The sequence below is a fragment of the Dipodomys merriami genome, unplaced genomic scaffold (assembly GCF_024711535.1).
Source record: "Dipodomys merriami isolate MVZ:Mamm:240054 unplaced genomic scaffold, mDipMer1.0.p SCAF_44, whole genome shotgun sequence".
NCBI classification, from domain to species: domain Eukaryota; kingdom Metazoa; phylum Chordata; class Mammalia; order Rodentia; family Heteromyidae; genus Dipodomys; species Dipodomys merriami.
In genome coordinates, this window is record NW_027206002.1 from 2,296,244 (window position 1) to 2,439,806 (window position 143,563).

Here is a 143,563-nt window from a genome sequence, read left to right on the forward strand (position 1 = left end):
GCCTTGCATTTGTCTCAATATCTTTGCAACACATCCTTCATTTTATCAAGAAACAAAGAGGGGGTGGGAGGTATAGCTCTGCTGGTAGAGTGCTAGCCAACGAGTAAAACCATCAGGTACCAAGTTCGAATCCAGTCTCAGACCTGGATTCAGGTCTTTTCAGACAATGAAAAGAAAAGAAATGAGGAGGAAATCTTTTGCCTCTAAATAAAATGGAGTCGTTTTTACCAATCTAGTCCTCCCATTAAAAGCAATCAGAAAAGTGGAAGCATGTGAAAAAATAAATTATGTGGGTCTACATGTATACATATGCATTATGTATGTTTACTATAAATATACGTAAATGTGTGTATATTTATTTTACTATATTCATATATACAACGTTATAGCTGCACATACACATACATATGTGGCAACTATTCAAGCAAGGTCAGGTATGACTGTGATCTCTGAAAGAAAACTCATGAGAGAGCTTAATAATTACCAAACCAACTCAGCTCTCTGAAGAAAATTTCTCAATTAAAATTTAAAGACTTGGAATCCAAAGAGAGCATGACATTATCACAGAGCTAAGGATTTAGAGATCAGAATCTGAAACAGATAAAGCAGCTGGAAACTTGGAGGAAGAGCACTGGAAAGAAGGAAGTTCTGTAGATGGGGAATCATTGTAGGGGTTCCTTATACATCTATGGTCCACAGTTGTGTTAGCCATGTGAAGGAAGATATCACCTAAGGCTTACCAGATTGTAGCTGTTTCTGGGTTGAGAGTAAAAGTGGCAGAAGAAAATTGCAGTTACGTCCCTGGCACAGTGAGGGAATCTAATTAAGTCAGTTTAATACCACATTAATGACTCCTGGACCTAAATTGAGATATCTAAAAATTCTAAAGCTGAAAAATGTAATAATTGAAATATTAAAAAATTACCAGAGGGGTTCAGCAGCAGATCTGGGCAAACAGCACACTTGAACAGAGAACAACTCAAATTATCAACCCTAACAAGTAAGGGAAATTTTAAAGGAACAAGGCTAAAGGGCCTGTCTGTGGGACATCATCAGAATGACTAATATATGCATTATGGAGTCCCAGAAGAAGATAGATTTAAAAAAAGAAATAAAAAATATTTGAGGCTGGGCACTGGTGGTGGCTCATGCCTGTAATCCTAGCTATTCAGGAGGCTGAGATCTGAGGATCACGGTTCAAAGCCAGCCTGGGCAGAAAGTCCCTGCGACTCTTATCTCCAATAAACCACCAGAAAACTGGAAATGACGCTGTGGCTCAAGTGGTAGAGTGCTAGCCTTGAGCTGAAGAGCTGAGGGACAGCGCCTAGGTCCAGAGTTCAAGCCTCATGACTAACAATTTAAAAAACATTGAAGCCAGGTACCAGTGGCTCACGCTATAATCTCACTACTCAGGAGGCTCAGATCTGAGGATCATGGTTCAAAGCCAGCCCAGGTAGGGAAAATCTGTGAGACTCATCTCCAACAAACTATTCAGAAAAAGCCAGAAACAGTGCAATGGGTCAAGTGCAGAGCACTAGAGGCTCAGGGACAGCACCCAGGTCCAGAGTTCAAGGCCTAGGACTGCCAAAAAAAAAAAAATATTTGAAGGAATGACCAAATACTTCCCAATTTTGATTTAAAGCATGAACATAAATATCCAAGAATTTAGCAGCTCATAGATAGCCTCCAAAATCACAGAAACACAAGAGATCTCCAATGTGATTATGACTGATTTCTCATCAAAAACTAAGGAAGCCATAAAAGACACCAAGGGCAACAAATTTAAAGTACTAAAAGAAAAAGACTACCAACCAACATTTCTGAAATGAGAAAAACTTTCCTTCAAAAGTGTGAGATGAACTGAGCATGGTTGGCTCAGGCCTATAATCCTAGCTATTTAGGAAGTTGAATTCTGAGGATTATAATTCAAAGCCAACCTGGGCAGAAGAAAAAAAAAGAAACTATTAATCCACAAAATACCAAACTAGAATTACAGGTTCACGTAGTCAAGCACTAGTGGAGAACAAGAAAACTAAACAAGAGCACAAAGCTTGGAGTTCAAGCCCCAGTGCGCGCGCACACACACACGCGCACGCACACATGCGCGCGCACACGCACACGCACACACACACACACACACACACAGGCACACGTATATGGACTGAAATAGAATAATGAGGGTATGTTGAGTAAATCTAAATAAACCTTTGTTGTTATAAAACAACAAATATAAGCTGGGCACCAGTGGTTCACACATGTAATCCTAGCTACTCAGGAGGCTGAGATCTGAGGATCGCAGTTCAAAGCCAGCCCAGGCAAGAAAGTCCATGAGACTTATCTCCAATAAACCACTCAGAAAATTGGAAGTGGTGCTGTGGCTCAAGTGGTACAGCGTTCACCTTGCACTGAAGAGCTGAGGGACAGTGCCCAGCCCAGAGTTCAAGCCCCACAACTGACAAAAAAAAGTGTGTGTGTGTGTGTGTGTGTGTGTATATATATACACACACACACATATGTATATCATATATCATGATATATCATATATGATATATATTATATTATATATACATGTATAATATATATATAATATTTTGCATCTTAAGCTTGCTAGGCACGAGTTCTACCACTTGAGCCCCTTCCCTCAATCCTTGTCTTTCATCAGTTTCAACATATCAACCCACTGCTTTCTGGATTCCAGAGCATCTGATGAGGACCTTATGGGAAACTAGATGCTTTCTTTTACCTCATAGAGATCATTAGTAATGGCTGGTAACCTTAGTAGAAGTGGATATGTAGATGGGGAATTGTCTATATTTCTACCACCAAGCCAAGTGGAAGCCAGTGGAGAGAGGCCCTGTGACCCAGTGACTCCACAGAAAAACCTGCACGAAAGGAAAGCCATTCTCATGCAAAGGATGGAAATCCATAGATGCATCCTGGCATCTCATTTCTACCTCCTGATTTCAACCTCCTCCTCCACTGTTTAATTCTTCTTGGCCGTATTTGTCATACATGCAACCTTTCTTAGCAGATGCTAAGATTCTAACAGCCCCCATATGCATCAGCTACTTGTTTGAACTTTCTTTAGTTTCTGGATTTGTTTGCTTTTTAAAATTGGATGCCGCTTTGGTAGCCTCTTTGCCACCCTTGGGCATGCCTAGAACTTCAGTGTAATCTACCACGGTTGCCTAGATTGTTGGAGCAAGTCCCAAGACCTACTTTACGGCTTGGAGCACGTGGACAGCGTCCCCGCGGCAGCAGGTAACTAGGCCTTCGTAGCCCTTAAGGAACAGAGGCCGTTGGCCCGTGTCCTCGCGCGTGGACAGCCCTCAAGAATGGCAGCTATTGGCCAGTGTCCCCGTTGGCCGTTGGCCACTGTCCTCGTGGTTCCTGATGCCGCCATGATGGCGATGAGCATCCACCTTAAGCCCACGGCAACAGTCCTCGAGGCTTAAGAGCGAAACAGCCAGTGGGGTCTGTGCCCAGATGTGATTGGTCCATTTCTTGCCTGACGTCACTGGGGCCCGGCTCTGATTTGCCCATTTCTTCCACATCACTGGGGCCATTGTGAGGCGACGTCCCCTCGGGGGTATATTAGGGGGCTGCTGTGCCGTTGTTGTCCGTTACAGAGCTGAGCGTGCCCTGTTTGGAGTCCGGCTGGACTAACTCAAAGCTAGCTTGACACCGCTTTGTGTGGCTTGGGTTTGGGTATTTCTTTTTGCGTATTTCTTGAGTTTCATCGATTTAGCTAATTTTAGTTAGATTTGCTACCGGCTGTTCTGGTAGAGAAAAAAAAAATGATGACGGACGACATCAAATTCACCACGTGCTGCTCGGAGGAGAAAGAGATCCTCGGCAAACAATACCATGTGGCGAAGACCATTGGCGGCGGCAGCGTTGGCAGGGTGGAGCTGGCCTCTCAGCAGGCTCACTGACACGGAGGTGGCAGTGAAAGTACTCCGGGAGGAAGAGCACCCAATAACGATCTAAAGTGAAGTGGATGTTTTTAAGACCATATTACACCAAAGTGATCAGGGTATACCAAGTGATCATGGCGGCCAAGCACACATCCCTGGGAATGGAACTGGCCACCCAGGGAAACCTACTGCAGAGGACCCAAAAAGCATTCCATCTAATTGAGGATGAAGTAGGGAAGAGTCTTCAGATTGTCAGTGCGGTGCACTACTTGGACGCCAAAGGCAATACCAAAGTCAGTGACTTTGGCCTGAGCACCAGGTACACTCAAGAATGGTTGCTAATGGACTTGTGTGGTGCCTTAATACTTCATACCCCTGAAATATGCCGGTGCCAACCTTACTATGACCTCAAGGTGGATGTCTAGGGCTTGGGCATCCTGTTGTTTTTTATGGTTACAGGGGAGTTCTCCTTTGACCGGAGGAATTTTAACCAGGATTTTGCCTTCCCTCTAGGAAGGAAGCAGAAATCCTAGAGGCCAGATACAATGTATCATCTCACCTCTGCAAAAGGATGTAATGTCATTATTCAATTATTAACTATGGACCCAAGGCAGAGGCTCAACAAATAATATATGTGGTTCAATCAAGTTGGTTCCTGTGATTTGATGAGCCACTCCCCAAGCAGTTGAGCCCAACAATTGTCACAGTGTGACAAGGGCTACAATAGACCTGAGATTTGTAAATCTGTACTGCACAGAACATTTGATGAAGCCATGGGCATATACCTCTTGATCAAAGAACTTAAGAGTGCCAGCAATGTCAAACCAGTGCACCTGTGTTTTCCACCGTGCCCAACTCCCACAAACCTTTCCGCCTTCGCCCTCCAAAAGGAGAGCCAGTTCACCTCCCTGCTTCATATTGGAATTTCAGTTGCATTAGGATGACAAGCAGAAGAGAGAGAAAAGTGCCACCCTGCCTGCCATTCTCTAATCCCAGCATAATCTCACACCATAATTCTGTGGCTGCCCTCAACAGCTCCTTCCTCCTGGAGAGCCATGAGGAAATAGCTGTAAATCAAAAGAAAAAGTCCTCCCCTTTGGACAACTCCATGATGTGACCACAGTGTCTAGCATTAACAAGAGACAGGACTGGACGGAGACTAATGGAACATGGGAAATCTACCTGGTATGGAAGTAAAGAGCAGCAAGAGAAAGCTGTGCAGAAAGTTCACATTGCTGTGTTCCCAAAAGCTCCAGAAAAGGCATCTGGCTGTTCTTCCTGGATATACAAAAAATACAAATCAGAGGAAAATCCCCTTCCCTCTGGAAAGCCTCCTAATGAGACTAGAGTTTGAGGAAAAGATGGGGCTGGAAGAGGGTGGCTAGCAGGACAGCGATCACTCTTCTTGGAATATGCTATTGTGTGTGGGTCCTGAAATAACAGTTCCAGAGAAAGATATAGGAAGCTCTAAAAAACACTAAAGCAATTGAGAGCCAGAAAGGCCCTGCCATTGGGATGTGGGAGATTTGCAAGGATCTGCAAAATGGATCTATATCTGGAGGTCAGAATGGTGTGTGCCCAGCAACAACAACAGTCAAGTACAGAAGGGAGGTGTGTCAACTGCCTTAAGATTCCCCAGGAGATATTCCAGCCAAGGAACATCTAGTACTGCATGGACCTTCCACTCATCCTGTGTAGACTCTTGGTGAGCTGAATGTTAGTTATAAATGCATTTTAATTTTTGGTACATTACACCAGAGTCTTGCCTTGCACATGCAAGGCAATTTCAGTACTATTAAAGCACATGATAATTTTTAATATGGCTTGATTGGTTTTATTCTAATTTTTATTAAGATATAGTATCACTATGTAGCCAAAGCTCATCTTCATATTCTACTTTCTAGATTCCCATATTCTGGGGATTACAAGAGGGCACCTCCTCCATATTGGCCATCATGTCTCTTTTCCTTAAGTTTTAATACTTTAAAATACTTTATCCTTTGGCAGAACTAGGGACTTAATTCAGAGCCTTATGCTTGGCAGGCAAGTACTCTACCACTTAATCTATGCCCCAACCCTTTTTCTTCACATTATTTTAGATAAGGACTTGTTTGGGGGGACTTGGGAAGGTTTTGTTTGTTTGGCTTGGGCCAGCCTCAGACTATGATTCTCTTGTATTTGCCTCCTGGGAAGCTAATATTACATGTGTGATTTACCACACCTGCCTTGGATAGTTCAAATTTTTATTTAAAAAGATGAAAATGTATACATATCAGAATACACACGTTTGGAGCCAGGGGTGGTAGACACATGCTGGTGCTGTTGGCTCTACCACTTCAGCCACAGCTTGCTTCTTCTGGCTGTTTATTTTTTGTGTGGGGTGTGGATGTTGAAGTTGAGTCTTATGGAAATGCAGACACTACTCAGGAAGCTGAAATCTGAGGATTGTGTTTCAAAGCCAACTAAGCAGTTAAGTTCATGAGCATTTTATTTCCAATTAACCATCAGAAAACTGAAAGGGCAATTGTAGCTCAAATGGTAGAGTTGCTACCCTTGAGCAAAAATAAATCTCAAGTTCAAGCCCTGAGTTCAAGCCCCAGGACCAGCATATAAAAGACAGAAAGTCTCAAGGACTCTCCTGCTCATGCTGACTTAGAACTATAGTCCTTAGATCTCAGTCTCCTGTGTACCTAGAATTACATGAGCTCTGGGCACCTGGTTTATTTTTGAATCTTTAATGTGCTCTTTTTTTCTCTTATTCCACCTTTCTATATCGTGTGTGTGTGTGTGTGTGTGTGTGTGTGTGTTGATCCTGGGGCTTAATTAAGCTCAGGCTGGCTTTGAACCACAATCCTTAGATTTCAACCTCCTGAGTAGCAAGGATTGCAGGTATGAACCACCAGGACCTGCCATATTTCTTCCTTTTTTATTTTTTTGTTCTGGTACCAAGGCTTGACTTCAAGGCCTCATGCTCTCACTTGGCTTTCTTCTCTCTGCTGGCACTCTACAACTGAGCTACGCCTCCACTCTGAGATTTTGCTGTGTACTAAAAATGGAGTCTCAGAGGCTTTTTGGCATAGGCTGGCTTTACACCAAACTCTCCAGGTCTCTGCCTACTGAGTATCTAGGATTACAAGGGTAAGTCATTATGCCTGGCTTATTTTTTCTTTGTTTACTTTTTTATATTTTATCTGTTTCTAGTATTACTTTAGCAATTTTCCATTATTTTATTCTTCTTTATTAACTACTATCTTTTTATTACTTCATTCTGTACTATTTTTCTTCCTATGGAGTTATTACTATTAAAATGATTTTAAGTCATTATTACTACATTCCCATATTTGGTTTGTTTATATGTTGTAATTATTACCAAGTTTGTTTTCTTCCCTCCCAGGGGTGCTGGGGGTCAAGTTCAGTATCTTGAGCAGTTGGTGAGGTATTGTTACTGAGCTCCACCTCCAGCCCAGTTGTCAGAGAAATTGTACCTCAATATAGTTTGAATCCCACTCAAACAATGGAAAATGTTCCAATTTATAGAATATGGAGGTGGGGGTATGGGAAATTCAAATTCCTAACCAATGATGGCCTCAGATGTACAAATTCAAAAGACATAATGGCTCACACCTAGGTACTCAAGAGGCAGAGAATGCAAACATGGAAATTGGAAGGCATCCTGGGAAAAAAGTTCAATAGATGTCTCATCTCAAACTAAAATCACTGTGCATAGTGGTACATAGTGGTACATATCTTTCATTCTAGTTTCACAGAAAGTGAAAATTAGGAAGATTGAAGTCCAGATCAGGCCAGGCATAAACACAGGACTATTACAAAAATAAGTAAATAGGGCTAGGAGACATGGTTCAAATGAGAGAATGGCTGCACAGAAAGCACAAGGCCTTGAGTTCTAACCCTATTATTAGGAAAAAAAGATTTCAAAACGATGATCATAAAACTGATCAACAGACTCAAAGAGGATAAAAAATTTTAAAAAGAAATAAGGAAGACTGAAGGTTTAAAAAGGGCAAATTAATAGAGATTCCCCAAATCTTGGGAATAAAATGCTAAATAAGTCAAATGGAAAACAAAAGATGATGGCAAATTAGAAGCATCCACGATTTTGACTGTGAATGAAGAGAGGTAATAAGACTATATTCTGAAAGATAAAATGAAGAAGAGCACTGAGAATCCTGAAAGGGCTGGACAGGGAAAAGTCACAGATAAACGGAGGCAGTAAAGCAACAATTTCAAGCCCATGCCTACTTTTACAGAAAGAAGAAACTGAAGATACCAAGGCAGAACATCCCTGGTGACAGGGGGCCCGTAAGATAAGTCTAGAACCCTTGCAACTCTTAAACCAGTTTATAGGATTTATGAGACAGTGGCGGCTGTGGTTTTGAAAACTAGACTTGAGTAAAGATATTCTGGTGTACCTCTTGTCACAAAGGGTAACTGCAAAGAAACACTTGAAAAAGGGCGTATTATTTTGAGGCAGAAGTACTCTATGCACTTGATAACAAGGAACAGTCATGGTTCAGGAAGGTTTGAGAATTTGCCACAGAGTCTGTGCTGTGGCCCAATGAAAGATTCAGTCTACAGGGCACTGTGACAATGCTATAGGATCGCATGGTGTTCAGAGGCCACTTATTCCATGGGCAGAAGCATTACCTAAGCTGGTATGGAAACAAAGCACGAGCCTGTGACTGGCTTAGAATTCAGCCTCTAAGGCCTGTATCATACTGTGTGTGAATACTCTGGTTTCTCTTCAAATCTCATAAATCTTTTGCCCTTTACATACTGTGTGTGAAGACTGCTGAATGGGTCAGATCCATGCACCTATACCCTTAGAAGCAGGTGATGTCCACAGCCTCATTTAGCTCACAGGAAAGTGAATTATCAGGCAAGGCCTTAAAGCATTCAGTTTTTCCCCTGGTTACATCCTGGTGTGTGTTAGCTAAGAGGACTGAAGACTCTAGTTTTCTGAATCATGAAGCCTCTATACCCTTTTCTTCCACAAAGGGAAATGATCTTTTAGGTGCCTGATGCACTCAGGGTTCATGCTGAAGTTGGACCACAAATCAGGTGAGCATGTGAAGCACAATCTGCCAGGCTCACAGGCATACACATGTTCAAAAAAATACTAGAAAACAAGCTGAGTGCCAATGGTTCACACATATAATCCTAGCTGCTCAGGAGGCTGAGATCTGAGGATCCCAATTCAAAGCCAGCCCAGCCAGGAAAGTCCCTGAGACTCCAATAAACCTCTCAGAAAACCAGACATGGTACAGTGGCTCAAGTGTTAGAGCAGTTGCCTTGAGCTGAAGAGCTGAGGGACAACATTCAGGCCCAGAGTTCAAGCCCCATGACTGACCAAAAAAAAAAAAAAAATACTAGAAAACATTTTTTTCCTAATCTTGAGAGAAAGTGACCAGGTATAGTGAACTGGAGCAAGAGAATCAGGTACTATGAAGGAGGTAGCAGGAAGAAAGAAAACTACAGAGAAAGACCAGCAGAAGAAAAGCAATGAGACGGTCTAAGCCTGTTTCCACTCTCAGGGAAGGGGAGGGAGGGTAAGCTGACACCATTACAAGGTAAAACTGGCTGCTCTTGTGATACATTACCAATTCTACCTGCAGGAAACACCCCACACATCTCACAAGCCTCACTCTCAGTACAGGAAAATGGTTGTGAAGCAACTACATCAAGGGGCTAGCCTTGGTAAAAAGAGTTACATTAAGATATGATCTTGAGAGAGTGCCTATTATTGGGGACTGAAGCTCAATAGGAATAATTATGGCTTAAGGAGTCTGTGAAAACTCACCACTAGGTCACAAGAGGTGGCTGAGGAGAGTACCTAAAAGGCCCCCACAGAAAACGTTAAAAAGTAGGGAACCACACTAGCAGCTTAGATGCCAGAGGTGGCTGTTTGAGATGCTTGGCATTGGTGAAGGACTCCCTTTGGGGGCACACAGTGGAAACCTGGTGTGTCAGCTACCAGAGTGATACACAGAAGAGTGCAGCTGCAGCTCATGCCTGCTAGAGGCATCACTAGAGACTGCTTCACTTGTTGGAGGCTCTACTCTTGCCAACCAGGAATGAATCCCATCACCAGCCGCCAGGGTGGCAATAAAACTTTATGACTGAGGCTTGCTGCTACTCTCTCCAAATATTGTGTCCATAAACTATCACCACACAAATGTGTGGAGAGAGAGAGGGAGAGAGAGAGATTACACAGGTAGATGAGATAGGTAGAGATGTATGTACATATAAGAACAATGGAAAATTGATCTTTTTTTTTTTTGGTCGGTTGTGGGGCTTGAACTCCGGGCCTGGGCACTGTCCCTCAGCTCTTCAGCTCAAGGCGAGCGCTCTACCACTTGAGCTACAGCGCCACTTCCAGTTTTCTGGTGGTTTATTGGAGATAGGAGTCTCACGGTCTCTCCTGCCCGGGCTGGCTTTGAACCGCGATCCTCAGATCTCAGCCTCTTGAGTAGCTAGGATTACAGGCTTGAGCCACCAGCGCCCGGCTTACCTTTATGTGTCTGTCTTTATTGGGGTTTTGGTTTGGCTGTTCTGATGGCTCATTCATTTGTTCTATATTGGTCACCAGCTCTTCAGTAGGAGGGGGTGGGGACCAGAGCCGGTCAGAAATCCATGTTTCCATGTTCCCTAGTTCTAGGTAGCAGAAAAACTAAATCCCCTTAGCCTCAGGTGTCCCCACCTTGAAGCACATGAAGAGAGCACCACAGCAGATGCTGTGTTTCCACCCTGCAGGACTATGGTGTTCTGAGGCCCAGGCTTAATGTGCAGTCACACAGGCGCTGACTTACTCTCCCGGCGGTCTTTCAGCTGGCCAGTCCTAAAGCGGAAGTGAGCTCAGCCCCCTCCTCGCCTCAGGTCCGAATCCCACCGCTTTCGTCTTTTTTTCCGTGGGTTTCCTCCAATGTTTCCACCAGGACCACAGCGTTAGACACTGTCAGGGACAAAGAAAAGGAAAACCTCAAGGTTTCTGTTGGTCGCTGCCTTGTCAAGATGGCGCCTGGCCCAGAGCCACCATTTTCCACTGACGCAGGCGCAGTTCACAGAGCTCCCAAGGAGCTGATTCGGGCTCCTTGCTGGTCTGTGAACCTAGTTTTCCCCCTTTCGGCCCTGACGCGCTGCTTCCCGCCCTTTTCTGCCAGTCACGGCCCTGACTAGGCGCTATTTCCCGCCCTTTCCTGACAACCGGAGCCTCCGCGGCTCCATTTCCGGTCGGGCCACAGTTTACCTCGGGCCTGTCTCCTCAGCCACCCACCTTGCTGAGGAGCGGTTTTCTGGATTTTTTCTTCTTGAGCCCTTGAGAAGCTCGGTTTTTTTTGTTGTTGTTGTTGTTTTTTTTTTTTAATGTAAATTATTCATTTTATTCTTTTTTTTAATTTTATTTTATTTTATTTGAGAACATACTGTACAGAGGGGCTACAACCACATGGGCAGGATAATGCATACATTTCTTACCAAGCATTGCAGCCTCCTCCTTTGTTTACCCTTCACCTCCCTTCCCAGCCTCCCCCCTCCCCCCCACCCAATCATACCCCCCCCCAAACCGACATTGTAAAGCTGGTTTTGACATGACATTTTGTACTTCTCATTGTTGCAACAGGTCCACCTGAATCCTTAAACGACTTGTTTGTCCCCATCTCCTCCACATGTTATACTGAAATCAAATATAGTGAAAGCGGGGGTTACACTGTGGGGGAGGGACATACAAAGCAACAAAGAAATAATCTTATAAATGCGTTAGAAACACATGCATGAAAGAAACGAAAACATTAAAATACATATTTAAGGGTTCATTTTCCTAACATCACATTATCTGACCTTTTCCGCTTGACTCATATCTATACTAGATATTGCAAATAAGGGAAACCATGGGACCTATGCTTCTTTGGGCCTGGCTTACTTCACTTAATATAATTTTTTCCAAACCTTTCCATTGCCTAACAAATGGGGAAATGTCATTCTTTCTGATGGAGGCATAGAATTCCATTGTGTATATATACCACATTTTCTTGATCCATTCATCTACTGAGGGGCATCTGGGTTGGTTCCATATCTTAGCTATGGTAAATAATGCTGCAATAAACATAGTTGTGCTGGTAGCTTTAGTGTGGTCTTGTTTGTAAACATTTGGGTAAATGCCCAAAAGTGGGATTGCTGGATCATAGGGGAGATCTATGTGAAGTCTTTTGAGGAACCTCCATACTACTTTCCAAAGTGGTTGAACAAGTTTACATTCCCACCAACAATGAAGTAAGGTTCCTTTCTGTCCACATCCCCTCCAGCATCTGTTGTTGTTAGAGTTCTTGATTTTTGCTGTTCTAACTGGAGTGAGGTGGTATCTCAATGTTGTTTTGATTTGCATTTCTTTTATGGCTAGGGATGTTGAACATTTCTTCATGTGTCTATTGGCCATCCTTCTTTCTTCTTCAGAGAGAGAAGCTCGGTTTTTTGTAAAAACACTACATTATATTTGGAACTAGAAGGCCCTGGAAGAAAATAGCGGCTCTCTCCACACCGAGAGGGGCTCAGAACGTTCTGGGGCCCGGGAGGGCTGAGTATTATGGGCTCCTCCTACGTCTCCTCAGCCCGGCTTTATGCAGATTGCTTCATGACTTCATGCGTGTCTCCGCTCTTGTCATTGGTTGAACAGCACCCAGGGCATTATGGGAAGAAGCATTTGAGCGGGAACTCACAGCATTATGGGAAGAAGCAGGAGCCCAGTGCACTATACAGGTTCAGGAGGAGCCATGAGGAGCCACGTTATCTGCCAAATGTCTTTTATCCATATCTACCTAACACTTCTCTCTTTCTCTCCCTTTCCCATCTCCCCTCTGCTCTTTCTCTCTCACTTCTTCCCCCTTCAATCCCATGGAAACCCTAACTGACATTAGGGAACAGTGGTGATAACCACTCCAGGCTATTTCCTGGTGGAAGAGCTCAGAATGATGTAGCACGATCTGGGATCATGCAAGAAGGGACTTCTAGGCAGACATGACATGGTTTGTGATTGTTCCACTGGACCATGGCAAAACTCCAGAGGACAGTTTATACAGGCTCCATTTCCACACTGATCTTAGCCTGGGCATTTTAATTTGCATTTCTCTATTGGCACCAATGTGGGAAATTCCATATGCTTATTTGCCATTTGTAGGTCTACTTTGATGAGAGTCTGATCAAGACTTTGGCTCAGGGTTTTTTGTTGGTGTTAGGGTGCTGTTGTTGGGGGGGGGGTACCTATCCTAAGGCTTGAACTTAGGTCTAGGGCACTGTCCCTGAGCTTTTTTTTTTTTTCCCCAGTCTTGGGGCTTGAACTCTGTTCCTGAGCTTCTTTTGCTCAAGTCAAGCATTCTACCACTATGGCACGTTCCCAGCCCTGTCCCTAAGCTTTTTTGCTCAAGAGTAGTGCTCTACCACTGGAGCCATAGCTCCAGTTCCAGTTTTTGGTTTTGCTTTTTAGCTAATTGGAGTTAGATTATTTGGACTTTTCCAGAAAACCACGCAGACGTCCAGGTACAGAGAACAAAGGTTTATTGCCGAAAAAGGGGCCAGCAAGCCGGGCGCTGGTGGCTCACGCCTGTAATCCTAGCTACTCAGGAGGCTGAGATCTGAGGATCGCGGTTCAAAGCCAGCCCGGGCAGGAGAGACCGTGAGACTCCTATCTCCAATAAACCACCAGAAAACCGGAAGTGGCGCTGTAGCTCAAGTGGTAGAGCGCTCGCCTTGAGCTGAAGAGCTGAGGGACAGTGCCCAGGCTCAGAGTTCAAGCCCCACAGCTGACAAAAAAAAACGGGGGCCAGCAAGACTCCTTCTCACAAGGGAGAAGTGAGAAGAAGCACCAGCTATTGTCTGAGGTGACCTATATAACCTAGATGGTTTTGGAGGGGCTAGAAGGGGATAGGAGGCAAAGACCCTGGTGTGGGCCAGGGGCTTCATCATGGCATACTAAGATTTATGGCTGCTGTCCAAATAGTAGATAAGGGGTCCTGCAACTGTCCAGACCTGAAGGTCACTCTAAGGGGCTCTTGTTGCCTTACATGGTGGTAGCTGCCCCAGAGAAGTGCCATCCCAAGGTAAAGGGGGTTGAAGGCTGATTATTTACTGCCTTTACTAAATGGGCCTAGTGTTGCCTAGGAAGGGAGCATGCTAAGCTGTGGAGAGGGGAAGGAGTGTACTAAGTTATGGGAAGGGAGCTCATTTCACTAACAGGAGTCTCAAGGATTGGGTTGGTTTTTAATCACAATCCTCAGTAGCAAGGATTACAGGCATGAGCCACCAGCACCTGCTTTGGCTCAGGTTTTAGTTGGGTTATTTTCATTTCTTTTCATTGAATGTTAAGGTGCTATTTTTAGTCTTATCCTTGACTCTACCTTTTGTGTAACTGAGAGCTCCCTCCATTTCTAGATAGTTTCCAGGGATTCCAAATGAACTTGTTCTTCCAAACACTGGGTTAGATTTCCGCTTCTCTGATATCACTATTATTTAACTTGTGCCCATCTGCTTTCTATCTTCTAAACTCTTCTTTTAACTTCTGTCATATTTTCTCCCCTGTTGTTTGGGGATTTTTTTGGAAGGGGGTTCTTTTTATTTTTTGTGCCAGTCCTGGGGCTTGAACTCTGCCTGGGAGCTGCCCCTGAGCATTTTTTGCTCAAGGCTAGCACTCTACCACTTGAATCGCAGCTCCACTTTAAGATTTTTTGGAAATTAATTAGAGATAAGAGTCTCAAGGACTTTCCTGCCCTGAATAGCTAGGATTACAGATAGGAGCCACTGGCACCTGGCCTCCTTATGGAGTTTTATCCCTTTAAGGCCCTCACTGGTATTTTAGGGGAGTTTTGGGGGTAGGAGTAGGAGCAAAGTTAAATCCCTTTAAGTGTTTTGTGTTTGCCCTGAACTCCTGCATTTCTTCTTCATTACAGATATGTGAGCAGAGGCACAGCTTACCTATTGAAGTTCCTCACAAGTATGGACTTTATCAGGGCTCTACAGCCTTGGTGGGGTACAGCTGTCTATAAGCAACCAAAACCTTAACTCACATGGCTTAGGCAGCAAAGAGATTTATCTCATCTGACAAGAAGCTATGGGGTAGGTCACCTCCAAGTTTGGTTAATTCTCAGCAATGTCATTAAGGGCAACAGGTCCTTTCCATTTCCCTACTTTCTGGTGTGTCCTTCAAAGTCACAAAATAGCTGCTATGTTTCCAAGGAGTCCTTATGTCCTTGTATATGAATATCCTCAGGCAGAAAAGCTAGAATCCCTTTCTAGTTTTACAATTTTGGAAGATATCTAATTGTTTGAATAGGTGTAACATTTATAGGTTTGTAAATCTAGAACAAAAGGTACACAACAAAATGTCTCCCTATTATTCTGGCCCTTATCAGCTGTCAAATAGACCTTTCATGTGTTCTTCCATAATCTCTTTATATAATAAAGCATATGATAAGCAAATATGAATGGTTTTACCTAGCCCATTCCTACTTTTCTAAAAGATTGTATAGTTTGTCTTTTTTACATTTTGCTTTTTTATCACCTATCAAAATATTTTGATATATGAAGTATATCCATTGTTGTTTCATAGTTAAATCATGTTGCATTCTGTGGCCATAACTTTATTTGTTTAACCTGTCATCTTTTAATAGATAGATTGTGGTCATTTGTTACTATTAAAACCCAATTGTGGGGGCTGGGAAGGTGGCTCAGTGGTAGAGCGCTTGCCTTGCATGCCTGAGACCCTGGGTTCGATTCCTCAGCACCATATAAGCAAAAAGAAAAAAAGCCGGAAGTGGTGCTGTAGCTCAAGTGGTAGAGGGCTAGCCTTGAGCTGAAGAGCTGAGGGACAGCGCTCAGGCCCAGGGTTTAGGCCCCACGACCGGACCCAAAAAATAAAAAAATAAAACCCAATTGTGCAAATACGTTAGTATTCTTTCAGAATAAATTCCCAGGAGTAGAACTTCTCAGGCAAGAGGGATATTTATTTATAACTTTGACAAGACTGTTAAATTACCTTTCCCAAGACTTACCCTAGTTTAGACTTCTATCATCTTCCATATACCAAAAAGAACAAGGTCTCAACCTTTTTGAAAAATGTTCCTCATCTCTTCGAGCCTTATCTGATCTAAGTCATTAGCAGAAGGAATGAAATAGCTCTGACTGGTTTAGGTTAATCTAGCTTCACCTCCTATGTTAGGCTTGGTATATGCACCAGTCTTCTCACTCTATGATTGCTGGATAGTACCAGGGTTTGCTAACAGAGAAGATAGCACTCACAGCTAATGGGTAGATGTTGGCAGTATTTATGACTATACTCCTAGTCTACTTCTTTCTAGAGGGTCAAGGTCCAACCTGTGCCTTCAAAGTTAGACAAGGCTGCTCTTATGAATTCTCATTTTCATGTATATGGTCACTGGCACTTGCCTGGGGGAGGGAAGATATATGTGGTCATGGGAATATCGTGTTCTAGGATCAGATGTCAGAGTCTGATTGCAGTAGCTATGATAGGGAGCATACTGTCACACACTTGTTATCCCTGTACTCTAGCAGCTGAGGCAGAAGGATGGAGAGTTCAAGACCAGCATGGGTTACATGGTGAACACACTGGATCAAGAAAAGAAGACTAAACAAACAAAAACCCAAGTGAGCAAAATCACAGAAAGAAAAGCCTAGGTTTTAAAACTGGGCAACTTGGGTTCAAATCCTCACTCTGACTCTTAGAAACTCCTTAGCCCCCTCTAATCCTTATTTTCTCAGTTGAAAAAGTGGGCCTGAAACCATTGGCTTATGGGCTATTTCTCTCATCTGGAGACTGAGAGGTATGTATGGAGCATGTTGAGACCAGAGCCTGAAGCATAGAGAGTACTAACTTGACTCAAGTCTGCCTTAGAGGGAAGGGAAAACATCCTGCCAGCTTTGACTAGGCTAGGGTCTAGGTCATGAACTCCTACAAATGGCAGTGAGGAGTATCCATTGTCCCCGTGTCCCCAAGTCTAGCACAGAGTCAGGCTGACAAAAAAAATACTCCATCTATGCTTGGTGAATGACTGAGAGAATAGCAATAAGTTGGGGCAAAAGTGATTGCTATATATCCCAACAGTATGCGGCATTCTCAGCCATACTGAGGCAGAATTTCTCCAGATCCCCATCGGTATTGAATCATTTACACATGTTGTGCAAGTCAATGACATGCACTGTTTATCTATGGCATCAGCTCTGTATTGATTTATCAATGCCCATTTTACATGAGAATCAATAGCTAATTGCAACTCTAGCCAATAGGAGGATACAACCTGTTTGCTGGTGTAGAAAATGGTCTGAGTTGAGAGATTGCTGGAGCTTTGGTTTGCTCCTACACAGAGCTGCTATAATATCCAGTGGCCAGCCATCCTTAACTGCCCTTTCAGAGGACAGAAACAAGAAAGACTTGAAGGCTGAGTTGGGTGTTTGTGAAGAGCTCTGAGTGGATGAAAGATAGGGTTTTGCCTGCTCAGGGAGGAAATAGCTAGGGCATTTAGCCTATGGTAGATATCACCTTGCTGAACTTTGTGTGTATAGTCATCTCTCTTGTTGATTGAATACTTGGGAGCAGTGATATGTCTGTCTTATCTTTATTCCTGAATCTGTCCTACAGGAAAGGAACTGGCTGAATTCTCAAGAATAAGCCACACTGTGTTCTTGTGATGTTTCCAGGTGGCCTGAGTGAAGGTGGAGAGGGGTTGGGCAGTAGGTGGCATGCTGTCAAAGTCTGAGACCTAGATCTGGGAAGATTCAGAATCTTTCCAACTTTAAAATTAAGCTGAGGGGCTGGGAAGGTGGCTCAGTGGTAGAGCGCTTGCCTTGCATGCATGAGGCCCTGGGTTCAATTCCTCAGCACCACATAAGCAAAAAGAAAAAAGCCGGAAGTGGTGCTGTGGCTCAAGTGGTAGAGCACTAGCCTTGAGCTGAAGAGCTGAGGGACAGTGCCCAGGCCCAGAGTTCAGGCCCCATGACCGGAACCAAAAAAATAAAATAAAATACAATTAAGCTGACACATTGGGCGCTGGTGGCTCACACCTGTAATGCTAGCTACTCAGGAGGCTGAGATCTGAGGATCACTGTTCAAAGCCAGCCTGGGCAGAAAAGTCCGTGAGATTCTTATCTCCAATAAACCACCAGAAAGCCAGAAGTGGCACTGTGGCTCAAGTGGTAGAGCACTCACTCAAGTGCCTAGCACTTGAGCCACAGCACCACTTACAGCTTTTTCTGTTTGTGGTACTGAGGAATCAAACCCAGGGCTTCATGCGTGCTAGGCAAGCACTAAGCCACATTCCCAGCCTATAAATTTTTTTGTTGGTCCTGGGGCTTGAACTCTGGGCCTGGACACTCTCCCTGAGCTCTAAAGCTCAAGGCAAGTGCTCTACCAGTTGAGCCACAGTGCCACTTCCAGTATGCTTTCTTATGTAATATATCTCCCTAACTGTGTGTATGTGTGTGTTTTTGCATGTTCATGTGCACACATGACAGTCCTGGAGTTTGAGCTCAGGGCCAGAGCACTGTCACTGAGCTCTTTTCTAAGGCTAGCACTCTATCAATTGAGTCATAGCTCCACTTCCAGCTTTTTGGTGGTTACTTGGAGATACAAATCTCATAGAATCTCCTGTCTGGGCTGAATGATCATCAGTCCTCAGATCTCAGCCTCCTGAGGAGTTAGGATTATAGGTCAGGACACAATGAATATACACTATGTTGATCTATCTATACTATTTACCTTTCAGAAGAATACAATGATGAATTAATTGCTGTATTAAATGAAAATAAAAATATTTGAAGTCTTTAATGGGAGGAAATTTAATGGGAGTTTATAAGACCAACTTAAAATTATTTGAAACATTCAGCACATTATGCTAATTTTTCAGATGCTGAATAGCTTAAGGTGGGGGAGAATCAGCCTGTTCATCTTTTGTTTCTGGAGCCAACTAATCTCTCTCATTACTACTAACAAATATACCACTAATAGTAGTTTGTGTTTGTGATGGTGAGGAATACTTCCCTGGAAAATATTATTAGAACCTATATTATTTTCAGATTTCATTTGTGCTCTATCCAGGGTCCTAGTGAAAATATAATATGAGATTGTAGCTATTTTTATTGTAGAGACCTCATTGTTTTGCAAAGTTGAAAGAAATTCTTTGGAAACGTAGAGTGAACACTCACACAGACGTGTATGCACATATGTGCATGCCTACAGTTGACAGAGCTCAGAATGGGTCACAAAAGTGGAGCTGGGGAGGGGCTGCAGCCTGACAGATTCTAACAACTCCCATGACAGAAAATCTGGGGAAACTGAGACTGTGATGTGGCAGGTGTATCATCTTCCCCAGGGTGAGTTTGTCCCAGCTTTGACATTGAGTTCAGCATTCTTCCTCAGCAGCCATCTTCCCCCACAGACTCTCAGAGAGCTCTGTGGGAATAGAATGTAAGGTATCTGTGTGCTACCCACCATGTGGCAATCCTGCATGACCAGGTGCAGTTAATCCATAAAACAATTCACCAGAGGGGTCAGGCTAGATAAGTGGTCACCTGTGGACCTAACAGGAACTTTTTTACCTCTTAGATCATCTTGACAGGCCATGAGAAGGATCCTGGGCTTACTGTGAGGGCAGAAGAGACATCTGCTTGCATTGAGAATAGTGAAGATGACTTCAGAAGGGAACCAGGCAGAACAGGGGAGAAAACACAAGCAAGACTGAGAAGCAGAAGTGAGATTTGGGGATCTGCTAGGAGCTGGGGGCAAGGCAAAGCAGAGAAGGAGCTGGTTTTAGATGTGCCTAGGCTTCTAGGCCTCAAGAACATCCACCTAAGAACCTGGTTTCCATTCCTTGTCATTGAAGGAACATTTTTACTTTTTGTCTTCCAGAAGCTTCTTCTCCATCCTCAAAGGCCATTCCCAATTGCAAAGAGAGGGTGTTAGATCAACAGTGTCCCTGGGGACTGTGGTGCTGACAGACAATGTCAGTAGACATTTTAGTACCTGTCTTCTCACCCTGCACCTCAGCAAAGTGGTAGGGAATTTAGCTGAGGACAGCCAAGTGTGGGCTTCCTGGAGACTATGTGACCAGGATCTGTTGATCTCTCGGCCCAGGCAGTATATATTCTGTGCTGCTGCCTCTTCCTCATGCTGTACATGGATAAGGTTCTTCACTCTAATTCCACATTTCCTCATCCCCACCCCTCTCCCATTCCAAACCTGTAACAGTACAGTGAAGGGGCCAGAATCATTATTTGGGGTAGTGCACTTCTAATGTCATGTCATGATTTTCATCTGTGTTTATGAGCCCAGGTTTGCTGTGCAAGCACTCTCCTGCTTGAGCCACACTTCTGTCCTTTTGTTTTTCCAATAGAGTCTCAAACTCAATGATCTGGCTTTTTTGTTTTCTTTTTTTGGTTGTGGGGCTTGAACTCTGGGCATGGGCATTGTCTCTGAACTCTATGGCTCAAGGCAAACACTCTACCACTTGAGCCACAGTATCACTTCTGGTTTTGTGGTGGTGAATTGGAGATAAGAGTCTCATAGGCTTTCCTGCCTAGGCTAGCTTTGAACCACAATCCTCAGATCTCAGCCTCCTGAATAGCTAGGATTATAGGCGTGAGCCACCGGTGCCCAGCTGAGCTGGGCTTTTAACTATGATCCTCCTACCTCCACCTCCCAAGTGTGCCACCATGCCAGATCTTTCTAGGAAGATTTATTTTGGTTCAAGGTTTCAGAACTAAACCATGGCCCACGGTTCAGGTGGGTGGCTCCCTTGCTTTTAAGGCCTGTGATAAAGCAGAAACATCATACAGGAAGTACATGGCAGAGGAAACTGCTCACCTCATGGTAGCCAGGAAGTAGAGAGACAGGGAAGGGGATAGCAGCACATCCTTAGTCAGTGACCTTCTTCTACCAGGGACACACAAAGTTTCCAGTGCTTTCTAAACTAGTGTCAGAAGCTTGGGCACAGCCTTCATCCCCTGAGCCTGTAGGGGACATTCCGTACTGAGCCCATATCCAATTCCTTCTCACTCATGTGTTCTCAGGCCTGTCCTAGCTGCTGGTCTGGAAGTCTATGGATTTATTGTCTCAAGGAAGAAGCAGGCCTAGGGGAAGACAACTATTCCTCCTCAGCTCAACTGGGAAGGCCCAAAAGGGAGTGATGCTGCCAGGAGCAGCTTCCAGATCTGCTGGAGAGAGCAGAGAACTCCTTTTGTTCCCCCTCTCTGCCCCCCCTCCCCCCGCCATCTTTCTTCTGTTCCTTCTGCCAGCTTATTTGTTCCATTATTTCTTTCCTGATCTGGCCAAGAAAGCTTGGCTCTTTCTGGGAGGTTTCTTGAGGAGGTTGGAAAGGCCAGTCTCTCTGAAGCTTAAAGAGATTATAAACCTGTGAGTTTGGGTTTTTATTACGTGGGTACAATCAACAGAGTTGACATCAATAATTTAAAATAATGGATAGGAAGAACTTGTTTCTAATTTATCTCTACAGCTGAGATAACAAAGAGACTTCATTAGGCATAGGATTTTTATTTTCAAAAAAGTTTGTCATTGATACTACAGATGTGGCTGATATTTGTGTTTAATAATAGTCACCCAACAAAGTCTTGTTTCTTATGCAGAAGAAATAAAAGGGTACACAAAACTCACCTCACACCCAGAGAGGTGAAGAAACCCATTCAGACATAGAAATGCCAGTTTGGTTTGTTAAGTAGTACATCTGGCTGTGGTGGTGTTCAGACATCAGGAAAGGCACAAGAGAATGTTGATTGCTGGGATCCACCTATGTCTGGTTAGAACCCTCCTTCCTGTGGCCCCTTCATAGCAAGAGACTTGAGATGAATCTGTGTACACAGAGTCTGAGAGAAAGCCACTAGTGGGCCTTTACTAGGCCTGAGTTGCAAAGATGGCTGTGCTTATTAGCCTGGTGGACTCCTCAAGGGTGTGTGAATGTATATTTATGTCTATGTCTCTATATGCATGCTTGTATCTGTTTATGTATCTCCATGTCTTTGGATGTGTGTGTACTTGTTTGTATTTTGGTGATACGGGGAGGATTAAACTCTGGGCCCTGTGCATGCTTAGCAAGTGCCCTACTACTTGAGCCACATCCCTAAGGCCCTTTTCTCTAATTATATTTTTTTCAGATAGGACTTTGCATTTTTGCCTGGGACTGGACCTTAGGCCACAGTGTTTACTTCCTTCCTATATTCCCTTGTAGTTAGGCTTAAAGGCTTGAATCACCGTCAGGTGCCAGTGGCTCAACCTGTAATCCTAGCTACTCAGGAGGCTGAGATCTGAGGACTGATATTCAAAACCAGACAGGGCAAGAAAGTCCAAAAGACTCATCACCAAAAATTAATCACCAAAAAAATTAATCATCAAAAAAGCAGCAAGTAGATCTGTGGTAGAACACTAGCCTTGAGCAAAAGAAGCTCAGAGACATTGCCTACACCCTAAGTTCCAGTCCCAGACACACCACCAAAAATAAATAAATAAATAAATTGAACCACCACACTGTGCCTGTTGGTTGAGACAAGTGTCTGCTATCTTTCTGCCTTACTGACTTTAAACCACAAGCCTCTTGCTCTTGGATTACAGGCATGAACCACCATACCTGACTCTATCTGTATGTGTGTGTGTGTGTGTGTGTGTGTGTGTGTGTGTGTTTCTATGTGTCTATGTATGTATGTATGTATGTATGTATGTATGTATGTATGTATGTATGTATGTATGTATATATATGTATATATCTTTGTGGTTTTATATATATGGTTGTGTTTCTGTCCATATCTGTGTATACTTGTTCATTTCTCTGTATCTGTGTGTCTTTATCTATCTGTCTGTCTATATGTGAATGTGAGATGCCCACACTTCTCCCTACTGAGTCAGATGTAGTATTCCTCTTTTCCCAATCATTAATATTTCAGAACCCCAAGATTCAGTATCTAGTCCCTGCAAGTAGCAGACAGGAAGAGCAGAATGCAATCTGAGGATAATTAATGAACTCCCAGTTTGAGACAAGGAACATTTTACATAAGGTCTTAGACCCCTGCCCAGTCCCAGCATGTCTGGCTGTGGCAGGCAAGACCTGGTCCTGAGTGCAAACATATGGGGATTTGGAAGTAGAAGTCCACTGACCTCCCAAGACCTGGTTCATCTGTTTCTTTGACCACAGGCTGGTTGTGTGCTAAGTGTCATGCGTAGTACTGTTGAAAATGATGGAGAGGGAGAGAGTAACAAGGTGACTTGGGACACTGAGCTGGGTGGGAGGGGGTGGAGAGTCCCAGAATACACTCATCCAACTTCCTGTGAGCTCTGTCTCACTCTCCAGTCTCAGAAGTGCCATTTCTTTACCCCCACAGATTGCATGCCCTTCTCATGAATCTCAGATCCATACCCAGTGTGAGCCTCTGCCCCGTATTTGCACTTGACCCCACATACACGCCCAGAAATAATAATCCCAGTTCAACCAGCATAACAAGCAGGGCAATCTACTGTTAGAAAACGGATCAAACCATGCTAATTGACCAAGTATTAAATACTAGTTTAGACAGTTTCAGTTTACTGAGTAATTGCCCTTTCTTTGTGTGAGCAACTTTGTAGCCAACCAAAATAGCAAACAGGGATTTAGCAGGGGAAAGAGGAAACACTGTTTGTTTTCCTGAAGTGTTGCAAAATGTGGGAGAACCAAAGTATTCACTTATTAAGTTCTGTCCTGTGGGACTACAGTGTCAAGATTTTTCTCTCACAACCTGATATATTTTTTTATTGTCAAGATGATGTACAGAGGGGTCGCCGTTGCATAACTAGGGTAATAAGTACATTTCTTGTTACACCTTCCCTCATTTTCCTCCTACTTTCCCTCCCCCCCATCCCCCACCTCCCAAGCTGTACAGATCATTTCCAACATGTTGTCTTGTGAATATCGCTGCTGCATTGGTTTCCCTCTTGTCCTTTGTCTCACCACTCTGTTGTTCCCCTTCCCTTCCCTAATTCAAATAAACATATATTCAATACCAAGGTACCAAAATCAAATACAGTGACAACTGGGGATATACCATAGGGGGGAAGAACATATAAAAGAAACAAAAAAAATCACATAGTACATTAAAAACAACAACAAAGAAAAAAATCTCTTGTGTCCATGTCTTGGAGTCCATTTCTTTTATAGACTCCTTTGGCAGAGGTCTAATGACTTTGCAGGTAAAGGTAATGGATTCCCTGGTAGGAGGAGCAACTGAGGATGCTTTACCTGGAGAACAGAAGGGGTGATCTGATGTGGAAGACTGGTCTTTGTTCCCTAAGACATTCACCTTAATTCCTCATAGAAAAAGAGTTATATTTGGTAGATATGAATAAGAATCCTGGGGCTGGGAATGTGGCTTAGTGGTACAATGTTTGCCTTGCATGCATGAAGCCCTGGGTTTGATTCCTCAGTACCACATGAACAGAAAAAAATGGAAGTGGTACTATGGCTCAAGTGGTAGAGTGCTATCCTTGAGCAAAAAGAAGCTCAGAAAAGAAGGATGCCAGACACTGGTGGCTCACACCTGTAATCCCAGCTACTCAGGAGGCTGAGATCTGAGGATCAGGGTTCAAAGCCAGCCCGGGCAGGAAAGTCCATGAGACACTGTTTCTCCAGTTAACCATCAGAAAACCACAAGTGGCATTGTGACTCAAGTGGTAGAGCACTTGCCTTGAGCTGAAAACCTGAGGAACAACGCCCAAGCCCAGAGTTCAAGCCCCATGACCAACAAGAAAGAAAGAAAGAAAAGAAAGAAAGAAAGAAAGAAAGAAAGAAAGAAAGAAAGAAAGAAAGAAAGAAAGAAAGAAAGAAAGAAAGAAAGAAAGAAAAGAAAGAAAGAAAGAAAGAAAGAGAAGAAGGAGGAGGAAGAAAAGGGAGGAGGAGGAAAAGGGAGGAGGAGGAAGAAGAAGAGAAAAAGGAGGAGGAGGAGGAGGAGGAGAAGAGCAGGAGGAGGAGGAAGAAGAAAAGAAGAAGAAGAATCCTGAGACTGACAGAGTATATATACCACATTACCTCGGTGGGCCTCATGACATGCTAAGGGTCTTTTTAAAAGAGTTGTAGGAGCTAGCCAACTGTGTCTCATACCTGTAAACCTCAGAGTTTAATGGACTATCAGTACAAACAGATGGTAAGCAAAGCCAACTAACCTCCTTCCTGCACTGAGCTCAGCGCCTGGACCAGAGAAGAAACGCATGAGAGTCAGGAGATGGTAGCCTAGACAAGCAGAGAGCAGGAGAGTGACCAGCAAGGAGGCAACCCAAGTCAAGTCATGCACTGAATGGGTTTCCAGCAAAAGGAGTCTGGAATGTGAACATATATCACAGAGACTAGACTTTGATAAGAATAAAGATGATGAAGTCCCATTTTTTTTCCTTCAGAAAAAGAAAACAAGCCATGAAAGCAAAAATCCATCTTACATGCAAAGAGAAATGCATGGTGGGTTACAAACCAAGAGGTGAATATGATTTCTGAGTGGTAATGTTGTATTTTCATTTCCTTCTTATTGCTCACCTATATTTTTGAATTTTCTACAATGGATCTTCATTACTTAGGTAATAACACTAAAAAGAAGACTGAAAAGAAGAGTTGGGAGGAGCTGTTGTTCTAGGCAGATGTTAGAAGGGTAGATTTCATTGTGGTTAGGTGGTAGGCCCCTGCCTGGGTGCTTAGAAAAAAGAGTCAGGGTTCAAAGAGTCGATTTATAAATCTTTCTCCTCAAAATGCCATTAAAGTCCTGGGCCAGGCTGAGCATTCTGGGGCTGAAGAGACTACACCCTGTCAGTTGATGGAAGGACTCTTATTGGCCCAGTGAGGGAGTTCGCAGGGAGGAATGCTTGGACCTGGCCTCCCCAAACATATTATGTGTATGTATGTGCGTGTGTGTGTGTGTATGTGCATGTTTTCAGCCTGGTCACCATGTACTTGACCACATCTGAGGCCTCCTTGGGACACAGACTGACAAGGTGCTGCTTCCTACAACCCAAAACAGCATGATGGGATCCCAAAGCCAAAGAAATAAGATCAGACAGAGAGTAAAAAAGCAAGGACCACTAACTCTTGAACCCTGAGCTCCCATAAGCAAGCCTATATATTTAGTTCAGAACAGAAAAGGTTGTTATAGGTATGTGCAGAAGACAAGGTATCAATCTATCTTGTGGTTATAATCATTGATATAAAACATAATTTGTGTACATAGTAATAACTAACTTCCTTATTGCTGGGAAGCAGTGGAAAGCAGTGAACATCAAAACCCATCATTGTAATATAGACATTCATGTTATTCCCATTGTCTCAAACTTGATAGGGTCCAGTTAGTTGTAACTTACATGTTGATCTTGCCTTATCTGTTCCGACCTCAGCATTCTGAGTACTGAGGCAGCATTCCAACCTTTTAACCCTTTCCTGGTCTCATAGTATGCCAGGAAGGAAGGGATCAAATCCCTATAGCCCCTCCAAATATGGCAGCTTAGAGAGTCAGGATTATTAATAAACCCTCTTCTTTTTCCTAGCTTTTACTCATCACAGTGCCCCATAGAAAGAACCTTGAAAGACCATGCTCAAATGAGTTTTACTGACATCTGATCTAATGCTGAAGAGGCTACGCTGAGTTTTTAATTAAAAATTCATTACTTTTGACTACCAAAGAAGTTTGGTGGACTTTTTGTATTAAACCCAGTTGAACCATTTCCCCTACTTTTTTTTTCCCCAGTGTAAAAACATTCCTAGCCATTGGTGTAGAAGAAGCAGAGAAAAAAAAGTTCTTAATTCTAAGATAACACATTTTCCTCAGGGTGAGGGAGACATTGAGAATTGAAGAAAACATAAGGGGTTTGGTTTGGAAGTGATGGGGGAAGGGCTGCAGCCTGGGAAGCCAAAAATGTGACACCAAGAGGGAGATTCTGGTCCAAGGATTCTTAGGATAGGATTTCATAGGCTGTGTCCCAGAGGAAATACAATAAGGCTGATGGAGGACCTTCTGATTAAAATGACAGGATGAGTTTGAGACTAGCAAATCTTTTTTCTCTCTCTTTTCCTATCCTTTCAAAAAGAGTATGTTTTAGAATGAAGAATGGATTCTGGCTGAACATGCTTAAAAGGACCTGAACTATGGAAGTCATCCTTGCGTGGTCTCCCAAGGGTTACATGCAGAGTGTGTGGTGGGAGGGCTTGGTGCATTAAGCAGCGCATGAATGGAAAACATGGCTACCTGCTTATCCATGAACCCCCCTAGCAGTTTGTTTTGTGATGCTTTTCCTAAAGCAGTTTTGCAGAGTCTGGGTTAAGAAGGATACAGTCCAGGAAGTGGTGAGAAGTGGACTTGGGGATTAGGGGATCAGGAGACAAGATCCTTAAGGCCTGCTGTGTGTGTGTGTGTGTGTGTGTGTGTGTGTGTGTGTGTGTGTGTGTGTGTGATGGAGGAAGTGGAAGGTCCTACTGCTTCCTGGTGCAGGGACCCACCTTGCTTGTCCCTGCTGAAACTGGCTATGAGATGACAGGTATGATAATGCTCTTAGGAGAGGTGAAGCTTGAAGTGTCTTGACTGAGTTGATTCTGGGTTTCTAATTACATATACATATATATAATTATTATTATATATAGTTATATATAATTTTTATATATATGGAAAAGGGGGCCCAGGAGGGAAGAGGGAGGGGCCCAGGGCCTGCAGTTCTTGTGACTGTTGGAGAACAGGGGTAATTGCTTCGGAATCTGGTGCACTATTAGTCTGGCCTTACTAGGAAGTTCATGGGCTCTCCTGGAATCTGCGCTTGTCTCATTTGCTGTCTTCTACCCTTGCTGTCAGCACTGCTACCTTTAACTGCTTGGGCATGGTGGGAAATTATAAGGGGTTACGAACCAACGGAGGCACTGTTCCTGGTGGTCAAGAGATTGCTGGCTAGCAAAATAGGTGTCCCGTGGATCACAGCAGACTGGGCACCTAGCAGAGATTTAGAATGAGGATTCCAGAAGAGGGACTTCCTATGACATTCTAGTAGCAATGAGAATTTGGAATAAGGGAAGGCTTTGTGCATAAAGAAGCCTTATCCCTAAACTGGGTGTTGTTGGCTCTTACCTGTAATCCTAGCTACTCAGAAGGCTGAGATCTGAGGTTCTCAGTTTGACGTAGCAAAGTCCATGAGACCCTTATCTCCAATTAACTGCCAGACAACCAGAAGTGGAGTTGTGGCTCAAAATGGTAGAGTGCTGGCCTTGAACAGAAAAGCTCAGGAACAGCACCCAGGTCCTGAGTTCAAGATCCTCAACCAAAAAGAAAAGAAAAAGCCTATTCCTGAGACTCTGCAGGATTTGACAGAAGACCTTTGAAAGGTCTAAACTTGTCAGGGAGAAGGTGTGTAAGCATGGCAGATAGAGTGGAAGGATCCATTCTGGAACAAAGGCACATGGAGAATTGCTGATGGGAGAAGCTTGGATCCCAGATGGGAAGAGGGACTTGGGAGGTATCTGCCAGTGTGGGAGTTACTTGGTTAGAGCTTACTGTAATTAATTTGTTCTGATAGCTTGACTGTGAGTCTGGGATGGCCACAAGGGTAACTAGAAAGGAGGAGGGGGCAAAACGGACTTGGCCACTTCCTGGGAAGCAGCATCAGGATTAACCTCCCCCAGTATCTCAAGAGTTACCATGGAAGATGTAGCCCAATGGCCAATCATCCAAAAGGTCTTTGTTGCCTTGACTGTGGACTGAAGTCTCAGATAGAAAGATTGGGAGGTCTTAGCTCCTAAACACCCCTTCAGCCTGGGTCCCCAAAAGTTCTGAGTCTTACCTTCAGCCCCAGCCTACAATGCTAGTTTTCTATACTGTTCAGAGAAGCAGAAACCTCTCATATTGATTACCTAGTTATGCCTACTTATTTGTTCACCTTCCTATACCCATCCCCACCTGGCTTTCTGTCTTCCATTTCCCTCACATGGGGCTTTTTAGCATCAGATGCTTGTGCCTCAAGAAATCCTTGAACACTCTCAAGGCTCTACAAGATATAAAGTTGTTGGGGAATCCATGATGATGGAATAGGATAGGGTAGTCTAGGGCTACTACTTGAACTATGTCATTGTTTTATTAAAGTTTAAAATTTAATAAAATGTCATTTAGGGCTGGGAAGGTGGCTCAGTGGTAAGAGTGTGTGCCTCGCATGCATGAGGCCCTGGGTTCGATTCCTCAGCACCACATAAACAGAAAAAGCCGGAAGTGGCACTGTGGCTCAAGTGGTAGAATGCTAGCCTTGAACTGAAGAGCTGAGGGACAGTGCCCAGACCCAAAGTTCAGGCTCCACAAACGGCAAAAATATATAAATAAAATGTCATTCATGGGAGATGTTCCAGCTCCTCATACATCATTTGGCTTCTTACCATAAGTTGGGACAAAATATAGGATAATATTAATAACAGGTAGGTCTGGGGGTGGGGAGTGACATGGTCTATACCAGGGCTGGGAACCAGACAGCACCTGGGTCAAGTTTAGGTTGGATCATGGCCATATCCTTGATATTGTTGTTGAAGACCCCAGACTTCAAATGCCCTTGAGCCAGTCAGTGAGGGTAAACTAAAGGCACTTAAAAACCCCAATTAGCTGGGCACTGTGGCTCATGCCTGTAATCCTAGCTACTCAGGAGGCTGAGATCTTAGAATCATGGTTCAAAGCCAGCCCAGGAAGGAAATGTCTGTGAGACTCTTATCTCCAATAAACCACTAGAAGACCAGAAGTGGCATTGTGGCTCAAGCAATAGAGCACTCACCTTGACCTGAAGAGCACAGGGACAGCACCCAAGCCCAGTGTTCAAGCCCCACGACAGACCAAAAAAAAAAAGAGCAGACCACAGAGACAAATAACCAACTCCAGTTCTGTTGCTCACTTGCTGTACCAGTTCTGATTCCCTATGCATTTGCAGTATGACGATTAACCGAGATCTTCCTTCAATAGGTTCTAGTCAGGTAATGACTCTGGAATGCTTGGCATGATGCTGACCCTCAGGGAATGCTAGGTCAATGGTCACTTTGTATTATGGGCTAGATGCTACTGATTGTTAGGTCTCTGTCTTCACAGAACTTGTAATAAACAAGAGGAGGAGGAAGTGAGCAAGTACAAACTTAGAGATCTGAAATACACTGAGAAATGTTATAGACTTGAGAACCATATATTATCTGGGAAGGCTTCTAGAAGATTAATTTTTCACCTGGAATTTAGGAAGGTATGGAGGATTTCAACAAAAAGTTCCAGAGAAACTTGGCAAATATTATCTCAGTGATCTTTGTCAACACCAGGAATAATAAATCTAGTGGATAATTATGCTGTTGATGTGATATGGAAAATGGCAAGTTACCACAATGGTCTCCCTTTCACAAACCCATAACCTCAGTATGATCATGATCAAATTCTGGTCTGGAGGCATTCTACAAAATACCCAAGCTATAGCTAGGCATAGTGCCACACACTTGTAATCTCTGCCCTTGGAAATCAAGGCAGAAGATTCAAGTTATATGTAGTAAAATGCTGTGTCAAAAAACAAACAAAAAATATCCAAACAAAAAACAAACAAAAAATATGCTATCAAGGTCAGTACAAACCAGGAAAGTATAAGAAACTCCTAAGGGTAAAGAGCAGCCTGAGCAGACATAACAACTAAATATAATTGGTATCCGGAAGGGATCCTGGAACAGGAAGAGAATATCAGGCAAAAATAACAAAATCTGAATGATGTGTGGATGTTAGTTTTCTTTTTTAAAAAAAAAGTTGTAAGCTCATTTTCTCTGAAAAATGAAAAACAGAAACTTTAACAAGAGAATAATTCCAGGGAGTTATTAACAGTCATTAAAGGACTTAACAAAATCTAGTACTGCAGTCATCATTGGTGCTAATGACAAAATAGTAACAATAGTTACTGGCTCAGGGTGTGATGAGCATTGTTAATGCTCAGGCTGGTCAGGAGGAGGAGAGCTGGTGAGCATGCGCACAGACTCTTCATAGTGAGAGCATCTCAGGAGTGCTTCTGGTACTCAAGACGTGTCCAGGGCCTCTCACCTCAGACCCCGGTCACCACATGGTGAATGTGCTCTCAGCCCTTCAAAGCAGCCACTGCCAACCTTTTTAAAACATTAAAGTCATGATTACAGCGTGGCCCAGATTTCTGGGGCTGAGGAGCAGTGAGACATTTGCATGAAGGCCTTGGAGGGTCTGGAGCTCTGTCATTTATAGCATTCTTTTAATCGCTGTTTATTTTTAAATATCTGTCTAATGTTTTATACAAGCTGAGGCTCTTGAGGCCATCGTCTCCCCTTTCAGCTCTGCTTCTAAAATCCCATTTACGGAGGACAAATAGCTTTGGGATAAAAGTCTTTGCCTCTTCAAAGCAGTATTTACCAGCTTTGCTTTCCTCACCGTGCCTATCTGCGGCTGGGGCAGCACGTTGGGATTAATTTCATTCCATTTAAACTCTCTGGGGGTCTGGCAGTCCTCGGGGGCAGCTGCTGTCTTTCCTGACTTCCCTTTCAGCAAGAAGGGCTGTGGAGGTTTCTTGAGGAGGGTGGGGAGAAGCATGGACTGGGTACCTGCAGACATCTGTCTTCACCCACCGGGACCCCACCAAGGCTGGAGGGACCTTCCCAGAATTCCTCTGCACTTCAGAGGCCCTCTCTTGGCTGTTATGCAAAAACTCGTGTGTTTGCCAAGTTGTGAGTATCTGTGAGTGCAAGTGCCCTGGGCCATGTGGTAGCTGGATTTAAGAAGCAAGCTCCTGCCATGTGTATACAACCCCAACTGTGTACCCATCACTGGCCATACAGAGATGCCAGGTCACTTGCTAGTTCGGTGGAAGTGGTAAATCTTGCAAAGGAGAGCACACGGAGTGCTGTGGCTCATAAGAGGGGAAGGCTTCCTAGAGGAGGAAGTATTGAAGGATGAGCTGCTTCTCGTCTGTAGATGAGAAGCATGAGGTCTGCCCTTCCAGGCCTGGCACCTTGACAGGAAAGATGTGAAGTGGTGACATTATCAGGCCTAGGAGATGTCAACAAGGGACAGCTAGCTCAGAGTGGACTCGAGTGATGGGGTAGCCTCAGGACTGGGAGGAAGGGTGGAAGTGTTTATTATGCTCAGACCCTTGGCCAAGTTATGGGAACAAAGAATAGATGTTATGTCTCCCGACAAGGTGACTTGACCAAGAAGTGGCTCCTGCTGGAAGGGAAGAGAATCTGTTCTATTAACATCAAAAGAGCAAAGGAGGACTAACGAATTGCCCCCCACCCCCATCTCCAGGGTGATAGAGGGGCCAAGGACCTCAGATGGTCTCTCCTTCTGGACTCTTCTTTCATTCACTGGAGAAGGGCAAGGTGGTCAGGCCCACTTCCCTTTCTGGCCTTTGTAAAGGGATCCAGGGGTCTTTCCTAACTTTGTCAAATCTAGAAGTGGCTTCTCCAGTGTTGGGGAGGGGGTGCATGGATCTTGGCTGGGATATGCAAGGCTTATGATATATTCTTCAGCAACTTGGAGACAAGCAGGATCTGGGTTTGCTGGCTCAGGCTCTGTAGTATCACTGAGACTGAGATGGCCTCTTGGCCTGATAGATAGAGGTACCTGGGCCCCTGCTGTCAGGTTCACTGGAGACTGAGCCAGCACTACACCTGTTGGTGCCTGCAAGGAGAGCCAATGGTAGGAGAGGTTCATCTGGCATCAGTTACTATGGTAGCATCACAGATCCTATTATTAGAAAACTCAGGGTATGCTGGGTGCTGGTGGCTCACGCCTGTCATCCTAGCTACTCAGGAGACTGAGATCTGAGGATCGCAGTTCAAAGCCAGCCTGGGCAGGAAACTCCGTGAGATTCTTATTTCCAATAAACCACTAGAAAACCGGAGTGTGGCGCTGTGCCTCCAGTGTAGAGTGCTAGCCTTGAGCTGAAAAGCTGAGGGATAATGCCCCCAGGCCCAGAATTCAATCCCCACACCCAACAACAACAACAACATCAACAACAACAAACCTCAGGTTATTGTGATAGATTTTCTGGATTCTATGTCAGATTACTAGCTGCTTTGTTTTCTTCCCTGTTTCTCTTTCATTCTGTGTTCTAACTTTGTAAGATGTAAGCTTATAGGTGGTATTCACATGATACATGGCAAAGCTAATGTGCCCATCTACTCTATTCTGCAGAATCCTTTTCTGTACTTCCCTAATTGGCCTTAAGGATCCGGGGAGAAGTCAGAACAGAACAACCACCAGGACCCACCTCTCCAGTGACTCAGCTCTTGAATTCAGCACTGGAAAAAGTCAGAGCAAAGGATGTGACAATGAACTTGACAGCAGGGCCCTCAAAAGAGATTCTCTGACAGCTTGGGATGGGTGGACAGCACTAATTTTATCTGCCTGCAGTTCCTCAGCTCACAGAGACAGCAATGTGTCCTTCCCAGATAGGACCAGGTGAGGTGGTTCATGGTGGTTTGAAAGGGAGATAGAACCCCTGCCATCATGACTGGCTCCCCAGAAAGCCCCACGTGAATGTGGAGATCATCAGTGCTAGGCTCAGGCATTATTGATGGGAAATTGCTGATTTCTGTTCTTCAAGGCCTACACTAATACAACAATCCTCTCTGTATCTGCAGCCTAGTCATAGGTAGTATTATTGCCCCATTTTATAAGTAGAAAAGGCAAGATGTAGCACTTACCTGATTTTTTAAACCACACACTGAGTAAAAGGCAGTATAGTCCATAGACTAGGTCCCAGATCATGTGCGTATGTGTGTGTGCTAGTCCTGGGACTTGAACTCCTGGCCTAGGTACTGTCCCTAAGCTTGTTTTGCTCAAAACTAGTGCTCTAAAGACTGAGCCAGAGCTTCATTTCTGGCTTTGTTCAGGGTAGTTGATTGGAGATAAGAGTCTCACAGACTTTTCTACCTGGATGGCTTTGAACTACGTCGATCCTTGGAATTCAGTCTTCTGAGTAGCTTAGGATGACAGGTATGAGCCACCATTGCCTGGTCAGGTTCCAGATTTTATGATGACATAATCCTAGTTTTGACGGGGCAGGGGGTTAAATAACTAACCTTTTCAGAATAACTGTGAATTGTTATAAATCAGTAGCCATTGCCCTTGTGAATCTCCTTCTATTTCTTTTGCATTCCATTGCTCTCAAGCTGGGCTACTGAAAGCCTGATTCTCAGAACTGCAAGGGTCACAGTATGATCATCACTTGGGAGTATGTTAAAGAATCAGAATTTGTCAGGCCAGCCCTGCAAAACACGAGTGGCATGTTAGCAGCATCCCTGCGTGACTGATAGAGGCACTGTAATTTGAGAGATTGAGATCAACAAGAGCTACATGTGAGTCTTCCACTATGAACCCATAAAATAGACCTTTCTGTAAGATCAACGCTCCTGCCTCAAATGTCCTTCTGGACCAGAGTGAGAAAAGAGTGGGTCCCTTAGTCTGTGACAAGGTTGGATGATTGACAATGTTAGTAACCTCCACTGGGTGATTTTTCAGCTGGGAGGCATGGGGAGGGACCACGGAGAAGACTCCTCAGGCTTGTAGGTCTAGCATGCACGGTTGCCTGAGACCTGAGGAATAATAGTGCCTTCAGGAAAGGAAGCAGGCAAGACAGGTTGGATTAATTCAGTGCAAAGACCTCCCAAAACTACTGAGAAATTGTGCTTTTTGTTCCACCAAATGGAAACTCCCCCTGCTGACCCCAGCAGGGTTACCCACTGACTCAGGATTTGTCTGAGTGCCTGCCCCTAGCCCCACCTACCTCTGTAACTTTCCCCCAAGGAATAATGAATAAATTATTGGAGTAGAAGCTGTGAGTATGTTCTCTGAATCTCCAGATCCCCATGCTGAGGAAAGCAGTAAGCAGGGCTACCATATATACAGCCACACCCCCATTTTTCCAGATGATACTAAGGCCCAAGAGGTTAAAGTGGCCTGTTAGCTAAGAACATCTGAGAATCTGAGTCAGGACTTCTCATGTCCTATGGCATATGGCAAGTGCTTAACATGTTTTGTGACTGTCACTAACCTGAAGGTCAGTTTCTGAGCTTTTGTGTCCCTAGACTAAAGACAGCTTGTTAGGCCTAAGGAAATGGGGGGAGGGGGAGAGAAGCACGGGGAGCTTGAGAGAAGACCTGCTGGTACAAGCGTTAGGAAGGTCTGAATGGGTAGTGGAAAGGATAGTCCCCCCTCAGGATGGTCCTCCTCAGTCCAGTACCTCTTGTTATATACCTGTTGTTGGGTCTTTCTGCTTGGGGGAATGGGACCATGGGTGATGTCATGTATCCAGAAAGCTACTAATGACAGTCCCAATGACCAGTAGACAGGTATTGACTGTAATTCAGTGTTTTACATTCCTTATGGATAATTTCTCTAAGATAAACATACAAGAAGAAAGAGAAGCCGGGCGCTGGTGGCTCACGCCTGTAATCCTAGCTACTCAGGAGGCTGAGATCTGAGGATCGCGGTTCAAAGCCAGCCCGGGCAAGAAAGACCGTGAGACTCCTATCTCCAATAAACCACCAGAAAACCGGAAGTGGCACTGTAGCTCAAGTGGTAGAGCGCTCGCCTTGAGCTGAAGAGCTGAGGGACAACGCCCAGGCCCAGAGTTCAAGCCCCACGACCGACAAAAAAAAAAAAAAAAGAAGAAGAAAGAGAAGATGAAGGGGCTTAAGTGTCAGCTGGGCAGAAATATTTCAGACTCCTCCTGTATCTACACTGCTTGACCATCTGAACTTGACTTAAAGGTGGCTCACACCACTTTGGTGTCCTCCGGGTAAGTTGGAGGTTGTGGGCAGTGGGGGGGGAGTGGGGGGAGAGACAGGGACACATCTTCACTGTTTGCCCTGAGCTGGAGTCCCCCGGGTAGAAGAACCATGTCAGCCACCCTCCTCCCTTACTGATGTAGACCAGGAAAGTGGTCCCCAGGGATCACACCCTATACTTCTCTGTCTTTCCATGGCAGTAGTTGGTAATCATCAGCTTTGTGAATATGTAGGGAAGGTTGTTTAGTTCTATGAGATGTTTATTCATTCAACAAGTGGATTAACTTCCCACTGGGTAGGAGAGAATGCATGGATAAACATCATCATGCCTACAGCAATCCTGGCTGAGATATGATGTCTACTGAGGGCTGGGATAAAGATCAGAATAATAACAAACACCATTTGCCCAGGATTTGATATAAAGTACATTCATTTGGCATATTTTTTATCATTTACATTTCATACATGAGGAAGACAGATCCAGAGGATGTAAGAAACTTGCCTAAAGTTACAGATAACCAGTAGGTGAAGGAGCTGAACATGGAATTCACGCATGTGCTCCCAGGGATTATTCTTTTACTCTAGGACTGTACAGAGCACTTTTCAGCAGTACAGAGTAGGGAGAGCACACAAGCCAGACTCTTAAGGACAGAAAGGTAGAGCTTGAAGTTGACTTGAGCACTGTTGTGGTCATCCATGGCAAACCACTTAAACTTAAGAGTGTAAAACAATACAATTTTCTCCCATTATCATCAACCAGTACTGACAGGCTCATTTAGGGGTCTCATTTGGGGCTCTATGTGCTTAACCAGTTGGTGGCTGGAAGAGATAAGTCTTTGAAGACCTCCTCATTTACCTGTGTGGTTCTGGAGGTTGTGCCCAGCTAGGGCCGAGATGATACCTCTATGTAACCGGAACTTCCCTAAAGCCCAGCTCCTATCTACAGGAAGAGTCTTCCTGAGACAATCTGGCAAACATGACCTTGCTTTTGTAGTTTAGCCATGGAAGTGATTTAGCATCACTTCTGTACTTGATTCATTAGAAGTGCCTCAGTATGACCCACCTCTATGCAGGCGGAATGGAGTTCAACTCTATACCTCTCCATTGGAAGAGTGTCAAGAAAGGCAGACACGTTGGCACAAACTCAGAGCAGAAGCCTAGCAGAAGGATAAGAAACCAGTAGAAAAAGAAAAGGTAGGCTGAAAGGACCTTTAGAGAGAAAACCTGGATTAAGTGAAAAAGACCAGTGAGAGAAGTGTAAGGGATGCCCTATGCAGAACCGAGAAGAAGTGGCAAGAGTGTGGACTTTCTGAGAAAGCCATGTGGGCCATTCCAGGCAGTGGTATTGTAATTGATCATTGTTGGAGTTTCCCCCTTCATTATTGCTTCTCCTTCTTCCCTTCCTCCCTTTCTGATAATCATTTTTCCCCATGAATCTGATCCTTAAAACCCAGAACCAACCAGGCACCAGTGGCTCACTCCTGGAATCCTAGCTACTCAGGGGGCTGAGATCTGAAGATTGTGGTTCAAAGCCAGCCTGGGCAGGAAAGGCCGTGAGACTCTTATCTCCAATAAACCACCAGAAATCTGGAAGTGGTGCTGCGGCTCAAGTAGTAGAGCTCTAGCCTTGAGCTGAAGAGCTGAGGGACAGCGCTCAGGCCCAAATTTCAAGCCCCACAACCAAGAAAAAGAAAAAAACAAGGAAAAAAACCCAGAACCAATCTAGCTCTGTTGAGCTTGCTGAGACTTTTATGGTAGGTTAGCCCCCAGGGAAGCTAACAGAGATACAAGGGAACCCTGTCTACCCTCTTAGAGTATCCAGTCAATGAGTGTGAAAGAGTGTGGAACTATAATTGATTCTTTTGGGTTATTTGTTTGTTGTTATTGTAACCCAGGCCTACCTAGAACTCATTATGTAGCTCTAACTGGCCTTGAACTCAACAGTGTCAATGAGTGGCCAACATAATAGGTACGCTAACACCTGTGACACCAAAACCTTCTATACTGTCACTGCTTTCTCTTAAGAGAAAAACATTTGTAAAATATTTAGTATTTTCAGAGTAGATCTAATAAGGACACAACTTTTGTCTGAAAATGTGTTTGGAGGGCTTTCCACATGATGCAAGGCAGTGTGATAGGTTGCCTTCATCATTCCATTCTCTTCAAGTTGGAGTTAGTGACAGGTTCTCTGTTGCTTTTTTTTTTTTTTTGGTTGGTCATGGAGCTTGAACTCTGGGCTCTGTCCCTGAATGCTTCAGCTCAAAGCTAGCACTAGCACCACTTCTGATTTCTGGTGGTTTATTGGAGATAAGAGTCTCATGAACTTTGCTGCCCAGGCTGGCTTTGAACCATGATCCATCCCAAGCATGGATGATGCAGATTCCTTATGATATTGGCCTCTTTTATGACCAGAGTAGGATGCACTGCCTTCTCTAGACTTTTATTACCACATAGGGATCAGAGACCCAGTGGTAGGCTACTTTTACACACCCAAAGCTACCTTTGAAGATGGCCACCATGTGATATTGATTGGTGAGCATCTCTTCCACAGAGGAGCTAGACAAGAAGTTATTTGGGGCTGCCAACCTCCTATTCATCAACATGGGTACCAGTGTTCCTTGGTTAAGATAAAAATGAATAAAGAAGTAGAAAAACAGCTAATGATAAGATACTGACCAAAAACAAAACAAAAACAACAACAACAAAAGACCTTCAAGAGCCAGGTGTGGTGGCTCACACCTGTAATCCTAGCTATTCAGGAGGCTGAGACCTGAGGATTGCAGCTCAAAGCCAGCCCCAAAGCCAGCCTGGGCTGGAAAGTCTGTGAGACATTTAATAAACCACTCAGAAAACTGCAAGTGGCACTGTGGCTCAAATGGTAGAGCACTAGCCTTGAGCTGAAGAGCTGAAGAGCTCAGGGACCACCCAGGCCCAGTTCAAGCCCCACAGCCAACAAAAGAAAGAAAGATAGAAAGAAAGATAGAAAGAAAGAAAGAAAGAAAGAAAGAAAGAAAGAAAGAAAGAAAGAAAGAAAGAAAGAAAGAAAGAAAGAAAGGAAGAAAGAAAGGAAGAAAGAAAGGAAGGAAGGAAGGAAGGAAGGAAGGAAGGGGAAAAAAGGAAAAGACCTTCAAGACCTTGTCCTTAAACAAGTAGCTATGGTGTCCAATCAGCTGCAGGAGATCTCACCTGCTCTCTAACTTCTAGGCCAGGTAGATGTGCTCAAATCCTCTCATCACCTGGAATTCCTTCATCACATATGGGTAATGCAGATTCTTTATAATGCTTACATTCCTTACAACCAGAGCAGCTTCTCTTCCTTCCACAGCACCCTGTTACCTGTGTGTCAGTGACTCTGGTAGGTTGTTTTCATACAGCCAAAGCTGCCATGGTCGTCACTCTCACCAGGTGATATTGATTGGGAGTCATCTCCTCCCAAGAGGAGCTGGGCAAGAAGCCATGCTGTGCTGCCTTCCACATACTAACTATTCTGAGAACCTAACCTTACACTAAAGAGAAGAAAACCAACTAAAATAAGAACAAGAAAGAATAAATAGCCAGGCACCAGTGGCTCATACCGGTAATCCTAGCTACTCAGGAGGCTGAGATCTGAGGATCACAGTTCAAAGCCAGCCTAGGCAGGAAAGGCCATGAGACTCATCTCCAATGAACCACCAGAAAACTGGAAGTGGCACTGTGGCTCAAGTGGTAAAGCGCTAGCCTTGAGCTGAAGAGCTCAGGGACAGTGCTCAGGCCCAGAGCTCAAGCTCCACGACTGACAAAAAAGAATAAATATTAAAGTCATAGAAACCCAAACCAAACAACAAAGTAAGAGTCTCATCCTGCAACAAGGACCAGAAGTGTTGGATTCTCAACAGAAGGTCTATCTTGCTGGTCTGTTTTATTGAGCTTCCTCATGACTGGACTTCCTTCATCCCAAATGTGGGTGATGCAGATTCTTTATGATATCTACTTCGTTTGTAACCAGTGGTTTTGCAGCCCTTTTACTGTCACCTAGGTGTCAGTGACTGTGGTAACCCCATGACTGGTGATCCTCACTGTATGATATTGACTAGTGAGCTCATCAGAACAGCTTGAGCAATAAGTAATTCTGTGCCATCATCCTTGTGTTAAGGATTGTGGGGACCTAGCCCTCACTAAATGAGGCAAATCTAAGAAATAATATAAACAGGAAAATACAATGAGTTAATGAAAATAAAAGAAGGGCCTCAGGAACTTGTCCAGAAACAGGCAGCAGAGATCTCCCCAGATGGCCAGTCAAGTGGATTTGGTCAGTTACCTCGATCATCTGGAACTATATTGGCATCACCCACAGAACTTGTCTTCAAATAAGTGACTATGGTGTACCATCTGCTGTAGGGGGTGTCTCCTGTGCTGGCCAGATTCTAGGCCAAGTAGATAAGGTCAGACCCACTGACCACCTGGAACTCCCTGATTATGGGTGCAACCAGAACCGGTTGTTCTCCCTTCCGCTGCACTTTTACTAACACCTGGTTGTCCATGGATCTCTGATAAGCCATTTTCATATGCTCATAACTGCCATGTCTCTAGCTCTCATCTTGTGATATTGATGGAGGAGCATCTCCTCATCAGAAGAGCTGGGCAAGAAACCGTGCTGTGCTGTCATCCATGTACTAACCAGATAGCTCACAGTGTGAGAAAAATAAAGTAAAACTCACTTTAAAAATAAGCATAAAAACAGGAGAAAATAATTAAAACAACCAAGAGAGAGAGATTTGGAGCCTTGTCTTCCTACAATTGGCAGATGTGTTCGATTTCCTACCTTGCCTTCCAGTTTTATCAGCAGGTAGATGTGGTGAGCTGCCTCTTTAACACATGTGAGTTAGGCAGATTATATGTCTGCTTCATTTGCAACAAGAGTAGACTGCTCTTTTCTTTCACTGCCTCCTGACTGCCATGACTTTACATGTACATGCAAATGACTTGCAGACAAGAAGTGTAACTTTTTAACCCTAATGCAATGTTCATTAATACTTGAAACAGGCAACAAGTGGAAACAACCAACAGCTGAATAGGTAAATAAAATTTGAAGTCCATGGAGGGGGTAACAATGTTCAAGAGGAAGTGTACTCATTACCTCACTCATGTAACTGTAACCCTCTGTATAGCATCTTTACAATAAAAAATAAATAAATAAATAAACTTGTTTCTTTGTTAACAAAAAAAATTTGAAATCCATATACAATGTGATATTATTCATCCACACATATAAACAATGTGAATGGTCACAAAGGATTATTTTTATGCCATTTATGTGAAGTGTATCCAAGGAACCCAAATTATTGAAACAAAGTAGATTAAAAGTGTTCAGCAGCAGAGTGTTGGGGAAGGTATTGATCAAGGATTCTGGGTTAAATTTCAAATGTAAAAGTTTTGAAATAGTGGTATTGGTTGCGCAATAATTTGAATGGAAGTAGTGTCACTAGAATTCATACTTAAATGTTTCAGATGATTTTAAAAATTGGTGAAATAGAGTCAAATTTAAGTAATAGCAATGTACTATGGTTTGTTATTTTAACATACTGTGGCTATGTGCTGGAATATGAACACCTGGGGATTGAGGAGAAAAACAGGGAAACTCTGTTTACAACTTTGAAACTTTTTGGTAAGTCTAAAATTATTCTAAAACAAAACTTGTTTTTAAAGTGCAGCTGGGCCAGGTGTGGTGACGAATCTGTAACCTCAGCTCTCAAGAGACTAAGGTAGGAAGAGGTAAACTTCAAAGTCAGCCTAGTCAGCCTAGGCTATGGTGAAACACTGCTTTGAAAAAAAAATAAAGAAGAGAGACCTTCACAGTATTACTCTAGATTTTCCAGGCAATCTTTCCAAGCACTATTCTATGTTTCATGTGGTACACAGAACAACATGTTTTTCTATGTATTAAAGTCAGAGAAAACTTTTTAAATTGGTTCAGATTCCAAAAGTACACCAATGAAGTTACTCTAGTCCTATAAATACTTCCTAGTCTACTTTTCAAATGTGCTGTTAACCCTTTTATGGGTCAAGAAGCTAGACAAAGACAACAAAACTTTCTGTGAAATGTAATATTGAAGCTGCAAATTAGTGGTCTAAAGTATTTTGGCACAGTCTAAGGGGTTTTGTTACAGGAGCACAAAGGTACTGAGGCACTTGGCATGGTTCCAGTTCTCCTATAGGAAAACACTTTCTCTGTCTATAGGATTTTTTGATTTATAGGATTTTGGTGGTACTGGGGTACAGGGCCTTGAGACTGCTATGCAAGGCTCTACCACTTGACCCCACCCCACCATATCCCTTGTCCTTTATCACTTGGAATCTATCAACCCACTGCCTTCTGGATTCCAAAGCATCTGATGAGAAACCTGATGAGGATCTTATGGGAAAGTATGCTTTTTCTCTCAGGCTCACTGATATTAATACTGTGCAAGTAACTCTTAGTGGAAATGGATATAGACGAGAAGTTGCCCACCTCTCTGCCACCAAGTGACTGTGAGTGAGGCCACGTGACCCAGTGACCCCAATGCAGTGAAGCACAGGAAAGGAAGGAAATGCTCAGAAGGTAGAGAAAAGCAGCACCTGCTTTTCTCTGCACCTCGGTTTCTATTTCCTGACTTCCATCTCCTCCACCTTTCAGTCCTTCCTGACCATATTTGTCACAGATGTCCCGTTTCTTAGCATCCAAGCACCACCCCCCCTTAAGCCTCAGCTACTTGTTTGAATTTTCTCTTTATTCAGAGGGCCTGTTTCTAATCCGGGTGTCACTTTACTGTCGTTTTCAAACGGGACTTTGCCACCCACTCGCACACCTAGAAGTGTACAGTAACCCACCATGTTTCAACAGAGCAAGTCCCAGAGCCCGCCCACGAGAAGGAGGGGGACACTGGCCAGTGTCCTGGCAGCTGGAGCCAAGGGGGGGCAAATCATAGGCCACGTGTCCTCGAGAAGGACGAAGGCCCCTGTCCCTTGTCCTCACAAGAGCAAAGACACAGGACGCGGGCAGCCCTCAAGAATGGAAGCCATTGGCCAGCGCCCCCCGCGTCAGCAATTCATATGCTCAGGGCTCCTCGAGAAGGACGAGGCCATTGGCCACAATCCTCGTTGGTTCCTGAACCGCTGCCATGCCGGTGACCATAACAACCTCAAGCCCACCAGGAGTCCATGTAAACAAGGCCTTGAGGCCTAAGAGACCACCAGTGGGCCTGTGCTCAGCTGTGATTGGACCATTCTCCCTGACGTCACTGGACCATCGGCGAATTGGCCCGTTTCTTCCCTGACGTCACTGAGGCCATTGTGTAGCAGGGTATATAAGAGGCATCTGCGCTTTATCTCTTGCCAGTTGCAGCGCTGGGAGCTCTTGGTTGGTGACCCGCTGGAAAAACTCGGAGCTAGATTGACATGCTTTTTTTTTGGGGGGGGTGTTATTTGGGGTTGGCTTGTTGTTTATTCTGAGCTTTACGTTTGCTTATTAAGCTAATTTTCGCCTTGCTACCTGCCATCCTAACAAAGATTGGCAGGTGACTCTGTACAGTATGCTCTCAAATAAAATTAAATTAAATTAAAAAAAAAAAGATTGGCAGGTGAGAACAAATTAATCACAAGCCCCTGGATGAGGCGCTAGTCCTCAGCGCACAATACCGTATAAAGAAGATTATTGGCACTGGTGGCTTTGGACATGTGAAGCTGGCCAATCACCACCTCACAGATATCCAGGTGGGGTGAAAGTACTCCACGGAAGGGAGAGTTTTACTATTCTGATCGAAAATGAGGTGGACATTAAGAGTCTACATCACCCAAACATGATCAGGTCCTACCAGGTGATCGAGGCAGCCAAACACGTGTATTTAGTAATGGAACTGGCCACCAAAAGAGATCTTGTGTGGTGGATCCGAAAATCCCAACGCCTATTTGAGGATGAAACCAGTAGGATCTTCAAACAGATCGTGAGTGCTGTGCACTACTTTCACCAAAAACGCAATCACACACTGAGACCTAAAGCCTAACAATGTCCTCCTGGGTGCCAAAAACAGTGACTTTGGTTTGAGCACCATGGGGCAGTTGCTGGAGGAAATGTGTGGCGCCTTGATATTGCATGCCCTGGAAATCTTCCGGAGGGAAGGATCTGAAGGCTGCAAGGTGGACATCTGGAGCCTAGGTGTTCTTTTGTTTTTAATGGTCACAGGAAAATAGCCATTTTATGGGAGGCCTTTTCCCCCAAATAAAGTCACAGATCCTGGGAGCAAAATACACCATTCCAACATAAGTATCTGCAGAATTATGAAATGTTAAGTTAACCATGGACTCAAAGCAAAGGCCCACCACAGAACAAATCATAGTTAGACCAAGTTGAGGAGTGTCCCTCAAATCTTGATGAGCCACTGCCAGATCACCTGGACACCACCATTGTCACCGTGATGGGTGACCTGGGATACAACAGACCATATCTGCAGACCTCTGCTGGACAGAACATACAATGAAGTTATGGCCACATATCTGTTGATTAAAGAACATTTAAAGCAAGAGAGTTCTAGCTGTGTTGAAGTTAAGCCAGGGCATCTGAGTGTTCCACCAGGCCCAATTCCTGCTAACCTTTCCATCGTTCCTCTCCCTCCACAGAGAAGAGCCAGTTCTCCTGATCTGCTTCACAATTTCACCCTGTCCTTTGAATTTCAGCTGCCCTGCTCTGGCAAGCATTCAGGGCGGAAGCAATGCAGAAGTGCTACTCTGCCTGCCATTCCCCTCTTCTTCCTGTAGAGGACCCCCAATCAGGGTATATTATCCCACCATAATTCCGTGATTTCCTCTGACTGCTCTTTTTGCCTAGAGAGCTGTTGATTAGACAAAAGAGATCTCACTCAGAAGAGATGGACCTGTTCCATGATGAGACACAAAGAACAGGACTGGAACAAGCCTGAAATGGAAAGTGGGCAATTTGCCAACTATGGAAGTCAACAGTAGCAAGAAGAAGCTGTACAGGAATTTCACACTCCTATGTTCCTGTCATCCTAGGGTCCTATCATCCCCCTCTGACTGCTCTTTCTTCCTTGACAGAGATCAAATAGAGAATCCTCCATCAGAGGAAAATATCCTTCCCTCTGGGCTGCCCCATGCTGAGGCCATAGACTCCAGCCCGAATAGGAGATGGGGGCTTCAGAAAAGTGGTTATCAGGATAGCTAATGCTCTTCTCAGAGTATGCTGCTGTGTGCAGGCCCAAAGGAACCACCATTGGAGTCAGGAACACAGTCATTCTAGAGAAAGAGGTGGAGAACCCTGAAAGAAACGAATTGAGATGCAGAAGACCCTGGGCACCATGAAGACTATCACTGAGGCAAAGGAGATTTGCCAGATGGAGCTGTGCAGGAAGTTCACACTGCTGTTGTCCAACACAGCTAGCACAAACCTTGTTCTAGCACAGGAGGGACATGTGCCAACTGCCATAGGTTTGTCCATAATAGATTACTCACACAGATGGTCCACGAGGACCTGTCACCAATCTGCCTTTTTCTCACAAACTGGATCATTTTTTGTTTTTTGTTTTGGTTGGTCTTGGGGCTTGAACTCTGGGCCAGCTCAAGGCTAGCTCTCTAACACTTGAACCACAGTGCCACTTCCAGTTTTCTGGTGGTTAATTGGAGATGAGGCCCACAGACTTTCCTGCTTGGGCTGACTTTGAACCATGATCCTCAGATCTCAGCCTCCTAAGTGGCTGAGCCACTAGTGCCCAGCTTGGTTCTTTCTTGAATAGTGAATTACACACCTTTGGATATATTCCCAGTTTGATATTATGGGGTCCTAGGAGTAGGTTTATTTTGAGTTTGTCTGTCTTGAAGAATCTCCACATTGATTTCCATAGTGATTGCTCTAGTTCAAATTCCCATTGATAGAGCATGAGGGAGGGTTCCTTTTGCCCCATTTCCTTACCAGCTTTTGTTATTTGTTGTTGATTGACATTCTGACTGGGGTGAGGCATTTTGAAGCCAGTCCTGGCAGGAAACTCCATGAGACTCTGATTTCCAATTAACCAATAGCCTAGTTTTGAGCTGCATTTCTTTATAGTTAAGGCCTTTAAACACTTCTTCCTGTATCTATTAGGTATTTGTATATCTTTCTCTGACAACTGACTCTGGTCAGTTGGCTTTGTCCTTTTATTAATTAGATTATTTGCTCTTTTTCTGTATTTTTAGCCCTTGTATATTCTGGATGCTAGTTCTTTATCTCTTGACTAACTGATCCTCTCCCTTTAGTATTGTGTTTTGGTTCTGGTAATTGTTTCTGCTAGACAGAAAAAATTTTAATTTCATACAATCCCATTGTTATATCTCCACAGGTGTTTACACTGTATTCCAGTCTATTTCACCCTTTCTAACACACTCCTTGCTGGCCTCCCCATGAAAAATTGCATCCCCAATAGGTTTTCTTGGTCCATTTTCATGGCTAGAAATAATCTAGTTCCACAATATTCATTTATCTTTAGATTCCCTGCCATTACATCCCTATAAGTTTTATTTAGTAGTAGTAATTGTTGTTTTGAGAGAGATTTGTCTATAATCCTCTTTTTCTCTCTCTGTCTGGTTTGGAAAGAATGTAATGCTGGCTTCAGAGGACTAAGATGGTGATCTCTTCTTTCCTTTCCTAGGAAAGGTCAAGAATGTGAAGGCTGGTTCTTCTTTAAAGGTCAGGTAGGATTTACAGTGAAGCTGTTAGGTCCTGGGCTTTTCTTTGTTGCTAGACTGTATTCCTGCTTCAGTCATTGCTTGTTGTAGACCTATTTAAGTGTCCTCTGTTCAATTTTCATGGGTCAAGCTCATCTAGAAATGTGGCCATTTCTTCTGAATTTTCTAGTTTATTTGCATGCATGTTTTCAAAGCCTTCTCTTATCAGGGATTTCTTGTGTTGTACACATTTTTATGTCTGTGTCTTAGTCTCTCCTCCTTTTAGTCTGATTACCTAAGGGTTTATAGGTCTTATTTTTCTCCTCAAAGAACCAATCTTTCATATAGTTTTTGTGGTCTCCATTTCAATGATTTTTTTTTTTTTTTTTTTTTTTTTTTTTTTGCCAGTCCTAGGGCTTGAATTCAGGGCGTAGGCACTGTCCATGAGCTTCTTTTTTTTTTTTTTTTTTTTTTTTTTTTTTTTGTCGGTCGTGGGGCTTGAACTCTGGGCCTGGGCACTGTCCCTCAGCTCTTCAGCTCAAGGCTAGTGCTCTACCACTTGAGCTACAGCGCCACTTCCGGTTTTCTGGTGGTTTATTGGAGATAGGAGTCTTACAGTCTCTCCTGCCCGGGCTGGCTTTGAACCGCGATCCTCAGATCTCAGCCTCCTGAGTAGCTAGGATTACAGGCGTGAGCCACCAGCGCCCGGCTGTCCATGAGCTTCTTTTGCTCAAGGCTAGCACTCTACCACTTGAGCCAGTGCCACTTCTGGGTTTTTCTGTTTATGTGGTACTGAGGAATTGAATCCAGGGCTTCATGCATGTTAGGCAAGCACTCTACCACTAAACCACACTCCCAGCCCTCAATAATTTTTTAAGTTTTAAAATTTTATATACAGCCAAATACTGGTGGCTCACACCTATAATTCTAGCTACTTAGGAAGCTGAGATCTGAAGATTGGGGTTTAAAGCCAGCTTGGGCAGAAAAGTCCCTATGAGACTCGTCTTCAAATAACCACTATAGTTCAAACCTCACTTCTGCCCAAAACAAAATGAATTTTAAAAAAGGAAAATAATGTGTTGGTGAGGATATAGAGAACATTGTTAGTGGGAATGTAAAATAGGGAGTTTGGAAGATCCCATTTAAAATAATTATACATGAGTTGTAGTAGGGGTTCATTGTGACATTTTCATACAGAGAAACAATGTATCCTTATCAACCTCCTACCTCTTAATCTTCCACATCACTGTCTCCCTTCTTGAAACACTTTCAATGGATTTTATTCAACAATAAAGTAAATTAGAAAAAAAACAACTTGAAATTATAAGCAACTCAAAATATCCTTCAATGTCAGACTTGAGGAGCATATTGTAGTATATATATTTTTATAATAGATGCAATATGGAAAGCAATGAATTCTGCTGCTGAACTAACATGGTGAAGGTTGAATGACAGAAGCCAATTATAAAAGTATATAACACATAGAGTATCATTCAAGTTACGTGAAGCTGCAAACCATACTAAATGGTGGTGTTTAGGGAATGTACTTAGGTAACAAATGTAAAAATGAATGTGGGGGTGAGGGGGTGTGCAATAAAGTCAAAAGAATAATACCTGAAGGAGGGCTAGCATAAGGATCTAGGATGGTATTTGGGGTGTTAGCAAAATTCCATTTCCCTTCTTTGGCAGAAGCTACATATGTATTACTTTACAATAACTTGTTAGGGCCAGGTGCCAGTGGCTCATGCCTGTAATCCTAGCTACTCGGGAGGCTGAGATCCGAGCAAGTATTGTTGTTCAAAGCCAGCCCAGGCAAAAAAGCCCATGAGATTCTTAGCTCCAATTAACCACCAGAAAAACCAGAAATGGTGCTGTGGCTCAAGTGGTAGAGCACTCCCCTTGAGCTGAAGAGTTCAGGGACAGTGCCCAGGGCCAGAGTTCAAGCCTCACAACCCACAAAAAGAAAAAAGAAAAAACTTGTTAGGCTGACCATTGGATGAATTTTCTAGAGTATGCTCTTAAAATAAGATTTGCCAGGCACCGGTGGTTCACACCTGTAATTCTAACTACTCAGGAGGCTGAGATCTGAGGATCACAGTTCAAAGCCAGTGCAGGCAGGAAAGCCTAGGAGACTTATCTCCAATAAACCACCAGAAAACAGGTAGTGGCACTGTGGCTCAAATAGTACAACACTCATCTTGAGCTGAAGAGCTGAGGGACAGTGCCCAAGCCCAGAGTTCAAGCCCCATGACTGACAAAAAAAATTAAAGATTTGTAATATTTTATAATCAGATTAAAAGAAGTTTTAAGCGGAAGAAAAATTCTGATTTTTCTTTAAACCATATAAATCTTTCGCCTTTTACTGATAGGACTAAAATGCTAGCCACCAATGTTGAGGACTTTTGGACAATCTTTTCTTCTTACCTTTCTGGGACACTCTCAGCAACTGAGAATCTGGAGCCATACCAAGTCTGAAATCCAATCCCAGTTCTCTCTTATTTAGCCATAGGACCTTCTGCAAATTGCTTAAACTCTCTATGTGTGTCTCCTCTTCTCTGTAAAATGGGGGAGGGGGGTGATAATGGTAACTGCCTTATTGGATTGGTATGCACTGTGAAGTCCATGGAGTCTGTTACCATGAAAACAGCGAAATGCAGCATTGCGCTGCTTCACCCTTCACAGATTCTCTTTTCCTCTGTGCCTGAAAGCACAAGGGCAGAGAGATAGCACGTGTCATGGCCTCCCAACACCCAGCACAAAACCTGAAAGAAGTCCAGGCATTTGTTTCAATAGTCATGATAGAAGGTGGGCACACCTGAGGGGGGCCATTTGTGGTCCAAAGCCCAGCTCCATTCTCCCTCCCAGAGGGGAAGTTTAGACATGCATACCCTACAAGGAACCATCTCTCTCTGGAGTCCTGGGTACTTGGGAATCATTCACCAGATGATGGAAAGGTCCCTTTGACCTTTTTTTTTTTTTTCCCTGCCAATCTTGGGGCTTGAATTCCGGTCCTGGGCACTATCTCCAACCTTCTTTTGCTCAAAGCTAGCACATTACCACTTGAGCCACAGCACCACTTCTGGCTTTTTCTGTGTATGTGGTACTGAGGAATCAAACCCAGGGCTTCATGCATGCTAGGCAAGCACTCTACCACTAAGCCACATTCCCAACTCCTTTGACCCTTTTTTTTTTTTTTTTTTCAGGGAAAAACCCAAGGATGAACAGGGAAAATAGATGGGAAGCTCCAATGTAGCTCCATCTGTCACTTAGCAGGGACATGAATCCTGGATAAACCCAGCTCTGACAAGCTGTGCACCTCAAGGGAGCCCCAGTGCGGGTGGAGGGGTGAGGGGGGATAGGAAGGATAGGAAGGGGAGAAGTTGGGAAGGCAGCTAGGACTTTGAGCCACTCCTGCACAATTCCCTCCCCAGCTCCCTCTGCTCTGTGTCTAAGGCTACTGCTGACTCATCCATGGTCAGTGAGGTGAATGTAAATGCCTCCTCATGTACAAAGTCCTTTCAAAAACATTCATCTTTTCCTCAACAGCTCTGTGAGTTAATCACCCTTCTTCCATAGTACGAGATGAGACCGATACAAAAAGCTCAGATCAAGATCAACCCTCTCCTCCCCACACCCTTGTGCATCCCCCGTGTTGACCTTTCTAGGGGCTGCAAAATGACCTGGGGAAGACTCAGTTTGGGGATCAGATCCAAAGTGGGAATCCAGCTCAATCAATACTGCCTCCCTTGAGGGGGATCTCATGTATTTGGTGCTGTTAGGTTGACACAAGGGCATGTGACCAGGGGCACAAAGCATCCTGGGAGGTTATCTAGGAAGTCAAAGATTCCCAGAACCTAACATCTCTGTGGCTCCAAGCAGACAAGTGAAGGCATTTTAGGGTTTTAGAGTCAAGGAATGAGGATGGAAGATGAAGAATTCTGGAGTGGGCAATGAGCCTTTCAATATATAGCTTTTTTGATGGACACAAGCAATTCTAGGACTCTGGGGAGCTGGAAGACAGGTTTAGAACTCATGGAGACATGTTACTTAACTAAAATCAGACCCCCACCGAGTCACTTCACTAGCCTAGACAGCAGGAAATCACACTACGAAGGTATGTCATAAATTGTACCTAGTTCATTTCTGGAATCTGTCTTGGCATCTCCTCTCTTATTTAGTTGAATAAACTTCAATTAGTCACCAACCCATATATCCTGGCTGAAACTGGATAGACCTCAAACCTTTTCTGTTCTCTGGTAGACATCTGGTCTTCACAATAAGATGGAACTACCTCATACAGAAGCCAGGACAAATGGTTCCAGCACCAAACCAAGCTGAGAAAGCAGAAGTGCTACCATTCCCCCTTCACACATATCACACACACACACACACACACACACACACACACACACACACACACACACACAAAACAACAACAAAAGTGACCTCTTTTACTTCACCAGGGAGCAGCTGGTCTGATTTGGGGGGAAAGATGGCACCTCAGTGTGAATTAGTGTCTGGTAGGAATGTGGGTGTATGGACAATGTATGACATACTATATCCTGGCCCTCATTCCCAAAGTACAGGTATGTCCAGAACCAGATGTGTGATCCTGCGCAGAGCTAAGGCTGCCTTAGTTCCCACTGCATCTAGTTTCTCAAAAACTTTATCTAAACAATTTAAGCCTGGGGCTGGGAAGGTGGCTCAGTGGTAGAGTGCTTGCCTTGCATGCATGAGGCCCTGGGTTCAATTCCTCAGCACCACATAAGAAGAAAAGGCTGGAAGTGGCACTGTGGCTCAAGTGGTAGAATGCTAGCCTTGAGCTGGAGAGCTGAAGGGTAATGCCCAGAGTTCAGGCCCCACTACCAGCCAAAAAAAAAAGAACAATTCAAGCCTGTTGCCAATGGCTCACACCTATAATCCTAGCTACTCAAGAGGCTGAGATCTGAGGATCATGGTTCAAAGCCATCTGGCAGGAAAGCCCATGAGACTCATCTCCAATAAACTACACAGAAAAATCAGGAAGTGGCTTTGTGGCTCAAGTGGTAGAGCGCTAGCTTTAAGCAAAAGAAGCTCAGGGACAGCGCCTAGGCTGAGTTCAAGCCCCAATTCAGGCCTGGAAAAATGCCAGGCAGTACCAAGTTGGAAGGCAGGAAGTAAGTAACAGCCATATCCTGTCCTCAAACACTCTGTGAGGCAAGTCATACATTCCACAAAAGAGCCTGTGCACACTTCTACACCTTGATTCCTAAAACCCAGTCAAGACAGGCCAGCCTGCCTGCCAGGACAAATATTCAATGTTTATTTCCTTTTCAGCTAAGACACAGAAACTATGGGATAACCCATTATGCCATCACGGCAAACACTGAACACTGGTCTATCCAGAAAGCATATCTAGAAGATGTGAGCAGATCACCGATAGATGAGTAAGGTGCTTCAGTGTTGGCATCTCAAATGTAGGTTCTAAATTCCTCCCCTCTGGCAGCTCAAATACCTTGTCAGTCCAGCAGCATTTTCAATCTGTTAGACATGATGCTCCAAGCCAAAGGCCATTGGATGGCAGCATTGGAACTTGTACCACAAACTGCAAGAAGAAATACAGTGCTACATGGCCCTAGATGCACCAAGAATGGTCCTGCAGGCAGAGGCAGCCTTCTAGAAAAAGGGAGCCAAGGATGCTACCTTGCTAAAGTGTCAATACATGTCAGCACCCAGCAGTAAGCCTAAGAAAACTGCTGAAATGGACGTGGCATTCCTTGCAGGCAGGGTTCTACAGCTGACAGGGACTACAGGCTACTCAGCTCACTTCCTCCCAGATGTGGGACTATGCTGTTCCTACAGTGAAATGAAACATGCTTGGAAAAGCACTGATTTATATCTTTGCCATTTATTTTTTAAAATCTTATTCAAAATATTAAATAATACAATTTCAGATATGAAAAAAATTGCTGCAATAAAACAGTTCAGGTGTATATCCATTGTGCTTCCCTTATTGAAAGTCAGCTGTCCGCTGGAGAGGATGGTGGACGGCACTGCTACTCCAGCTCTACCCAAAGCATGTGACCACTGGCTCCTCTGGGCTTTGGTTAGCACACAGTAAAGATAAGGTTTCCATGACAACAGGGTTCAAATCACATATTTACATACTGATCAATTCTTTATGATAGAAACACAGGCTAAAGTGAAATATAGTAAATAATTTCCAGTTGCTGTAAACAACCAACAATAAAACAAGATAGGCATGGGAAGATCATTGTGCATACATACATATATACGTGTATACATACATATATACGTGTACACAATGTATACTATGTATGTATGGATATATATCCTTTAAGTATACAAACCACTTCCAGTAATTTTAATTTGAAAGGCCTATATATATTATTTAAATGATATATTTAAAAGATAATGACCTAAAAGTTTATTCCATCTTATTACACAGTAAGAAACAAAGTGAACAAATGTAACTTTAAACTCTTCCCATTGCTTGAAACCTTTGAGACCAGAGCTACAAATGAACTGCTAAAATTAACTGTTCACGCATTTAGTTCTTTATCAGTTTCCACCTCTAAATTTAATTCAGTAATTCAAACCAAAAACTGCTATCTATATGATATTTTATCTTATGTTCACTGCAAACTATATTCTCTTTTGCCAGAGTTTCTGACATATTTAATGTGTTGCCTAAAACTGTGGTCCGATTGAACAAAATCACTATTTTGTGTTTTAATTCCCTAAAAATATCCAGAGTTCTCTTAAGAGAAAAAAAGTATTAATTTAATGCAAAACATTATCACACATAATACCCTTGTACTTACAGTGTGGGACCAATAAGAAATAAGTGCTTTAAAAAATAGCATTTGGATGGCAAAGAGTAGGTCTGAATCAGCAGTATTATATATGTTAGAATTTTTTTTAAGTTTGGAATCTTTTACAAGTAGTATTAATTTCAGGAAAAACAATAAATGGAAAATAATAAAAACTGTAAATATAAGGTGATGCTTAACTCATACTTTGGACACCTGATTAATTCAGCTCTAAAAGTATTTATGACATTTAATTTCCAAAGCACCAAGGCAAAAGAGAGATCCACCTCTCATTTAAGTACCAAATGCCTGTGGCAAACATCTGCACAATATCATATATAAAAAGTCAAGCAAATAAAATGACATAATAAGCAAACTCAAATCACAGTGCTTTAAAAAATATAATCATTGGTAATCTTTAGAGAAGGCATAGCCTCATTAACATTCTGGTCTAGACGATGATATTCCACTGTTTTGGAACAAAGGCCATCCCGCCATTTCCTGCTTTGAACTAGAAGGAAAATCTGGAATAAAATAACATTAATTAGATATGCAAAAGAGAAAACAGAAGATATATTAAAACTTTTTGTAGCAAGTTCTCTCCTTCTTTCTCTGTCTCTCTTCTAGATTCCCAATCACAAAAATGAAGTAACATCAAAAATACTATGTTGTTTTCTATCTTGTTAACAAGATCAGACAATGCTTCTCAAATGTCAGGATACTCAAAAGGTTTGGGAAGACTCCATTCCATTGGCTCTATCTTCAGAGCCTGAGCTTAGAACCTGAGGTGGAGCCCAGGAACCTGTGTGTTTAATTAGTGCCTGAGTTCATAATAAAGAAAGCTAGGCACCAAACACTGACTCCAATACTTACAAAGCTAGGAACACAGCTCAGTAACCACAAATAACTCAGTTTCTTTGCTGATTTCTATTGTTAGATTCACTGATCTCAAAGGTAGAGGGGCATTTTGAAATTATTTGGCCCAGTTTTCTCATTTCCAAGTAACAAAATCAAGGTCTTCCAGAGGAAGATGGCTTACAAGAAATCACAAAGCCAGGGGGAATGGGTTCGATTCCTCAGTACCACATAAGCAGAAAAAGCCAGAAGGGGCTCTGGGGCTCCAGTGGTAGAGTGCTAGCCTTGAGCAAAAGAAGCTCAGGGATAGAGCCCAGGCCCTGAGTTTAAGCCCCAGGAGAGAGGAGAGAGGAGAGAGAGGGAGTGAGAGGGGGAGAGGGAGAGAAGGAGAGAGAGGGAGAGAGAGGGACAGAGGGCAAAGGAAGAGAGAGAGAGACACAGAGAAAGAGAGAGAGTGAGAGAGTGTACACTGGGCGTTGCTGGCTCATGCCTATAATCCTAACTACTCAGGAGGCTGAGGATCGAAGTTCAAGGCTAGCCCGGGCAAGAAAGTCTGGGAGACTCTTATCTCCAATTAACCACCAGAAAACCTGAAGTGGCTATGTGGCTCAAGTGGGAGAGCTCTGGCCTTGAGCTGAAGAGCACAGGGACAGTGCCCATGCCCAGAGTTCAAGCTCCACAATCAACAACAACAAAAAAAACAGAAATCACAAAGCAAGCTACAAGTCAAGAACTAAGATTTCCTGAGCACTAACTATTAAAAAGGAAATATGTGCTTCATTCCCCACTAAGACTTTTGAAATGTTCAACTGCTCAACTCTGGGACTGTAATGAGTTGTGCCCTCATGTTAAATGAACCACCTATCTATGCCTCCTTTGCCTCATGTAACCAAACAAACACAGCACAGAAATGTTCACCACAATATTATTTCTGAACCAAAAATAGAAATAATCTAAATGTCTAATAGGAAAATAACTGAATTGATTCACCATACTTTTTAAATATTATAAAAAATGCTCATGATTTATTAGACAAAAATCAAAATACAAAACTCAATGAGATATGAAGCCGGGCACTAGTGGCCCACACCTATAATTCTAGCTGAGATCCGAGAATCAAGGTTCAAAGCTAAGCCCAGGCTGAAAACTCTGTGACACTCTTATCTCCAACTAACCAGTAAATTAAAGCCACAAGTGGAGATGTGGCTCAAGTAGTAGAGCATCAGTCTTGAAAGAAAAGGCCAAAGGAGGGCATAAAGACCTAAGTTCAAGCTCCAGTACTAGCACCAAAAAAAAAAAAAACCCACAAAAACAAACTATCTAAAAGTTGTAACATACATATATATTTATATTTGTAGACCAGAAACACATTAAATGTTGTATAGGCTATATTCAATTTTTCCTCAATGTTTCCAAAGTCATTTTTTGTTTGTTTTTTGTTTTGGTTGGTCATGGGGCTTGAATTCTGGACCTGGGTGCTGTCCCTCAGCAATTCAGCTCAAGGTTAGCACTCTACCACTTGAGCCACAGCACCACTACACATTAAATGTTAATAATGCTCTAGATAGTAATGAGTTGCTTAAATTCTTTCTTTTCCCGAGTACTGTCCTTGAACTTCTTTTGCTCTAGGCTAGCACTCTACAACTTGAACCACAGCACCACTTCAGGCTTTTTCTGTTTATGTGGTGTTTATGTAGTTCTGAGGAATCGAACCCGGGGCTTCATGCATGCAAGACAAGCACTCTACCACTAAGCCACATTCCCAGCCCTTTCTTTGATTTTCTTGAGACCAGGTCTCATTATGTAGTTCAGATTATACTAGAATTCACTATGTAAACTGGTCTCAAATGTATGATCCCCCAGCCATAAACTCCTGAATCCTAGGGTATAGATATGTGCCAGTATACCCAGCCTAAATTTTACTAAGCTCTTGTATTTTCTTAATTAGATAAAATAAACATGTAATACTTTCATAAACAGAAAAGTTATTGCAAAATCATTGGGGTCAACAATAAAAGGTAAAATTTGTAAATAAACTTTCTTGCTCCACAAGTATTTCCACTGGAACAGTGATACTAAATAAGATAAACCATTTTTTAAAAAATCACCAGGGAACAAAGTATAATGACACATACCTATAATCTTAGGACTCAGGAGGCTGAAGCAGGAAAATCATGGATTCCAGACTAGCCTTGACTACACAGAAAGATCTTGTCTCAAAACACATATACCCATGTACACATGCACACACAGCACACACATGCACACACACAAATGAGCTTTGACTTTGTCCGTTCAAAGAAATAATATGACTTTTTTTTATCTTTTAGCAGTATGGGGATTAAACTTGGAGCCTCACAGTTGCTAGGCACGTGCTCTACTACTTGAGCTATGCTGCCAGCCTAATTCTTCCTCTATTGTCTGTAGTTTGTTCAAATATATCATAGATTTATAAACTGATTAGACACCCAACTTTTTACCACCACTTTTAACCTGACTAAAAAATAATTTGAAAATAACTGATAGTAAAACTAAAAGGACTTAAAAAGTCTCAAACTTACCTTCCTTTTGTTGTGATATGTAACATAAACAACAGCAATACAAAAAGCAAAAATAATAAGGTGGAAAAAGAAGTGGCTATCTTCCTCTTCTACTTCTGAGGATGGGGCCTTAAAAGATTTCACTGACTGTTCGATTTCCATATAACCCCTGTTTTCTTCCAAAGTCTCATCAGGCTCATCGTCCCTGGGGCTGGTGGTCCAGTCATAGTCTGGTTCTCCATAATCCCCATTGTCCAGAGAGTCTTTGACGGTAGATGGAGAACTATTCAGTGTAAGAAGATCCTCCTCCTCCATGCTAGGATCTTCATTGTTCTCAGCCTCCTCTTGGGACAGTGAGGTAGTAGGTGAGGGACGGGGAGCTACGGATGTTCCTCTACTTTTTCCTGTACTAGTTGGAGGAGGGAGAGTGGTACTGATTTGAGAAACAGAAGGTTTGGTTTTGTTTTCCTGTGAGAAAGTATTCATGTTTGAAGAAGAAATATCTGTATTTTGTACAGGCTGGCCAGTGGGTTCTGTTCCTAATACATAGGAAATAAAGAAAAACGTTATATAAGAATCTCCATCTTTAACTCCACTAAGCAAAAAGCTTCTGTACCCATTTTCACTAAGCATTCCTCTTTGCTAAGAGTTATAACTTTCTGCAATCTCAATGGCTATCTTTAGTCTCTTGACTGCCTGGATCATGGATTTCACCACCACAACTGGTCCCTTACTGCTATTGTTAAGTGACAGTTGCTTTGCCAGATAGTAACAATGTGCAGCATATCTGTAGCATAGCCTGTACTGAAAGAAGAGTCAGATCTAAGTGCCCATCCCCACATTGTTTTCCTTTAACAGAGGCTGGACTTCATCATCATTTAAGATCACCCATCCCAGAACAGAAGGGGAGGTGGCCTGATCCTGGCTCAAGCAGATCACACACAAAAAATAAAAGATAAGGAATTCAGACCTAATACTTTCAACACTATATAACAAACTTAAGCTATAGCCAGAGGCTGGTGGCTCACATCTGTAATCCTTGTTACTCATGAGGCTGAGATCTGAGGATTAAGGTTAGTAGTCGGCCCAGGCAGGAGAGTTTATCTCCAATAAACTATTGAGAAAAAGCTGGAAGTGGTGCTGTGGCTCAAGTAGTAAAGCAAGTGGTAAATCCTAGCCTTGAGCACAAAGAGGCTCAAGGACAGCACCCAGGCCTTGAGTTCAAACCCTAGAACTGGAAAGAAAGAGAGAGACAGAGAGAGAAGCTATAAGCTGCTATAGATATCATTTCTAAATGATATATAAACTGAAAGACTCCTTCCTTCAAATTTAAAAGAAAAATGATACAAAGGAAGCAGGAGAAAAATCCTAAAAGAATTAGAAATTGAAAGCTAAGTGACAACTAGACAAATTTTAAGATTGAGGAAGGCAATCTAGGTATAGGAAATGGCACCAAAACATATAAATTATTTTACTGTGCTGCTACCTATTCAGCACAGTGCGTTTACTGAAGTACACAAAAGGATCCGTCACATCGATCCCAGGGGACCATGCGGAGGCAGGCAGGCACAGAAGAAAGATTATTACAAGGTTTATTAGAGGAGCCATATGTGCCCCGGAGAGAACGCACATGGCAGCCTCCACTATCTAGATAGTAGCAGGGTCTGGAATAGGAAGTGAGATAGATGGGAGTTCAGGTGGGTCTTGGTGGAGAGAGGGAGGATACAGCTGTATGGCGGGAACTGAGGGCAGGGAGGAGCTCAGGTCTGGGTGGAGCTGAGGAACAAAGGTGGGCATAATGCTTACAGGACATGAAAAAAATTAACCATTAGGGACACAAATTAAAACCACAAGCCAGGCACTGGAGGCTCATGCCTCTAATCCTAGCTACTCAGGAGGCTGAGATCTAAGGCAAACTGTGAAGGGCATATACAGATATCCGAATACTCTTTGTATATTTGTTTTTATGTGAACTTAAAAACTTGTCTAAAGAGCCGGGCGCTGGTGGCTCACGCCTGTAATCCTAGCTACTCAGGAGGCTGAGATCTGAGGATCGCGGTTCAAAGCCAGCCCGGGCAGGAGAGACTGTGAGACTCCTATCTCCAATAAACCACCAGAAAACTGGAAGTGGCGCTGTAGCTCAAGTGGTAGAGCGCTAGCCTTGAGCTGAAGAGCTGAGGGACAGCGCCCAGGCCCAGAGTTCAAGCCCCACGACCGACAAAAAAAAAAAAAAAAAAACTTGTCTAAAGATCAGAGGTTAACAGGTGAAAAAAAATACAGCAGAGGGGCCCATCAGCTACACTGGACAGTGATGAAAATAAGCCACTCATGGGCAGCTATGGGAGGGAAGGAATGAGAAAGAAGGAACAGCTTACATTAAGCAAAAGGATATGTACGTATCACCCTGTTTGGAAGAAATAGTGTACTGTCAAAGTTTGTAGGGTTCACAAGCCTTATAGACCATGATGATAACAATTTGCCTTGTGAAGGTTAAAATGTGTTTGTGACTTTAGCTAAGTATCACTATCCCACAGTATTATGAAACTTATGTAATCATTTAATCTCAATAAAGAAATTTAAAAAAAAAAACCTTGTCTAAAAAAGTCTGTTCTAGGTCTGGGAAGGTAGCTCAGTGGTAGAGTGCTTGCCTTGCATGCATGAGGCCCTGGGTTCGATTCCTCAGCACCACAGAAGCAGAAAAAAAAAAAGCTGGAAGTGGCCCTGTGGCTCAAGTGGTAGAGCGCTAGCCTTGAACTGAAAGAGCCGAAGGACAGTGCCCAGGCCCAGAGTTCAGGCCCCACAACCGACAAAAAGAAAAAAAAAAAAAAAGCAAACCAGTGAAAAAATAGACTATTATGACAGTTTCCAAATTTTAGTCATTACTCTACTGATACCTTCTTATGATATTAAGTTCATATTAATGGCACTTAAGGCTACTGATTTCCAAAAGTCATACTTAAATAACAAGGAAGTATTTTCAATAATTCTGAAGGTAAGTATCAATGAATACAGTATTGATTAGTAAAAGCAATGATAAACAATTCTGGGCTGGAAGTGGTGCTGTGGCTCAAGCCGTAGAGCGCTTGCCTTGAGCTGAAGAGTACCAGGACAGCACCCAAGCCCAGAATTTAAGCCCCATGACCAACAACAACAAAAAAAAATTCTGAGCTGGGAATGTGGCTTAGTGGTAGAGTATTTGCCTAGCATGCATGAAGCCCTGGGTTCAATTCCTCACTACCACATAAACAGAAAACACTGGAAGTGTCCCTGTGGCTCAAGTGGTAGAGTGGTAGCCTTGAGCAAAAGAAGCTCAGGGACAGTGCCCAGGCCCTGAGTTCAAGCCCCAGGACTTGGGGGAGGGGGGGGACTGGGGAGGGGTAACAATTCAACATTCTTTAACATGTTAAATAATCATTAGAATATTCAATGTCTAAGGAGAGAAGAAAAAAGAGAAGCAAAAAAAAAAAGTCTTTTCATCAATGCTGTATAATTACAAAAGTCTTCCATCACTTGTTTTCCTTTTTTTTTCTGTCAGTCCTGGGGCCTGAAATCTGGGCCTGGGTGCTGTTCCTCAGCTCCTCAGCTCAAGGCTAGTGCTCTACCACTTGAGCCACAGCACCACTTCCAGCTTTTTCTGCTTCTGTGGTGCTGAGGAATCAAACACAGGGCTTCATGCATTCAAGGCAAACACTCTACCACTGAGCCACCTTCCCAGCCCCAACATCACTTGTTTTTTGTTTTGTTTCATAGCCAGTCCTGGGGCTTGAACTCAGGGCCTGGGCACTGTCGCAAAGCTTCTGCTCAAGGGTAGCCCTCTACCACTTGAGCGACAGTGCCACTTCTGGCTTTTTCTGTGTATGTGGTATTGAGGAATTGAACCCAGGGTATCATGTGTGCTAGGCAAACACTCTATCACTAAGCCACATTCCCAGCTCACACATCACTGGTATCATATCCCAAAAGATAGCAGTTCAAAGCCAGCTCAGACAGGACAGTCCATGAGACTCTTACTTCCAATTAATCTCAACAAAAGAAATTAAAATCACAATTGCTACATATCTATCAGCCTGGCTAAAATAAAACCTAATAATGACAATATCAAAAGGTGGTAAGGATGAAGAGAAAACTTGTTACTGGTGGGAAGGCAAAACAAAATCACCACTCTGGAAAACAATTTAGAAGCATGTCAAAAAAAAAAAAAAAAAACTTATCTACGCAACTAGCATCTAAGTCAAAATTTTACTCTTGGACATTTATCCCAGAGAAATAAAAATGCATGTTAAAGCAGAAACCCATACACCAATGTTTATAGTAGGTTTATTCTTTTTGGGGGTGGCAGTGGTCGTAGTCGAGGGGATTTAACTCAGGGCCTCTGGGCGCTGTCCCACAGTATTTTCTGCTCATGGCCAGCCGCTCTACCACTTGGAGCCACAGCGCCACTTGCAGTTTTCTGGTGGTTCACTGGAGATAAGAGTCTCACAGACTTCCCTGCCTAGGCGGGCTTTGAACCCTGATCCTCCGATCTCAGCCTTGGGGTGTAATTAGGATGACAGGCGTGAGCCACCAGCTCCAGGCTTAAATCATCCTCCTTTGTGTCGAATGCATGTTGAGTTTAGGATTTTTGAGTTCAAGCCTCGGGAGGTCCAGCACAAAAAAAAAATAAATCAATCAATAAATGAAAATAAACTGGAGATTTCCACGACCGCCATTGGGTCAAGAGGCTCGGGACGCCGCCGCCACTCCCCCTCGCCGTACATCTCCTAACCTGTCCTCTCAGGCCTTGGGAAGTCCCACCATCTCGGACCTCTCCCCACCCCACTCGCCCCACTCCCCACCCCGCACCCGCCCGTCGCCCCGGCCGCCCAGAGACCGCTCGGTCCGCTCGGGACACCCGGAAGCGCCTTCCCCGGCCCGGCCCGGCTCCCGACCGACCCCGCGCCCCGGCCCTCGCCGTCTCCTCACGCCCATCGGGCCACCGCGTCCCCTTTACCAGCAGGCACGGCAGAAGCCAACAGGAGCGCCAGGACGAGCGGCGCCGCCAGCCCGCCGGGGACCCGGATGCCCAACACCGGCAGCAGGTTGGTTGGCATGGCCCCTCTCATCTTCCCCAGGGCGGCAGCCGCCATAACGGAACCAGCCGGGAACCTGCGCTGTTGCTAGGTTCTGCGTCATGACGCCGGACATGCGTAAGGCGCCGCGCCCGAGTCGTCTACGTCCCAGCGTGATGACGTGGTGCCGGAGCCGCTGAAAGGGCGCCGGTCTGCCTCCCACGTGACAGGTCACTCGCGGGAGCGAACTCGCCTTCCGCCGCAAAAGGCAAAAGAAAGGAAAATGTCGATGGAGGACACATGTAAGTGATGGAATTTTCATCATTCTTAGCCTCCCCTGCAGTCATTTATTATCTCAACAAATACTCAGTTCATATTTCGGGTACAACAGTGAATGGACCCCAAGCATATGCAGTTTACTTCCTGGTGAGGGAGACTATAATGTAAAGAACACATTACCTAAGATATGTTACAGAGTTCTACGTATATGGTTAAGTTATATATAGCTATAGTTGATTAGTTATTAGTTTACATAGCTACCTAATTATAAACCATATATCTGATAATAATATATATATAATACGCACACATGTATATGTGTATATGTATATGTATATACATATGTGTATATGTATATGTATATACATATACATATACACATGTACATGTTTATGAAGGGAAACCAGGGAAGGCAGTCCTGAAAACTAGCTTCCAGACTTTCTAAAATACACTCCTATTGCGGTTTAAATTTTGTAAGCTAAAAGCCTTGCTAGATGAAGATTCAGAAACTCCCAAGAAGTTTTGTTAGGGCCCTGACACAATGCTTTTGTTCTGCATGTTCTGTGAATGTTTCCTTCATAAATACCTACAAGCTTCCATTCATCAATTTTCAGGAAATCAGTGTAGCACAAAGTCCATATTTATTGTGTCCACAGCCCTGTGTCATTTCCTCAGAAGAGTGCTGCTGTCCCCAAAGACAATGGAGCTACCTCTACAGAGAAGGGCCTGTGTTCCCAATCAGGTTTCCCCACACCATTTATCTGGCCCCAGGACAGCACAGAAACACATAAACTCTTGTTAAGAAAACTAAGAAGTCATTCATCTCATTTTCAGAAGTCTACCAGGAGCCCTTTGAGGGAATGGTGCCCTTACTGCAACCCTCCAGGTTAGCCAAAGCACACAATCTTGCCAAGTGCCCAGGAGTTTGAGTAGACAGAAAACACCATTCATTTTCAGGAATAAGCCGCTTCAGTCCTAACTTCTACTTGTTTGGAGATTGTTTCAGACTTGAAGAAGGCTGTTATAAATTTAACACACTGCAGTCCTCTTCTTTGATACTTTGCTCATTTGTCCCCATAACAAATTTGCCTCAAATCTTTTAATGAATGTTTTGCATGGTGATATCACAACACACTGCATACAATAGGCATATAATAAATAACTTGTATGTAAAATATTTTCTCATATTCAGAGGACCTTTATATATATATATGTGTGTGTGTGTGTGTGTGTGTGTGTGTATTTCAAAATATAACAGCTGCATGTCCTTATAAGCCTGATGACATTATGACAAACACTGAGGGGCACAGTTTCTGGACAGCTTAACAAAATACTAAAAATCTGGTCTTTTTTTCTTCTTTGGGAAGTATTAGGGTTTAAACTCAGGGCCTTGAGCTTATTAGACAGGCAATCACTTGAGCCATGCACCCAGCCCTTTTGGCTTTGGTCAATTTTGAGATAGGGTCTTGTATGCTAGTCCAGCCAGGACTGCAGTCTATTTATGCTTACCAAATAACTGGGAAGATAAGCCACCATACTCAGCATATTGGGGTCTGCTTTTACCCAGACTAGCCTTGTTTCTGACTCCTGATCTCAGCCTACCAAGTAGCATGAGCCACCTCACAAAGCTCTGATACTTTAGAAATACCACTTTCAAACATCAAAAAAGTAAAAAAAAAATTCAGGGTCTGGGAATGTGGCTTAGTGGTAGAGTGCTTGCATACATGAAGCCCTGGGTTTGATTTCTTAGTACCACATACAAAGAAAAAGCCAGAAGTGGCACTGAGGATCAAGTGGCAGAGTGCTAGCCTTGAGCAAAAGCAGATCAGGGACTGTAACCAGGCCCTGAGTTCAAGCCCCAGTACCCCCCTCCCAAAAAAAAACATCTGCCTAAAAGCAAAAATGGAGTTATTTGTTGAGGTTGGACAATGTGCAGGTATAAATCACTGGCATTATGGATGAAATTCTACAATCAAGTTAATTTTAAATCAGGGAGTGTCAGACTCAGAGGGATAACAGCTGTTATTTCTAAATGTGACTATCAGATGTTGATGTATGCTTACACACACACACACAAAAATAGTGTATCAGGAACATTAAAATGGACAAATTTACACAAACATAAATTTAATTTGCATGTATGTGAACTTCTAGAGCAAACTCCAAAATGACCCCTGGCTGTGGCCTACTGGTAGAAACTAATGAATATAATGGGTTTTTTTATACCTGATTAGGTTACTTCACCAAGCACTTAACTTTCTGGAAGAGAAAATCATCCTTGGGAGTAGGGAGAATGCCTAATCTAATCAGCCCTTAAAAGGGACAAGGTAGCCAGGTGCCGGTGGCTTACCCCTGTAATCCTAGCTACCTGAGGATGGCAGTTCAAAGCCAGCCCAGGCAGGAAAGTCCATGAGACTCTTATCTCCAATTAACTACCAGAAAAACACAAGTGGTGCTGTGGCCCAAGTGGTAGAGCACTCACCTTGAGTTGAAGAGCTGAGCGATAGCACCCAGGCCCAGAGTTCAAGCCCACAACCAACAACAACAAAAAAAGGGGCGGGGGGGGGGGAGGGAAGGGGAACAAGGTAATGGCTCATTCCTGTAATCCTGTATATGCAGAAGGCTGAGAGCTAGACAGTCAGTTTGAAACCAGAAAAAGTCCATGTCACTCCCTCTACAATTAACTAGCAAAAAATACCAGATGTATGGTTCAAGTGGTAGAGCACCAGCTGTGAGCAAGAAAGCTGAGAGCATAAAGCTCTGAGTACTGACACATAAAGAAAAAAAGGATGAGATCTTCCTGGAAGAGATTTCAAGTATAAGAGGAATTAGACAGGAGGCAGTTTTTGTATTCCTGGTACTAGATATAAAGGTAACATTTTGGTGTGCTCCAGGCCCAGAGAATGGTCCCGAGCTGTTGACAAGGAAATAAGGACTTCTATGCTACAACCAAAAAAGAACTCCTGCTAAACCATGTGGAGGATGTCGAGCATTTTGCTGATGAGAACAAAACTTGGTTGGCAACCCAGTTTCAAGCATTATGAGAACCTGAGCAGAGCCCACACACCTGCCTAGGCGCCTGCAAAAAATATAAACAAGTGAAGGTTTTATGATTTGCTTTGGAATAGGGTCTGGCTATGTAGCCCAGTCTGGCCTCAAAAATCACAATCCTGGGGCTGGGAAGGTGGCTCAGTGGTAAAGTGCTTGCCTTGCATGCATGAGGCCCAGAGTTCGATTCCCCAGCACCACATAAGCAAAAAGAAAAAAAGCCAGAAGTGGTGCTGTGGCTCAAGTGGTAGAGTGCTAGCCTTGAGCTGAAGAGCTGAGGGACAGCACCCAGGCCCACAGTTCAGACCCCGCAACCAGACCCAAAAAAAATTTAAAAAAAAAAAATCACAATCCTGCCAGGTGCTGGTGGCTCACACCTGTAATCCTAGCTACTCAGGAGGCTGAGATCTGAGGATGACAGTTTAAAGCCAGTCAGGGCAGAAAGTCCATGAGACTCTTATCTCCAATGGCCACCAAAAAAAAAAAAAAAAAAAGGAAAGTGGTGCTGTGGCTCCAAGTGATACAGCACCAGCCTTCAGCAAAAAAGCCCAAGAACAGCATCCAGCTCTGAGTTCAAGCCCCACAACTGACCAAAAAAAACACAACAACAACAAAACAACTCACAACCCTAACAGGTATATGGCTTGGCCCTACGTGTCATTTCAAATTCTTGGTAGTCTTTTGTATAATGAGAGAAAAACCAATAAGGGAACAACGAATAAATCAAAACCAATGCTCTGTTCATTTCTATTTTTATTAATAATGACAACAGGAGGGTGAGGTTTCAATATTTTATTCAAGTTTTATTTTAAGTGATGTTAATTACAGCATTGGAAGGGGAAGGACCTAATTCCACACAAAATGGAAGACTCTATAATGTACCCATTAAATTGCTAAAAAATAAATTGAGTGGTGAGAATATAACAGAAGTCCAATTTAGATTTTTAGTGTTGTCACCATGTGATTACAGTCACACAGGTTCTTTCCAGTGTGTATCTGGAGCTCCTGGAAGTGATTTCAAACTCCGTGCAAGGGTGAAAAGAAAAACCACAACACGAAAAAGAATTATGTCCTGAATTATTGGCTTCATCATACCCACCCTCTCCACCCAAAAATGGCACAAAAAGAAATAACTAACACACCCTGCTGACTACTTTTGGTTGTAAAAGAGGTTGGATGATGGGCTAGGGTGGAAACTGGGGCATGAAGATCTGTCTGAAAAAGTCCCTTTCAGATGAGTCTTACACACCATCAAGCAATGAGAACTTCTCATCATAAGAGTTAAGGAGAGCAAGGTTCGAATCTCAAGAAGTCACAATTTCATTCACTGACTCAATACAGATTAACAAAGAGCCTACAGTTCATTATTAGTTTCCATTTGCCGCAATTCCTAGATTTAAAAATGAAGAAACCTGGCATCTTTAGAGGGGCTACTAAGTTCTCCCCTATGCTACAGCTGAAAGGATCTTTTTTGGAATCGGGTTTCTTCTGTAACACCTTAAAGCTGAATCATCTTTAAACCTGGAGATCTAACATAATATTTAGCATTCTTGCATCCCAAACAGACAACATTAAAAGGTACACTAAACTCTGAAGGTAGCTATGCTGCTTAAAATTAACGATTGTACAGTATTCATTTATGCTTGAAATTCCAGTCCTAGACCAAGCTTGTGGCCGCCGGCGTTGACATTTTTGCCATCCAGCAGAGCTGACAGCGTCAGTTTGATACCTGCAGGGCAGAAGCCAGAGAGAATAAAGGGGAAAAGATGGAGGAAAGAAAAGAAAAGTTAACCCCAAATTCAGAACTTGCTCCAGACATGATTGGTCAAAGCCAAACTACCTGACTCTTGTGCTGCTCATTTTAAAATGCCATTTGACCAGCAGATGTCCTAGCAGGAACTTACATAACAACTAGCCCCGTTCCACAGAGCAGAGAATCTACCCAGATACACTTCCGGGCCTCCTGCTTTTTTTTCTCTCTCATTGTCTCACTACAGCAATTTAGCCTGTCTCTCGCTGGTACCACACAGTTTACTGCTTGCACAATCATCCCGAGAGGAAATTCCAACCCTGAATCAGGCCTGAGGCTTGGCATTCACCTTCACAGAGTGTACATACATGCACAGCGTGCAGCGTGCATGCACACATAAACATAATGAATGTCCTGTGAGTAGTTTGTAATCTTAAATTTAACGGGCTAATTCTCCCAAAGGCAACTTGATTCCAACATTATGTTAGTCAACCTTACAGGGTTCAAGGTGGTGGTGCTCCTGGATCTCTCATACACCACGGACTGGCCTAGCCAGCGGTGCAGAACAACTGCAGACCACTCATTTTATTGTCTTTGGGCAATGTGATGATTTATAAGCTAGCTGTGAGGACCTATTAGAGATAAATACCAAGTATTTCATACGCTGCAAAGAAAGGACAGGAGAAAATAGCCCCCCAAAAAACATATCTGGGTGCCAGCAGCTCACACCTGTAATCCTACTCAGGAAGCTGAGATCTGAGGATTGCAGTTCAAAGACAACCCAGGCAGGAAAGTTTGTGAGACTTATCTCCAATTAACCACCAAAAAAACCTTGAGCTATGTGGCTCAAGTGATAGAGTATCAGCCTTGAACAAAAAGAGGTCAGGGAGAGCACCCAGGCCCTGAGTTCAAGCCCCACAACCAACCAAAAAAAAAAAAATCCTTTACAATTATCCTACTACAGGCATTTTATAAGCAATAGCATATATCAGCAAGCCAGCACCCCATTTTTTTAACAGAGAACTGACTTCTCACAGGAGTTAAGACATACCTGGCTTTAGGGTTTGAGTGTACCCTAGTCCAATCAGGCTGGAGTTGTTCACTTTGGCCTAAATAGAAAAAGAGATAAGGCCAAGCAAGTGAAAACATGAAGGGTTTTGAAATTACATCTTGAAAGTGAATAAGAGCTTTTTAATCAACCAACTCTAAGCTTCAAAATCAAATTACGTCCCCTGGTGACCACTTCCTTTATAGGATTCATTAAATTCAATTTGAAAATGTACCAAATGTAAGTACACATTTTCCTGCTCAAATTGTTGTGCACTCTTAGACTGGAAACAAAGCAAGGGAGAATGAAGGCTTTTGGCAGGCAGTATTCCTTCTAACTATTCTGTTTTGCTCATCACATCCAATCAAGTCTCTTCTGCTTGTGTTTTAAAGTGCCTCATGCTAAGGAGAGAAGTTCAGTTCCCAGTTCAGGAGAACCCAACTCTCTGCAGATTAAGCAAGCAGGAACTATTTGGCAACATGAGACTTCCTCATTCCACCCAGAGCAGGGTGCAGCCTACAGTGTCCCCTGACAACAGAAATTAGCCCGGCAGGAATCACTGCAAAAACTATAACCATTCAAGCAAGACTCATGAGAAATGCTATAGTGTAAGATGACATCTGATCAGTGATTTTTTTTTTGGGGGGGGGGCAATCCTGGAGCTTGAACTCAGGGCCTGGGCACTGTCCCTGAGCTTCTTTTGCTCAAGGCTAGCACTCTACCACTTGAGCCACAGAGCCACTTCCGGCCTTTTCTGTTTATGTGGTACTGGGGAATCAAACCCAGGATATCATGCATGCTAGGCAAGCACTCTACCACTAAGCCACCTTCCCAGCCCCAATTACTGATTTCTTTATCTTTTGTTTTTCAGACAGGAGCTCCTCTGTAGCCTAGGCTGGCCTGAAACTCTAATTTTTTTGCTTCAGCTTCCCAAGTGCTTGGATTATAGACATACACTACTATGCTGATCTAAGGACTGAATTCTTTTTTTTTTTCTTTTTTCTTTTTTTTTTTTTGGTCGGTCATGGGGCTTAAACTATGAGCCTGGGCGCTGTCCCTGCGCTCTTCAGCTCAAGGCGAGCGCTCTACCACTTGAGCCACACCACCATTTTCAGTTTTCTAGTGGTTAAGGAGATAAGAGTCTCACGGACTTTTCTGCCCAGGCTGGCTTTGAATGTGATCCTCAGATCTCAGCCTCCTCTGTAGCTAGGACAGGCGTGAGCCACCAGTGTCCAGCATTCTTTTTCTTTTTGTACCAGAACTAGGACCTCCTGCTCTTACTTGGCTTTTTCACACAAATCTAGTGTTATTACTTGTGCTACAGCTCCACTTCTGGCTTTTTGTTGGTTAATTGGATATAAGATTCATGGATTTTTCTGCTCCACTGGCTTTGAGACATGATCCTCAGATCTCAGCCTCCTAAATAACTAAGAAAATAGGCATGAGCCAACAGCACATTGCTATGACTGATTTTTTTTTTTTTTTTGCAGGTGTAGGGGGTATCATGGGCTTGAACTCAGATGCTGTTCCTGAGCTCTTTTGCTCAAGACTAGTTCTCTAGCTCTTAAAGCCACAGTGCAACTTCTGGTTTTCTGCGGATTAATTGGAGATAAGAGTCCCACACACTTCTTGCTTGAGCTGGAATAAAACTGTCTTCAGATCTCAGTCTCCTGGGTAGCTAGGATTACAGGCATGAGCCACCAGTGCCTGGCTTATGACTAATTTTTTTAATGTGCACTGCAGGGACTGAAAATTAAGCTGAGCATACAGAACTCTAGGTTTCAGGCAAAGCTCCCTCTGTTACATTTTGAGTCATGGAAAAAGGTCTGGTTAGCAAGTTAGCATGGTCCAATCCAGGCCCCAATGCGAACCAATACTGTGCCTTTGACTGAGTCAGTCAACCTCTGTAAGCCTCCAGTTTCTCATACATAAAAAGAGATATAACTTGAAAAAGAAAATTATGTCAGGCACTGGTAGTTCATACCTAGCTATTCATGAAGCTAAGGTATGAAGATTATTGGGGCTAGGAAGGTGGCTCAGTGGTAGAGCGCTTGCCTTGCATGCCTGAGGCCCTGGGTTCGATTCCTCAGCACCACATAAGCAAAAAGAAAAAAGCCGGAAGTGGCGCTGTGGCTCAAGAGGTAGAGCGCTAGCCTTGAGCTGAAGAGCTGAGGGACAGCACCCAGACCCAGAGTTCAGGCTCCACGACTGGATCCAAAAAAAAAAAAAGTATGAAGATTATGATTCCAAGCCAGTCTAGGCAGATGAATTCCAGAAACTCTTATATCCAGTTAACCAGCAGAAAGACAGAAGTGAAGCTGTGGCTCAAGTAGTACTGCCTAGCAGCCTTGAGCAAAAAAAAAAAACAAAAACTGTGAAGCCAGGCACCAGTGGCTCATGCCTATAATCCTAGCTACACATACACAGGTGGCTGAGATTTGAGGATCACAGTTCACAGCCATCCAGAGCAGGAAAGTCCATGAAGACACTTATCTCCAGTTAACCACCAAGAAGCCAGAAATGGCACTGTGGCTCAAAGTGGTAGAGCACCAGCCTTGAGCACAAAAGCTTAGGAACAGTGCCTAGGCCCTGCGTTCAAGCTTGAGGACTGCCAAAAAAAAGTAACAAAGGAGCTCTTCCAAATGGGATTAAATACAATAAAACACATGTAAAAGGCTCCCCACAATGCCTGAATCCACAGTAAGTACTATTACTGTTAACATCCAGTCTTGTTTGGAACTCTTCAATCTCTTGAGCAGAAGCACTGGACTCTAGCAATCCTGTGAGATGCATGCACCCATAGGCACCCACCGAGAAGCAGGCATCAGGGTCGATCTGATACTTGGCTGCTATTCCAAAGCGAGTGTTACTATTCCCTGCTGTCCAGGCAAGATTGACAGCAGTCTCCAACTTCTTGTTCACCTTCTGGTAAATGGAGCCACCAAACTCTGTCCCATCATTCCTGAAAAACAAACACAGAACAGTTGAATGAATACCCAACTGCCCAGGGAAATGGGACAGAGACCAGGCAAAGGCTGAATAAGTCAACCCAATGGCAGAGATGCCAGAAATAAAATAAGCTTAACCCTTGACACTGAGATCACCAGAAGCTTGCCAAACTGCACAAAGCAGGTGCTAAAGTACGCGAGGCCTGATGAGAACAAGACAGAGATAAAGAAGAGTTGCAAAGGATCAGAAGGTAATTGCTTGCTTGAGCATCACTGGGAACAAAACAACCACTCATGCTGCACAGAACCTGAAGTTTGCTTTCCAATGCTCTAGAAAATAGAAGCAGCCAAGCTTGGCACTGGTGTTCATGCCTATAATCCTAGCTACTCAAGAAGCTGAGATCAAAGCCAGCCAGGCAGGGAAGTCTGTTGGACTCTTATTTCCAATTACCCCCCAAAATAAATAAATAAATAAATAAATAAATAAATAAAAATTTTAAAAGCTGGAATTAGAGCTGTGCCTGCCACTTTGACTGAAAAAGCTAAGGAAGAACATCTATGCCCTACGTGATTTTTTGCTCAAGGCTAACATTCTACTACTTGAGCCAGCTTTTAAAACCATTACTCAGGCTGGGCTCACTCCTCTAATCCAGACACTTGGGAGGTTGAGATCTCAGAACTGCAGTTTAAAGCCAGCCTGGGCAGGAAAGTCCCTAAGACTCTTATCTCTAATTAGCCACCAGAAAACCAGAAGTGGAGCTGTGGCTCAAAGTGGTAGAGGGCTAGCTTTGAGTAAAAAAGCTCAGGAACAGTACCCAGGCCCTGATCAACAAAAATAAAATAAAAACCATTCCCTGAAGGAGATCCCTGATCAAGCTACATTACACACACACACACACACACACACACACACACACACACACACACACACACACACACACACACACACACACACACACACACACACACACACACACACACACACACACACACACACACACACACACACAGAGAAATCAACTTTGTGGTCTTCTACCCACAGAAGTCTGATCAATCCCCTTACCCTTCTTCCCACCACCACACTGTCATTTGCACACACACACACACACACACACACACACACACACACACACACAGAAATCAACTTTGTGGTCTTCTACCCACAGAAGTCTGATCAATCCCCTTACCCTTCTTCCCACCACCACACTGTCATTTGCACAGTGTATGTTTTCTCTCACATGTGGAAGTTAGATATAAAATACAAGCTGGGTGCCAGTGGCTCATGCCTGTAATCTTAGCTTCTCAGGAGGCTGAGATCTGAGGATCACAGTTCAAAGCCAGCCTGGGCAGGAAAGTCCATGAGCTTATCAGAAAACTGGAAGTGGTGCTGTGGCTCAAGTGGTAGAGCACTAGCCTTGAGCTGAAGAGCTGAGGGACAGCGGCCAGGCCCAGAGTGTGAGCCCCATGATGGACAAAAATAAAAATTAAACAAATAAACATACATGATAACATATACAAAATCATATGCATAGATGCACAAACAAATTTACTAAAGGATGTTATATTTAGGAGACGAGACCAATAGTGTAATTCCTCTGAACAATTAACTTACTGTTTAATGAAATGAATAGCAGGAAGCTAAAACACATTCTGGGATAGGGTGGGGTACACAAATGGAAGGATGAAAGATAAGCAAATGTAGTCATTCTATTCAATGTACATGATGTAAAACGAACTGTGTAACTGGAGAATATAGATGGGATGGAGAATGATCAGGAAGAACTGTGGAAGGAGTGATATTGACTAAAATACATTGTACTCGTAACCTGAGTCGTGGAATTGAAACAACTGCTTAATAAAAAATAATTTTTAAACTGTTATTAATGAAAGAAATAGTTCACAAACTAACGCCTTGCTGGGCTAAGTTTAAGTCGCATATTTAGTGACCTCTAGTGGGAAGAATAAAACTCAGTAAAGTTGAAACCATAATTGCCACAGGTTAATTTGCTCAAGAAATAAAAACCAGATTTTTTTTTTTTTTTGTACCAATCCTGGGGCTTGCTTGAACTCAGAGCCTTGGCACTGTCTCTAAGGTTTTTCCCTCAAGGCTAGCGCTCTACCACTTGAGCCACAGTTCTACTTCTGGCTTTTTTGTAGTTAATTAGAGATAAGAGTTTCACAGACTATCCTGCCTGGGCAGGCTTTGAACTGCAATCCACAGATCTCAGCCTCCTGAGTAAACTAGGACTATAAGCGTGAGCCACAGGAACCTAGCTATTTTTATACTTGAAATGTTCATTTTCCTCAGCCTAAAAATCATCACTGTCCTTCAAACTCAAGACTGATGACAGGGGCTGTCTCTAACCTCTAACCTGCCACCTTCTCTTTTCTTCACTATACAGTCTGGCAGTTGCTAAACTATTAAATGTCCCATGGTGCTGAGAAAACCCTTTACACTACACTAATAATCATCTCATCTGTCTACCACAAATCTATTTCATCAAGCACAGCATTATGCCAGGCAGAGAAATATATCTACCCACCTCCATCTTGCCCCCAGAAAACTGCAGCAATGGACTCATACCTCTGGACTCATACCTCATGCCTCTGCTGTCACTACCCAGTCATCCTGTGTACACACCAGGGTGGTATGTGTGCTTCCCAGAACAAAAGAACCAAAGACAGCCAGTATGGGTAGGTTGGTAGGTAGGAAAAACAAAAATGCTCAAAAGCCATTTGGTTCATTGAATGCCAACAAATTCACATTACAATAATTAATAATTGAGTTTAGGATAAATAAAGCTGGGCACCAGTGGCTTATGCTTGTAACCCTAGCTACTCAGGAGGCTGAGATCTGAGGATCATGGTTCAAAGCCAATCCATAAAGGAAATACCAAGTGGAGTTGTAGCTCAAGTGGTAGGGTGCCAGCCCTGAGCAAAAAGCTAAGGGATTGAATAGTGTCCGGGTCCTGAAGTCAAGCCTTAGTACTGAAACAAAATAATAATAATAATGATAGTTGCCGGGCGCTGGTGGCTCACGCCTGTAATCCTAGCTACTCAGGAGGCTAAGAGCTGAGGATCGCGGTTCAAAGCCAGCCCGGGCAGGAGAGAACATGAGATTCCTATCTCCAATAAACCACCAGAAAACCGGAAGTGGTGCTGTAGCTCAAGTGGTAGAGCGCTCGCCTTGAGCTGAAGAGCTGAGGGACAACGCCCAGGCCCAGAGTTCAAGCCCCACAACCGACAAAAAAAATAATAATAATAATGATAGTGACAGTGAAAAATGGCTCCCCTTTCACACACATACACTCAAACCCCACACTCAGCCACTTACACATTAGTGTGAAGCTGGAATTCATCCGTCTTGTAGCCAACAGCAAAGTTGCTCTGGGTCACTCGGGACTTTGCAGTTTCAAAATTCATCTGGTAGCCTGCCAGCCAGCCCTCATAACCCAGCACCAGAGCACCCCGGATCGAAGGCCCAGCGATGTCAAAGTCCACGTCGCAGCCCAGATTGATGTGCTCACGTTTGTACCCTGTCTTGATTTTAGCATTTTTTTTCCTGAAAGAAAAGGAAGTATATTAGAATCCGAAGCTAATTCACCTTGATACAATCAATTATACCAAGAAATTTGGATTTGTTGGTTTAGGATCCCAGTTTGAATGGGAGTAAGGAGGGTTTAGACAGGGCAAATCAGAGCAGGGCCTAGCTCTCCCAAATAGAATGCAGTCTCTCTTGACCAAAATAATCTAGCCTGAAGGAAGCCAACATCACAATGAAGGGGCATAGGCAGAAAGGCCTGGAAAATAAGGCTAAGTAAAGTCTCCTTTCCCTAGCTACTCAAGAGGCTGAGATCTAAAGATTGTAGTTCAAAAACAACCTGGACAGGAAAGTTCAATCAGCCACCAAAAAGTAGGAAGCAGCCAGGCGTCAGGAGGCTGAGATCTGAGGATCGTGGTTTTCAAAGCCAGCTCAGGCAGGAAAGTTTGTGAGACTAAGTCCAATAAGCCATCAGAAAACCGGAAGTGGCACTGTGGCTCAAGTGGTAGAGAGCTAGCCTTGAGCTGAAGAGCTGAGGGACAGCACCCAGGCCCAGAGTTCAAGCCCCATGATGACAAAAAAAAGTGAGAAGCAGAGGTACAGTCCAAAGTGGTAGAGCACCAGCCTTGAGCTTGGAAACAACTAAGCAAGACATGAGGCCCTGAGTTCAAGTCCCTATAACTGCCTCAACCAAACAAAAATAAATAAAGGAATCAAACATTTTATTCTATCCTATACTAACTATACCTCACAATAACTAAACAGTTGATACAGATTTTCTCTTTATTGGAATATTGCAGCAATAATAAAGGGATTATGAAAGGATAATCACCATTTTGTAATGAATAGCCTCACATGTACAACTCAACCAGAAGTTTACAGCACTACCTTAGTCCCTCATCTCTGTAAAAGAATATTGTCGGGGCTAGGAAGCTGGCTCAGTGGTAGAGTGCTTGCCTCGCATGCATGAGGCCCTGGGTTCGATTCCTCAGCACCACATAAGCAGAAAAAAACGGAAAAGGTGCTGTGGCTCCAGTGGTAGAACACTAGCTTTGAGCTGAAGAGCTGAGGGACAGTGCCCAGGCCCAAAGTTCAGGCCCCATGACCGGCAAAAAAAAAAAAAAAAAATTCTCTTCACAGATAATGATTAGGAGGGGGGGTGGAGGAACACATTAAATATTACCATGGAGATACAAACAGTAAAATCCAGTTTATAACTACAGGACAGGGGCTGGGAGGGTGGCTCAGTGGGTAGAGCGCTTGCATTGCATGCATGAGGCCCTGGGTTCGATTCCTCAGCAACACATAAGCAGGAAAAAAAAGCCGGAAGTGGCACTGTGGCTCAAGTGGTAGAGCACTAGCCTTGAGCTGAAGAGCGGAGGGACAGCACCCAGGCCCAGAGTTGAGGCCCCACGACCAGACCCAACCACCCCCCCCACAAAAAAAAAAAAAAAACTCTACAGGACAGTGATCTTGTATCAACAAATAAATGACAAGGGGGGAAAAAAGACAATCTAAAAAATTCAGGACTGAGGAGTGGGATAAATCAAATTTCCCAGTTTTCCACAATTTTTGATTCTGGAAAAATCATGAAAGAAAGAATGTGCATTTGAACAGAGTAAAAATATCACAATATTAAAGAGTTATTATTAATTTAATTTTCTTCAATACAAGGTCTCACTAGGTAGCCCAGTTAGGCCTGAACTCAGGATTCTCTTGTCTCAGTGTCCAGAGTCCTGGACCACCACACCTGGCAATTATTAATTTTAATTACCGTAATAATGAAAAGGAATCTTACCACAAGAAATATAACAAAAGCTGGGTGCTGGTGACTCATGCTTGTAATTCTAGCTACTCAAGAGGCTGAGATCTGAAAATCACAGTTTAAAGTCAGCCCAGGCAAGAAATCCCATGACACACTCATCTCCAATTAGCCAATAAAAAGGCAGATATGGCTCAAGTAGTAGAACACCAGCCTTGAGCCAAAAAGAAAAAAAAGAAAAGAAAGCTCAAGGACAGTGCCCAGGTCCTGAGTTCAAGTCCCAGGACAAGCACCCCCCAAAAAAAACAAAAGTATGTAACAAAATATATGAAACTACATGCTACCTGTTAGTTCTTTTTTTATTTTTTTTATATGAGGATGGAGTACAATTATGACTATCCTTTGGTGAGTGGTCATTAGAGTGGAGAGATGGGAACATGACTGGGACAGTATACTTTGTATGAACTCCTCTGCTTGAGAGTCTCCATATTTAAAAAAAGAAAAGAAACTGAAGTTTAAATAAGCTATGTTCTCAGTGAGACAAGAATTTTAGAGGTTTCAAATGAAAATAAGGCCGGGCACCAGTGGCTCATGCCTGTAATCCTAGCTTCCCAGGAGGATGAGATCTGAGGACCATGGTTCAAAGCCAGCCCAGGCAGGAAAGTCCGTGAGACTCTTATCTCCAATTAACTACCTGAAAACCAGAAGTGGAGCCATAGCTCAAGTGGTAGAGCACTAGCCTTGAGCTGAAGAGCTGAGGGACAGCGCCCAGGCCCAGAGATCAAGCCCCGCTACCGATTAAGAAAAAAATCAAATGAAAACTAACACCTTTCTTGAATGACAAACATTTTGGGACCTGAATTCTGTTCAATATGCTTCTGTACATCCAGGCAGGCTTTGAAGAGAGAAGAAAACAACAACAAATAAACTATCTCTCAATAAGACAAATTCCAGCCAATCAAAACACTGAGATCTCATCTCACCCCAATCAGAATGGCTATCATCAAGAAAACCAGCAAGGATGTGGGAGGGAAGGAAGAAGAACCATTATACTATAGATGGGAATGTGAACTAGTGCAGACACTATGGAAATCAGTATGGAGGCTCATCACAAAACTAAAAATACATCTACCATCTGACTCTCCTATCATGGGTATATATCTGAAGGAATCTAAGTCTGCATAGAATAAATACACCTGCATATCCATGATTACTGCAGCATTATTCACACTAGCCAGGATATGAATCAGGCTAAGTGACAACAACTGACGAACAGATAAAGTGAATGAGAAAAGATATATACCAAGGAGGATTATTCAGCAATAAGGAATGAAATTATTATTTTTTTGCAGGAAAGTGGATGGAAATGAAGATCATCATGTTGTGCTAGATAAACTAGGCTCAGAAAGACAAATATCACATGTCTTCACTCATATGCAGAATCTAGACCTAGAAATAATAACAGTAATATTGTTGATAATGATGATGATAATGAGATGATTATAAAAGCAAAACTGCAGGCTGGGAAGGTGGCTCTACCTTGCACGCATGAGGCCCTGGGTTCGATTCCTCAGCACATAAGCAGAGAAAAAAAGCCAGAAGTGGCGCTGTGGCTCAAGAGGTAGGGCGCTAGCCTTGAGCTGAAGAGCTGAGGGACAGCATCAAGGCCGAGTTCAGGCCCATGACCGAACAAAAAAAAAATTTGAGACTGCTGAGGGAGATCCAAAAAGGATGAGGGAAGAGAAAAAGGGAGGTTAATGGGAATAACTATAATCAAAGGATATTTATGTGTAATATGAATTTGATATATACTATGTACATAATACAAATGTAATATGCTACACATATAATATGAATATAATATGCATTATATAAGGACATAATATGTATTATATATTATATACTGTGAATATATATATACTATAATAGCAAATTATATTCACTAAAAATTGTTAAAAAGAGGAAAAAAGTAATGAAGAAATAGTAATATAGGGGCTGGGAAGGTAGCTCAGTGGTAGAGCGCTTGCCTTGCATGCATGAGGCCCTGGGTTCGATTCCTCAGCACCACATAAGCAGAAAAAAAAAAAGCCGGGTGGGCTAGGAAGGTGGCTCAGTGGTAGAGCACTTGCCTTGCACGCATGAGGCCCTGGGTTTGATTCCTCAGCACCACATAAGCAAAAAGAAAAAAACCAAAAGTGGCACTGTGGCTCAAGTGGTAGAGTGCTAGCCTTGAGCTGAAGAGCTCAGGGACAGCGCCCAGGCCCAGAGTTCATGCCCCACAACTGGACCCCCCCCCAAAAAAAAAAGAATATATATCTGGGGCTGGGAAGGTGGCTCAGTGGTAGAGCACTTGCCTTGCATGCTCGAGGCCCTGGGTTCGATTCCTCAGCACCACATAAGCAAAAAGAAAAAAAAAGCCAGAAGTGGCACTGTGGCTCAAGTGGTAGAACGCTAGCCTTGAGCTGAAGAGCTGAGGGACAGCACCCAGGCCCAGAGTTCAGACCCCACGACTGGACCCAAAAAAAAAAAAAAAAAAAGCCGGAAGTGGCGCTGTGGCTCAAGTGATAGAGCACTAGCCTTGAGCTGAAGAGCTGAGGGACAAGTGCCCACGACCAGACCCCCCCCCAAAAAAAGAAATAGTAATATAAGCCATATGCTGGTAGCAAGATCTGCGGATTGAGGTTCAAAGCCAGCCTAGGCAGTCCATGAGAATCTTATCTCCAATGAGTTACCAGAAAACAGAGCTGTGGCTCAAAGTGATAGAGCACCAACCTTGAACAAAAGAGCTCAGGGCCAGCCTACAGGCCCTGAGTTCAAGCCCCATGACTGACCAAAAAAAAAAAAAGACATGGTAATATAGATGAAATTTGGTCCAAGTACAGCATATACAGATACGCAAATGTCACAACAAAACCCTTTTTGTATTCTAATGCATATATGTATTATGTACACATGAATGCATGCATGCAGAGAGAATTTTTCTTAAAGGAAAAAAAAGTTTCCAGATCTTATCTTTGTATGCCTACTCTTTGGTAGAAGAAGACTGATTGAGGTACCTAATTGGATATGGACAGAGCTGGACTGAAAGAGCTGGTAAGAGAGAAAAGAAACCACAAATGCAGAAATCAGATATCTTACAATGCCTAGATCAGAAGCTCTTGCCAACCACAAAGTGTGATAATTGTGGCAGAGACTGACCAGTGGTTTGTTCTGAGCCAGTTTGCACAATACCTCCAGTGTCTCCAGGGATCCTGCCAGTGACTCAGGCTCCCCAAGTATAGGGGTTGGGCCGTGGCTGAAGCTTCCCCCCAAGTTTCCACTCTTCCTATCAGAGTGCATCACAGCCCTGGAGTCTTTGCTTTCTCAAATATCACTAGGGTTGTGGTTGTTGTTGTTGCTATTTAAGCTATTTAAGCAATGGTGCTAATTTGACAAGCACCCAAGGGAGGCATGACTCTGATCTGTGATTAACAAGCAGCAGGCATTCAGGGTGGGTACTGGTCCCCTAAATGATGTCTGCAGTACTACCCAGATGTGGTATTTCAGGAGCCAGGTGCTCTTCCTGGCAGCACTAGAAAGCCAGCGTTCATTTCCAATTTCCATCAAGAGCCAACAAAGCTTTCTTCAAATAAAATACCTAGCACCCATAACTTTCATCTTCTTAACACCCTTCTCCAATGGTCTTTTGGGGGAAACAGCTGATTAGCCGGACCAAGGAAGAGCAAGCTCAAGTGAACCTGATACATATTTTAAAAGCAAAAACACAGATGAGCTCAAAAAGAAAAGACAGGCACTGGAGGGTTCATGCCTAAAATCCTAGCTATTTAGGTAGCTAAGATCTGAGGATCCAGGTTCAAAGCTAATCCTGGACAGTCAAGTCTTTGAAACTTTTATCTCCAACTAGCCAGCAAAAACATGAGGTTTAAGGTATGACTCAAGTGGTATAGCACCAACCCTGAGCAAAAAAAAAAAAAAAAAGAGCACAGACCCTTACTTCAAGCCCCAAAACATACACACACACACACACACACACACACACACACACACACACACACACACACACACACACACACACACACACACACACACACACACACACACACAGATTTAAGCCAGATGCTAGTGGCTCATGTCTGTAATCCTAGCTACTCGGGAGGCTGAGATCTGAGGATCACGGTTCAAAGCCAGCCTGGACAGAAAACTCTGTGAGACTCTTATCTCCAATAAACAATCAGAAAACCAGAAGCGGCTCTGTGGCTCAAGTGGTAGAGTGCTTGCATTGAGCTGAAGAGCTGAGGGATAACACCCAGGCCCAGAGTTCAAGCCTCATCACCAACAAACAAAAAAAAGAAAGACAGAGATTTAAATGCACACTACATTTCCATCTGTAGGAGCCCCCCAATGGCCAAATCTGGGGCAAATATGAGCCACAAAATAAATGATATGTTATAACACAAAGAATAAAATTAATGAGCCGGGCGCTGGTGGCTCACGCCTGTAATCCTAGCTACTCAGGAGGCTGAGATCTGAGGATCGCGGTTCAAAGCCAGCCCGGGCAAGAAAGACCGTGAGACTCCTATCTCCAATAAACCACCAGAAAACCGGAAGTGGCGCTGTAGCTCAAGTGGTAGAGCGCTCGCCTTGAGCTGAAGAGCTGAGGGACAACGCCCAAGCCCAGAGTTCAAGCCCCACGACCGACAAAAAAAAAAAAAAAAAGAATAAAATTAATGTACATGAATAAATACTAATATAAATAAGGGCTTAAATAAATAACCGAAAGCCCAGTGCTGATGGCTTATGCCTGTAAATCTTAGATACTGCCTGGGCAGGAAACTCCGTGAGACTCTTATCTCCAAATAGACACCAGAAAGTCAGAAGTGGAGCTGTGGCTCAAGTGATAGAGGGCTAGCCTTGAACACAAAAGTTAGAGGACAGCATCCAGGCCTGGCAAGAAAGGAAGGAAGGGAGGGAGGGAGGGAGGGAGGGAGGGAGGGAGGGAGGGTAAAGAAAGACAGACAGACAAGAAAGAACATCAGTTTGCCAAACCTGTTGCAAGCCAAAATTACCAAGCTCAAGTTTCTATTTGTGAACCAAAGCATGATGAGAAATAGAATATTTGCTATCTTAAAGTATCTCCCTAGGTGTCACTGGTGGCTCACACCTGTAATCCTAGCTACATAGGAGGCTGAGATCTGAAAATCACAGTTCAAAGCCAGCCTGGGCAGGCTCTGAGCACCAATTAAGAACCAAAAACTCCAGAAGTGGAGCTGGGGCTCAAGTGGTAGAGTGCTAGCCTTGAGGAAATTTTTTTTAAAAAGAAAAAAAAAAGGTCAGGGACAGCACCTAGACCCTGAATTCAAACCTTAGGACTGCACCAAAAGAAAAAGAAAAATAGAAAGTATCTCCCTTAGGTATCTATTAAATACAAAAATAGTAGTATCTTTACAAAGAGACCTGTAGACATCAGTTTATCCAAATGATCAAGGTCAATAGCGGCAATGTTGACGCAGTCTCTCTGATAGCAAGCCCTGAGAACACAATACTTCTACAAATTGCCAACAATGCATAAACTGAATTTAATCATGAAGAAACATCAGACTAATCCAAACTGAAGGACATTCTGCAAAACAACTAGCCGTTCTTCAAAACTGTCTGGGTCAGGGCTGGGGAGTGGGACAAGGCTAAAATGGGAGAGTATTTGCCTAGCAATCACAAGGCTCTTATTCAAATCCCAGTACCACCACCCCCCCCTTAACAAAAACAAAAACAAAAAACCACCTATAACACTAGCTACTCGGAAGGCTAAGATCTGAAGATCCCAATTTGAAGCCAGCCCAGGCAGGAAAGTGCATGAGACATTTATCTCCAATTAACCAACAAAAAATCAGAAGTAGAGTGGTGGCTCAAGTGATAGAGCAAAAAAGCTCAGGGATAGCACCCAATCCCTGAGTTCAAGCCCACGCACCAGAAAGACAAAGAGAATTTCATTAAAACACCCCAGAGCTAAATAGACCAAAAAAAACACTGTTTTGCTTCCTGATGCAATAAACAAGCCTAATCTGTGGCCAGAGGGCCTGGGACAAAGGATCAGAAAGCCTCAGAGAAGCCAGCTAATGGTTAAGAACATAAGGTTTCTGGGGCTGGGAAGGTGGCTCAGTGGTAGAGTGCTCACCTTACAGGCATGAGGCCCTGAGTTCGATTCCTCAGCACCACATAAGCAAAAAGAAAAAAGCCGGAAGTGGCGCTGTGGCTCAAGTGGTAGAGCGCTAGCCTTGAGCTGAAGAGCTGAGGGACAGTGCCCAGGCCCACAGTTCAGGCCTCACAACCAGACCCAAAAACAAAGAACATAAGGTCTCTGTGTCCACATGCAGGAAGTGGGGAGAAGGCCTCTCCACACCTACAGAATGGGCTAACAGTGGCCACCAACTAGTCTGTTTCCAAGTGTCACCTGCTGCCCTTCAGCCTTGACCATGTACCTCACCAGCAGCTCCGCTCACATGAAATGCAGCATCACTAGTGAAATCCTGACACCAGCAGCCAGGGCCACAAAGACAATGTGGACTCTTTTAGAAAACATGACTGGTTGGGTACTAGTGGTTCCGGCCAGGAATCCGAGCTTCCAGGAGACTGAGATCTGAGGGCTGCAGTTCGAAACCAGCCTGAGACTCTTATTCCCAATTAACCAGCAAAATGCTGCAAAGGGAGCTGTCTTTCAAGTGATGGAGCACTAATCTGGAGCAAAGAAGAGCATAGGGACAGCACCCAAACCCTGAGTTCAAGACCCAGGACCAGCACCAAAACAAAAAACAAAACCCCACTAGCTGTTGCATGAATAACTTTCCTAAATTAAACAGTGCTTGTTGCCACACTGTTTATTAAAGATTGAATGTTTATGTGTCCTGGGGGCAGGGGTTGGGCGGGGGTGAAGCAAAACCATAACCCTTTGTCACCAAAGGTTTCCAGAATCCGCAGCATCATAGAATGTCCTCATGGAAAACAGATGAGACTCTTACCCAGTGTTTGGTGAGAAGGATGAATCGAAGGTCAGCTTCAGTCCTCGTGCAAGCTAAACAGAAAAGAAAGTAGCCAGTAGGTTTAGTGCGGCAAGCACATGTGACTAGTACCCGTGTCCTCCCGTGGGCAGCCTTACCTGATCCTCCACGGTAATCTCGGTACCTAGTGTGTTGTCAGTGTTCCACTTCTCAGTAAACGTCAGGCCATACTCAGTCCACCTGTACTTGGTTTCCAGGCTGCCATTCACTTTGGTGGTCTCGGTGTTGGCTGAGCCTGAGCTTGTAAATTCCTTCAAAGGAGAGGGAGAGTCACAGCCTGCAGCTCAGCAGCCTGGCTACCTACCACTCCTGGCCTTTAGGTGAGTGCCTAAGCATGTGCAGACAAAAGCTACTTCTGGCTGGATGCCAGTGGCTCACCCCTATAATCCCAGCTACTCACATCTGAGGATCTGTGGTTTGAAGCCAGCCTGGGCAAGAAAGTCTGTGAAACTCTTGACTCCAATTAACTACCCAAACACTGGGAGTAGAGCTGTGACTCAAATGGTAGAGCACCAGCCTTCGGAATAAAACGCTAAGGGATAGTGTCCAGGCCTTGAGTTCAAGCCCCAGCACCCACGCATACACATACATACACATACACATACACACACACACACACACACACACACACACACACACACACACACACACACACACACACAAAGTGCTACTTCTATAGTAGTTCACTTAGATTTTGAAAATGTGAAAGGGGGTAAAGAATCTTGGAGGGAGGGTTTTTTGGGGGGAAGGTGTTAAGAGAAAGCTTCCTTCTTCTCCTGGAGCTCTGGAGTCTATACACTAAGGCACCTCTCTTCCATCCTTCTTCAGACTTGGACAGAGAAAAAGACTTGAACTAAAGCTGATGGAACAGTAATTCTACCTCTAAATTCTTCCCTTTTGGCAGCTGCTACAGATAGACTCTAAAAAGCTCTACTAAGATTGTTTTGTTTGTGATAATCCTGGGCTTAAACTCGGGGCCTCTCACTTGTAACTAGTACACTATCACTTGAGCCATGCCTCCAGTTCTGGTTTTGGATTTTTTTTTGGTTGTTTTTTTTTTTTTTTTGGGGGGGGGGAGTCCAGTCGTGGGGCCTGAACTCGGCCTGGGCGCTGTCCCTCAGCTCTTCAGCTCAAGGCTAGCACTCTACCACTTGAGCCACAGCACCACTTCCAGCTTTTTTCTTTTTGCTTATGTGGTGCTGAGGAATCGAACCCAGGGCCTCAGGCATGCAAGGCAAGCGCTCTACCACTGAGCCACCTTCCCAGCCCTTTTTGGGTTTTTTTGGTGGGGTCGTGGGGCTTGAACTCTAGGCCTGGGCACTGTCCCTCAGCTCTTCAGCTCAAGGCTAGCCCTCTACCACTTGAGCACTACTTCCAGTTTTGGAGATGAGTCACACAGATTTGCCTGCCTGGGCTGATGATCCTCAGATCATCATGCCTGAACCATGATCCTCAAATCTCAGCCTCCTTAGTTGCTAGGATTACAGGCATGAGTCACCTATGCCTTGCTCAGTTCTGGTTTTTTGATAGGTAATTGGAGTTAAGAGTCTTGTGGAAGTGTCTGCTGGTGCTGGCTTCAAAGCTTGATCTATATCTACAGATCTCAGCCTCCTTTGTAACTAGGATTATAGACATATGACACTGACAGCTGGCCAAAGATGATGTTTTTGTTTTGAATAACATGAGTCCATTTTAAAATTAGAAGCAATTAGGATTGGACTAGGGTATAGGTCAGTGGAAGAGTACTTGCCTAGTACCCTATATACAGGGACCTGGGTTTGATTCCCCAGCACCAAAAAAGAGAAAAGGGAAGGGGAGAGGAGGGGGACAGAGGGGAGGGGAGGGGAAAGTACAACTGAGGCCACCCTCATTTTCCTGAGCATATTAATAACTACTGAAGCAAGGTCTCCCAGCTTGGTTTTCAGAGTGTCCAATATAGAGAAGTACTGAAGTAACAACCACAAACTGTCACAATCCAAAAGAGGTACCTGACTGGCCAGGTATCTGATGATGGATGACAAATACCATGTTCCAGGACAGTTGAACAACTTACCAATCCATTCTCAGACTTTGTTTTCAAGTCAAGTTTTATTAAACCAAATCCTAAAGAAAGAAGAAAACAACTTTTAAGTGGGTTAAATAACTGAAGCCAAGAACAGCATCTCTGGCTCCCTCATGGCTGTTTGGAAACACTTCCTAAAATGAAGCCTTTGAAGCTAGGGACTGGCGGACTCATGCCTATAACCCTAGCTACTCAGGAGGCTGAGATATTTCTTTTTTTATTTCCTTTCTTTTTTTCTTTTTCTTTTTGTCAGTCATGGGGCTTTACACTATGGGTCTGGGTGCTATCCCTGAGCTCTTCAGCTGAAGACAAGCACTCTACCACTTGAGCCACAGTGCCACTTCCAGTTTTCTGGTGGTTAATTGGAGATAAGAGTCTCACAGACTTTCCTTGCCGGGGCTGGCTTTGAATCATGATCCTCAGATCTCAGCCTCCTGAGTAGCTAGGATTACAATGAGTCAGCAGTGCCTGACATGATCTTTCTTCTTTCTTTTCCTTCCTTCCTTTCCTTTCCTTTCCCCTTCTTTCCTTCTGCCAATCATGGGGTTTGAGCTCAGGGCCTGGGCACTTTCCCTGAGCCTCTATGACTCAAAGCTAGCACTCTACCACCACCTGAACCACAGTGCCACTTCTGACTTTTTCTGTGTATGTGGTACTGAGGAATCAAACCCAGGGCTTCAAACATGCTAGGCAAGCACTCTACCACTAAGCCACATTCCCAAGGCTGAGATTTTGAGGCTCCTAGTTCAAAGCCAGCCTAGGTAGGAAAGCCCCTGAAACTCTTATATCCAATTAATCACCAGAAAACAGGAAGTTGTGCTGTGGCTCAAGTGGTAGAGCACCAGTCTTGAATGAAAAGCTAAGGGATAGTACTCTGGCCCTGAGTTCAAGCCCCAATACTGGGGTAAATAAATAAAGTTAATTCATTAATTAAATATGAACATACATTTCAATAAAATAAAGCCCTCTATGGTAAGAACTGGGGGTACACCGTGCCTGCCATGAAATAGCAACAGACAGATAACTAGGAGTCCACCTGGCCCCTGCCTGTTGCTCCTAGCAGGGCTGGAGAGATGGTGCCTAGCAGCTGGCAGACAGAGTCATCAGGCCTCGTGGGCACAGGAGGCTAAATATAGAAGCCAAGCTCCATGGCAGGCAGCAGCAGCCACAAAGCTGCTGAACACTTGCAAGAGAGAGAGAGAGAAAAAACGAGAATGTGCACTTTACCCACAGCAATGTGCCAGCCGCCACCTACTGGCGACACAACCAGCTGCCCAAGAAGCTGATCCTGTTTCCCCAACATGGAAGTTCTCAAGCACTGATCTGATCTCCCAAATCTACCGCAGGAAAAAATGTAAGCATGCCAGACCCATTTGTGTGTGGAAGGGCCCTGGCTTCTCTTGACTCTTACCGTAGCCCTTGGTGAAGACATCCCGGGCGGATTTGCCAAGATCGGCATACGTGGGAGGCACAGCCATTTCTGCTGCAATAAAAGAACCACCAGAATAAAGGCGCTGGTAATTATGAAAATTAGTTTACCATCAATAATGTTTATTAGATACAATTAACAACCAATAAAAATTATCCACTGAGAATTCCAAGAACCCTAAGTTCCCAGGTTACGGGCAGAGAAACACAGCTGTCTGGTTGAGGGGGACAGGGGAGTAGAGCTGGAGTTTTTGTTGACAGATCAGCCTGACCTTTGACCTCTCTTCCCGGGCATCTCCAGGCCTTAACACAGGCCCAGGATATAGTAAACGTCAGTAAATATTTGCTGAATGAATTAACTGTCAAAGACACATTCCCATGAGCCAGCTATTTTTTTTACTGAACTGCAGGACACTTGCCAATAAAACAGATCATCTTACAAAATGTCGGCTGCTAGGACATAAAATGTACTGAAAAGAAATAAGTTCTTGAACCTACTATGAGCCAGAAGGAATCCAACTTTTCATTACTTTTGTACTTTGAGAAACTCACTTTTAGAGTACTATATTCCTCATAGAGCATACAGTAAATTCTAGTCAGGCAACTGGAAAAAAATTATCTACATATTACTAAAAATAAAATTAAGCCAGGCCCAACGGCTCACAACTATAATCCTGGCTACTTGTGGGGCTGAGACAGCACCCGGGCTCTGAGTTCAACCCCAGGACCAGCATAAATAATTAATACATGATGAGTACCAGTGACTCACGCCTGTAATTCTAGCTACTCAGGAGGCTGAGATCTTAGGATTGTGGATTGTGGTTTGAAGCCAGCCTGGGCAGGAAAGTTCACGAGACTTTTTTTTTTTTTTGGGGGGGGGGGGCAGTCGTGGGGCTTGAACTCCTGGGTGCTGTCCCTCAGCTCTTCAGCTCAAGGCTAGCACTCTACCACTTGAGCCACAGCGCCACTTCCGGCTTTTTTCTTTTTGCTTATGTGGTGCTGAGGAATCGAACCCAGGGCCTCATGCATGCAAGGCAAGCACTCTACCACTGAGCCACCTTCCCAGCCCCCATGAAATTCTTATCTCCAATTAACTACCAGAAAATGGGAAGTGGAGTCAAGGCTCAAAGTGACAGAGTACTCGCCTTAAGCAAAAGAGATCAAGGACAGCCACCAGGCCCCAAGTTCAAGCCCTACAACTAACAAAAATAAAATACAGACAGACAGACATACAACAAAACTCTATATAGAACTCTATATAAAGTTAGTCATATAAACATTGACACAAATGGACACATGTTCCTGGAGAGTGGGAGCCCCCTGAGAAAGGGTTCAAGTGATCCCAGGAAACAACCCCACAACTGAAGGTTGCCTTGTTGATCACCTTCCATTCAGATACTGCAGAAACCTGGGGTAGGATGCAAAACCAAACCACTGTAAGCTCTTGCTCCAGGCCCTGTTGCAGACGCCTTGCTCACCTATGTAGCAGAGGAGAGCAGTGAGCTGTTTACTCTGTTCTATTTTTGTTGCTGCTGCTATTTCTTGCACAGGAGCAGGCCGGAACCATGGCCGGGTCAGCCCATATTATAGGGTTAAGAGCATGAGAGGAAACTGAGAAGATCCAACATAGGGCTCCCCCGTGGGCTCAGTCAGATCTGGGAATTCCTGTCCTCCCCCTTGATCTTTCCTCCCAAACTAACCCATGCAGGCACAAGTACCCCAGGTTCAGACCAGGAAACCAGGGGCCTTGAAATAAACACCAAACAACTCAGGACTGAAAGCTGAGGTAACACAGCCCAGCAGACTTGCAGAACATCATGGCAGATGGCCCAGAACATTCTCCATCCCTTCTAGGATTAGGAAGTCATTTGTGGACAAAACACTTCTCTACAGTGCTGTCCCTATGCCTGGGGCAAAGAAGGAACAAGCCACTGGCAGCAACCCTGAGTTCAGTAAGAGTCCCCAAAGCTCAGAAGTTTTTCCTCATCCCTATTCTGTGGCCCCACCAAAAAGACTAGAGGACCTACCACTGGATACAGAAGCCTTCACTTCTAGACTAGAAATCTTCCTTGGGAAAAAGGGGGGTGTGGGTGTGTGTGCACACACGTGTGGGTGTGTGGGTGTGGGTGTGCGCATGCGCATGCATGCACGCTACTACTGGCTTTTTCACTCAAGGCTGATGCTCTACCACATGAGCCATAGCTCCACTTCTGCCTTTTGGGTAGTTAATTGGAGAGAAGAGTCTCATAGACCTTCCTGCTTTGAACCATGATCCTCAGATCTCAGCCTCCTGAGTAGCTAGGATTACAGGCATGAGCCACCAGCACCTGGCTAGGGCATCATTTAATATTCCCTAAAGGCACTGTCATCACTAATCCCCAAGACCCAATATACAAAGCCACCTGTCAAAGAACATTCCTGCTACAGCAAACAGCAGCCCAGGCCACTAAGGAGATTATAGCCAAGGACAGACAAGGGGGTTAGGATGGCAGATTTCACACAAGGCCAGGCTTTCTGTGGCAGTGGGCTTCCTTCCTTGAAGGCCTACCCCACTTCATTAATTTAGCACCAGAACTTGCCAGTTCATTAAAACACAGTCTTCAGTTCCAGCCTTTATGTTAACCATTTGGATGCTAGCTTCCTCACATGTGTGTCACACCCTCTCCATTCCCCTTAAACACCGAGAAGGAAACAGAACCTCTTCAGTTCCAGGCCTCGGCAGGTGCACTCCCCAGTGCAGCAGCATACAGGAAAACTGTACAGGAAGGGAGTCTAACTTCTTCTGGGCCTGAGGCAACACCCACATACAGACCATTACATTGCTGGCCTTCAGCCAAGGATCCAGTCACCAAGAGCTTGTGGTTTCCCCTTGGGCTCTTGGTAGGGGCTATCCCCATTCTCTGCAGCACTTATCCAACAGGATTAAGGATTAAGCTATACTTTGGCTTTTTCTGCTCAAGGTTGACAGAGTCTCAGACTTCCCTGCTTGGACTGGCTTCAAATTATGATCCTCAGATCTCAGCCTCCTGAGGATTACAGATATAGAGCCATCAACTCTGAGCTTGTAGTCTCCTTACAACCACCACCAACAGTACCCACAAGATTGGCACTTCACACAATTCTCAGGATTCTGCAGGAGAAAGGACAATCTGCAGTATGTTTCCTCAGGCCAGGGCCAGAGGAAAGCGATCCCAGCATCTGTTTCCTTATCTAACAGAGACAAGTTCCACCCTCAGAAGCTGAACTCTGATCCCCTCCCCCAGCCCCTCCATCCACCAATCACTCATGGCTTCCGCTACACTGCTCAGTGGCTCAGGCACAGATGCCTCCCGAGCATCCACCCACCCCACGCCCTGAGGATTGAGCATAAAGCAGGACAGCCTGACATAAGCCAGGCAGCCTGCCCTGCATAGACAGAAGGCAGAAAGCAGCCTGGGAAGACAGGACTATAGCTCTCTGCCGTAGTAAAGGCTGTAGAGCAGGACTTGGTCACTGATGACCTTGATAAGGGTCAGCAAGCCATACCCTGGTCCTTGTCCACAGTCTGCCAGTCTATCTAACTAACCCTTCCCTGGCTGACCTTGGAACAAATTACGCAAGCTCCACCCCAGTTTAAGAATGTAAATCTAGCAATACTGGAAGCTCAAAGGGAAGGGATTGTGTATCACCCCAGTACAGTCTGCACAACACATTTATATAACCTCCATCCTGGCTGGGGGCTGGGGGGGGGGGGTAGATAGTTGTGTCACATCTTCCCTGACTCATCAGCTACAAGGCAGTGACAGCTGCTCCGCTCATTGTGCCCCTACCCCACTACACCTACCCCACCACCACACCCCTGAACTCAAAGCCCCTCAAGAGCCTGTCATGAATAAGTCTATTCAAAATGTGAAGAAAGCTATGTGTGTAGAAGCCTGTTAACTCATGCCTGTAATTCCAGCTACTCAGAAGGCTGAGACCTAAGGTTCCAAGCCAGCCAGGGTAGAAAAGTCTGAGACTTGCAGAAGTGGAGGTATGGCACAAGTGGAAAAGTACCATCCTTCTAAGGGAGAGTGTCCTGACCCTGAGTTCAAGCCCCAGTACACACACACATGCGCGCGCACACACACACACACACACACACACACACACACACACACACACACACACACACACACACTCTATGTATATAAAGATACTAAGGGGCCAGGGGCTGGTAGCTCACGCCTGTAATCCTCGCTACTCAGGAGGCTGAGGTCTGAGGATTGCAATTCAAAGCCAGCCTGGGCAGGAAAGTCTGTGAGAGTAATCTCCAATAAACCACTAGAAAACCAGAAGTGGCGCTGTGGCTCAAGTGGTAGAGTGCTCACCTTGAGCTGAAGAGCTGAGGTACAGAGCCCAGACCTGGAGTTCAAGCCCCATGACCAACCAAAAAAAAAAAAAGAAAAAAGATACTAAGGCCTGGTACATGATAGGTATCCAATATAAATAAACATTGAGTGAATGAATGTTCAAATGAGCAGCATAGTATTATTGTAAGCCAAGTTTGGTGGTACTCACCTTTAGTTCCAGCTACTCAGGAAGCTGAAACTGGAAGGTCTCTTGAACTCATAGAGTTCAATCCATATTGCCACACACTGTCTATATAGCTATCTGTCTGTCTGTCTATCTATGGGGAGGGGGGGAGAGAGGGAGAGAGGAGAAAGGAAGCAGGAAGGAGGGATAGCTAGGGAGGAAAGAATAAGTAAAAACTTATTGGGAAAAGAAATTTTTAGTATGTGACAGTAGAGGCAAAGAAATTGACAATATAGCCAGGAAGTAGGAATTCACCGTACAAAGCAACAGCAATGCTGAGTGGGGACAAGGACAGATTCAGAACTAGCACACCGCCACCCCCTGCCTACCACCACCTTGAGGAAGCCAAGCACTGGCATAAAGAGTAATGCTACATCTGTATTTGGGAAGCTCCATCAACAGATTGGCAAAAAAAAAAAAAAAAAAAAAAAGAAACGTAAAGGAGGTATAGCTGGGCCAGGTGCCAGTGGCTCAACCCTGCAATCTCAGCTACTCCCAAAAATTAAGATCCAGCAAAAGACCAGCAGTGGAACTGTGGCTCAATTGGTAGAGCTCTAGCCTTGAGAAAAAAAAAAAAAAAAAGCTCAGGAACAGCATCCACGCCTTGAGTTCAAGTTCAGGCCCAGGACTAGCACAAAAAAACAAAAAACAAAAAAGGCTGAAAAGCTGTGGAAAACTCATTGCTGTGTAGAGCAAGTGTGGGTACAACACACACACTGCTCTGGAAGGCAACTGCTAGAGAACTAACCCTGCATTCATTCATTCACCCTAGTGGCAGTTTCCCTCCTAGGAACCTACCCCATACCAGGACCCAAGGAACCCAAAGACACATAGATAGGACTTCATCCCCAGAGTCACCTGCAACACAAAATCCAAAACTGATCTAACTGCTCATCAGTGGGGAAAGGAATGAACAAAACTTAAGGTACTGGGGCTAGGAATGTGGCTTAGCAGTAGAGTGCTGGCCTAGCATGCATGAAGCCCTGGGTTCAATTCCTCAATACCACATACACAGAAAAGGCCAGAAGTGGTGGTGTGGCTCAAGTAGTAGAATGCTAGCCTTGAGCAAAAGCAGCTCAGGAAGGTGCCCAGTCCCCCCTGAGTTCAAGTTCCATGGGGGGAAGGGGGGAAGAAGGAGGTAAATTTCATGTGGTAGCACAGAAAGCTACCTATAATACAGTTGACTGAAAATCAAGTCACATGCCAGACCCTAGCAACTCATGGTTGTAATCATGGCTACTCAGAGAGGATACGATCTGCCAGACCAGGCAGGAAAGTCCACTCTTATCTCCAGGTAACCAGCAAAAAGCCAGAAGTGGAGTTGGCTTAAGTGGTAGAGTGCTAGCCTTGAGTGATAAAATTAAGAGGCAGGGCTCAGGCCCTGAGTTCAATCCTGAGTACTGGCACACACACACACAAAGCAAGTCACAGAAAATTTCTAATCCTGGGGCTGGGAAGTTGGCTCAGTGGTAGAGTGCTTGCCTTGCATGCCTGAGGCCCTGGGTTCGATTCCTCAGCACCACATAAGCAAAAAGAAAAAAGCCGGAAGTGGCGCTGTGACTCAAGTGGTAGAGCGCTAGCCTTGAGCTGAAGAGCTGTGGGACAGTGCCCAGGCCCGGAGTTCAGGCCCCACGACCAGACCCCCCCCCAAAAAAAAGAAGAAAAAAAAAAGAAAATTTCTAAACCCATGTGATTCAAGGAAGACCTTTTTACACACACTATCTCCTTATAAATGTGTGACCAGGTGGGGAAGAGCATGGAAAGATCTCAGCCCTCTAAACTTGGCCTTGGAGTTACTTCTGCAGAGGCAAGATAATTGAGGGGTTCAAACAAGACTTTAGTTTTTGTTCTCACTGATTGTTTACATTGTGTACACTGATACTTTTTCTAAGAACAGGAAATGTTAAAACCTCATTGCAACAGTTGTTGCAAAGTAGGACTGCCAGAAGGAAAAGCTACAAGGTAGCTTTCCAGAAAGAGATTCAAACAGAGCTGGGAACTGGCGGGATTATCACCCAAAACCTATGAGGGTGCATTTCACTCTCAGGCTTAGTCACCCTGTCCAGAAGCTAGGAATATGGGAGAGTTCCCCACTTCAGTGAGCCTGATTCCTCCTCTCCCTCCTCTTCCTCTTTTTCTCCTCCTTCCCCGTCTCCCAGCCCTTAGCAAAGCAGGCTCTCTTCCTGTCCATAGCATCCTGGTGTGGCCCCTTTTCTCTGCAGAGGCTCTCTTGGAAGGATCCAGAAAGAGAAGCCTTGGTACCCTCTAAGAACCAATAACCACTGTAACAACATGGCACAGACAAGACCCAAAGAGGGTGAGACACTGCCTCCAAAGGCAAATGGGGAGCAGAGCTACAAGCACCCACCTGCCAGGGCATTTCCCAGCCTATCTAGGTGACCACACGACAGTGACACAACGGAGCACTGGGGGCTCACACCTGTACCCCAGATATTCAGGAGGCTGAGATTTGAAGATCTCAGTTTGAACCAGCCCTGACAGAAAAGTCTGTGAGTCTCTTATCTAAAATTATCCAACATCGGGGCTGGGAAGGTGGCTCAGTGGTAGAGTGCTTGCCTTGCATGCATGAGGCCCTGGGTTCGATTCCTCAGCACCACATAAGCAAAAAGAAAAAAGCCGGAAGTGGCGCTGTGGCTCAAGTGGTAGAGCGCTAGCCTTGAGCTGAAGAGCTGAGGGACAGCGCCCAGGCCCAAAGTTCAGGCCCCACGACTGGACCCAAAATAAAAACAAAACTAAAACTAAAATTACCCAACAAAAAAAACAAAAACAAACACCTACCACCACAACAAAAAAAGACAGAAAAGGATCTGTGTCTCAAGTGACAGCCCCAGCTTTGTGATAAGAAGGAAGCTGGGCATCAGTGGCTCACACACATACTCCTAGCTACTCAGGAGGCTGAAATCTGAGGATCACAGTTCAAAGCCAGCCCCAGCAGGAACATCTGTTAAGACTCTTACCTCCAATTAGCCACCAGAGAACCAGAAGGGGCACTGTGGCTCAGGTGGTAGAGCACTAGCCTTGAGCTGAAGAGCTGAGGGACAGTGTTCAGGCCCAGAGTTCAAGCCCCACAACTGACAAAAAAAAAAAAAAAAAAAGGAATAAAGGAAGGCATGGAAATAAGGAAAAAATGAAGGCATGGTTCAGGTGACTGAGTACTAGCCTATGAGCCAAAAGCATTCAAATCTTGGTCTCAGACCAAAAAAATAAGAAAAAGAAAGAAAGAGAAAAAGGGAGAAAGAGAGAGAAAGAGAGAAAGAAAAAGAAACAAAAGAAAAGATAGTACCACATAAGCAAAAAGAAAAAAGCCGGAAGTGGAGCTGTGGCTCAAGTGGTAGAGCGCTAGCCTTGAGCTGAAGACCTGAGTGACAGTGCCCAGGCCCAGAGTTCAGGCCCACGATCAGACCCCCCCCAAAAAAAGAAAAGATAGTGACTATACAGAAGGGTCATAAGCCTGTGAGAGAGGCCAGCCTGGGTAGCCTCTCTATACTCTGCTCCCATCTTTGCAAATAATCCCTTCACTAAACTCTTCTTAAACTGGGCACCTGTGGCTCACACCTGTAATCCTAGCTACTCAGAAAGTAGAACTCTGAAGCCGGGCACTGGTGGCTCACACGTGTAATCCTAGCTACTCAGGAGGCTGAGATCTGAGGATCTCGGTTCAAAGCCAGCTGGGGCAGGAAAGACCGTGAGACTCCTATCTCCAATAAACCACTAGAAAACTGGAAGTGGCGCTGTAGCTCAAGTGGTAGAGCGCTCACCTTGAGCTGAAGAGCTGAGGGACAGCGCCCAGGCCCAAAGTTCAAGCCCCATGACCGACAAAAAAAAAAAAAAAAGTAGAGATCTTAGGATTATGGTTCAAACCCAGCCCCAGCAGGAAAATCCATGAGACTCTTATCTCCAATTAATACCAGAAACCCAGAAGTGGTGCTGTGGCTCAAAGTGGTAAAGCACTAGCCTTGAGCACAATAGCTCAGAGCACCCAGGCCCGGAGTTCAAGCCCATGATTGAGCAAAACAAAACAAAATCTCTCCCTGGCTGTGACCTTGGGCACACCACTTATACTGATAAGGTCTCACTTTGTTCATCTATTAAAATGAGACTAGGGGCTCGGAATGTGGCTCAGTAGTAGAGTGCTTGCCTTGCATGCATGAGGCCCTGGGTTTGATTCCTCAGCACCACATAAGCAGAAAAAGCCTGAAGTGGAGCTATGGCTCAAGTGGTAGAGTGCCATCCTTGATCTGAAGAGCTGAGGGACAGCACCCAGGCCCAGAGTTCAGGCCCATGACTGAGAAAAAATAAATAAATAAATAATAAAACGGAACTAAAGGAATTGTTGCAGAAAAGCCATGAAATTAGTGTAACATTAGACCATTCTAGGGCACAGAGACATGATTCAATGAATAGTGGCAGTGGCCATCATCTATTCTATTGGACATGGTTAGTGGCTCCAGATCCACTTTTCTCCTTTCCTCCATCTGAGTAGCAGTGTGAATGGTTAAGGACTGTTATCAGTGGGCTTATGGCTGAGTTCAGCCCATGGGATACATTTAACCACAGATGGGAATTCGGAAAAGAGATGGAAGGAAGGCTCGCTCCCTGCTGGGTCCCTACCCAAATTCTACCCTGCTCCAGCTCCCTCCAACCTCCAGCCTTCTCCAAGTTTCCCTAACCACCCCCTCCTTAAGAACCCAGATCATAGCTGGCGCCGGTGGCTCATGCTAGCTACTCAGGAGGCTAAGATCTGAGAATCACAGTAAAAAGCCAGCTTGGGAAGGAAAGTCCAGGAAACTCTTATCACCAGAAAACCGGAAGTGGCACTGTGACTCAAGTGGTAGAGCGCTCGCCTTGAGCTGAAGAGCTGAGGGACAGCGCCCAGGCCCAGAGTTCAGGCCCTATGACCAAACAACAACAAGAACAACAACAACTTAGCAGCCCAAACCTTACGCCATCATACTTTGCCATCCCAGGATTCCTCTCAGGAAGACAGAATTGTGGGAAGGTCTTTGGCCCTACTGTTTTACCAACTCTATTCCAGATGGTTTGGCCTATGAAAAAAAAAAAAGTGTGCCAGCCTACAGAAGGGGCATCAGACCAGCCAGTGTTAGATTAGAGCAAAAGCAACTCTAGCCCTAAGAGACCAGGAAAGAAAAAAACAGCTTTGAAGAACAGAACACACTCACAAGCTTCCCTCCCTGAAACACACACACACACACACACACACACACACACACACACACACACACTCTCTCTCTCTCTCTCACACACACAAGCACTTTCTCCCAAAGCAGAGGTAGAACCCAGGGCACAGTCCCTGATTTTTGATGCTGGCTCTGGGCTGGTGGCTGGGTTTGGTGGCAGGTGCCCTGCCCTCCCCCTCCTCGGACATCGCACAGGGGACAGCCCTGCTTTCCAGGCGTTGCTTCTATTTTAAAACACCCTGTTAGCTGGGCCATCACCAGCAGCACAGCCTTCCATGAGACTCAGAAGAATGTCTTGGACTCTGGGCAGTCTGCCTATCCACCCATGGGGCTAAAGAGAGAACGCTTGGACTGCCAGCTAATACACCAGGCTTTAGGGTCCAGGCGTAAAAGGACTCTCCTGCCTGACCTCAGGTTCCCTGGAGTCCCCCTGCCTAGCTTGGCCCCCCTTGGGGTTAACACCAACAGCAATCCAGGAATCAGGAGAACCTGAGTCCCAATCCTATCCTACCATTCCAGTCATAACCTCTCTGCACCTCCTTTTCCTTCAGCTCTAACACAAGAAAGAGACCCTGGCTCAGAGTCCTAGAGGATAATATCAATTCCTCAATAGCAAGCACAGAGCCATGCATGCTGATACACAGCAGGCCCATACACCCAGCTAGGTTTTCATCTTATAGATGCACAATCTATCATCTGTATTCTTTTGTGTTGTGAGCCTAGAGATCCAACTCAACACTCCGTCCATGTTAAGCCGGCACCCTACCACTGAGTTACCCCCACCCCCAGCCTGCCTTCTGCATATTTCTTATGAGAATAATGGCTGCAAAGCACATTACCCAAAAGTCACCCTGAACCACAGGGTCCAGAGTCCATCCAGTCCATAAAGAAAGCACTGTTTGGCTGACTGCTGTCCAGTCAGGTGGTAGAATGCCTCCCACCTCAGCACGACTGTCCTCACCACCTACAGGGCAAATCCACTGAGCACTGTCCACTGCCAGCTAGCCAATGCCAGGCACCCTGAGCCGCATCAGATCAGCATGAAAGAATAACACATTCCATCTGAAGAGCAATTTCTCCTTTCCAAAAGCATTCACAGGTATTAGCTCCTGAAAACAGAACAAGTGACTGCAGTATGAGAACACCAGTAACGGACAGTCAGGGAGGACCCAGCCCTACCACCACCCATCCACCTATCCAACACCTCACTTCTGTGCCCAAGCACAGAACTTACATTGCAGAGATACAGAACGTACATCGAGACACCAGGAAGGCCTTTGATGACTGTGACAATGGTGACTATGTAACATAGTCAGAGACATGACAGCGAAACTGAGGATGGAAAAGTGACTTAATTTGTACTAATCCTTTGGCTCAGGCCCTAACTGTTGTAAGCCCAGGATGCTCTCTAGGGCTCTTTCCTGCCAGTTGTTGGGCAGGTAGGTGGCTCACATGTAGAATCCTAGCTACTCAAGAGGCTGAGATCTGAGGATCATGGTTCAAAAACAGCCTAGCCAGGAAAGTCCATGAGACTCTTATCTCCAATAAACCACACACAAAAAAGCCATAAATAGAGCTCTGGCTCAAGTGGTAGAACACCAGGCATAAGTGAAAAGAGAGAGCACCCAGGACTTGAGTTCAAACTTCAGTATAGGTGTACACACACACACACACACACACACACACACACACACACACACACACACACACACACACACACACACACACAAATCCTTATGAGCAAGGAGGAATGTGCCCAGGCCCAACTGAGGACCCCACTGGTCCCCTTTTCTTGGCGGCCACCACAGGAATCTGGGAAGAGCCCAAGGCCATGGACTGTAGACACACGGGGCCTACTTATGGGGCCCTACCCTCTAGGCCACCTTTGGGGTTTGGGTGACCCTTGCCCACCCATGTATCTCACACCAAGGAAAACTTCAAGGCTAGAAAGCAGCCTGAGGTGCCTCAGGAGCATCTTACTGGTAAAGATGGGGTGAGCCAGTTATCACCCCCAGCTTGGAATTTAGTACCAACTCACTGTCTGGACCCATTCGGCCTCTGCTATCCATGCCTCAATTAAACCCATTCCAGACTAGAAATAACACTAAGAAATCAGAAGTGAGTACCTCCTCTTTGGGACCAGGCATCTTATTCACAAGCCCAAGGACTCAGATAGGTACCCATCTACCTTCAAGCCCAGAATCACCAGTTGGACAACTTTTCCATGAGACTTAGAAAGTCATTGAATGAAGATATTATGTTTTGCTTTGTCAGTCATGGGGCTTGAACCCTGGACCTAGGCACTGTCTCTTAGCTCTTCAGCTCAAGGCTAGCGCTCTACCACCTGAGCTACCGCACCACTTCCGGTTTTCTGGTGTTTTATTGGAGGTAAGAGTTTCGTGGACTTTACTGCCTGGGCTGGCTTTGAACCTCGATCCTCAGATCTCAGCCTCCTGAGTAGCGAGGATTACAGGAGTGAGCCACCAGTGCCCAGCTAAGATACTATGTTTAAAGAAGTTATTTCAAGAGAGAAACAAGCTTTTGTGTCTCACTGCTCTAAAACTATACCTACCATTATAGTTCTTTAAATACTTGTGACTCTCTGCCAGGTGAAGCTTGCCCTCCCTTCCTCCCTTCCTCCCTCCCTCCCTTCCTTCCTTCCTTCCTTCCTTCCTTCCTTTCTCTTTCTTTTTTTTTTTCTTTTTTGTGCTAGTCCTGGGGATTGAACCAGGGCCTGCATTGATGTCCCTGAGCTTTTTTGCTCAAGGCTGATACTCTACCGTACTTGAACCACATTTTGAACCACAGCATTTTGCTGGTTAATTTAAAGATAAACGTCTCACAGACTTTCCCTGATTTGGCTTTGAACTGTGATCCTCAGATTCCAGCCTCCTGGGTAGCTAGGATGACAGGCATAAGCCACCAGTACCCAAGCCAAAGCTATTTTCTGAAACAGAAATGTCCAGGATCAAAGAACAACAGTCTGGATCTTCAGCCCCTGCCTCTCAGTACTGCATATTCAGTAATTCCATGACTAATGTGATACTATGTATCACTCACTAGAATAGTCAGATTAGCCTTCTGTCAACAAAAAGGGTGGCAAAGAATGCATTTATGCCCACAGCCCCAGGACTTTCTGAAGCACCTACTTTGTGACAAGCAGCTCCACCCTAGACCCTGAAGACAAGGCCTCCAGGGCCTGGTCTGAACCTCCAGGAGTTCAACCAGAAAGATGGAAAAGGCAGTCTGGGCCTTAGCCTTGTCATCAACCTCAGTTTAGGAAAACGGGGGGGGGGGGGGGGGGGGGGGGGGGGGTCTGCTACTCAAGAAGGATGAGGGCTTCAGGTGGAAGCCCAATCTTCTCAGCTCTGCTCCTCCATTCAAAGTCTGCACTGGCAAATTTCGTGCCCCAACCTCAGCTGACCAATTCGTAAACTGACCTGAATTATCTTGAAAGATACCAATATATCTGAATGCTTATTTAGTAATGTGAACCAGGGCCCACAAAATAGGACCTACACTGACGGAATCCCTTCCAGGACACCACAGAGAGCAAAACTGGCTGGGGACTGGGGGAGGGAGGTGAACTCCCCATCCTCCCCAGATGCACCAAGGTAAGTGTCCGGGTTTCCATGGAAGCAGTGGGTTTGACAGGCACTGTTCTGAAGGCCACGTGTTTACCGGCTCACTTTGATTGTGCCCCCCCCAAAAAAAAACTATCGAAAGATTAGTATAACTGCTCCCATTTTACAGACAGAGGATGGCCTAACTAGCTGTGTGACCTTGGGGACATCACCAAGGGTGTGAGTCCCAGTCAGGCTCGGAACCAGTCACATTGGAAGAATGAATGAGCCAGAATCCTTCCTGAAAGCCTAGAGAGGGCCACCTCGCTGACCGTGGGGCGGGGGGGGGGGAGGGGAAGAGGGTTCTGCTTTTCAGAAGTTCAACCTCCTACCCAAGCCCCAGGTTCCCCCCCTCCCCCCCACCCCTAGCTCCAGAGGCCTAAAAGTGGAGTCTCAGCAGCCCGGTCCGCCCGGGGAAGGCGCTGGCACGCGCTGGAGGTGCTGCGTGCCAGCTTCTTCTTCCCCGCGTGGGCCGACCAAGGCGTGCAAGAGCCGGGGGGGGGAGGGGGTTCCGGGGCGGGGGTGGGCGGAGGAGGTGGGGGTGGGGGGGAGTACGACTGGCTGTCAAGGAAGCGCATCCCGCAGGAGCGAGCTTGGCCAACACAACCTCGCGAGTCCAGCCTGGCGAGCGCGGCGGGCAGCCGGCCGCAGGGTCCCTACCCAAGCCCTGAGGACAGGTTCGAAGACCAGAGGGCGCCGCCGGGGAAGGTCACCTAGGCGCGCTGGGCCTCCACGCGGTGGCCCATGCCCTTCCGCCCGCAGGTCCACTTCTCGTTCCCCCCCCCTCACCCCCAGCGCTCCCCCAGATGCAGCAGCTCCGGGACCTTCGTCCTCGCGATCACCAACCTAGTTAGACCCCTGGATCACTCAGCGGCCCGTCCGCCCGGCCTGCGGTGCTCGCGCGGGTGACCCATCCAAGGCCTGGTCGAGCCCGGGCTCCTAAGGCCCTCCAACCCTCGCCCGGTCCTCCCGGCGATCCCCTTTCCCCCTCCCAAGAGCCCGGGTTAGGGCAGGCCACAACCAAGCCCTTTCCAGTGCGCCTACCTCGGAGGCGGTGGAGGCCGGGAGCGCAGCGGCAGCTACGGCGGGGGCTGCGGCGAGGAGGAACGGAGGGCGCGGACCGAGGGCGGGGCGGAGCGCACGGCGGCGGCGCGGACCTGCCCTCCCTCTCTCGCGCGCGCTCGCTCTCCCGGCGTGCTGAGGCTCGGCGAGCTCCGCCCTCGGCTCCGCCCCACACAGCGGCCGGGCCCCCGGGTCCCTCCCTCCCGGTCCCTTTCAGCTCCCGCGAGCCCCGGGTCTTAACCTTCGGGGCCGCTCCGCGCCCGCCGCCGATGCGCGCCCGGTCCGGCGGGCGGGGTGTGCGCGTAAAGGGGCTGCGTGCGCCCGGGCACGGGGTGGCCGGAGGCGGGGACTGGCGAGCGCGCGGGTGTCTGCGTGCGTGCTCGGGGACACGCGGGGCCCTGCTGGATCCTCCGGCCTGGAGGGAAGCCGTGGACCAAGGAGAGGAGGAGGAGGAGCAGGAAGGGGGTCTTCCGGGTTGGAAAGGGCGGTGGGCTGGAGGGCCGGGACACCTCCACGCTTTAAAAAAAAAAAAAGGGGGGGGGCATGAGATTCCCCACATTGTACACTGCAAGACTTCCCCGGAATTAATGTGGCTCGATCAGGACAGGGCTGGATGGACAAGGTGTGTCCCTTGGCTCTCATAGGAATGATCTATCAGGATTCTCGGGGTTCCAGCTTGGGGGGCGTAGGGGGAGATGGTTAGGACAGTATGGAGATCGTATTCCTCTCTAGCAAAACTCCTAGACACACACAGACACACACACGCGCACAGAATGGCTTTCTCACTGTTCAAGGTCACCGCGGGGTCCGCAAATCAACCAGAAGCATCTCCGAGGACCCTCGCGCAGCCAGAGCCGGCCATTCCTGCTGGAGTTGGGTTAGTACGCGGCACGTGGACCTACAACTTTCTCTTCTGCTAGGCCTCGCGAATTCGCCAGTTCACCACTTAAGGTCAAGCCCCAACCGCAGCAGACGTTTGAGAATTAATCCATTCCTGGATGGATGAAGACTACCCCCAACCCCATCACCTGCTGACCCAACGTTACGTTCTTCTCCGCTTCAGGCGTTTAAGGACCCGGGAAGGAGGTGCCAAGGTATAGACGCACAACAGCTGTGATTGGTAGAGACAATGGAAAGGGCAGATTTAAATGGAAAAGAGGTCAACCCGGGTTAGAAAGGGTGTTCCAGTGAGCTGAATGCAGAGAAAGAAGGAAAATGATAAGGGGAGAGAATGTAAATATGAGGTCCTACATCCTGTGTTTGGGGATGTGCTCAGATTTGCCAAAGCCCCTTCAAGATTGGTGGGGAGTGTGGGGGAGAATGGGCCGTAGATCAGTGCTAAGAGCACTTGCTTAGCACGCAGCAGGCCCTGGGTTTGATTCTCAGCACCAACTACTTAATCCTAAGGAACCTGGAATAGCTGCTCCAGGTCCCTGGCCTGCTCCATTTACTTAGAGACTCCCAGATTTCCAACTGTACACTAAGGCCCAACACACCCCCAGAAAGGAGGGGGCAGGGGAAGCTGCTGAGTCAACTTGAGCTTTCAGTGAGTAGCAGTTTGGGAGGTCAAGAGCTTCAGGGCAGGGCAGTTAAAAAAAAAAAAAAAAAAACGGGCCCAGGAATCTGTGTCCTAGTTGTAAGGCTAGGAACAGAATGTACAAAAGTCCACCCTGGCCCTCCTGTTTCATCCCAACCACCTTCTAGGACTTAGAAGTTCCCCTCCACTCCCCAACCTCTACCCTTGAGCCCTTTCCCCAGCTGCCCTGGGTACCAACTGTGTCATGTTCTGAGTCACTTACTGTGTGATCTTGAGAGATAGATAGATAGATAGATAGATAGATAGATAGATAGATAGATAGATAGATAGATAGATAGATAGATAGATAGATAGATAGATTCAGATCCTTAACTGCAGAGAACAAATCCTCAATAAACTGAGGACCTGGAAGCCCTGGGGTTGGAACTAATTTGGAGTTAGGTGACTCAAAAGTGAGTCATCACCGATTTCCCAGCCACACCTCCTGAGGAAGACAGGAAGGCACTCCCTCAGCCACACCCCCACCCAGTCTGCCACAGCTTATTGGGCTAGAGTAAGCACCTCACTCAAGCCTAGCCAATCAAGTCCTCCCTTGCAAATTTGAACTGAGAAACAGTTTCAGTGAGAATGCTGGGAAAGCCTTGGACCTTCCCAAGTCCCTTCTGGCATCTTGAGTCGGCCAGATCTGTTGGCCTAGAGGAGCCAAAGGTGGCATTTCACCAAGGAAACCAAGGAAGGATTGCCCTCAGGAGAGAGTGGCTCTGGGCCTATTTCCTGAGTCGCCCCATTTTTCCTGTGTTTTGGTTTCCCTGCATCATCTCAATAATCCAGCTTTAGTTTGTCCCAACTCAAAAGAGTCTCTGAGAAGGATTCAAGTAGAGATAAATCTTAACTGTGTTTTTCTTTGAGTGAATGATCCTACTTCACCTTACACAAGCTTTGTGGGGGTGGGTGTATGTACACCCACATGTGGACTGGACTGGAATTTGAACATAGGGCCTCTAAACTCTCACTTGGATTTTTTTTTTTCCGTCTATCGTGGGGCTTGAACTCTGGGCACTGTAAGAGTCTCACGGACTTTAATGCCCAGGCTGGCTTTGAACCCCATTCCCAGATCTCAGCCTCCTGAGTAGCTAGGATTACAAATGGGAGCCACCTGAGACCAGCTTCTCACTTGGATTTTTGTTTGTTTGTTTGTTTGTTTTCTCAATGCTAGCACTTTACTACAATGAGCCATAGTTCCACTTCTGGCTTTTTGGTGGTTACTTGGGGATAAGAGTCTCATGGATTTTCCTGTCCAGGCTGGCTTGGAACCGGGATTCTCAGATCTCAGCATCCTGAGTTGCTAGAATAAGAGGAGCCACCCACCAACACCCAGCTCATAACACGACTTCCAAGCATATCATTATTGGTTTGCTCCTTAAGACTTGAGTGCTGGCTGAATTGAGCGAGGCATGAGGATAGGGGACTGGCTCTGACTTGTCCACTCTACTGCCTCTCCAAAGGTATCACATGGCAAGAGTTCAACACCCAGAAAATAAATGATGAGTAACTCAAAGTAAAGATGAATGTCTGCTCTAGCGTGGCTCCCGTCCCCTCCCTGAGGACTGCACACCTTGGGGGCAGAGGGGAATCAAATCCAGTGGACAGTCAATTCTCCCTTGAAAATCGAGTTCATACCCCTGTGCAGGCTGGGTACTGTTTAATCTGCCTGTGCATGAGAAAGAATTGAACCTTGCCCAAGCAGAAGCCCGCTTTTGCCCTTGGCCTCTCTAATCCTTGCAGTGGCATGCAAGTGTCTTCATTTTGGATGCAAGCCATTCACAAAAACTAACAAAATGATTTAGGGTGTGAGCAGGACATGTAAGATAAGTGAACAATGTGATTTAGTGTGCTGGCTAGGAGTCCAGGCATGATCAGCTGATCCTTGATAGGACTGGAGTCTGAGGTAGCCACAACAGGTGACCAATGGCAGCCAACCATGAGCCCCTAGTATGGACTGTAAGGTAACAAAGCTAGGAGGAGCGTCTCTGGTTGTCAGGGCTTCTTATGTGTGGTCTCTTGTCTTTTCTGGGAGGAGGAGATTTCAGCCCTGGCCCTTCAGGTGAAGACAGCTAAACCTTTCAGCCTCTATGTACCTCCTCTCTTGGCTGATTTCACCTGTGTCCTTTCCCTGGCATAAACTGTGCCCACAGAGATCTCAATGAGTTCCGTGCCTCCTGCTAGGGAGTTATCACATGGCAGGGGGGCCTCGGTGCCCTCAGATTTTACAATTGATAGGTGCACTGAAGCTAGCCTGGATAGAGACCCTGAAACTCTTATCTCCAATTAACCACCAGAAAACTGGAAGTGGAGCTGTGGCTCAAGAGGTAGAGCCAGAGCCTTGAGTAAAGAAGCTGAAGGACAGCTCCCTTACTTTGAGTTCAAGCCCCCATTCCAGCATATACACACACACACACACACACACACACCCTTACTTTGAGTTCAAGCCCCCATTCCAGCATACACACACACACACACACACACACACACACACACACACACACACACACACACACACACTGTGCATATTCTGACCAAGAAGGCCTGAATTCTGGTTTCTCCAGACACAGATCTTGAGCGTCTAGCTCCCCAAAAGCTACCTCCAGAAGCTGTGGACTGCTTCCTGTCTCATTACCACTGCCTTCCCTCATCTGACCTGGCTGGAGGGGAGCTCTTTCAGACAGACAGACAACACATCAGCAGCCACGCTGGCCACTAAGCTCCAAGTATCTCAGCCTTTGTCCCCACCCCATCGTCTCCTGCTCAGTTGCTCAACTCTGGCGTTTCCTGCGAGAGGAACGACGTCAGGGGATCTCTGGGGTCCCTCTTTGCTCACACATCTCCCAGTTGCCTGGGGGAGAAGTTGTGTGGGGTCCAGACAGCCCTCCTGCCACAGCCTCTGCCATCTTGCCAAGTTCAAAAGTCTCAGATTCAAATCTAAACTTAGCAACTTTGCTGCCCCAAGTGACAAAAACAAATCCTTCCAGATTCTTACGTAAGAAGAAGGCTGGGTCCTCTCAGCCCTCCAGCTCCTCCTTGCTGATTCCCCTTCATTTTGCCAAAGGCTCCACCCAGGAGCTCCAAACAAAAACCACTGTTTTACACACACACACACACACACACAGAGAGAGAGAGAGAGAGAGAGAGAGAGAGAGAGAGAGAGAGAGAGAGAGAGAGTAAATCTAAATAGATGGAAAGTCTGACTTTGCTTTTATCCAACCCAGGCAGCTCCTGAGTGATTCTGCCCAGCTCCAGGAACAGGCTTCAGTTTTCAGGAGCTTCCCAAGATAAAGCAGATGGACAGATCTTATTTCCCAGGGCTTGCAGAATACTTGCTTCCAAAGCCTTCCAGGGGAAAAAAAATCAATATAAAGTCACTAAAATCTTAAGAGATACAAAGTGTCCTTAGAGGGGAGGGAGGAACAAAACAAAACAAAAATCAGCCCCAGAAAACCCCAACTTGGAATAGAAAGATGTGAAGATTCTCCAAATGAGGTACACCAGAGAGTCATCTAGAAACTGGAGAGCCTGCAGGGGGAAGGAAGGCCAATGCTCAAGGTTTTCCATTCATACTTGTAGGATGCAGCTGACACCTACACTTTTCTCAAGTACCTTGAGTGATCTTGGAATAATAGCAGGTGCAGGGAAGAAAAAAAAATTTTGAATGTTTACAGTCACAGAAAAAGGAAAGAAATTCAGGGTGAGGCTGAGGTAAATGCTACTTTTTGTTTGTTTGTTGTTTTGTTTTTCTTGTTGTCAGTGGTGGGGCATGATCTCAGGGCCTGGAGATTGCCTCCTACCTCATTTTGCTCAAGGCTAGTGCTTTACCACTTCAGTTTTCTGGTGGTTAATTGCAAATAAGAGTCTCACAGAACCAGGCACCAGTGGCTCATGCTTGTAATCCTAGTTACTCAGGAGGCTGAGATCTGAGGTTTGTGACTCAAAGCAGCCCGGGCAGGAAAGTTGGCGAGACTCTTATCTCCCACTAGTCACCAAAAAAACTGAAAGTGGAGCTGTGGCTCAAAGTGGAACAGTGCTAGCCTTGACAAAAAAGAGCTCAGGGACAGCACCCAGGTGGGGAGTTAAAGCTTCACAACTGACCCCCCCCCCAAGGTCTGTCTAGCCAAGCAGAATTATTATTGTGCAAAAACCTGGATGTGGCACTCAGGGTCCCTTCCTTGATATAAACCACAGAGTTAAATGATGAATCCAAGAAATGCTAATGAAGTGAGATCATAGGGTCTATAGGAAAAGGGGAGAAATAAAGGCCTGATTTGAGCAAACTGATAGGAAAATATCTCATTCCAAGTGATTCCCCTGCACATACTTGCTAGCCTTGAGGCTTCCTTGACTCAGTCTTTGAGGCTCTTACCAGCCTGCCCAGGTCCAGCCTGGCAGGCATTTGGGTTGCTTCCCTGCGGTCCTGAGCTGATCATTCTATGGTGCATTTCTACAGTTTCGCCACCAGGTGGAAGTATTCTCCAAGTCTTATGGCCTCGAAGCCTGATACATTTCTGAAAAATAAAATTCTCAAGCCAGCTTTCTCAGCGTGTGAACTCATCTCCTGTGTGTACTAATGAGAACACTGAGGCTGGTGAGGATATGATTCTGAGCCCAAGCTCATTTTTATGTAAAGATTTCAGATCCCCAGGATGTCAGGCTGTCTGATCTATTTCCAAACATAACTTGATCCTTGACCTCCAGGTACCATTTGGCAATACCTGGAGAAATTTTTGTCATAAGTTGGGAAGAGGAGCCCAGCATTGGTGGCTCATGGCTTTAATCCTACTCAAGAGGCTGAGATCTGAGGATTGGGATTGGAAGCTAGCCAGGGCAGCAAAGTCTATAAGACCCTTTATCTCCAGTTAGTTTAAAAAAAAAAAAAAAAAGCTGGAAGTGGAGCTATGGCTCAGGTGGCAGAGCCTTGATCTTGAACAAAAGAGCTCAAGGACAGTGCCCAGGCCCTGAGTTCAAGCCCCAGCACACACACACACACACACACACACACACTGCCTTTTTAAGGTGATAATTGAGTTAAAGTATAAAACAGAAATAGCCTCTTTACACAATATAACAGTATCATGCATTTCTCTTCCATTTTCCCACATTCAACTTTTTGTGTTCTGGTATAATAAATTCACACCTTGTCCAGGTATTTCTCCAGCTTTTTTTTTTTTTTTTTTTTGCTAGTCCTAGGGCTTGAACTCAGAGCCTGAGCACTGTTCCTGAACTTCTTTTGCTCAAGGCTAACACTCTACCACATGAGCCACAGTGCCACTTCCGGCTTTTTCTGTTTATGTGATACTAGGGAATCGAACCCAGGGCTTCACGAATGGTAGGCAAGCACTCTACCACTAAGCCACATTCCCAGCCTCCCACCCTCCTTTTTTTGGCTACCATTTTTGTGCAAGGCTGGCGCTCTACCACTCAAGCCATAGCTCCACTTCCAGTTTTCTGGTGGTTAATTGGAGTCTCACAGACTTTCCTGCCTGGTCGGGCTTGGAACCATAATCCTCAGACCTCAGCCTCTGGAGTAGCTAGGATTACAGGCTTGAAACGCTGCTGCCTGGCTTCTCCAGCATTTCAGCTATTCTGTGAATATGCATTGTGCATCAGGTTTCTCTCCCACATTGCTATGGAGTTTGTTTTTGGTCATCTAAAGGGACTTTACCCAGAAGCCAAGCAAAATAATAAAAGAAGAAGAAGGCTAGGTTTGGCACAGAAGGCTGAGGTGATCACACATCACATCAGCCAACTTCCATCAAGCCCAGAGGCCTAACCTGGCCCCAGAATCTCAGGTGTGGGTCAGTGTAGAGGGCTGTAAAGATGTCCACGGAGTATTTTACATGTGCATGCACGCATACGCATGCATGTGTGTCTGCGCAACACCGCCGCCCTGCTGGTGTGAGAGCTCAGAGGAGGCCCTTGCTGCGGGAGAGGTGGAGCTGCGGGGTGGGGTGGGCATGCGCTGTCGGGAGGCCCTGCTGCAGAGTGAGCATGCGCTGCAGGAGGCCCTGCTGCGGGGCGGGTTGGGCATGCGCTGTGGGGAGGCCCTGCTGCAGGGTGAGCATGCGCTGCAGGGAGTGGGTGGGCATGCGCTGTGGGGAGACCCGGCTGTGGGGCAGAGTGAGCATGCGCTGCAGGGACGGCCACCTGAGGGGTTGCAAAGCCAGGGGCGCCCACGTTGCAGCGTGGGGCGGCCACGCCGAGGCGAGGCCATACTGGGCGCCCAAGCTGCGCGTCGCCAGGCCGAGGGTCGCCATCATGAGAGTCGCCTTTGTGGGTGGCCACGCTGAGGTAAGGCCATGGGGCAGGGGGTCAATGCTGCGGGCAGCCACGCTGAGGCGAGGCCAAGCCCACGGGAGGCCACGCCCACGGGAGGCCACGCCCACGGGAGGCCACGCCCACGGGAGGCCACGCCCACTGGGGCACGCCCAGGGGAGCGAAGGCCTGATTGAGGAGCGGCCCTGCTGAGCCCACCTGGCAAGGACAGTCCCAGTTCCACACTGGCAGCCCCACATCCCAGGGCATCTCTTAGTCCTGGGCCGGGATGGTGTCCATCTTAACTGCCAGCCAGGAGACAGAGCCGCCTCCAGTCCCCCACACCATGACTGCCACATGGATCCCCACACACATACACCATGACCCCCAAGTGGTTGTGGCTTTAAGCTCTGCCATGGGGGTGGGGGGTTCATTTATGATACAAAACAGACAAGTGAATCTGTATTTTGCCATCCTCCCAGGTCACTCAGGTTGTAAATCATAGATTGGGCCTTTTCCTTCTTAGTCCCTAAAAGCATTACTTTCCAGTAGAACTTCTGTCATAGTGGAACGGCCATGTGCCTGTGCTGTCCAGGGCATGCGAACCGGTGCTGCTGAAATCACCACCGGTGTGACTGCTGCAACCAAGGAACTCAGTTTTGCCTGGTTGGTTGTTTTTATGTGTGCTAGCATGGGTACCAGTTCTGTCAAGTCTGGCTCTCTACCACTTGAGCCACACCTCTATTCTGGCTTTTTGCTGGTTAATTGTTACTTTTTTGTTGTTGCTGTTGGTTGTGGGGGTCAACCTCAGGACCCAGACACTATCCCTGAACTTCTTTTTGAGCCACAGCTCCACTTCTGGTTCTTAGATGGTTCATTAGAGATAAGAGTCTTACTTTCCCATCCAGGCTGGCTTCAAACCACAATCCTCAGATCTCAGCCTCCTGAGTAGCCACTGGTGCCCAGCTTCAGGTTCTATTTTAAATATAAACTTTATCAATAACTTTTGTATCCAAAAAGACTTTAAGATTAAACAACACATGTGTGGTTCCATTTATATAGCACTCTGGAAATGACAAAATTGTGGAGATGGAGAGAGATTAGTGGCTAGAAGGGTTAGGCATGGTGGATAAGGAGGTGAGTATGACTAGACAGGGTAGCATGTGGGAGATGTCTGTGGTGATGTGATAGCTCTGTATCTTGATTAGGTGGTGGTTACACAAATATGCACGAGAAACCTGGATAAGGAATACACACTACCTCTCAGTACTACTTAGTCAACTTCCTGTTCCTTTACAACCCGGCTACAGTAAACAAGGAGAATACAAAATGAGGAGAGTGGGGGGAAGGGCAATGAGAGGAGGGAAGACACAAATGGAGGGAGAAAGTGAGCAAATAGTTATTCTTTTCAATGTACATTATGTAAAAATTGAACTACATAAATTTGAAGGGAAGGATGGGGAAGGATGATGGAAGGAGGTGGCATTGATCAAGATGTATTGTACTCGTAATCTGACTTGTGGAGTTGAAACCCCTTTGTACAACTACTTAATTTAAAAATAATAGTAAAGAAGAAGGAGGAGGAAGAAGGTAGAAGAAGATGAGAATTAGGTAGAGGTCCTAATTTAGTGAGGATGATTAGGAAAAAGCCTCTAACCTTAAAGCTGAGGCGTGAGAAAACTGAGAGAACTAACCAAGAAAACATCTGGGGAATTGTGGTCCAGACAAAGCCACAATCTACTCAAGGGCCCGGGGTGAGCCTGGCACATTTCAGACATAGCTAGATAGCCAGTGTGGCTCGGTGGAGCCAGGAAGGGTGACTGGTAAGCAGAAGTAGTTAGAAAGAAGGCAGAGTCCACAGGATTTTGTCTTCTTGTTTAGGAATAAGTCTCCAAAGGCCAGTAACCTATTCTTCAACCCCATGTCCCAAACGTCACTCATATAAATCTGTGTGCGACCTTGTGGGACAGGCGCTCATGAGTTTAAAAAAAATAGCTATCTCATTGTTTTGAAAACATAAACAGCATTTGAAGATTCTTGGATTCTCACGTCTTTGTTTTTTTCTCTGTGTGTGAGTGCGCGTGCGCATGTGTGCCAGTCTTGGGGCTAACATTCAGGGTTTAGGCACTGTCACTGAACTTCTTTTGCTCAAGGCTGGCACTCTACCACTTGAGCCACAGCTCCACTTTCAACTTTTTTTGTAGTTTAGTAGAGATAAGAGTCTCACAGACTTTTCTGCCCAGGATGGCTTTGAACCACAATCCTTAGATCTCAGTCTTCTGAGTAGGTAGGATTGTAGTTGTAACTACCAATGCCCAACTCTCAAGTTTCTTTTTTTGTTTTGTTTTTGGGGTGTTTTTTTTTGGTTCAAGCTTCCCTGAAATCTTTATGGAATGTTCTCTGAACCATAGCCTAGCTAAAACATATTTTTCAATTAATTTCTTTCACCCATGAATATTAGCTCATAACAATTAAAATAGTTTTGCTCAGCCCCCACAGTTTAGTAAATTCCAAAGTTGCTTTGGACATCAAAGCTTGGGGAGACAATCAGTTAATAGCCCTCCAAAGTGAGTCAACTTGAATTTAGGTTGACTTGAAGATTGCCATTAAAATAAAGACATACAATGAGCAAACACCCAATAGAAGACATTTCAACCCCTCCAGTAAAATGTCCGTTGGCAATTTGAGAGCCTTATCACAGATCCATCATGGTGGTGAGCATTCTGACTTTTCAGAGCAGTGGAGGGATCCACATAAAGCCACATAAAGGAGGTGAGGTGTCTTCTTTAGAAGGCCTTTAGCATTTCACCTCCTCACCCCCATCTCCCTTTCCAGGTTAGCAGAGACCCAAGAAACCAACTGGTTGATGTCTCAGTGATTAGAACCCTAGCTTCACATTGGCATCATCTGAAGATCCCTAATAAATAGTGATGCTGGACTTCACCCCTTAGATGATTCTGTAGTTGGTGGGGGCTGTTTCCTGACATGTCTTTCTGTAAAGCAGTGATTAAGAACCAGAGTGCTTTTTGAGAACTTACCACCAGGTGGTGCTATGTGACCAAAGAGGGGTGGATGGACTGTGGCCTGGTTTCCAATGGAGAAAAGTAGGAGGCTCAGAATATAACCTGTAGGCTTGGGGAATGCCCAGCCTGCGGGCAGTGTAAAGCCTCTCAAAATAATTTGGTCTGGCCCTGGCAAAGAACTGCAAGTGGGACTTGAAATTCAATAAATCTCGGAGTTTTTTCAGTAGCAACATAAACATTAATATCAGCTAACATCACATACCAATAGCCCTAGCAGAAAATAGCTTCTCCACCCCAGATTGGGAGAACAAGCACTAGTCTCTGGCCATTTGAAGATTTTTTGGTTTTGGTTTTGGTTTTTGTGTGCCAGTCCTGGTTGAACTCAGGGCCTGGGCACTGTCCCTCAACTTTTGTATTCAAAGCTAGTGCTCTACCACCTGAGCCACAGCTTCACTTCTAGCTTTTTGGTGATTACAGCTAAGAGTCTCCTGAACTTTTCCTGCCCTGGGCTGGCTTTGAAACACAATCCTCAGATCTCAGCCTCCCGAGTAGCTAAGATTACAAGCATGACCCATGGATGCCCAGCCAAGATTCCCCCCGCCCTCCACCCCGCACAATAGAAGTTGTGGAATTTCAGCCCAGAAGCATTTCTAATTTCCAAACTCTTCTGCGTTGGAACCTCAGTGGGGCTTCTGGGTCTCCCCAAAGCAGATGTGGTGGCCCTTGCCTATAATCTCAGCTACTTGGGAGACAGAGACAGGAGAATCATGAGTTTGAAGTCAACCTGAACAAAATAGTGAGACTCTAGCTCAAAAAGAAAAAGGCTGTGGTTGTGGTTCAGTGGTAGAGCATTTTTCCTAGCATACGCTAGGTCCTGGTTTGGTCAAGGAAAAAAAAAAGAGAGAGAGAGAAATTAAATAAAGGTGTCAGCTCACCTCTTTCCTACCACAGGAGCTCTGGGAATTCCCAAAGTAGTGACCCTCCCGGGGCCTGGCAGGTGCGGTTCCCTGCAAACCTATGAAAGTCACCTCATCTTTTGGTAGTCTGCAGAATTGCACCCTCACATCCGCAAAAAAGCAATTGATTCCATATCCTGAAAATGAGGGTTAGCCAGTAGCATCTCCTCCAATGAGAAACATGCGTACTATAGGGAGTTTTTTTCTTCTTAGTTACTTCCTTAAAACTTCCCAGGGATGAAGCATGAAGGGCTGTGAGCCCCTTTATGTGAGTTGCCAAATTATCTCTTCCCTGCAATGACAAGGTCTTTAGTTTTTACTAGAAGGATTAAGAGGACAGAGCCGGTGGCTCACGCCTGTAATCCTAACTACTCACGAGGCTGAGATCTGAGGATGGTGGTTCAGAGCCAGCCAGGACAGGAAAGTCCGTGAGACTCTTATCTCCAATAAACCACCAGAACTGGAAGTGACGCTGTGGCTAAAGTGGTAAAGTACTAGCCTTGAGCTAAAGAGCTGAGGGACAGTGCCCAGGCCCTGAGTTCAAGCCCCAGGACCAGCTCACATACACAAAAAGTCAAAGCTAAGTGCAGCACAGTATTCCGTAGAGCCAGGTGGGCCTGTTTTTTACAAGAGGAAACCAAATCTCAGAGAAAGTAATGCTTTACCTAGCATCACACAGTAAGAGGCCTTAGCCAGGCTTGGGTCCTGGTCTTGCTGCCTTCCAACAAGGCCCTTACTCTGACCCCACAAGCAGCCCCCCAGCTCCAACATCCTGTTGGGGCGTGGGGCCCACCCAGGGCGACCTGACCAGCCATTTCTCAGGAGCGAGAGGCGCCACCCCACCACCCCTCCGTGGCCGCCTGGCCACCCTCAAAGCTCCTGAGGTAACCCATTTCCTCCACTCTCCTCTGTAGCTTCAAAACAAACCAAAATGCAGACCAACATCCTTTGTTTGTTTTGGGGAATCAGAGAACGGGGAAGCAGCTCTGTGGGTTTACACTTAAAAACAAAACTGCTCTGAGCGGCCCAAGCAGAAACCAAAACGAAGGTGAAGTTGGAGGCCAGACCCTCTCGAGGGCTCTGCTCTCAGAATGAGTCAGGGTGGGTGGAGGGGGGGGGCTGGGAAACAAGGCTGCCTCCAGACTGCTGGGACTGCTTGGTGTGGGGCCAAACAGCGGGGGGGGGGGGGCAGCTCAAGGCCATGGCCACCCCCTATTCACCCTGGGCAGTGTGGACTGGGGGGGATAGCTGGAGAAGAGCAGAATCTATGGTGGTGGCTAGATATCTGGGGGCTCCCCATGCTCATCACCCACAGAATCTCTGATTTAGGGCTAGGAGGTGGGACCAGCCGAGGGCAGGACCGCAGAGGTTCAGCTGGAATCACTGGGCCACCGCTCAGCAGGCCTCATGAAGGACACCAGGAGCTAGGGATGAGGATAAAGAGAGACCAGAGGCTTAAGGATGGGTGAGCTAAAATCAGCTGGCCTCCAGAAAGACTGTAGCACTGCTTGAGGGTAGGAGAGCTCCCACCTGATTCCTTGCTTCTCCTAATGGCTTTATTTTGATCAATTAATTTATTTATTTTTGGCTGACACTGGGGCTCGAACTCAGGGCCTAGGTGCTATCTTTTAGCCCACCTGCCATTCTGCCCTACCCCCTCCCTCTGCCTCCCTCTACTTTCCCCTCCCACCCCTACCCCCACCCCTCTCCCTCTCCCTCTCCCTCTCCCTCCCCCTCCCCCAGTCCTGGAGCTTGAACTCTGGGCCTGGGCACTGTCCCTGAGCTTCTTTTATTTAAGGCTTAGCATTCTACCACTTGAGCCACAGCACCACTTCAGGCTTTTTTTTTTTTTTTCGTTTATGTGGTACTGAGGAATCGAACCCAGGGCTTCATGCATGCAAGGCAAACACTCTACCACTGAGCCACATTCCCAGCCCTGTCTCTTAGCTTTTTTTTTCATTCAGGATTGGCATTCTTTCACTTGAGCCACAGCTCTACTTGTGGCTTTTTGCTGGTTAACGGAAGATAGGAGTCTCATGGACTTTTCTCGCCAGACTGACTGTGAACTGTGATCCTCAGATCTCAGGCTTCTGCATAGCTGTGATTACAAGTGTGAACCACCAGTACTTTGGCTTCTGGTGGCTTTGAATGACGCAGTCTCACTTGAACCTTCACAATTCTCCAGTGTAGAAATGATGAGGCTGCTGGAACTCACCGAGAGGCAAAGCATCTTACACACCAAGCCAGCTGCAGAGACAGAGAGGGCTAAGACCAGGTCATGCTGGTCCAGGAATTAGGCTATCCTTAACTGAACCCTGAATGTAAAACTGTCTGGTGGGTAGGTAGCTGCAGAGGACCTATCTCCTTCCTAGCTATTCTGGCCTATCATGTATTGGAATGCAGTTTATTTTATTTTCTTTATTTATTTAGTTGTGGGACTTGAACTCAGTACTCTCCCTGAGTTGTTTTGCTCGTCTGGCGCTCTATCACTTTGAGCCACAGCGCCACTTCTGGTTTTCTGGTGTTTCATTGGAGATAAGAATCGCACAGACTTTCCTTCCTGGGCTGGCTTTGAATCAGGATCCTCAGACTCCGTCACCTGAATAGTTAGTACTACAGGTGTGAGCCACCAGTGGTCGGACGGTACATTTCTTTTTGGACAATGTCACTCCTGGAGGGGACTTTATTGGGCACCTCCGCAATACTTGTTCTTTAGTTCTTTGGCCAGAAGCGGGGCAGCTGACTCTCATCTTCTCATCCAATTCTTACTGCAGCCTAGTCAACAGCTGCTTTCCGTTTCAGAGATGGTAAAGCTGATGCACAGAGATTCTTATTAACCAGCCCATCATCACACATCTATTAGCTCACACACTGGGATGCAAACCAAGCCTTTCTAATTTGAGAGCAATGACTCTTTTCAACCCCGTAGCCTTCCTGCTCCTATTTCTTCACTGATAGCATGTTGGGTTTGCACCCCTTGCTTCTGGGAGAGTTGCCCCCAAACTGGATCTCTTCTAGGATCAAGGGGCTTTCTAATTTGAGACCTAAATGTCAAGGCTCAGCTCCCTTGCTGGCAGGTCATTGAGACATCCGCACAGGGCCCCAGTCCCCACTGGGCCTAGCTCTGGCTCTCGTCATATGCAGATGTGCGGATAATGGCCCCATCAACGGCAGCTAATATGGAGATGTCTGCTCCCATGCAGGGTCCATTCCTGCCTGGGCCCCCAGGAAAGCCCCATGTCCATGGATTTGTAAGGCCTTCCAAGGCTTGCTAAGCTGCCTGGCATTCCAGTCCCTTCAGTGGTCAGGAGCGTCATGCTTCTTCAAAGTATGGCTCCATGGTCCATGCGTGCCCCATGTGCACCATGTGCATTTGAGCAAAGACAGGCCCTGCTGAGCAGCAACCCCAGTGAGGGGAGGAGGAGGCTCTTCGCAAGGCACCAGCAGCTCACATTTGTAATCCTAGCTACTCAGGAGATAGAGATCTGAGAGCTGCGGTTCAAAGCCATGAGACTCTTTAGTTATCCAAACAAATAAACAAACAAAAACCCAAAAGTGGAGCTCTGGCTCAAGTGGTAGAGCACTAGCCTTGAGAAAAAGAGCTCAATGGGACAGCACCCAAGTCCTGAGTTCAAGACCCAGGACTGGCACCAAAAAAAAAAAAAAAAAAGAAAAGAAAAAGAAAAGGAGGTTCTCCTCCAATGAGACCATGCAGTGGCTAGCACACAGTTCACCACCCTCCAGTGGGGTGACCTGGGGATACATGTCTCCAGGCTTCTATCCACTCATCTATGACAGCAGGTGCTATCCAAGCTATTATCTGGCCCATTTTGATGGTGCTAGGACTGCAAGTTTCAGCTACACAGTTAGAAGGTGGGTGATGGTCTTACAGTGCCCCCCCACCCCGCCCCTGCACACATACCATGCATATAGAAATGTGGATTAGTGAGAGTGCTTGCTTAGTATGCATGAAGCCCTAGGTTCGATTCTTCAGTACCACATAAACAAAAAAAAAGCCAGAATTGGTGCTGTAGTTCAAGTGATAGAATGCTAGCCTTGAGCAAAAAGAAGCTCAAGGACAGTGCCCAGGCCCTGAGTTCAAGCCACGGGACTATCAAAAAAGGAAAGAGAGAGAGAGAGAAAGAGAAAGAGAGAGAGAGAGAGAGAGAGAGAGAGAGAGAGAGAGAGAGAGGGAGGGAAGGAGGGAGGGAGGGAGGAAGGAAGGAAGGAAGAAGGAAGGAAGGAAGGAAGGAAGGAAGGAAGGAAGGAAGGAAGGAAGGAAGGAAGGAGAAATGTGACAGAAGAAGGAAGGGACACAAATGGCCCCATCAAGCCTTGGTAGCTGGGATAAGGCTTCTGTCCCTAGAAGCCCTCTCCTGCCACAAGCTGAGGGGTCCCCTTTCTGGGACATAACCCAGTGAACAAAGACTTTGATGCTAAGTGAAGCAGAGGGAGGGAACAAAGGACTGTCAGCGGGAAGAGCACCTGAGAGCCTGGGTGATAGACTGGACCTCATTGACTACAGACGTACCAGCAAGTGGTATGGCAGGTGCAGCAGGAAGGGCACTTCACCAGAAGTATGACTGAAACAGTTCCAAATCCGAGGCAGGAGTAGGAATGGGTGAGAGGGACTCGGGGTGGAGAGAAAAGACACCCCTGTGCCCATCTCAGGTCTAGAGTCTCCACTTAGCCCCTCCAGGAGGACACTGGCCTCCTGGACCATGTCCTCACTGACATCACTGAGAAGGTCACAAGCTGGTCACACCGCCCATGGCAGCCATTAGTGGAATCTTTTTAAAATACATAAAACTTTCATTACTACTCACAAAAGAATATGGACTTAGGGCTGGGAATGTGGCTCAGTGGTAGAGTACATGAAGCCCTGGGTTGGATTCCTCAGCACCACATAAACAGAAAAGGCTGGAAGTGGTGCTGTGGCTCAAGTGGTAGAATGCTCGCCTTGAGCAAAAAGAAGCTCAGGGACAGTGCCCAGGACTGGCAAAAAATAAATAAATAAAATAAATAAACAGGGTATAATGGAATCTACCTATAATCCCAGCTAATCCCAGCTACATAGGCAGTAGAGGTAGAAAGATCATGGCTAGAAGCAGGCCCTAAACAAAACCATCAAGACTATCAAAAACTAACTTTAGGGGCTGGGAAGGTGGCTCAGCGGTAGAGTGCATGCCTTGCAAGCATGAGGCCCTGGGTTCGATTCCTCAGCACCACATAAACAGAAAAAGCTGGAAGTGGTGCTGTGGCTCCAGTGGTAGAGCACTAGCCTTGAGCTGAAGAGCTCAGGGACAGCGCCCAGACCCAGAGTTCAGGCCCATGACCGGCAAAAAAACAAAAAACCTAACTTTAGGGGCTGGAAAGATGGCTCAGTGGTAGAGTGCTTGCCTTGTATGCATGAGGCCCTGGGTTTGATTCCTTAGTACCACATAAGCAGAACAAGCCAGAAGAGGCGTAGAGCACTAGCCTTGAGCTGAAGAACTGAGGGACAGCGCCCAGGCCCAGAGTTCAGGCCCCATGACTGACCAAAAAACAAAAAACAAAACAAAACAAACAAACAAAAAAAAAAAACCCTAATTTTAAGCTAGATGAGGTGGCTCATACCTGTAATCCTAACTACTGAGGAGGCTGAGATCTGAGGATTACAGTTCGAAGCCAGCCTGGGCAGAAAAGTTCCTGTGAGATTCTTAACTCCAGTTAAGCACCAGAAAACCAGAAGTGGCACTGTAGCTTGAAGTGGTAGAGTGCTAGCCTTGAGTGCAAAAAGTTCGTGGACAGCAAGCACCCAGGCCCTGAGTTCAAGCCTCACAATAACAACAAACCAAGCACAACTGACTTTAAAATAGAAAGGGCTGGGGAGTTGGGTAGGACATGGCTCAAGTAGTAGAGTGCTAGCCTAGAAAGTGTGAAGCCCTGAGTTCCAAAACCACCAAAACCACCAGTGGACTATCCAAAGACAATATAGCTAATAATCATAGCTCATCTATTTCCTTCTAGTCTTCATGCCTTCCCCTCCTGCCCCCTCCACCACCCCCAGCAGCTTGAATTCAGTGCCTAAGCACTGTCCCTTAGCTTTTTTACTCAAGGCTATTATTACTCTGTTCTATCACTTCAGCTACAGCTCCACCTCTGGCTTTTAGTTGGTTAATTGAAGATTAGAGTCTCATGGACTTTCCAGCCCAGGCTAGCATCAAACCACCATCTTCAGATCTCAGCCTCCTGAGTAACTCAGATTACAGGTGTGAGCCATCGGTACCCAGACGTCTTTTATTTTTAACCTCTCTACGCTCACACTGAATTGCAGCTTGTGTCTCCTATGAACAGTAATTCATTTACCCCTATAGATTCATTTCATCATGCAGTACTTAGCATGCCTAAGGCTTCACTAAACTTATACTGAATGAGTGAACAAAGGTTTCTTACATTATGCAGAAGTAGCAGTAGACAGGACAAGAAATTATGAAGGGCTTACTCAGTGCTAGGAATTTTTATGTGCATTATCTCAAGAAATTCACAGTGGCCTTTTGAAGAAGCATTATCCCCACTGCCCAGATGTGGAAATCAAGTTCCAAAGTCACATGACATCCATAGTACTATGTTCCTAACCAACTGAGGCTGACATCAAGCCATTGCTCCTGAATGTTCACCTCTGCTCAGGAGCCTTTTAGTAAGAGTATTGAAAATGATCTCACACTATTCTCTTAAATGGACTGAGCCACGCTCCTCAGTTATCAGCAACTGGATTATTTTCTGGTTTTACTTTTCACTGTCACAAATAATTCTGCAATAAACTAACATGTATAGATTGACTCCTCAGAAATGGAATTATTGGTTCAGTATTTTTTTTTAAGCTTTTCAAGTATTTTCTTTCTCTTTGGTTTCATTGTGTTTTGCTTCACATGTGGAAAATTCGATCTATGAAGTCTGTCACCTTCTCTCCTCTGTGGCCCACAGTTTCCAGACTTGAAGCAGCTTTCCCTTGCAGAGAGGTTAATAATTGTATTTTCCTGTGATTGTGCAGGTTGTTTTCAAATTATTCAGCCCTTTAGTTCTTCAGCACATCCTTAGGGGGGGATGTGAAAAGGGGGTGGGGTGGGGGCCCCATTGATACTCCAAGCCCCGCCCCCCAACACTCCCTCCGTGCAGGGGAGATGAAAGGGAATATGGAATAGAATAGGAAGAGTGAAATGGGAATGTAAATTGTCTTCCTAATTGCAGGGGAAGGCCACCTCACCTTCCCCCAGCAATGACTTTCTCCCCAGATGTTCCCTGTCTTCATAGAAGATTCTCAAGTTTATTCTTTGGCCTGGAGTTAAGTGGCAACTGTCCTGATGAAAATTAGCTTTAAACCAGGTATTGGTGGCTCACATCATAATCCTAGCTACTCAGGAGGCTGAGATCCGAGGAGTCCAAGAGATTTTCCCCCCTCTGGTACTGGAGCTTGAACTCTGAACTCTGGGCCTGAACCTCTTTTTGTTCAAGGCTAGCACTCTACCATTTGAGCCACAGTGCCACATCCAGCTTTTTCTGTGTATGTGATACTGAGGAATCAAACCCAAGGCTTCATGCATGCTAGGCAAGCACTCTACCACTAAACCACATTCCCAGCCTATACATAACATTGTTAAGGAATTATGCTCTTAAGGATTCCGTACATTTGATAGATGCAGAAAAACATGTCAATTACAGTTTCTGGAAAGTGCTGTCCTCATCTAGTAACAAGAATTTACCAAGTGTCTTTTAATTAAGTGGGTTCTAAATGAGATTTCCCCCTCCCCCTTGTTGCAGGATTTTCTGAATGAAGCTACCCTAAAGTGCTAACTCATCTTAATGCATGATTTATCCTTGCAACAGGAACTTCATGAGGTCTTGGTGGACAGGTACATTTACTACAGGTTAGGTCACTCCTGGCTGGGGAGATGGGAGTAATTCATTTGTCCAGCTTCTAGGCTCTTCTTGCTGAGAACTGACCTGCAGGCTGTAAATACGATCTGGAGATGCCTCCATCCCTGCTGCTCCTCCTGATGAAGGGGGTGGGGTGCAGCAGCAGTTCCCAACCAGAGAAGGAAATGGGCTGCTTTGGGTGGTGGTAATTGCCCGAGGGTGACAGGTGCTAAGTAGAGGACATTGGGCGACCACAGAGGTAGCTGCCATTCATTCCTCTGATGGTTCCTCTATTCTTCCATGCTTGTTGCTTATGGGGGCATTTGTGAGGTTATCAGTGCATGGGGGTAGCGGAGAAGGGGAGGATGGCCGATCTGAAGTGCTTACTGTGTAGGTGGAGTAGGAGTAGGTGGGTAGTGGGAAGTGACACAGAAGAAATGGACAGGCACTCTGGGAGAGAGGCGCAGTGGGTAGGGAGGCCTACAAAGAACCCAGAAGGAGGGCTGTGTGTGTGTGTGTGTGTGTGAGAGAGAGAGAGAGAGAGAGAGAGAGAGAGAGAGAGAGAGAGAGAGAGAGAGAGAGAGAGAGAGAGAGAGAGAGAGAGAGAGAGAGAGAGAGAGAGAGAGAGAGAGAGACATGGCTGTCTATGAGCATGGCTCAGGGGGAGAACATTTGCCTAGCAGGCACAAAGCCCTGGTCCAGCCCCATCACTGCCAAAGGGGAAAAAAAGACTCAGACCCACTGTGATGGCTACTGAGAGGGTTGATTGACGGTGGAAAGCCATGGGAAGAGTTTAGGTTCTGAGGAAGGCAGGAGAAACCTACACCACTTTCACCAGGCCTCAGGCAAGCACACACACAGTACCACATTGTTCCTTAGGAAACCAAAGGACAGGTGCTAATTAAGTGTTGTCTCCTTTGTTTTTTGTTTGTTTTAGTGGGGCTTGAACTCGCCTGGGCACTGTCCCAGAGCTCTTTTGCTCAAAGCTAGTGCTCTACAACTTTGAGCCACAGCCCCACTTCCAGTTTTCTGGTGGTTCGTTGGAGGTAAGAGTCTCACTGGGACTTTTCTGCCTGGACTGGCTTAAAACCATGATCCTCAGATCTCAGCCTTCTGAGTAGCTAGGATTACAGATGTCAGCCACCTGCACCCAGCTTTTGTTTCTTGAAAAGTAAACATAAGTCTGTTACGGGGTTGCATCATAGGGGACTATATAGATTAAAATTGAGTCTCTGATTATCTCAGTAATCAGCCTCCTCCTGGAGAAAGCCATCATTAACAACTTTCCAGACTTTCCTAAAGGTGTGCAAGCACACACACACACACACACACACACACACACACACACACACACACAGGGCTTTCTTATCTGGGTGGGATCACATGAAACACACAGCTCTAGGATTTGTTCTTCCTTCTCAGTACATACAGAGTTGATGGCTGTGATCATCAGTCACATAATCTAGCTTATTTACAGGGGATCCACTGAACAGAAAGCCTGCTGCCTTCTTGTGTTCCACAATTGCAGACAAGGCTGCAGAGAAGGACGTGTATGATTTCACCTGTAGAAACACTTGGAATTCCACTCAGGAGAGAGAGAATCAAGAGGACTTGCAGTTCGAGGCCAGCTGGGCAAAAAGTTAAGACCTCATCTCAACTAACAAGCCAGGCATGGTGTCACATCTGTAATCCAAGCCACTAGGGAAGCACAGGCAATAGGATTACAGTCCGAGGCTGGCCCAAGGCTAAAACACAAATTCCCATTAGAAAAATATTTAAAGCAGAAAGGGCTAGAAGTGTGATTCAAATGGTAGAATTCCTGTCTAGCAAGTCTGAAGTATTATTGTATTGGAATTTTCAAAACCCCAGTACCACCAGGGAGAGACAGAGAGGATGTATGTATGTATATATGTATGTGTATGTGTATGTATGTACATGTGTTTGGACAACCTGGTTACCAGGTAAGTGTTTAAGTCATAGGGATGGATTAGGGATGGAGGAATAGAGATAAAGAAAATGTGACTGAGAGAGGAGTTCTAAATGTAAATAGAAGGAAAGAAAAATGGGGAAGAGAAGCAGGGAAGAAAACATGGATCAAATACTGAAAAGCAAGTGGCTCAGATATAACTGCAGAGAGAAGAAAGGCAGGAGGGAATGCAGAAAAAAATTAAAGGAGAGGGAGAATACAGATTACTTGTATCAGATATGGGCGAAAATCAATACCACCAAACCAAGAGAAACTTGGGGCGGGGGAGCAAAAAAGGTGAACTTGCAGTTTTTCTTGTTCTCCACTTTTCTGTGGGGTGCAGGAGGCTTTGGGTATCTCATGATTAGGAGGGTCTTCGTGGAAGGGCTCTGACCTACTCAGCAATGAACTCAGGGAGCCAGGGGCCGGCCCTAAAACCTCAGGTTCAAAGCTTTGTTGTCACCCTGGTCCCCGGCAATGGGATTCACTCCTGGCCTGAAAAGGCAGAGATTCAAATCAAGCCCAGCACCTAAGTCTTCAGCATCCCATCGCCCCCTAGTGGTGCTTTTGCCAGGCCTTTTGCATGCCAGCTGTCGCTAGCCATAGACAACTAGAGCAGTTTCCCTACCCATGCTCCTGTTGTATGTCTCCACAGGGAATCCCAGCCTCGGTCACCCGTCTCTGCCAGGCAGCTCACAATGCCACCTCTGATAGCTGAGTGACCAGTTTCAACTTCTCCCTCTCCTCTTCTGATCAACTCATACCCAAGCTCTATGGCAAGGTGTCCCACTCTTTGACCTTTGATTGCTTCTCATGAACAATCCCAGGATTCACCTCCAGCAATGCAAGCCTGTAAAGATGGCTTCTAGCTATTGTCCTCGGAGGTCAGGGGAGTGACAGAATGCCTCTCTTCACCAGGGCTGGCTCTGCACACCAGAGAAGTCAATCTCACAGATCCCTGTCCTGGGATTAAGGTTTGTAGGATGTTGGGGAGCTTTTCCTGGTCTGTCACCAGAGCCATACATTTTACCCTGTAATGTCTCCTCTCCCCATTCCCCAGGAGCCAGGGGCAAGCTTGGAACACCTTGCTGATTTTTTTTTCCAGTCCTGGGGCTTGAACTCAGGGCTTGGGCACTGTCCCTAAGCTTCTTTTGCTCAAGGCTAGCACTCTACCACATGAGCCACAAAGCCACTTTGAGCTTTTTCTGTGTATGTGGTACTGAGGAATGGAACCCAGGGCTTCATGCATGCTAGGCAAGCACGCTCCCAGTAAGCCACATTCTCAGCCCACTGACTTTTTTTTGTAGTTTGGTTTTTCTATAGTCTTCCCTTCACCTTCTCGCATTCTCATTTTCTCTTCAGAATCTCTCTTTTGTCTTTTCACTCATGGAGTAAAAATAGTGGATATTTCTAAATTTGCCACCTTGCCCCACTTCAATACTGGAGTTTTGAACTCAGGGCCTAACACTTGTTAAGCAGGTTCTCTACCATTTCAGCCATGTACTCAACCCTTTTTGCTTTATTTTCTCCCTCCCTTCCTCCCTCACTCCCTTCTTCTCCCCCTTCCTTCCTTCCTTCCTTCCTTCCTCTCTTCCTTCCTCTCTGTTTCTGTTTCTCCTCTCTCTCTCTCTCTCTCTCTCTCTCTCTCTCTCTCTCTCTCTCTCTCTCTCTCTCTCTCTCTCTCTCTCTTCTCTCTCTTTCTCTCTCTCTCTCATAGGCTTTGCTTTTGCCCAGGCTCACCTGGACTGTCATAGCCCTGCTATTTATCCTCTATGGCTGGAATAACTGGCACATGCCTCTGTGCTCAACTTCTTGGTTAAGATGGGCTCTTGCTATATTTTCTTTGTGCCTGAGCTGGCCTTGGGCCTTCAATCCTCCTTATCTTTGCTTCCTGAGTAGCTGGAATTACAAGTGTGAGCCACACCTGGACCTTTTTTCCTTTTGTGACCACGTAATGATAAACGGCTGAATGAGTGGCAGGAGCCACCGTGTCTGCAGCCTGGCCGTCCCTCAGCTGTCCCCTGGCATGTGAGTGTTTAGCCTCCTGAGAGGTCCTTGACAAACCATGTAGTGAACCAGCATTGATGATGCCGAGCACTCTCTGACCAGGTTGAGATGGAAAGCAGAGGAAAAATGAGTCCACCAATCCCAAGGCCTTCCTGAGGCATAGTTCTTGGCCTGCCTCAGCACTGGTGGCCTGGCCTATGAAGCCTCTATACCAGCTGCCAGGGAATGGGGTAAGCTCCCCACAGCAGCTCTGGGTGGGCCTCCTTCCCCCAGCACCCATGAGGAGATTGGCAGAAAAGGGCAGTCTGGTGACTCAGTACTGCCTGTGCATGGTTTACCAACCTGTGGCGACAGGCCATGAGTCACAAATTATAGGCCTTCTCTGCAAGGAGGCTTTAACCGCCCTGTGAGGCAGTAGCATGGGTGAGGAGCTCTAGAGCTCCAGACAGGGGGTCATGAGACAAAGGCCCAGTATTCCTGTATCTTCCTGCCTTACTATACTGCAGAGCCAAGGTCCCAGTTCAGTGGTTAAATCCCAAAAGAAAGGCTTGGAGATGTGATTAGGCCTCCTGGGCCCCAGACCAGGAGGAAACACTGGCCACAGTGCATTTCCAAAGCCTGCCTCTTACAGCTGACGGGAGGATAGAGCTGATCCACCTGCCACGTGCCATGGGAGGGTGGTTAGGGGGTACAAATGATTTTGGGGAGGCCCTCTGCTGCCATCTTAGCTATCCCTGCATCTAGGCCTTGAGTCCCCAAACTTGGTCACAGTGTCAGGAGGCCAAAATACCAACGCACCATGTCATAAGCTCCTGCAAAAGGGGAGCTACTACCACAGGCCTGCTGAGCATTGGCTCATTCCCAAGCCATGTTAGCCAAAGCTAAATGGTTGGCCAAGGCAGCAGGAGCTTCTAGTGTTTTTCAGAGAATTTTCCTACTGGGATACTGACGTCAACACCACACTACATCTACCACGTTGGTCCTGCCCCAGCAAAGTTCTCTCAAGCTCAAGAACAGTTTCCTGGCTGGGAATGTGGCTTAGTGGTAGAGTGCTGGCCTAACACGCACGAAGCCCTGGGTTTGATTCCTCAATACCACATACACAGAAAAGGCCGGAAGTGGTGCTGTGGCTCAAGTAGTAGAGTGCTAGCCTTGAGTAAAAGAAGCTTGGGGCAGTGCCCAGGCCCTGAGTTCAAGCCCCAGGACTGGCCAAAAAAGAAAAAAGAAAAAGAACAGTTTCAGCAATAATAAATTTAAATGCTTGTCTGGGTTTTTGTTATTAATATCTGTGTAGCTTCAGATGAGACAGGCACAAGTAAATGAGGCTGAAAGGCCAAGGAGACTGCATCCCCTGAGAGACCACACTCTCAGAACTCCACAGACCGGGCTGGGAAGGTGCCTCAGTGGTAGAGCACTTGCCTTGCATGCTCGAGGCCCTGGGCTCGATTCCTCAGCACCACATAAGCAAAAAAAGAAAAAAGCCAGAAATGGCGCTCTGGCTCAAGTGGTAGAGTGCTAGCCTTGAGCTGAAGAGCTGAGGGACAGCACCCAGGCCCCAGAGTTCAGGCCCCATGACTGGACCCAAAAAAAAAAAAAAGAACTCCAGAGATCTCCTAAAGCTGAGGCAGGCTAGATAAGGAAATATGGAAATAGTATTACTTTGTTTTTGTGTGTTTTTTTTCTTTTTCTGCCAGTTATGGGGCTTGAACTCAGGGCCTGGGTGCTGTCTCTGAGCTTTTTTTGCTCAAGGCTGATGCTGTACCATTTAAGCCACAGTCCCACTTCCAGCTTTTTGGTGGTTCAATGGAGGTAAGAGTCTCATGGACTTTCCTACCCTGGGTGCGGTTCCTCAGCTCTTCAGCTCAAGGCGAGTTCCCTACCCCTTGAGTCATACCACTACTTCCAGTTTTCTGGTGGTTAATTGGAGATGTCTCATAGACTTTCATGCCCGGTTGGCTTTGAACCTCAATCCTCAGATCTCAGCCTCCTGAATAGCTAGGATTATAGTCATAAGCCACTGAAGGCTGGCATAATTATATTACTTTTAACAAATGTCAAAAGGGCCAGACTTAGACTTTAGAATCAAGAAATAAAAACTGGAGAGAAACAAAAACAAAACACAGGTGGTCTACCACCCACCACACTACCTTCCACCTTCTTTTAGATGCTTAGTTACAAAAAGACATGGAAACGTAAGAGAGGCTGTGTCTGGCCTCTCCTTTGGAAAGGTACAAAGCTGTGAACTCTTCGTGAATGGAGTAGACTGAAAAATGAAAAGCAAGAGCTGGACACCTACAGTTCTAGCTATTTATAAGACTGAGATCTGAGGATCATGGTTTGAAGCCAGCCAGGACAGGAAAGTCCAATTAACCACCTAAAAAGCCAGAAGTGGAGCTATAGTTCAAGTGGTAGAATGTTAGCCTTGAATACAAAAGTTCAGGGACAGTGCCCAGACCCAGAGTTCAACCAAGCCCCAAGACCAGCATGTACATATACACACGTGCATATGCGCACGCGGTCTTTAACTCCCACTTCTTGCCTGGGGAGCAGGAAATGTTTAATTTTCAGCTCTCCCTATTTATCCTGTTATACTAAAATAAATCATTGCTAAAAGAAAGTTCCGCCTTGTGAGACTTACCCTGAAATTGTTTTTCATGTGTAGATTTCAAGGACTTGTGATTTTTTTTTTCAAAGACAAGGAAACCCTCATCAATCATCTCTCTGTCTCTCTCTGTTGAGAACAATCACACCCACCTCCCAACTTCATTGACCCTGGCCTCCCCAATCCTCCTGACCTCCAATCCTCGGCTGCTCCACTCAGGGCCTCTGTCACTCCACAGGGCTCTGCTAGTGATGACTTATTCACGCTCTGTGCAACTGGCCTGACCCAGGGCAGGGAAGAGAACAACACACACGGGTGAGCACAGTGGATCAGAACCAGCAGAAAACTGGTCCTGTTGACCAATTCTTAGACACCAACAGTGAAAATGAACCTGATGATGGTAATGTTTGCCACAGAGTGGCAGCTGAGCCCCTCATGTTACCCACCTGCATCTCGGTGCCTAATTCTCTGTGTCTGGCCTAGTGTCTGTCCCCAGTGCTCAGGAAAAAGGGGGGAAGGGTGAAGAGAGCACAGAAAAGAACCCAAAACTCTTTCCAGTGAAAAGACACTCTTTTCCAAATGTTTTTTAGATTTTATTTTGCTTTTATCTGTTTTGTTTTTTAAGGCAAATTCTTCTTATGTAGCCCAGGCTGGCTTAGACTTTCTGTGTAACCTCTGCTATCCTCAAAATCATGATCCTTCTTTCTGCCTCAGCCTCTCAATGTTGGGATTACAGGTGTGTACTACCATGAAGGTTCCAAACCCATCTTTTCTGATCATGGTTTCTTTCTTGTACAGCTACGCATTTTAAAAATAGAAGTAAAAATGGAAACATGCTTTTATTTTTTGTTTGGAAGTAATCAAATTAGGGAAAGTACAGAAAATAATGTTCCTGTCAGGCATGCTGGTACAAATCTGTCAATGGAGCACTGAGGAGGTTGAGGTATGAGGATCATGAAGAAAATCTAGCCTGGGCTACATAGCAAGATGATGTCTCAAAGAATGATAAACTAGCACATTTGCTGTAATCCTAGCTACCTTGAAGGCTACATGTGGGACAATTGTGGTTTGAGGCCAGCCCTGGCCACCCCATCTCAGCAAATAAAAAACTGGGTATAGTGATATGAACTTGTCATCTACCTAGAGAGGGGAAATGGAAATAGGAGGATGGAAGTCCAGACAAGCCCTGGAAAAACAGGGAAGCAAAAATAGCCTGTTATGTGACTTAATCAGTAATGCACTGTCCTAGAAAACATAAGAACCTGAGTTCAAACCCCAGTGTCTCCATACAAAATCGATATTTTCAAATATCACAGCCTAGGAGTATAGCTCAGTAGTATAGTACTCTCTTTGCATGCCTAGGCCCTGGATTTGATTTCCTAGCAACAATAGAGAGGGAGAGAAGAAAGAAAAGGAGGGAGGAGGAGGAGGAAACTTTTTGTTGGTCGTGGGTCTTGAACTCTTGCCCCGAGTGTGGTTCCTCAGCTCTTCAGCTCAAGGCGAGTTCCTTACCACTTGAGTCACACCACTACTTCCACTTTTCTGGTCGTTAATTGGAGATGAGTCTCATAGACTTTCGTGCCTGGCTGGCTTTGAACCGCGACCCTCAGATCTCAGCCTCCTGAGTAGCTAGGGTTACAGACATGAGCCACCAGTGGCCAGTGAGGAAACTAATTTTTTTTTCATTATTTAGAGAATACTTTATTAGTTTCTGTAATCAAACCCACGTATATAAGACCTTACATATTTAATACAGTGCATTTACCCCTGTACAAATGGAAAAAAATTAAGTTTAACATTTCTAGACCAATATGGCTATTAATTTCTGTACAATGCCAACTCAACACGGTAAACTGAGATACTTTTTCCAGAGAGGAAACTAATTTTTAACTTCAGTAATCAGGATAAAGCTTACTTGTGGGCTAATCAGGATAGATAAGGTGACTAAGAAATTAAATATTGTATATTTCACAAATTAATCCAGGTTCAGGAATTGAACAGAATTAAGCTGAAATCTACCTGCATCATCCTCCCTTTCTTTAGATGCTGATTTACAATCTTCCTAGATGGGTAATTTAGTCTGAGAATACCAGGTAAAACCAGAACGGAATACCCTACAGGCTACAGCCACTATCTCCACTTTTTTTTTTTTTTTGGTCAGTCCTGGGGTTTGAACTCTGGGCCTGGGCACTGTCCCTGAGCTCTTCAGCTCAAGGTAAGCACTCTACCACTTGAGTCCCAGCTCCACTTCTGGTTTTCTGGTGGCTAATTAGAAATAAGAGTCTCATGGACTTTCCTGCCGAGCTGGCTTTGAACCTCGATCCTCAGATCTCAGCCTCCTGAGTAGCTAGAATTACAGGCATGAGCCACCAGCGCCTGGCTGCCTCCATATTTTGAAAAACAGTAAGACCAACCCTAGGCCCTGTGTCTCTATGATTGTGGGTAGTGATAGACATACCTAAACTCATTGTCTCCATGCTTGAGAACTCAGCAAAATGCTTAGGGGCTCTTAAGTGATATAACCAAGTAAGGTGGCAAGTTGGACCCCCAGCTCAGAAGGTACAGGCAACTTTGGTAGCCCTTTAGCTCACTGAGACCCTCTTTGTACAGGATGTGCTAGGGCAGTGCCAGATGCCCCTTGGCTAACCTCCCCCCCAATGAAGGAGCTGGTGCTGGACTGAGTTCTTTGCTGGGCACACTGGGCAACAAAAGTATGAACTTCCTGCTCTGCTCCCTCCTGCAATTCTTTGAATCCATCCCTCCAAGTTCTCCCACAGCTCAGAGACAGGATCCATGGATCCCAGGGCCTTCTGGCTCTCAGTTGGTTTGGTGTCTGTCTTGTCTCTATACCCTTAACTGCTTTGGTCCTGACTCGTCCATGTTTCATTCAGGCCTGTACACAGCAGCATATTCTGAGAAGAGTAGTAGCAATCCTCCTGGCTATCCCTTCCTCATGCAGGTGTCTTCTCCTTCTCCTCCTTCTCCTTCTCCTCCTCCTTCTCCTTCTTCATCAGTAGTGGAGCCTGAACCCTGGGCTTGGATGCTGTCCCTCAGTTCTTCAGCTCAAGGCTGGTGCTCTACCACTTGAGCCACAGTACTACTTCCAGCTTTTTCTGCTTATGTGGTACTGAGGAAATCTAACCCAGGTCCTCATGTATGCAAAGCAAGCACTCTACTACTGAGCCACCTTCCCAGCCCAGGTGTTTTCTTCTGATTGACAGCTATCTCCTCATAGCTGCATCAGAGAGTCGCCACAGAACAACAGTGGGAGGATGCTCTGGGCTTGGTGGTCTTCCTCTGCAAGAAGTAAATGGGAATGGCAGGCAAAGTGGCACTTCTGCTTCTCTTCCACTGTTTGTCATCATAGCTGACATTCAGACAAAGAGAAGGTGGAAAACAGGGCAGGTGAACGGGTTCTCCTTTGCAGAGGGGAAGGGCAGGTGGAAGGGTGTATGGGGGATGAGAATGGTGTAGTAATCCCTGGCTGCACTGGCATGTCTTGGATGCTTCTGGTGCCTCATGACTTAAGTAGTGCTGTTGAATAATAATATGTGCCTGTGGCTTTTTTTCTGTCCAGTGGAGATTTGCGGGTCTCAGGTCCGTTGTAACCCATGTCAGACATTACTGTAACAACAGTGGGATCCAGGCTGTTGTACACTGGCTCACAAGGACTCAGGAAACATTTCTCACCTTGGCCTAGACAGAAGTCCCCATTATTTGTTGTACAGTTAGGCCTCTGTCTGGGGTCCACAGTTAACAATGGAATGATGTTTTGTTCTTTTGCAGAGAGGTAAGTTGAAACATACTTGGCTTGCAGAAACTGCATCTGCATCTGGATAAAATTCTGCCCTTTAAATGGGAAGTTTCCCCTGACCATAAAAAACAAAAAGACACCCAGGATCCAGACATCCACCTTGCAGCCATCATTTTTTTGGCACAGGAAGATTTCAGAAACTGGGACTAACAAAGCACCACATGTGTCTGTCAGCAACTGCCCTGGGGTAAACCTGGTGCCCAGGCCAAGGTCACTGACTTTGGCATCCAACAGGATGTTGTTATGCTTTAAGTCCAGGTGTACAATACCATTCTGGTGAAAGTAGTACACAGCACTCACAATCTGAAGAGCCTCCTGGCTTCATCCTCGAGTAGGTGGTGGGAGTTTCGCTAGAAGTTTTCACCTCAGAAGTTCTCCCCTGGTGGCCAGTTCCATCACCAGTTAAGATGTGGTCAGCTGCCTCGGTCACCTGGTACATCTGGTCACACGAGAGTGGTACAGACTATGATATCTACTTCATTTGCTACTCAGGAAGACTAGTCTCCCATCTGGAGTACTTTCGCAGTCATTTGATGTCTGTGAGGCGGTGATGGGCCAGCTTCCTATGTCCAGAGCCACCAGTGCCAATGATCTCCATATGGTATTGTTCTCCGTGAGGATTTTCTCATCAGAGGTACTGGCAAACGGGTGGTGCTGTCCTGCCAGCCACTTACTAAGCATTCTGGGTAGCAATGATCACGACAAACAACAACAACAACAAAAACAAATATATAAACACAAAAACAAAAGCATAAAGACACATTTATAAACACGTGAATAAAAAAACCTAAGCGAGTAAATGAAAAGCCAACAAAAATCAATTAAGAAAAACAAGAATAGTAAAACAACAATAATAGCTTAAAAAAATAAAAACAGGAATAAAATGTAAAGGATTCTTTAAAAACCAAAATAAACACGAAAACACAACCAAGCCCCCTGCCCCGCTTGCCCCAAGTGGGGCACCAAGCAAGAGCTCCCAGCCAGCCAGAGCAAGGCGGCCTCCTTCTATACCCAATCACAATGACCGCAGTGACGTCAGCGAGGAAACGGACCAATCACGGATGAGAGCGGACCCACTACGCGCTTCGAGGCATCGAAGAGGCCCCTTTGCTACCAACCCGTGGCTGCCACCACCGCCACCACCGCTGCAGCACTTCAGAAGCAGGAGGGACACCGGCCACCTCCCTCGGTCTCATCCCCGGACAGCACAATCGTGCCGTCCCCGCCAGGAGGACCCTGGCCGCGTGCACCAGCCTCCATCCTTGTGGTGGGCGTGCCACCACCAGAATTGGGGCCAACAATCTGCGAAGCATCCGAGATGGACCACCATCAAGTCCCAGGTGAATAATAATAATAATAAAAAGAATGAAGAGAAAATTCGAATAAGCAGCTGAGGTATCTGAGATGCTCAGCCATTGGATCTTTATTACAAATATGGTCAAGAAGGATTGAATGGTGGAGGAGGTGGAACTCGGGAGACAGAAGCCGAGGTGCAAGCTGCTTTTTCCCTGCCTTTCCTAGATTCCCCTCGTTGCTGGGATTCGATTCTTTCCTTTCCTGAAAGCTTCGCTGTGTTAGGGCCACTGGTCTCAGGGACTCTTCCCATAGTCACTTGGTGACAGCGAGGTGGGCCACTTCCTGCCTTCTAAGAAAGCTTTCTGAGGGCAATCTCACATATCTAGCCCCTCTAATCCAAAGACAGTTCCCTGGGGAGCCCTTGGGCCCACTCAGGGATGAATTGGGAATAGTGCTCAGCATGTCACAGAATATTCTCAGTTGAAAAGGCCAAGGCCTAAGTACTGGCACAGTGGGGTGGGGTGGGGTGGGAAGGACACTTCTGGGGGTGGGCAGCAAAGGCGGCCACTTCAAAGCTCTCCTTCCTTTTAGGGATGCAAAGGAAGGGGGTGGGCACAAAGAAACCTCCTAGGGTCAAACCCCTTTTCCCTACTTCCCTCCTAGGCAGTCCCCAAGGGAGTGTGGGTCCTCCCCCTCAGGGCCATGACCCCAGTTCCTCGGTGTCCCCCAGTGACTCTGCCTGGGGTGCTGGTACTTGGAGATGCAAGATTGGAGTGGCAAATGCCAAGACGGAGCCCCATCAAGACCAAAAGTAACACCTGGAGCTTTGGCACCCAGCAGAATTCCCCTGAGCTTCACTTTCACCTTCTGAGTTGGGGAATAGAGTCTTGAAAGAAGTGAGAAGTGAAGTTTTGAGTCAGAACAGATGAAAATTCTGTCCTGCCCACCCCCACTGAAGTTCCAGTATTACTGCAGAGTGGGTGAGGGGCTGCGGTGGGATCCCAGACAGAGCCGTCCTTGCCCTTGACCCAGGTGAGCAGACCTGTGTGTGACATGACCCTGCCTTCATCCTGCCTCCTTTTTGGGGGGATCAGTTGTGGGGCCTAAACTCTGGGCCTGGGCCCTGTCTCTCAGCTCTTCAGCTCAAGGCTAGCTCTCTACCACTTAAGCCACAGTACCACTTCCGATTTTCTGGTGGTTTATTGGAGATAAGAGTCTCACAGACTTTCCTGCCCAGGCTGGCTTTGAACCACGATCCTCAGATCTCAGCCTCCTGAGGAGCTAGGATTACAGGAGTGAGCCACCAGCACCCAGCTCCTTTTAGATTCTTGAAATACAGAATGGAGCCAGTCGTCTTCAGTAAGCTGCTTTCTGAAGATCAAAGTTAGATTGCTGACGTTTATGGACAGTTGGTTGCAGACAAAGGACAAGGAACCTAGTGAGCATCACAGTTCTGTTCTAGGCAGAGGCACCAAACAAATGCCCACTGGGTCTACCTTTTAGCCCCCAATAGGGCCATGTTTATGATGTGGAAGGGTGCCTCCCAAAGCTACCAGAAAGATCTGGAAAAGTAAGGGAAGTTCTTCTGGCTGGTTCTTAGTTCCAAGGATCCAGGCTTCTGCTTCTCCCCACCTCCACCCCCTTATATTCTCTCCCCACCCGGGTTGACCTCCTGTAGTCATGCTAAGAACACAAAGAGCCTTGAGGTCCTGAAGCCTCAAGACGTCTAGAAGCCCCTCTCTGGGGATGTGGTCTTCGGTTGTTTCTTTTATGAAAACCTCAGAGCACTTTGCAATCATGCTGTGTAAACAGCTCGCCCCGTCACAGAGCCTTCATTAGGCTCCAAAGGGAAGACGGGAATGAAGTCCTGTATAGAGTGGGTGGGTTGCTGCTCAGAAATGTCTTGTCCTGCAGGCTTTTTTTCCTTGTGAAGAGGTCCTAGGTTTCCAGTCCCAGCCACAACAGTTGACCAGACAGCTTTGCCAGCCAGATCTCTGGACTTTATCTCCAGAAGATGAATGCCAGTTAGAGCACCTACTTCCCCGTAGAAGGAGGGCCCAGAGTGAGTTCTCACTGAGCATTGTCTCCCAAGGATGGAATGCAACTTTAGGTAAGTGGAAGCTGAGCATCTACCATCCTGACACCGTGATTCTCAGTGAGATCCCCAGACCAGCAGTCTTGCCTGGGAACTTTGAAGGCATGCAGATTCTCAGGCCACACCCCAGACTCCTGAACCTAAAACTCCAAAGGTCTTTCCCAGCAATCTGTAACTTAAAAATCTTTTCAGGGTTGGGCATTGGGAAAGGTTACACATGCCTAGAATTCCAGCATTCTGGGCACTGAGGAAAGAAAATCTAGGCCAGCTTGAGCTACATAGCCACATAGCAAGACCATATGTATGTATACACACATATATGTGTATATGTATGTATATATACATACATACACACATGTCATGGGGCTTGAACTCAAGACCTGGGTATTGTTGTTGAGCTTTTGTGCTCAAGGCTACCACTCTACCACTTTGAGCCTCAGCTCCATTTCTTGTTTTCTGGTGGTTAATTGGAGATAAGGGCTCACAGACTTTCCTGCCCAGGCTGGCTCTGAACCATGATCCTCAGATCTCACCCTCCTGACTAGCTAAGATTACAGGGGTGAGCCACTGGTGCCCAGCTAAGACCCTGTGTATTAAAATAAATAATAGGACTGGGAATGTAAAGCATGTGCCAGAGGCTAAAGGTTCAATTCCTCTTATTGCATACAATGAGTGAATGAATGAATGCTCACTGGGTACTTGTCATATATAGAAAAGTTTAAACATCATCCCTCTGGAATAAGGATTTGGCTCCCCCCCTCCCATTTTACCTTTTACTCAAATACTTCCTTTGCTGGAGCTCTCACCACCCAATAAAGCATTGGTTCTTCAGTGGAACCAGGCTGAGTTAATACCAGGATATGTTGTTTCAGTGTAGACTGCAGTGCGAATTTGAAAATGTCAGATTTATCTGTGGGATTACAGTAGACTGCAAAGATCAAGGTGTGCCATCAAGTGAAAAATGAAGCTGCTAAACAGATTTACATAAAATACATAAATATTATCTCACTATACCCAAACAAATCTCTTTGGGTCTGAAGACACATGAATAAAAGTATACTGAGAAAATACAGTTAGCTGATAATCCTCAAAGAGGGGACTAGGTTGGGGGGAAAAAACTAGCTTTAACCATATGATTTATTGTCTCCATTATCTGTATTGTTTATGACATTAAAAATCTAGGCTGGGGGCTGGGAATGTGGCTTAGTAATGAAGTACTTGCCTAGCATGCATGAAGCCCTGGGTTTGATTCCTCAGTATCCTCAGTACCTCATACACAGAAAAGGCCAGAAGTAGTGTGGCTAGTGCTGTGGCGCTCGCCTTGAGCACAGAGAGGCTCAAGAACAGTGCTCTGAGTCCAAGCTCCAGGACTGGAAAAAAAAATCTAGGCTGGGGCTGGGAAGGTGGTTTAGTGGTAGAATGCTTGCCTAGTATGCATGAATCCCTGGGTTCAATTCCCCAGTACTGTATAAACAGAAAAGGCTGGAAGTGGTGCTGTGGCTCAAGTGGTACAGTGTTAGCCCTAAGCAAAAAGAAGCTCAGAGACAGTGTCCAGGCACTGAGTCCAAGCATCAGGACTGGGGGAAAAAAATCTAGGCTGGGTGCAGTGGCTCATGCGTGCTATCCTAGTTACTTGACAAGAAGAGATCAGGAAGATGGACGTTCAAGGCCAATTTAAGCAAAAAGCAAGAATTCATCTCATCTCGGTCAACAAGTAGGTCGAGATGGTATGTCTAGAATGCCAGCTACATGGGAGGTGTTGATAAGCAAGAGGATCACATCTGAAGCTGTCCCCGGGCAAAAACTTGAGACCTTGTTGGAAAAAATAAAGTTAAAAAAGAAAAAAAGGACTGTGGATGCGGCTCAAGTGGTAGCAAGCTTGAATTCGAAACCTCGTCAGTACCACAGTCAATGTTAAAGAATGAATTTTTCAAAAGAACCTTTGAAATTAAAAATCTCTACTTCTCTGTATACATCACGGGTTTCCCCTTGTACACAGAACTTAAACTGTTTCTCCTTTTAAGCTACTAAAACACTCACCTTTCAGTCTTCTCAGTTGCCTAGCAAAACTTTCCTTCCCTGCTGTGAGGGAAAAATAAAATCGAAAAAAAAATGAGAAACAGACTTCACCCTTAGCCTAAAGAATTTCAAAGCTGTAAATCTGTTGGACAAATGCACTAAATACCTTGCTCAGCACACACCTGTGGTGTGCAGCCTCTACCCTCATGGCGTCTGTTCCCACAAGACAGGAACTTCAGCTTGGTCCCATTCATATGAAGTCTATCTCTCCAGAAAGAGCCCTCTCCTCTGAGCTGGCCCACCAAGTTCAATGCCACAGCACACCATGGCAGCAGGAGCGGAGGATGGGGTAGAGCAGAGTCAGGGAAGCTGTTTCAGTTCTGAATCTGAATCCTCAAGGTGATGAAAGACACAGAACCGTTCCCATCCAGTACACACTGTTGTGTGTACTGGAAGTTGAAGGGGGGATAGGGTTAAGGCTGGATCTGTGAGGAGGAAAGGGGTTTCGTGGAAGGTTGATAGTTGATGTCCTTAGCAGTCCAGGTACAGCAGAGCGCAGGAGGCTGGAAAAGCTGTCAAGTATTGAGGGGCCCCCATAGTGGCTGGGAGCTCTCAGCCCAAGTCCAGCAAGTACCCTGGATAAGGTCTGAGAAGTCGAAGGTCACTCCAGACCTGGAAGGCCTCATAGTGGTTTGTGTATAAGGATGAGATGCAGAATAGATCCATCCTTTGTGATGTGGTCCCTCAGCATCTAGAAAAGATGCTTGCCACTGCATAGCCTGTGGGTGGAAAGGGGCCAATTATGAAGACCCTCACAGCGGGTATGGGGAGACAGAGCTGCATTTGGGAGCTACATGAATGAAGAAGCACAGTTGGACTTAGCATCCACTGAAGTAGGAATGAGGGAGGGCAGAAAGACCAGGAAGTGCCACCAGGGTGTCTGGTCCAAGATATTTTTATTTTTTGTGAGTCCTGGGGCTTGAACTCAGGACCTGGGCACTGTCCCTGAGCTGCTTTTGCTCAAGGCTAGCACTCTACCACTTGAGCCACAGCGCCACTTCTGGCTTTTTCTGTGTATGTGGTACTCAGGAATCAAACCCAGGGCTTCAAGCATTCTAGGCGAGCACTCTACCACTAAGCCACATTCCCAGTCCCTGGCCAAGATATTAAATGGAGGTCTCTGTTATACCAGGGGCCTAGAAGGAGCAATGTGTATATAGGGACATGTTTTCAATCTAGATCGGTTGTACAGACATAGATTGATGGCTAATTGTGTGGCCAGCCAGATTCTACCTTTGTTGGCCAAATCACAGATGAGCTAGTTCGGTCTCTAGGCCTACTGGCACAAAGACCCCAGCCCCGTTGGTTCTGCCAAAGCCATCTTGGGAAGATCTTCAAGGGTCATGATACCCCAGACTTTCACCCCAGAAGCCTACTCCACCCATGGAGCCCCTGAGACTGAACAGAAAGCGAGAATACAGGTTGTTATCGACTGGAGAGGAAAACCCAGGCTTCCTGTTTGAACTCCTGTGGGTACTGGAAGCTGTGAGTAATGCTGAGCCCTGCCTGCTCGAAGGCGGCCTGCGGTGGGGGCTCTTCACAGTCGCTGTGAAGCTGCTTCCAGTCACTTGCTTGGGGAAGGGGGGAACCCAGGGCCCAGCCGTACAGGCCTGTGTGGAAGGAACTCTCCATCTGCACAAGCAAGCCACAGCGTAGGCTACATCAAAGCTGGTTCACCAGCAGCCTCTCTCATACTGCTTCCTGTGGTCAGTTGCCCTCAATAAGGGCCCGATAGCAAAGGGCCAAGAGCATCTTAAGTCAGCAAGCCCAGGGGCCTTTCCTCCCCACGTCTGGGGTCCAGGACGCCTTCTGGATCAGGAATGCAGGCCTGCTATATCAGAAACCCTTAGCTTCTCCCACTGTCTGTGGCAGTATCCTGCCAGGTATCTGTGGAGGTTGAGGTACCCACACAGGTTCAATATGCACGCCCCCCCCCAAACTCACTGAGCTCCTATTCTGAACCAGATGGGACGGATCCTTCTCTCTCTTCACCTTCCCCATATTCCAGTCAGGCACAAAGAAACAGTTTCAAAACATATTTGTTTATATTTTGTGTGTATGTGTGTGAGCGCGCGCGCGTGTGCGTGTGCGTGCGTGCCAGACCTGGGGCTTGAACTCAGGACTTTGAGATCTTCTATGTCATTTGGCTTTTCTCTCAAGGCTTGGTGGCACTCTACCACTTGAGCCACTCTACCACTCTACCACTTCCAGCTTGTTTTTGGTAGTTAACTGGAGAGAAGAATCCCTCAGGGCTGGAAAGGTGGCTAAGTGGTAGAGCGCTTGCCTTGCATGCATGAGGCCCTGGGTTCAATTCCTCAGCACCACATAAGCAAAAAGAAAAAAGCCGGAAGTGGCGCTATGGCTCAAGTGGTAGAGCGCTAGCCTTGAGCTGAAGAGCTGAGGGACAGCGCCCAGGCCCAGAGTTCAGGCCCCACGACTGGACCCAAAAAAAAAAAAAAAAAGAATCCCTCAGATTTGTCTGCCTGGGCTGGCTTCGAACCATGATCCTCAGATCTCAATCTCCTAGGTAGCTAGGATTATAGGCATGAGCCACCAGCACCCAGCTGTAAATTATTTATCTTCTCAGAAGTTTCAAGGACTTTATTATTTATCATTTTTCTCCTCTCCCCAACTACCATTCTGATTCCTGTTTGATGCATTTCTTTCTTTCTTTCTTTCTTTCTTTCTTTCTTTCTTTTTAATCTATGCAGGTAGGTGAGGGGAGAATTTCAGACTCAGCACATTTCTATTCAACTTCTCCTAAGTTCAGGTGCCTGATTTTTCTCTGTGACGTTGCACGCTGATGGCTGGTGTGCTCCTGGGTACAGTGAGCGGTTTTTGAAGACAGCTTCCTTATCTTGAAGCGTTATCTGAGCCATCAAAGTACACTTTTAAGAAAAAGAAAAAAAAAAGCAGTTTCAACATCAAACTTGAAAGTTTTGACTGTTAAAAGGAAGAGCCAGGACAAAGCAACCACAGTTTTCATCATGCACTGATGAAGGCAGCATGCGGTGGGAATATTTATATTTTCGGCTCGCTGGTAAGAATGCTTGCATGGCCTTTGACCAAAACGCAAACCATGCTATGGAAATTGCCGGTAATTGTCTTTACCTACGGTTTCAGAGGGTGCACACCGGGCCTTGCGGTTGTGGGTGCCTTTTCATGCTTGGGGTTCGCGTCTCTGTTGGGCATGAAGTGGAACAGATGAGGCCTCAGATCTCTGTGCACCTGTGGTTCTACAGAGAGCGAGGGGAGCAGATTGCCCAGAGATAAGGCAACAATGGAAAGTTTCTCACCTGAAAGGTTTGGGGAAGAGCCAGTGCTCTGTGTCTGGGGAGATTCGTATGGCCCAGAAAAATAAGGAGAGTAGAGGAAGCCAGCCCCCCCAACTAAGGCCCCCCCCCACCTCGCCCACACTTCACTTTCTTATAGTTCTTCAGCCTCCGTGTTTAGGGATTCCTTGTTCCCCATTAACAGGCAATACCCCATCGATAGTTCTTGGAGAAAAAGAGCAAACAGAACTTTGAAGATCAGAGACTTTTTTTTTCCTTTTCTTTTCTTTTCTTTCTTTCCTTTTTTTTTTTTTTTTCCAAAAAGGTTCAGGTTCTAGAGAGATACCTTGTGTTCACAGCCAAGGCTCTCCTGAGTGTCCCTGGGGAAAAGATGACATTGATCTCTCTGCGCTGAGTCCTCTGGTCCGTTGATTTCCTTGTCCCCCCTGGGACAGCGACAGCAGCTAAGGAAGCCAGTCCAGGATGGTCAGACAGCTCTGAAATGTCTGACTCCAGGAGGGAAAATGTGGGATGTCTCTGGACAAAGGAACCTGTTCCTAATGCCACCAAGGAAAAGTCACCCTAGCTCTCAGTACCAGGTTATACCCATGGTGGGCCCAGTGCTGCTGGCCCCCTAAATTTCCAGGCTGTCTTGGGATGGTGAGGAGTGGAAGTCCCATTACTCTCTTCATTTTCAAGTTAATTTTCTGTTGTCACAACAAAATATCTAAAGTAGGATCATTTAAAAAAATAGGGAGAGGGCTTAAAGATGGCTCAGTGGTAGAGGGCTTGCCTTGCATGCCTGAGGCCCTGGGTTTGATTCCTCAGCACCACATAAGCAAAAAGAAAAAAAAATAGGGAGAAGGCTGGGAAGGTGGCTCAAGTGGTAGAGCACTAGCCTTGAGCTGAAGAGCTGAGGGACAGAGCCCAGGCCCAGAGTTCAGGCTCCACGGCCAACGAAAAATAAATAAAATAAACATTTTTTAAAAATAGAGGTTTAGCAGGACACCAGCAGTACAAACCTATAAATCCTAGCTATTCAGAAGGCTGAGATCCAGAGATAAGTGGTTCAAAACTCACCTGGGCAGAAAAGCCAAGTTGGAGTCGTTGCTTAAGAGCTAGAACACCAATGACCCAGCATGAGGTCCTGAATTCAAATTGCAAACTTGGGAACTGGGCAACAAACTATTTAATTAATTAATTAAAATAAAAGAATAGAGGTTTGTTTGGATCATGATTCTGGACACTGTGAAATTCAAAAGCCTGATGCTTTCCTTTGCTCAGATCTGGTGAGGGCATCTGTCTGTATCATAACACAACAGATGGGGGGACCAGGCAAATGTGCATTATAGGGACTCCACCCTCATCGCCTCCTATTATCCTAACTACCTCCTAAACAGTCCACATCTAAAGACAGCTAGCTAACATATGAATTTGAGTATAAAATGTGCAATGTGTGGACTTTGTGTGTGTGTGTGTGTGTGTGCGTGCTTGCATGTGCATGTGCAAGCATATTGGTTAATTGAGCATATCTCTCTCAGAGTTTCCTGCCCAGGATCACTTCAAACTCAGATCTTAGCCTCCCAAATAGCTAAGACTGCAGGCGTGAGCCATCAGTACCTGGCTTAACACATGAACTTTTTGAGGGACATACTGAAACCATAACACCGGCTCAGGCTTAGGCCAGACTGGTAAGGTAAGTGGGAAGGTATCAAAGCAGGCCTGGAGGAGGGAAGTGGGGGGAGGGGTGGGAATCTTCCCAGGGGACCCAGCCAGGCAAAACTGAAACAAGGAAAAGAAATGAACCATGGAGAGCAAGTGAGTGTCAAGCTCAGCTGTTCAATGTTCCTATCTTCGGTTTGTTTTGTTTTTGTTATTTTTGGGGGGGGGGAGGGGTCCGGTTCTGGGGCCTGAACTCTGGGCCTGGGCGCTGTCTCTCAGCTCTTCAGCTCAAGGCTAGCACTCTACCACTTGAGCCACAGTGCCACTTCCGGCTTTTTGCTTTTTGCTTATGTGGTGCTGAGGAATCGAACCCAGGGCCTCATGCATGCAAGGCAAGTGCTCTACCACTGAACCACCTTCCCAGCCCTCTTTGGTTTCTTAATCTTTCCCCCGCCCCACTTTTTTTTGCAGTGCTAAAGACAGAACCCAGAACCTAGAACCTAGTATGTGCCAAGTAAGTGAACTATCACTGGGCTATGTCCTTAGCCCCTATAACCTGTCATTGTGGAAAGCAGAGCATGCCAACAAACACAAAGCACAGTTACATAGATTAGTGGATCATGACAGCATGAATGCTGGGTAGCCCTCTCCAAGAATGGGGTCATCCCTGGAAGTGCTCCAGGTCCTACCTAATCCCCCTGCTCCTCTGCACTATCCCAACTTTTTCTCCTCCTCCTCCTCCTCCTCCTCCTCCTCCTCTTCTTCCTTCTCCTCCTCCTCCTCCTCCATCTTCTTTTTCTTCTTCTTTTGTAGGTCGTGGGGCTTGGGCCTGGGCGCTGTCCTTGCTCTTCAGCTCAAGGCTGGTGCTCTACAACTTGAGCCACAGCACCACTTACTTCTGGTTTTCTGGTGGTTTATTGGAGGTAAGAGTCTCGTAGACTTTCCTGCCTGGGCTGGCTTTGAACATTGATCCTCCACTGGCATGTAGCTGCTGCTTCTTTTTTTTTTTTTTAGGGCCTGGGCACTGTCCCTGAGCTCTTCTGCTGAGCTCTACTACTTTGAGCTGCAGCTCTACTTCTGGTTTTTGAGTGGTTAACTAGACATAAGAGTCTCAAGGGGACTCTCCTCCTACCGAGGGCAGCTTTGAACTGCAATCCTCAGATCTCACCCTCCTGAGTAGCTAGGATTATAGGCATAAACCACCATTACCCAGCTTTACAGACTGTGTAAATGGTGCAAGAACAACCAGTTTATCATTTTATTATTAATACTGTTGTTATTATTATTGTTGTCGGTCATGGAGCCTGAACTCTGGGCCTGAGTGCTGTCCCTGAGCTCTTCAGCTCTCTACCACTTGAGCCACAGCGCCAGTTCCAGCTTTTTCCACTTATGAGGTACTGAGGAATCGAACCCAGGGCCTCGTGCCTGCAAGGCAAACACTCTACCACTGAGCCACCTTCCCAGCCCCTCATTTTATTTTTTATGGTGATGGTAATCAGGTTTTGAACTCGGCGCCTTGTGCTTGCTGGGCAGGTACTCTACCACTGAGCTACGCCTGTAGCCCACTGCCCCAACTTTTAAGCTAATCATACCCACTCAGAATGGTTTCACCCTTCCAACCTTCCATATACAGTTACCATGCCTGGTCTTCAGTCTTACACCAATGCAATCATTCCCACAAGTTCTTCCAGTATTTACTCTGTGTCTTCCTGGTTATTTTGGAGTTTCACAGACTTTCCTGCTTGGACTGGCTTTGAACCATGATCCTCCACATCTCAGCCTCCTAAGTAGCTAGGATAATAGGTCTGAGACACCAGTGTCTGGCACTACTGTGTTCTTATGACTTATCCATGTTGTATGTGACCATGGTGTGTTCATTCTTGGCAGATAGCACTTTGTCTCCCTCGGGGTAACCAATCTCTCAAGAGACAATCGTGGCAGGCTTGTGTTAAATCTGCCATCTCCAAAACCCCACTGAGCAGTAGAACCAAGCACCGAATAAGGGCACATCCCAACAAGAAGTAG

At 45.6% G+C, this 143,563-nt stretch overlaps 2 protein-coding genes and 2 long non-coding RNA genes across 5 annotated transcripts; 2 read left to right on the forward strand and 2 right to left on the reverse strand.

Moving 5' to 3' along the window:
- Positions 1 to 52,267: 52,267 nt before the first annotated feature.
- CUNH5orf15 (chromosome unknown C5orf15 homolog) lies at positions 52,268 to 61,764 on the reverse strand. The gene is made up of 3 exons (XM_069993740.1): positions 61,597 to 61,764; positions 56,628 to 57,145; positions 52,268 to 53,735 (listed from the first exon to the last, which is right to left on the reverse strand). Exons 1-3 carry the CDS (start codon positions 61,730 to 61,732, stop codon positions 53,604 to 53,606), a joined length of 786 nt encoding a protein of 261 aa, XP_069849841.1. The 5' UTR covers positions 61,733 to 61,764; the 3' UTR covers positions 52,268 to 53,603.
- Positions 61,765 to 61,858: 94 nt separating this feature from the next.
- Positions 61,859 to 66,028, forward strand: LOC138807913 (uncharacterized). Its single transcript, XR_011366339.1, has 2 exons — positions 61,859 to 61,956; positions 64,828 to 66,028. It is a non-coding gene; the product is annotated as an uncharacterized lncRNA (long non-coding RNA).
- Positions 65,759 to 101,120, reverse strand: Vdac1 (voltage dependent anion channel 1). Of its 2 annotated transcripts, none has more exons than XM_069993742.1 (9): positions 101,013 to 101,120; positions 86,556 to 86,624; positions 85,136 to 85,185; positions 83,181 to 83,333; positions 83,044 to 83,096; positions 74,062 to 74,289; positions 70,591 to 70,741; positions 67,783 to 67,840; positions 65,759 to 66,710 (listed from the first exon to the last, which is right to left on the reverse strand). In XM_069993742.1, exons 2-9 carry the CDS (start codon positions 86,620 to 86,622, stop codon positions 66,619 to 66,621), a joined length of 852 nt encoding a protein of 283 aa, XP_069849843.1. In that variant the 5' UTR covers positions 86,623 to 86,624; positions 101,013 to 101,120; the 3' UTR covers positions 65,759 to 66,618. The 2 variants fall into 2 exon arrangements, with proteins under 2 accessions (XP_069849843.1, XP_069849842.1); XM_069993741.1 differs by having other exon boundaries at positions 86,556 to 86,627.
- A 477-nt stretch (positions 101,121 to 101,597) lies between these two features.
- Positions 101,598 to 104,078, forward strand: LOC138808047 (uncharacterized). The gene is made up of 3 exons (XR_011366372.1): positions 101,598 to 101,652; positions 101,825 to 102,124; positions 103,784 to 104,078. It is a non-coding gene; the product is annotated as an uncharacterized lncRNA (long non-coding RNA).
- Positions 104,079 to 143,563: the final 39,485 nt, after the last annotated feature.

What these genes read in the sequence shown, in the direction of transcription:
- Vdac1 (XM_069993742.1), bottom strand. Translation starts at nt 86,622, where the DNA reads ATGGCTGTGCCTCCCACGTATGCCGATCTTGGCAAATCCGCCCGGGAT. An exon ending in TGTCTTCACCAAGGGCTACG is followed by an intron (nt 85,186 to 86,555) that starts GTAAGAGTCAAG and finishes TTCTTTCTTTAG; the next exon opens with GATTTGGTTTAATAAAACTT. An exon ending in ACCCTGATGCCTGCTTCTCG is followed by an intron (nt 67,841 to 70,590) that starts GTGGGTGCCTAT and finishes TTTTCTATTTAG; the next exon opens with GCCAAAGTGAACAACTCCAG.
- CUNH5orf15 (XM_069993740.1), bottom strand. Translation starts at nt 61,732, where the DNA reads ATGGCGGCTGCCGCCCTGGGGAAGATGAGAGGGGCCATGCCAACCAAC. An exon ending in GGCTTCTGCCGTGCCTGCTG is followed by an intron (nt 57,146 to 61,596) that starts GTAAAGGGGACG and finishes CCTATGTATTAG; the next exon opens with GAACAGAACCCACTGGCCAG. An exon ending in CATATCACAACAAAAGGAAG is followed by an intron (nt 53,736 to 56,627) that starts GTAAGTTTGAGA and finishes ATTTTATTCCAG; the next exon opens with ATTTTCCTTCTAGTTCAAAG.